At 44.0% G+C, this 144,179-nt stretch overlaps 3 protein-coding genes across 5 annotated transcripts in view; all 3 read right to left on the minus strand.

The window, feature by feature from the left end:
* Positions 1-6,853: 6,853 nt before the first annotated feature.
* Positions 6,854-36,615, minus strand: rab12 (RAB12, member RAS oncogene family). The gene is made up of 6 exons (XM_067978398.1): positions 36,211-36,615; positions 26,579-26,639; positions 24,345-24,483; positions 18,686-18,775; positions 17,219-17,323; positions 6,854-8,522 (listed from the first exon to the last, which is right to left on the minus strand). Exons 1-6 carry the CDS (start codon positions 36,494-36,496, stop codon positions 8,412-8,414), a joined length of 792 nt encoding a protein of 263 aa, XP_067834499.1. The 5' UTR covers positions 36,497-36,615; the 3' UTR covers positions 6,854-8,411.
* A 4,363-nt stretch (positions 36,616-40,978) lies between these two features.
* On the minus strand, positions 40,979-106,699 carry LOC137310775 (protein THEMIS3-like). The gene is made up of 6 exons (XM_067978400.1): positions 106,558-106,699; positions 97,466-97,603; positions 65,513-65,977; positions 54,454-55,550; positions 47,160-47,265; positions 40,979-47,057 (listed from the first exon to the last, which is right to left on the minus strand). Exons 1-5 carry the CDS (start codon positions 106,667-106,669, stop codon positions 47,188-47,190), a joined length of 1,890 nt encoding a protein of 629 aa, XP_067834501.1. The 5' UTR covers positions 106,670-106,699; the 3' UTR covers positions 40,979-47,057; positions 47,160-47,187.
* A 34,398-nt stretch (positions 106,700-141,097) lies between these two features.
* LOC137310786 (receptor-type tyrosine-protein phosphatase mu-like) overlaps positions 141,098-144,179 on the minus strand; it is a 797,377-nt gene continuing 794,295 nt past the window's right edge. For all 3 annotated transcript variants that reach the window (XM_067978407.1, XM_067978404.1, XM_067978408.1), the window contains one exon: positions 141,098-144,179. This exon is cut by the window's right edge and continues 2,530 nt beyond it. The gene's annotated coding sequence lies outside the window, so the exon portion shown is untranslated.

Raw genomic sequence — 144,179 nt, forward strand, 5'->3', positions numbered from 1 at the left:
CGGCTTGAGTCCTATTAATTTACTGAGTACCAATTCCTTAGTGATTTTAATCGTATTTAGCTCCTCCCCCCATTAGAGCCCCCTGTTTGTCCAGTGTTGGGATATTCTTCGTGTCCTCTACCATAAAAACTGAAACAATATATTTGTTCAGCATTTTTGCCATCTCCGTGTTTCCCACCATTAATTTCCCGGTCTCATCCTCTAAGGGACCTACGTTTGCCTTAGCCACCCTTTTTCTTTTTATATAACTATAGAAACTCTTGCTATCTGATTTTATATTTTTTGCTAATTTATTTTCATAATCTATCTTCCCTTTCTTAATCAATCCTTTAGTTACTTTTTGCTGTCTTTTGAAGACTTCCCAATCTTCTATCCTCCCACTCAGTTTGGCTACCTTATATGTCCTTGTTTTTAGTCGGATACTATCCTTAATTTCTTTACTTAGCCACGGATGGTTGTCATTTCTTTTACACCCTTTTTTCCTCAGTGGAATATATATTTTTTGAAAGTTGTAAAATAACTCCTTAAATGAACACCACTGTTCATGTACCGTCTTACCCTTTAATCTATTTTCCCAGTCCACTTTAATCAATTCCGCTCTCATACTATCATAGTCTCCTTTATTCAAGCTCAGTACGCTTGTTTGAGAACCAACCTTCTCACCCTCTAATTGGATATGGAATGTAACCATGTTATGGCCACTCATTCCAAGGGGATCCTTAACTAGGACATTATTAATTAATCCTGGCTCATTACACAGGACCAGGTCCAAGGTTGCTTGCCCCTTTGTAGGATCAGTTACATACTGCTCAAGAAATCCATCCCTAATACACTCAATAAACTCTTCCTCAAGGCTGCCCTGCCCAATTTGATTTGTCCAGTTAATATGATAGTTAAAATCCCCCATAATTATAGCTGTTCCCTTATTACATGCCCCGACTATTTCCTGATTAATACTTCTTCCAGCAGAGTTGTAACTATTAGGAGGCCTATATACTACGCCCACTAGTGTTTTTTTCCCCTTATTATTCCTTATCTCTACCCAAACTGTTTCATTATCCTGATCCTTTGTCCCAATATCATTTCTCTGTATTACAGTGATTCCTTCCTTTATTAACATAGCCACCCCACCTCCCCTTCCTTCCTGCCTGTCCTTCCTGATTGTTAAATACCCTGGCATATTTAATTCCCAGTCGTTGTCACCCTGCAGCCATGTTTCTGTAATGGCCACAAGATCATACCCATACGTAGTTATTTGTGCCGTTAACTCGTCCATTTTGTTACGAATGCTACGTGCATTCAGATAAAGAACTTTCAAATATGTTTTGTGACACTTAGTTCCAGCTTTTTCCTTTTTTAACACTTTATCTTTTACTCCATACCTTCTGTCCCTTCCTGACACGCTTTCCTCTGTCTCCCTGCTCAGGTTCCCAACCCCCTGCCACAGCTTTGATGCTGGGTTAATCGCCTTACGCTTTCTAGTTTTTATTTTACACTTTCTTAAGTACACTTTCTTTCCGCTGCTCTACGCTTTTCCCTCTCACTTGTTCTTGAACAACTGTTTGTACTATTTGTATTGTAGATTTCCCCTGGGTCTTCCCCTCTCTTGCTGCTCTCAATTTTATTCCCTTCTGACTCCCCGCTCAGGTTCCCATCCCCCTGCCACTCTAGTTTAAACCTTCCCCAACAGCACTAGCAAACACCCCCGCGAGGACATTGGTCCCGGTCCTGCTCGGGTGTAACCCGTCACGCTTGTACAGGTCCCACCTTCCCCAGAACCGGTCCCAATGTACCAGGAATCTAAATCCCTCCCTCCTACACCATCCCTGCAGCCACGCATTCATCCTGTCTATTCTCCTGTTCCTATACTCACTAGCACGTGGCACCGGTAGTAATCCTGAGATCACTACCTTTGAAGTCCTGCTTTTTAATTTATCTCCTAACTCCTTAAATTCGCCTTGCAGGACCTCATCCCTTTTTTTACCTATGTCATTGGTACCAATATGGACCACGACTACTGGCTGTCCAGAATGCCCTGCAGCCGCTCCGTGACATCCTTGACCCTAGCACCAGGGAGGCAACATACCATCCTGGAGTCACGTTTGCGGCCGCAGAAACGCCTATCTGTTCACTTTACAATTGAATCCCCTATCACTATAGCCCTGCCACTCTTCTTCCTCCCCTCCTGTGCAGCAGAGCCACCCGTGGTGCCCCGAACCTGGCTCTTGCTGTATTCCCCTGATAAGCCATCTCCCCCAACAGTATCCAAAGCAGAATATCTGTTTGAGAGGGAGCTGGCCCCAGGGGACTCCTGCTCTACCTGCCTAGTCCTTTTACTCTGCCTGGCAGTCACCCATTTCCTTTCTGCCTGCGTAATCTTTACCTGCGGTGTGACCACCTCACTGAACGTGCTAGCCACGATAGTCTCAGCATCGCGGATGCTCCACAGCGAATCCACCCGAAAGACGGTTAGCCAGTAGCTGCAGCTGGACACACTTCCTGCACACATGGTCGCCAGGGACACTGGTAGTGTCCATGACTTCCCACGTAGTGCAGGAGGAGCATATCACGGGTGCGAGGTCTGCTGCCATGACTTGCCTTAGATTCTCAGACTCTCCTCCCGCTCTAGGTCTCTCCTTTTATACTGTGCTCACCTCTCGGACTCTCCTGCCTCACCTGCGACGTCGCACAGTAGTTGTCTCTTGTTGCAGGTCTGCTGCTGCTTTTATTCCCCAATCTCAGTCTTCTACTCTCAGGTCCACTGCCGCTCTGGGGAAAAAGTTAGGAAAAGCAAGGCAAAGCAGCACCTCCTTCCCCCACTTCACCGAACTCCCACACGTACCAAACTCTCCTTCACACTGTGTTGTCCGCACTGACAGGCCCCTGTATTTCTACAGTTTGTGACTCAGATGAGTCAGGCCTGCCCCACCTTCAAGTACCAGTTTAATCTAGCTAACCAATTAACTTGCTACAGCAGCTCTCTCTGCTGAAGCCCGACAGAAACTTAAATATTTAAACTTTAAAATTGAACTTAAACAGTTAATAGCAATTGAACTTAAACAGTTGAAAGCAATATGCACTAGATTTTAAAGAGATTAACCCTTAAACTCCCACACGTACCCACAGTTCTGCCGGATTGGCTGAAGGCTGGAATAAGGTTGTCCGTCTGCCCTCGCTCCAAGGAGAATGTAGACACTTTTGTACCCTGTACCCAGAAATTCACGACAGACGTTATCTGCAACTTCCACTGCCCCTTTCCATAGTCAGTTAGTGTAAACCTGTTTAAAATGGTGACCAAAAAGCTCTTTGTAACTGGGGGGTGGTGGGATTTCTATTTTGTGATAAAAAAAACCATAGGCTGTGTTTCCCTGTGTAAAATTTCTAATTTTATTTGACCACAATAAAATTCAATTATATAGTAATTTTGTTTTACTTTCGCTTTCCCCGTTAAAAGGAGACTCTTCCTGCAAACAGCCTGCTTCAAAGGTTCTGGAGACCCAGTAAAGACGATTGGAAGGTTCGTCGAGGAGGTGATACCTGGAGTGCAGGAAAGATCAAACTTACACACAGCAGCGTATGATTCTCAAATGTCTCAGGATTACAAGAGGAATGAATTCCTTTGATGCGCAGTGACAGTCACATAGGCACAGCCAGGTCCCAATTTAGAAGTACACTTTTTTTGAGGTCCTAATCATGTAAGAAACTATGGATGCAAACTAGACAGAATGGAAGCTGAAGTAATCGAGATAACTGTTGAGGTAGCCACGTGCACCATTTGTGTGCTTGCCCGGTTCCCTTAAGTAAAAGTCACAAACTAGAAAAAAGTACAAAGAAGGTTCACTCGGTTAATCCCAGGGATGAGGGGGTGGACATATGAGGAGAGGTTGAGTAGATTGGGACTCTACTCATTGGAGTTCAGAAGAATGAGAGGCGGATCTTATTGAAACATATAAGATTGTGAAGGGGCTTGATCGGGTGGATGCGGTAAGGATGTTCCCAAGGATGGGTGAAACTAGAACTAGGGGACATAATCTTAGAATAAGGGGCTGCTCTTTCAAAACTGAGATGAGGATAAACTTCTTCACTCAGAGGGTAGTAGGTCTGTGGAAGTTGCTGCCCCAGGAAGCTGTGGAAGCTACATCATTAAATAAATTTAAAACAGAAATAGACAAGTTTCCTAGAAGTAAAGGGAATTAGGGGTTACGGGGAGCGGGCAGGAAATTGGACATGAAGCTGAGTTCGGATTGGTCAAGGCCCTGTGGGTGGCGGAGCGGGCCCAGGGGCTGAGTGGCCGGGTCCTGCTCCTACTTCTTGTGTTCTTTAGATTTGAGGTTAGGATCAGATCAGCCATGATCTTATTGAATGGCGGAGCAGGCTTGAGGGGCCGATTGGCCTACTCCTGCTCCTATTTCTTACGCCACATGTTGTAAAGCATGGCAGATATCCTTTGAAGGAAGGCCTGGAATAACCTCATGATGGGCCCTACTGAAAGTCCAAAATCAATAAAATTGGGCAACAAAACATAAACCACACCCCAAGTCAGCATTAACTTTAAATATTAAGGTCAAAACATGGAACAATAACAATTATTCCAATCTTAACAAAACCAGAAGAAAAAGTATATAACTGTGTATGGCTGTTAATCGTGCACAATAACCTTAAGCTTCTGTGTGCATGGCATCAAGGTGCATCTGTTTCTAAAAGAGCTAAAGAATGATCTAGAACAATGCCCATTGGTAAAGCAGAGAAAATCATGCATTTCCCCACATGGAAAAGAGACAGAAGAGTTCTCATCCTCATATAAAGATGTGAGGACATGGTAGAACTTCACACCTGTGGCTCGTGTATCTTAACATCAATTTCTATATTCTTGTGTGTGGGTTTGATCATAAAAACATAAGAAACAGGAGCAGGAGACGGTCATACGGCCTCTCAAGCCTGCCACGCCATTCAATAAGATCAAAGAAAATTTACGGCACAGAAGGAGGCCATTTGGCCCATCGTGTCCACGCCGGCTGAGAAACAAGCCACCCAGCCTAATCCCAGTTTCCCGCATTTGGTCTGTAGCCCTGCAGGTCACAGCTCTTCAGGTGCACATCCAGGTATTTTTTTTTTAAAAATGAGTTGAGGGTTTCTGAACTCTACCACCCTCTCAGGCAGTGAGTTCCAGACCCCCACCACCCTCTGGGTGAAAAAAATTATCCTCATTTCCTCTCTAACCCTTCTACCAATCACTTTAAATCTATGCCTCCTGGTTATTGACCCTTCCACTCGATCTAGGCCCCTTAATTTTGTACACCTCAATCAAATCACCCCTCAGCCTCCTCTGTTCCAAGGAAAACAACCCCAGCCTATCCAATCTGTCATCATAGCTAAAATTCTCTAGTCCTAGCATCATCCTCGTAAATCTCCTCTGCACTCTAGTGCAATTACATCCTTCCTGTAATGTGGTGACCAGAACTATGCACAGTTCTCAAGCTGCGGTCTAATTAGTGTTTTATACAGTTCCAGCATAATATCCCTGCTTTTATATTCTATGCTTCAGCTAATAAAGGAAAGCATTCTATATGCCTTCCAAAACCACCTTATCTACCTGTCCTGCTACCTTCAGGAATCTGTGAACGTGCACTCCAAGGTCCCTCATTTCCTCTACACCTTTCAGTATCCTCCCATTTATTGTGTATTCCCTTGCCTTGTTTGCTCTCCCCAAATGCATTCCCTCACACTTCTCCGGATTGAACTCCATTTGCCACTTTTCTGCCCATCTGACCTGTCCATTGCTATCTTCCAGCAGTCTACAGCTTTCCTCCTCACGATCAACCACGCAGCCTATCTTTGTGTTGTCCGCAAATTTCTTAAACGTAGGGGACATGATTAAGTCTAAATTGTTAAACGTATACCACAAAACACAAAGGACCTAGTACTGAGCCCTGCGGCACCCCACTGGAAACAGCCTTCCAGACACAAAAACACCCGTCGACACCATTACCCTTTGCTTCCTGCCACTGAGCCAATTTTGGATCCAATTTGTCACATGCCCTTGGATCCCATGGGCCTTTACTTTTTTGACTAATCTGCCATGTGGGACCTTGTCAAAAGCCTTGTTAAAATCCATGTAGACTACATCAACTACATCTTCATCCATCCTCCTCGTCACCTCCTTGAAAAATTCAATCAAGTTCGTCAGACACGATTTCCCCTTAACAAATCTGTGCTGACTGTCCTTAATTATTCCTGATCATGGCTGATCTTCAACCTCAACTCCACTTTCCTGCCCGATCCCCATAACCCTTGATTCCCCTAGAGTCCAAAAATTTATCTATCTCAGCCTTGACTATACTTAACAACTCAGCATCCATAGCCCTCTGGGGTAGAGAATTCCAAAGATTCACAACCCTCTGAAGAAATGCCTCATCTCAGTTTTAAATGGCCGACCTCTTATCCTGTGACTATGCCCTCTAGTTCTAGACTCTCCAGCCAGGGGAAACAACCTCAACCTCTACCCTGTCAAGCCCCCTCAGAATACTATATGTTTCAATGAGATCACCTCTCATTCTTCTAAACTCCAGAGAGTATAGGCCCATTCTACTCAACCTCTCTTCATAGGACAACCCTCTCATCCCAGGAATCAATCTAGTGAATCTTCATTGCACCGCCTGTAAGGCAAGTATATCCTTCCTTAGATAAGGAGACCAAAACTGGAAGCAGTACTCCAGGTTTGGTCTCACCAAAGCCCTGTACAACTGTAGTAAGACTTCCTCACTCTTGTACTCCAACCCCCTTGCAATAAAGGCCAACATGCTATTTGCTCCAATGTTGCTTTGTTAAAAAAATGAAAAAAGTAACAGTTCAGTAGTTTATGTATATATAGTTTAATAAGTCACAATTTTACATACCATGCTTACATTTTAATCCATCAAAAAAAAATCAGCTACACCAAAGAGACAGAGGTCACTTTTTAAATAACACATGCACTAATGGGTTGAAAGACCTACTTCATATTTCACATAAAGCAATGTCTTCGAGCACAATCTGGAATCAATAGCTGTATAGGTGCAGAGTGAATCTGCCCTGTTGTGGGTTCCACGATACATAATGTTCTTTTAAGTTATCAAAATTACTTCCTTGACCATTAATATAAACAAAATGAATACTGTACTCTTATTTCACATATTTCTACAACAATCTGCAATACTGGGGTATGGAAGATACTCTGTTGCTCGTATTACGAGCCACGTCTGAAGTGGGTTTTCTTCAAGTAAAACATACCCATTTTACAATGTGCTTGGCACCTGAAATTGAAACCTAAACATTATGAGGGAGTGCTGCTCATTGTTATGATGCAAGTGTGAAGTGCAGTCATTTGCACAATCAAAAAGGTTTTGAACAGACCAAAATTTAAATATTTGATCTTAAGGCAACTTTTATAAAATGCCCACTTGAAACTTCATACAAGTTATAAAATACCCACCTAAAATCTTAGCCCATACCACCCCCAACTTTTAATGCAAGTGCTTCCAAAGTGAGCACAAATAGTGTCTTTTTTCAACAGTCAACTTTTTTTTGATTAGTACTGAAGCAGGAGGATTTCTTTTGCTCCTACCACTATAGAGTGTTACGTCTTCGAAACAAATTGAGATTCAAATTGCATGACCCTTTTCTGCTACTGTGCACTGAATATTTTTTGCAGTACACTGTAGGGACAATTCCTTTATGTTACAAATATTGTACACTAGGTTTTCTCTGAATGACTGAAATCACAATTTAGTGTTACCTTTTTAGTTCCCAGCACTTGAGGATTGTGCTTCCTGGGAGGAAAGAGTACATATTTGCAATTTCTGCATCAACATACAAACCCACAAGACAAAAACCATGCAACTAATGGGATTGTCAAATATATGAATTAATAGGAATTTCAAAATCTCCCAAAATATATTCCAAATCTGGTTCATTAGTTTCTCTGTAATGTGCCTGTCTTGCACTATTCAGGAAAGGAAGGTAGCATCTGTGTTCTGATACTACAGGCAACTGCAGCATTGTATTAGTAATTAGACAGCCCCTTTTCAGCTGGCTGATTTCCTTTAGAGTACCACAAAAAACTGTCCCTTTTGAACTTTAGAAACACCTGGTACTGCACGCCAACAATAAATACAGTACTAGAATAGAAAACATCAACTTTGCCACCAGAGATCAGAGGATATTTAAAAAAAATAAAACATGTGCAGTTATTCCGAACAGTGTAATTTGATCCTATACCAGTTTAAAATCTCACACATATACAAAGTTAGTCTGAGCTCCTCTCTGATCATTCCTACAAAGTGCAACGATGACAATGGTGAGACTGATTGCATTGCAGCAACGTACAGACATGGGTACGAGCGCAGTATGACGTGGGAGAGTAGAAGCACTGGTCAGCAGCAGCGAATGTTCGGCCGAAGTGGCGGGAGTTCAGGAGGAATTTCAGGCTCCGGCTGCAGAGATAGGATGCTGTTTGATAATTCACGTCTGGGTACATCGGGCATCTGAAAATTAGAGTGAGGATAAAACAATACATCTCTTGAAATTTCAAAATCGATTACAAGAGAATCCAGATAAAATCATACAAGATTCAAGCACAATTCAGACAAGAAAACTGCAATGTCATATAATAATAAATGATGCCATAATGCTGTTATTTCTGTGTAATTTTCCAAGCTAATAGCTTATAGGCTGTTCCAGCACAGAAACAGGTAATTCAGTCCATCAAGTCGATGCTAGTGTTTTTCACCACGAGCCACCGAAACTATTCCAATTCTCCTGCATACTCCCTATATCCCTTTAACATTTGTCTTTTTCAAGAAATGATGTAATTCCCATTTAAAATTACTTACGGACTCTGCTTCAAGAACTGTTTGTAGCAGAGAATTCCATATTCTAACCAGCTTCTGTGTAAAGACGCTTTTTCCTAACCCATTAATTCTTTTATCTTAGTTTGTTCCTGCTAATCACTATCTTGTTAACCAGCGGAAACAATTCATCACTATTTACCCTGTCATAACCCTTCAAAATCATAAGGATATCCATCAGGCCACCTCCACCCTCTTGGGTCGAGTGAAAAAGCCCCAATTTCCCAAGTCTGTCTTCATAACCCCTTATCCTCATAAGACCCTAGTGAACCTGCATTACATCTTTTCCAGTGTATTGTAAGGGTACCTAAAAAGTGTAACTTCTTCAGTGCCATTTCTCTCAATAACCTACACTACCTCTGGTGGTTTGACATTTTCAATATCCACAGCCTGTAAAGATTATTTATATCCATTCCCTCACTCTCCACTACAAGCTTTCCTCTTTCATATTTTAACTGCGCTATCCCACCTTGATAGCCCCCTTACTATTAAGTTACCTATACAAAAGCTCTTATTTTTCCTGATAATTTCCTTTCATTCTGTTTCTAATCCCCTTTTTTGTTGCTTTATATTTGCCCTAGCTTTCATTTTTATTACCTGCCCTGTTAACACTATATGCTCCTTAAGTTTCAAATGTGATCTAATCTTCCTATTCATTCCTGGAACTCCAGCCTTCGACACACTCCCAGTGTTGCTTACCAGAATATACTCGATTTTTACCCTTTCCGTTTCATTATTTCCCGTTGCTGATCTAAGATTCTATTTGCCAATTTTCCTTCCATTTAGCCCAGACCAGCTGTACGAGCAGGGGTGGGGGGGGGGAAGGAGAAAAGAAGGGCATGAGAGCGATAGTGATAGGGGATTCTATAGTTAGGGGACCAGACAGGCAATTCTGTGGCCATGGACATGATTCCAGGATGGTATGTTGCCTCCCTGGTGCCAGGGTCAAGGATGTCACCGAGCAGCTGCAGAACATTCTGGAGGGGGAGGGTGAACAGCCAGAGGTCATGGTCCATCAGAACCAACGACATAGGTAGAAAGAGGGATGAGGTCCTGCAGGCAGATTTTAAAGGAGTTAGCAAAGAAAGTAAGAAGCCGGACCTCAAAAGGTAGCGATCTCCGGATTACCACGTGCCACGCGCTAGCAAGTATAGAAATAGGAGGATAGAGCAGATGAATGCGTGGCTGGAGAGATGGCGCAGGAGGGAGGGCTTTACATTCCTGGGGCATTGGGACCTGTACAAGCCAGACCAGTTGCACCTCAACAGGGCCGGGACCAACATCCTCGTGGGGAGGTTTGCTAGTGCTGCTGGGGAGGGCTTAAACTAGCTTGGTAGAAGGATGGGAACCTGAGCGTAGATTCAGAAGGGAGAGAAGCAGAGCTGGAAATGGAAGACAGAAAATTCGTAAGTGAGTTTGGAAAGCAGAGGAGACAACAAAGGAATTTGGCAGTGCTTAGTGGTATATACCTCAATGCAAGGAGTGTAGTGAATAATGCAGATGAGCGAAGGGCACAGATAGACATGTGGAAGACAATGTCTTAGCTATTACTGAAACATGGTTTAAAGAGGGGCAGGAAAGGCAGCTCAACATTCCTGGTTACAGGGTTTACAGACGAGATAGAGGGGGATAAAAATGGAGGGAGGGGTGGCAATATTGGTTAAAGAAACAATTATAGGTGCGAGGTGGGTTTATATGTTAGAAGGATCATCAAATGAGGCCATAGGGTTTGAGCTAAAGAACAAAAAAAGGGGCAGTCACACTGCTTGGAGTGTACCATAGACCCCCAGTCAGAGGGAGATAGAAGAGCAAATAGGTAGGCAAATTTCTGAGAAGTGCAACAACAATAGGGCAGTAATAGTAGGGGATTTCAACTACCCTAATATTAAATGGGATACAATCAGTGCAAAGGGTATAGAGGGCGCAGAATTCTTAAATTGCATTCAGGAGAACTTTTTTAGCCAGTACGTAGCAAGCTCAACAAGAGGTGGAGCAGTTCTGGATTTAGTTTTAGGGAATGAAGCTGGGCAGGTGGAAGGAGCATCAATGGGAGAGCATTTTGGTGGTAGTGATCATAATTCAGTCAGATTTGGCATAGTTATGGAAAAGGACAAAGATAGAACAGAAGTAAAAGTTGTAAATTGGGGAAAGGACAATTTTACTAATCTGAGAAGTGATTTAGCAAAAGTGGACTGGAGACAGCTACCTGAAGGTAAATCAGTGTCATAGCAGTGGGAGGCATTCAAGGGGGAGATTCAAGGGTTTCAGAATAAACATATTCCCACAAAGAAAAAGGGTAGGACTGCCAAATTTAAGGCCCCCTGGATGACAAAGAGCATACAGGGTAGGACAAAGCAAAAAAAAGAGAAGCTTATGTTAGACAGAGCTCAATACTACAGAAAGCCTAGGGGAGTATAGAAATTGCAGGGCTAAAATTAAAAAGGAAATTAGGAAAGCAAAGAGAGGGCATGAAAAAATACTATCCAGTAAAATTAAGGAAAACCCAAAAATGTTTTATAAATGCATAAAAAGCAAGAGGATAACTAAGGACCTATTAGAGACTAAAAAGGTAACCTATGTGTGGATGTAGAGATGTGGGTATGATTCTTAACACTTTGCATCTGTCTTCACAAAAGAGGGGGGCAATGGAGGGATTGTAGTTAAGGAGGAAGAGAGTGAAATATTGGATGGGATTAACAGAGAGAAAGTATCAAGGGATTTAGCACCTTTGAAAGTAGATAAATCGTCAGGCCAGATGAAATGTATCCCAGGCTGTGAACAGAAACAAAGGAGGAAATAGCAGAGATTCTGACCATAATTTTCCAATCCTCCCTGCCTACAGGCGTGGTGCCAGAGGATTGGAGGACTGCTGACATTGTACCGTTGTTGAAAAAGGGAGAAAAAAAATAGACCGAGTAATTATAGGCTAATCAATCTAACCTCGGTGGTGGGCAAATTATTGGAATCAATTCTGAGGGACAGCATAAATCGTCGTTTAAAAGGCACGGGTTAATCAAGGACAGTCAGCATGGATTTGTTAAGGGAAGGTTGAGTCTGACTAACTTGATTGAATTTTTTGAGGAGGTAACAAGGAGGGTCAATGAAGGTAGCACCCTTGATGTAGTCTACATGGATTTCAGCAAGGCTTTTGACAAGGTCCCACATGGCAGACTGGTCCAAAAAGTAAAAGCCCATGGGATCCAAGGGAAAGTGGCTGGTTGGATCCAAAATTGGCTCAGTGGCAGGAAGCAAAGGGTAACGGCTGACAGGTGTTTTTGCGACTGGAAGGCTGTTTCCAGTGGGGTGCCACAGGGCTCGGTACTAGGTCCCTTGCTTTTTGTGGTACATATTAATGATTTAGACTTGAATGTGAGGGGCTTGATCAAAAAGTTTGCAGATGATACAAAAATTGGCTGCGTGGTTGATAGTGAGGAGGAAAGCTGTAGACTGCAGGAAGATATCAATGGACGGTCAGGTGGGCAGAAAAGTGGCAAATGGAATTCAATCCAGAGAAGTGTGAGATAATGCATTTGGGGAGGGCAAACAAGGCAAGGGAATACACAATAAATGGGAGGATACTGAGAGGTGTAGAGGAAGTGAGGGACCTTGGAGTGCATATCCACAGATCCCTGAAGGTAGCAGGACAGGTAGATATGGTGGTTAAAAAGGCATACGGGATACTTTCCTTTATTAGCAGAGGCATAGAATATAATAGTAGGGAGGTTATGCTAGAACTGTACAAAACATTGGTCAGGCCACAGCTTGTGTACTGCAAACAGTTCTGGTCACCACATTATAGGAAAGATGTGATTGCACTAGAGAGGGTACAGAGGAGATTTACAAGGATGTTGCCAGGGATGGAGAATTTTAGCTATGGGAAAAAGTTGGATAGGCTAGGCTTTTTCCTTCGGAACAAAGGAGGCTGAGGAGAAATTTAATTGAGGTATATAAAATTATGATGGGATGAGATAGAGTGGATAGGGAGGACCTATTTCCATTAGCAGGGGGGTCAGTGCCCAGGGCGCAAAGATTTAAAGTAACTGGTAGAAGGATTAGAGGGGAGCAGAGGAGAAATTTTTTCACCCAGAGGTTGGTGGTGGTCTGGAACTCACTGCCTGAAAGGGTGGTAAAGGCAGAAACCCTCAGCTCATTTAAAAAGTACTTGGACATGCACTTAAAGTGCCGTAACTTACAGGGCTACGGACCAAGTGCTGGAAAGTGGGATTAAGCTGAATCATCGAATCATAGAAAATTTATGGCACAGGAGGAGGCCATTCGGCCCATCGTGTCCGCGCCGGCTGAGAAACGAGCCACCGGGCCTAATCCCACTTTCCCGCATTTGGTCCGTAGCCCTGCAGATCATGGCTCTTCAGGTGCACATCCAGGTATTTTTTTTTTTTGAATGAGTTGAGGTTTTCTGCCTCTACCACCCTCTCAGGCAGTGAGTCCCAGACCTGCACCTCATTTATAGGAACATAGGAACAAGAGCAGGCCATTCGGCCCCTCGTGCCTGCTCCGCCATTTGATAAGATCATAGCTGATCTGTGATCTAACTCCATATACCTGCCTTTGGCCTATATCCCTTAATACCTTTGGTTGCCAAAAAGCTATCTATCTCAGATTTAAATTTAGCAATTGAGCTAGTATCAATTGCCGTTTGCGGAAGAGAGTTCCAAACTTCTACAACCCTTTGTGTGTAGAAATGTTTTCTAATTTCCACTCTAATCCGTCTACCAATCACTTTAAATCTATGCCCCCTGGTTATTGACCTCTCTGCTAGGGGAAATAGGGTCCTTACTATCCACTCTATCTAGGCCCCTCAATTTTGTACACCTCAATCAAATCACCCCTCAGCCTCCTCTGTTCCAAGGGAAATAACCCCAGCCTATCCAATCTGTCATCATAGCTAAAATTCTCCAGTTCTGGCAACATCCTCGTAAACCCTCTCTAGTGCAATGACATCCTTCCTGTCATGTGGTGACCAGAACTGTGCTCAGTACTCAAGCTGTGGCCTAACTAGTATTTTACAGTTCCAGCATAACATCCCTGCTTTTATATTCTATGCCTCGGTTAATAAAGGAAAGCATTCCATATGCCGCCTTAACCACCTTATCTACCTATCCTGCTACCTTCAAGGATCTGTGGACATGCACTCCAAGGTCCCTCACTTCCTCTACACCTCTCAGTATCCTCCCATTTATTGTGTATTCCCTTGCCTTTTTTTGATCTCCCCAAATGCATTACCTCACACTTCTTCGGATTGAATTTCATTTGCCACTTTTCTGCCCATCTGACCAGTCCATTGATATCTTCCTGCAGTCTGCAGCTTTCCTCCTCACTATCAACCACAAGGCCTATCTTTGTGTCATTCACAAATTTCTTAATCATGCCCCCTATGTTTAAGTCCAAATAGTTAATGCATACCACAAAAAGCAAATGACCTAGTACCGAGCCCTGCGGCACCCCACTGGAAACAGCCTTCCAGTCGCAAAAACACTCGTCGACCGTTACCTTTGCTTCCTGCCTCAGCCAATTTTGGATCCAATTTGCCACATTCCCTTGGATCCCATGGGCCTTTACTTTTTTGACCAATCTGCCATGTGGGACCTTGTCAAAAGCCTTGTTAAAATCCACATAGACTACATCAATTGCGCTACCCTCATCGAAAAATTCAATCAAGTTAGTCAGACACGACCCTTAACAAATCCGTGCTGACTGTCCTTGATCAGTCTGTGCCTTTCTAAGTGACAGTTTATCCTGTCCCTCAGAATTGAATCCAATAATTTGCCCACCACTGAGGTTAGGCTGACTGGCCTGTAATTACACGGTCTATCCTTCACTCCCTTTTTAAACAATGGTACAACGTTAGCAGTCCTCCAATCCTCCGGCACTACGCCTGTATCCAGTGAAGTTTGGAAAATGATTGTTAAAGCCTCTGCTATTTCCTCCCTGGCTTCTTTTAACAGCCTGAGATACATTTCATCCAGCCCTGGTGATTTATCCACTTTCAAAGCTGCTAATGCCCTTAATACTTCCTCTCTCACTATGTTTACCCCATCCAATATTTCACACTCCTCCTCCTTAATTTCAATCTCTGCATCATCCCTCTCCTTTGTGAAGACAGATGCAAAGTATTCATAAAGAACCATACCCACATCTCTGCCTCCACACATAGAAAAGAGTAAGGCCTATTAGAGACCAAAAAGGTAACCTTAGTTATCCTCCTGCGCTTTATGTATTTATAAAATATTTTTGGGTTTTCTTTGATTTTACCTGCTGATATTTTTTCATGCCCTCTCTGCTTTCCAAATTTCCTTTTTAACTTCACCCCTGCACTTTGTATACTCCTCTACGCTTTCTGTAGCATTGAGCTCCCAGTGTCTATCATCGGCTTTCTTTTTCTGCCTTATCTTACCCTGAACGCTTCTTGACACCCAGGGGGCTCTAACTCTTTTTCGGCCAGCTCGGACACAATGGGCCGAATGGCCTCCTTCTGTGCCGTAACTTTCTATGGTTCAGACAAGGACCCTTTTTATTTTGCTATAATTTCTTTTTCTCCAATGAAATAGTCCCATCCTTGACTTTTCTTCTTTTTCTATCCTTACACTGAACCTAATTATATCAGTTCTTTGGCAAATAACTATAATTCAAAAAGAATGCTCAGCTGTCCTTTTGTAAATATCATGAAAATGTAATAGCGTATTGCAGCTCTTAACCAACAATTTCAAGGTTTCTCTTTTTCAAATTCTGCATTCATACAAAAGGATGTTAGAGCAGGAACCTGAATTATTTTCTACTAATGAATACTAATAAGTGAACTAAGTGTTTTCACCCGGTATGAGTCCTCTAGGGTTAAGTTACGAGGAGAGATTACACAAATTGGGGTTGTATTCTCTAGAGTTTAGAAGGTTAAGGGGTGATCTGATCGAAGTTTAAGATATTAAGGGGAATGGATAGGGTGGATAGAGAGAAACTATTTCCGCTGGTTGGGGATCCTAGGAGTAGGGGGCACAGTCCAAAAATTAGAGCCAGACCTTTCAGGAGTGAGATTAGAAAACATTTCTACACACAAAGGGTGGTAGAAGTTTGGAACTCTCTTCCGCAAACAGCAATTGATACTAGCTCAATTGCTAAATTTAAATGTGAGATAGATAGCTTTTTGGCAACCAAAGGTATTAAGGGATATGGGTCAAAGGCAGGTATATGGAGTTAGATCACAGATCAGCTATGATCTTATCAAATGGCGGAGCAGGCACGAGGGGCTGAATGGCCTACTCCTGTTCCTAAAATCAGCATAAGAAAAAAAAGTCCAAAATACTGAACAGGTTTTCCATTTTATATAAAGAGGGGGAAGTGTCTAATTCTATTTGTGAGAAAAGGATTCAAACTCAGGTGAAATAACGTTTAGTCCCTCTCCAGTATAAAACTGCACTCAAACATTCAGTTTGGGGTATTTCTTAACTGTATTGAGTTTTTTTTCAGGTTTACACGTGGTACTGTAGATGTTTCCTGAGTTAACGTGCAATACATAATAGGTAGAAAAATCAAGAGAAAGGGAGAAATGGTCACCAATGCCATCTTTGTATTCCAGGATTGCTCCCAGAAGAAGTTTTCACAATGAAGCCGGAGGCTGCTGGTGTCGTGGAACCCACGCTGTTTATCAATGTACAAGATTGCACATGGCATAGTGCGTTGAAAGTCGCGATCTGCAACAATTTTGGCCACTGGCCATTCCCCAATTGTTGAGGATGTCCATTTAGGCAGCTACTTCCTCCAGTGGTAGCGTTTATGCTCAGGTGAGCCTCAATATCCCAGAGATGGCAGCCCTGAAATTTAGGTGGGCTGTTGTTGGTGGTAGCACCGTGAAGGGGGCACTCAAAAATAGCCTTCAAGTTATTTCTTGAAGGCTAACTATGAGTTTTACATTTATTTTCTCTGTTTGCAATTAAATAAATTGCCAGTACTCTACATCATTGGGCAATGCATGACAGCATTACCTGCCACTAGCACTCAACAACCTGAAGCATCATCCATTAGATCAGATTTCTTTGGAAGTAGAAGTGAAAAAAAGATAAAGGGAGAGATAAAACCAATCGTGTTTTGAAGTTGCTGCCGTGTATAGAAACACCACCAGAGGAGCGTGACAATGCTTCAAAACCATGTTGGACATGGTCCAAGTTTACGTACCACTGTTGGACTGATTTGTAATGTGGCATTGTTAGCTTCCAAAGTAACATGAGCTCAATTGTCCCCGAATCATATATAAAGATCGCACAACTGTTACAGTAGACCCTTATGTTCTAAATCTTTGTTCTTCAAATAAATGAACTTGCCTTATTTAAGATGTCATCCACAAGCTTCAAAAATATCTCGTTGACATTATAGTTGTCCTTTGCACTGGCTTCACAGAAACGCATCCCAGTTATCTGCAGAGCAAACTAGAGAAATTAAAGATTAAATAGATTTAGCAACACATCTGTAGCAGGAGGTTCATTTTTATTTTAAATTAAGGATTTCACTAAAAGTGGCAACAAGTCCATTTCAATTAGAAAAAGCACTTTAGGCAACTTGTTAATGAATAGACAAATCCAGTCTTGGAGAAAAATCAGGAGTCTCTCTGTACTTTGCTGGGACCTGGATAAGGCAGATCCTTAACAAAAAAGGAATTAAATGTAAATGAACCCTCTCTCCCTTTACTCTACAAACACCCAGCCAGAGAGCAAAGCAGAACCTCAGACTCTACCCATAGTTTAAGCGATGACATCCTTTAACCATGCTTGCTAAACTTGGGGTTTTACTGTTGACCACATCACAAATGGTCACATCTCAGAATTTTCTTTAAGACTTCTGCAGCCAATCTTACTTTTCATGAATAGAAGTTTTAACTTGTTAAACAGACAATTCCAAGTGACCTGGATTCAGAAACTCAATGCAAAGTGGTCAAGTTTGCAGGTAATACCAAACTAAGAAGCCCTGGATTCAGAGGAGGCAGCTCAGAAGTAACAATGAGTTGGATAAAATTTATAAGTGGGCAGAACAATGGCAGATGAAATTTAATGCAGAGAAGTGTAAAGTATTGCACATAGGAATAAATAATTGGCAAATGGACTCCGTGAATGGCGCTGACATAGCCAAGAATGAAGCTGAATAAGACCTTGAAGTCTTAGGAGACTCAACATGCAATATGTTGAATCAATGGAGAGCAGAAATCAACAAAGCTAATAGAACAATGAACTACAATCAGAACAGTAGAATACAAGTCAGGGGAAGTCATGATCAAACTGCGTAGTGCATACGAGAGGTGATCTTAGAGGTATATAATAGTTAAGGTGAATGAAAAAGGTTAGCCCAGAATATTATTTCAAATTAAAACATGAGTAGGAGAAGAGTACACAGATTCTAGACAGTAAAAGATAAATTTAGGACTGATGTCAGGAAGTTCTTCTTCATACAAAGTGTGATCAATATACAGAAGAGACTTCCAGGAAGTGTAGTGCTGGTGAAAATCCTGGAATCTTTTAAGAAACAACTGGATGCTGAAATGTGGGAACTCTCTACATGGATTAATGAAGATGGGCTAAATAGCCTACCTCATCTGTAATTATCTTGTGATCTCTCGCCTACTCCAGTTCTTCCCCACCCACTGAGCATCTCCTTGTATACGAGAATGGTAAATACTAGGATTAACTCCTTGTGGTTACAGTTTGAGCAATAGTTTTAAACAAAGCACTTTCTATGCAGAGTTAGGGTTGGAAGCCCCACTTCACGACAGTGAGCCACACTTCAGGATTGTTTCTTACCTTTTCTCCCTGCTGACGAGAGATCGTTCGGTCAACTTCACAGTCTAGTTTATTTCCCACTAACAGAAGCTCTGCATCCTCTGAAGCGTACTGTGTATCAGAAAACAAGTGAATGAACATTTGCTGGGAATAAAAGGTAGCGAGATTTACAGGAGGACAGTACTACTAACCCGAATGGGATAAAAAGACTTAGATGTCTTGTTGAGCAATTCCAATAACCTCCAAAATTAGCAATATTAGGATTGTACTAACATGGTTTACATTTGCTTGCTTTCCTTTTCCAGGGAATGAATTTTGTGCTCATTCAGGCAATGAATGCCAAAACCACAGGAACAGAGCACATCTACTTGGGCACTCAATGCCATCATAGACTACTCCCCAGTCAGGTTAAAAAAAAACCTTGTTATTTTTCCCCATACCATTTTATTTTGCTTAACCAACAGAAGCTGTCCTAAAGAAAGATTTGCATTTATATTGCACCTATCCCGACGACATCCCAAAACACCTTACAGCCAATTACTTACTTGTTGAAGTGCAATGACTTATCTAGGCAAAAGCAGCAGTCAGTTTGTGCACAGAGAAAAATGACCAGTTAAGCTGGTTAAGTGGTGTTGGTTAAGGGATAAATGTTGGCTGGGACATTGGAAGAACTCCCTGCTCTTTGAAAAAGTGCCATGGGATCTTTTGTCTCCACCTGAACAGACAGATGGGAGCCACAGTTTAACATCTCATCCAAAAGATGGCACCTCTGACAATGCATGCTCGTTCAGTATTGCAGTGAATTATCAGCCTAGATAATGTGCTCAAGTCCTGAAGTGAGGATTGAACCCACATCCTTCTAGCTCAAAGGCGAAAGTACTACCACTGAGCCAAGCTAGCATTATATGTTTTAATTATTTTTGGTATCAGTTACTGCACTGGGTGCTGCACCTAACTGCTGTATTTCAGAAAGGTACAAACTAAGAAACACAGGAATTAACACACTATCCTTTCATCTGTGACAAAATTTAGACCAGACTGTTGGGATAAAAGTCTGATTCTGTAAAAGGAGTTACAAACCAGTGGTTGCAAATGTATCATACAAAACTGCCAATTAGAATCACAGAAAGGTTACAGCAGGGAAGGAGGCCATTCGGCCCATCCAGTCCGTACCAGCTCTATGCAACAGCGTTCCAGCTAGTCCCACTGCCCTGCCTTTTCCTTGTAGCCCTGCAAATTTTTTCCTTTCAAGTACTTATCCAGTTGCCTTTTGAAGGCCATGATTGAATCTGCCTCCACCATCCCCTCGGGCAGTGCATCACAGATCCTAGCCACTCATGTAAAAAAGTTTTTCCTCATGTCACCTTTGGTTCTTTTGCCAATCACCTAAAATCTATGTCCTCTGGTTCCTGACCCTTCCACCAATGGGAACAGTTTCTCTCTATCTACTCTGTCTCGACCCTTCATGATTTTGAATACCTCTATCAAATCTCCTCGCAACCGTCTCTGTTCCAAGAAGAACAACCTCAGCTTCTCCAGTCTATCCACGTAACTAAGGTCTCTCATCCCTGGAATTATTCTAGTAAATCTCTTCTGCACCCTCTCAAAGGCCTTCACATCTTTCCTAAAGTGCTGTAACCAGAACTGGACACAATACTCTAGTTGTGGCCGAACCAGTGTTTTATAAAGGCTCATGACTTCCATACTTTTGTACTCTGTGCCTCTATTTATAAAGCCCAGGATCCCGGATGCTTTTTTTAAACTGCTTTCTCAACTTGCCCTGCCACCTTCAACGATTTGTGTACATATACCCCCAGATCTCTCTGTTCCTGTACCCCTTTCAGAGTTGTGCCCTCTACTTTATATTGTCTCTCCTCGTTCTTCCTATCAAAACGTATCACTTCCCATTATTCGGCGTTAAATTTCATCTGCCACGTGTCCGCCCATGCCACCAGCCTATTTCTATCCTCTTGAAGTCTATCACTATCCTCTTCACTGTTTAATACCCTTCCAAGTTTAGTGTCATCTGCAAATTTTGAAACTGTGCTCTGCACACCCAAGTCCAAGTCATTAACATATATCAAGAAAAGCAGTGGTCCCAGCACTGACCCCTGGGGAACACCACTGTACACCTCCCTCCAGTCTTAAAAACAACCGTTCACCACTACTCTCTGTTTCCTGTCCCTTAGCCAATTCTATATCCATGTTGCTACTGCCCCCTTTATTCCATGGGCCGCAATCTCGATAAGCCTATTGTGCGGCACCTTTTCAAAGTCCATATACACCACATCAACTGCACTGCCCTTATCTACCCTCTCTGTTACCTCATCAAAAAACTCTATCGGGTTAGTTAAACATGATTAAACACAATAGGGTACGGTAGCATAGTGGTTATGTTACTGGACTAATAATCCAGAGTCATGAGTTCAAATCCCACCACGGCAGCTGAGGAATATAAATTTAATGAATTAAATAAAATCTGGAATTAAAAAAACTAGTATCAGTAATATTGGCCATGAAACCCGCTGTCCTTACCCAGTCCTTACCTTAGAAGGAAACCCGCTGTCCTTACCCAGTCTGGCCTATATGTGACTCCAGACCCACAGCAATGTGGTTGATTCTAAATTGCCCTCTGAAATGGCCTAGCAAGTCACTCAGTTGTAAAATCTCACTAAAAAAAAGTCATAATAAGAATAAAACCAGACGGACCACTAGGCACCTGAAACGACAAAGGCAAACCAAGCCCAGTCGACCCTGCAAAGTCCTCCTCACGAACATCTGGGGACTTGTGCCAAAATTGGGAGAGCTGTCCCACAGATTAGTCAAGCAACAACCTGACATAGCCATACTCACAGAATCATATCTTTCAGCCAACGTCCCAGACTCTGACATCACCATCCCTGGGTATGTCCTGTCCCACCGGCAAGACAGACCAACGAGAGGTGGCGGTACAGTGATATACAGTCAGGAGGGAGTGGCCCTGGGAGTCCTCAACATTGACTCCGGACCCTATGAAATCTCATGGTATCAGGTCAAACGTGGGCAAGGAAACCTCCTGCTGATTACCACCCACCGTCCTCCCTCAGCTGATGAGTCAGTCCTCCTCCAAGTTGAGCACCACTTGGAGGAAGCACTGAGGGTACCAAGGGCACAGAATGTACTCTGGGTGGGGGACTTCAATGTCCATCACCAAGAGTGGCTCGGTAGCACCACTACTGACAGAGTCCTGAAGGACATAGCTGCCAGACTGGGCCTGCGGCAGGTGGTGAGCGAACCAACACAAGGGAAAAACCTACTTGGCCTCGTCCTCACCAATCTACCTGTTGCAGATGCATCTGTCCATGACAGTATTGGTAGGAGTGATCACCGCACAGTCCTTGTGGAGACGAAGTCCCATCTTCGCACAGAGGACACCGTCCAACGTGTTGTGTGGCACTATCACCGTGCTAAATGGGGTAGATTCAGAACAGATCTAGCAGCTCAAAACTGGACATCCATGAGGCACTGTGGGCCATCAGCAGCAGAATTGTATTCCAGCACAATCTGTAACCTCATGGCCCGGCATATCCCTCACTCTACCATTACCAAGCCAGGGGATCAACCCTGGTTCAATGAGGAGTGGAGAAGAGCATGCCAGGAGCAACACCAGGCGTACATAAAGATGAGGCGCCAACCTGGTGAAGCTACAACTCAGGACTACATGCATGTTAAACAGCGGAAGCAACATGCTATAGACAGAGCTAAGCTATTCCACAACCAACGGATCAGATCAAAGCTCTGCAGTCCTGCCACATCCAGTCGTGAATGGCGGTGGACAATTAAACAACTAACGGGAGGGGGAGGCTCTGTAAACATCCCCATCCTCAATGATGGCGGAGTCCAGCACGTGAATGCAAAAGACAAGGCTGAAGCATTTGCAACCATCTTCAGCCAGAAGTGCCGAGTGGATGATCTATTTCTGCCTCCTCCAGATATCCCCACCATCACAGAAGCCAGTCTTCAACCAATTTGATTCACTCCACATGATATCAAGAAACGGCTGAGTGCACTGGATACAGCAAAGGACATGGGCCCTGAAAACATCCCGGCTGTAATGCTGAAGACTTGTGCTCCAGAACTCGCCGCGCCTCTAGCCAAACTGTTCCAGTACAGCTACAACACTGGCATCTACCCGACAATGTGGAAAATTGCCCAGGTATGTCCTGTCCACAAAAAGCAGGACAAATCCAATCCAGCCAATTACCGCCCCATCAGTCTACTCTTAATCATCAACAAAGCGATGGAAGTTGTTGCCGACAATGCTATCAAGCGGCACTTACTCACCGATGCTCAGTTTGGGTTCTGCCAGGACCACTCAGTTCCAGACCTCATTACAGCCTTGGTCCAAACGTGGCCAAAAGAGCTGAATTCCAGAGGTGAGATGAGAGTGACTGCCCTTGACATCAAGGCAGCATTTGACCGAGTGTGACACCAAGGAGCCCTAGTAAAATTGAAGTCAATGGGAATCGGGGAAATTCTCCAGTGGCTGGAGTCATACCTAGCACAGAGGAAGATGGTTGTGGTTGTTGGAGGCCAATCATCTCAGCCCCAGGACACTGCTGCAGGAGTTCCTCAGGGTAGTGTCCTAGGCCCAACCATCTTCAGCTGCTTCATCAATGACCTTCCCTCCATCATAAGGTCAGAAATGAGGATGTTCACTGATGATTGCACAGTGTTCAGTTCCATTCGCAACCACTCAGATAATGAAGCAGTCAGTGCCCGCATGCAGCAAAACCTGGACAACACCCAGGCTTGGGCTGATAAGTGGCAAGTAACATTCGCGCCAGACAAGTCCCAGGCAATGACCATCTCCAACAACCACCTCCCCTTGACATTCAAAGGCATTACCATCGCCGAATCCCCCACAATCAACATCTTGGGGGTCACCATTGACCAGAAACTTAACTGGACCAGCCACATAAATACTGTGGCTACAAGAGCAGGTCAGGGGATGGGTATTCCGCGACGAGTGACTCATCTCCTGACTCCCCAAAGCCTTTCCACATCTACAAGGCACAAGTCAGGAGTGTGATGTGTGGTCATGTGCTGCAGAATGTTGGAGGGGGCAAGAGAATGAGAACTCCAAACTTCAGATAATCTCCACATACCCTAACCTTAGGATAAAAATCTCACATGAGCCTTCCTCCTTTGACACTAGTCAGCACTGGCCTTAACTTAGCAAATCCTCTGTGCTTATGATGGTGCGGCTAGGACTGTACCAGTCACTGTGTAAAAAAAGGAGCATTACATCAGGCAGTAAAGATTACTCACACCACTGCGCAAATGCAAACTGTGGTTCCAATATAAAAACATGGGTGAAGATGCACTTAAACACTAGATTTTATTGCTTGACTTATAGAGGGGAAATATTTGCTAGTCTGGACTTAAGAAAAGATGCTCCAGCCCAGGTATTAAAAAAAAAATACCAGCTCAAATCAAAGGAAAATATTAATGGCAGATTCAGGCAGTATAGGTCTGGTTACTTTACAAATTATCTGGAAAATTCCAATCTATTGGCACAGTAGAACAAATGGTATCATTTTAGAGGTTTAAAACATTTCTCCTCCCATTAATTTAAATTATTTGGACTAACACTTCGAAGAACGTACACAACTACCGCACAGAACTACATCTTCATTACCTTATCTATCATTTTCATCCATTTCGGTACATCTTCAAATGTTTCTCGTTTAGTGATGTCATACACCAAGACAATTCCCTTGGCACTCCTGTAGTATGCTGAAGTAATGCTGTTGAATCGCTCCTGCCCTGCAGTATCCCTGAAGAAAAATTTGATTTAAAAAGTCAGAACAATATTTACACTTGGGTACATCAAAGCAGCACAACCATTCTGGTATATTGTCCAGTTGGTTCTTTTCTCCCTGCTGCCACCCCAATCAAAACATTTTGGAGTTCTGCAGTCATGTCACTAGTCCAGGACTTTGCAATACAAAGATTCTTGTAGTCCTCTCAGTATTAAGGTCCACAAGATCTCTGATTGAGTAAAATAATCTTGCAGTCAGAACAGTACTTCAACCAGAGAGCTAGCAACTGGTAAACACCAGTTTGTTAAGTGGGGAGAAAAATAAAACAGGGCTAACTGAATATATAAAGCATTGTCGTAGAATATTAGAAGTGCAGATTATCTTTGAATAAATTACAACAATGTTTAACTTTTTAAAAGAGTTAGAAAAGGGGCTGCAATGTTATTGATTGATTTTTAAAAAATTAGCCTGACAGGTAATGAATCCAAAGAGATTTATTAAGTTCAGCAACTTTACTTTGACCTGGATGGGGTAGAAGAATAAACACAAGTGATCAGTAATATCAAACTCAATACAGCTTAAATAAAATAGTACATTTTACCTCCATAAGCTCCTGTAGATACAGTGCTATTATTTGCCAGCCTCTTGCAGCCAGATCTTAAGAGTCACACAGATGAGGGATGAGAACACACAGACAGTTAGAAATTAGACTACTGTTAACTGGAGACTATGGATGAGTAAGGAATCTCAGAGTAGCGCAGCAATCCGAAGCCAAAGTCCTGCTGGGAAGTGGGTGGGGGGGGCGGAGTGTTAGTAAGCTTTTTATAACCGTTCACAAGAGTTCATGAAAACAAAGACAACTGACAACAAACCATGTGTCACACAGACTTTATCTGCTAGAATATCTGCATTACTCATTCTCACTGACGAGGCGGTATGGCAGCCAGATGTCATTTAGGAATACTGGAATCCCACATACCATGTATTAGTGCACACAGCAGCAGTGGTCCTACAGGCTTATTAAATGCTTGGTGTTAAATAAGACCCAAGAAAATTGGCTGGAACACTCAACATTGGCACAGGTGGTTTACATTTTTCTGAGACAGCCAAGACAGTTATTTTTTTTGTTCTCTATTGTTTGCAAATTCTTAAATTTTGAATACTGCTTACTCCTAATAAATGAAAGTAATTCTTTACACTTCGCATTATCCAATAATTTGAATTAAGCAACTTTGAATTAAAGCTTATTAAAAGGAATAAAGAGATTGCCTTAGCAGGAAGAACTGACACTGTAATTGAGCACAGCCTATTTTATATTTTAAACTGCTATCTCAGGTTCTCATGCTATAGACTGCTACTTACTCTGCTTCAGTAGAAATGCAGACAGAAGTTGTAGTTTCTGCTACAAAAAGCAAGTTACGATAATTTTTTCCTTTCCTGCCACAACACAGGCAAAAATATAAGAAATATTCCACTAGTCACAGGGAGGCCAGAACAGGGGGAAGCCTACTGGCTTGGCCTCACAGCGGATGATTAGCGATGCAGTCGAGGCGGCCTGAAAGCAAGTCACACTCGGTCTAGAGATGTTAGTGTAGGGGCAGAGATACGATGTGACTGGACCACTGAGGGCACCCGCTGATGGAATGGTAAGGATGTTCTGAACAGAATAGAACGATACCTGACTGTCCAGGACACCATCAATATTCCTTTGTCTCAGATCTTCAAGATGACAAACGCAGCCAGTGTGAAACCGACTGGCTACGACGAGGAGGAAATAAAACCCCAGTTTGAAAAATCCAGGTTAATCGTAAAAAAACTATGCAATTTACTGTAGTTAAAATCAAAGTAAAGATCCATCTTAAGTCAGCGCTTTTAAAAAAAAATAAAATCTACAGTTGATGCACAATGTGTCGATATCCCAATTGGTCTCAAACATCTTTATGGCAGTATTAGATAATATGTTGCCGCAAAGCATTACTGCACAGACCCTCATCAGAAGTGGAAAACCAGCCCATGCCAAGGATTAAATTGTAAGAGAAATGTCATCAGTCAGAAGTAATTGGAGAGGAATAACTACAAGTGAACAGCTGGAAACGTGTAGGTCACTTACCAGATTTGTAATCTAATTTTCTTCCCTCTTAGTTCTACTGTTTTGATTTTAAAATCAACACCTATAAATAAAATACAGTAAAAGGAAAAGGAGGAATAAGAAGCAACAGCAAATACAAGGTTGAATTCAAAAGCAAAAAGCAAACAAAATACCATTTCCAACAGGATACACAGCACTCTGTAAAAGCAAACTATCGTATCACATGAAAAGAGGATAGAAAAAGGTAGGCCACCCAACACATTAGGAGAGATACTGTAACTTTCTGCACATACACTGCATGTGTATGCAGTGCACACACTCTGTTTAGGAGCATAATATTGTACAGTAAATATCTTAGTAAAATTTTTCAAACAATTTACACTATACCACCAGGATGGTACCTTATAAATGTACAAGTGAAATACTAGTATAGAAAATTAAAGAAAGTATACAGCACATTAACAAGCCAGGATATATTACAATAGTCATTTGTCAGGGCCAAAGCCAGGGCACTCTCCATCATCACTTTTTGACTGGAATAACTACCAGTTCTCAGATGGCCCAATGCTGTATGAATGGGATGATTTTGCAGACTTCTTTTAATTTACTTTTATTACATTTATACACAGAATAAGTGGCTTAGAATCTGAGAGTTTTATTTTCATGGCATGCAGTTGAATTTTGGGAGATGGCTGGCCTTTTGCCATTGTTATCACCAGTTAAAAAAAAAGTTTTCTTCTCTGATTCTGGTCACTTGCTCTTTGGACCAGCTTGAACCTCTGATTTATCTTGACTGCATCCAGCAGATAACATATATGTGAGAACACCTTCAAGTCCATTTTGCAAAAAGCTTTGTAGATAGCATATGCTTAGTTGTTAATGTGCTCTAGAACGTCAGATCCATTTGCAAAATGGTGCATGTTCTGTGGAAAATAATTACAGTATCCCTGGAAGGTAAATGAACACCCACAGCAGTAGAGGTCTGCACCCAACAGAAACCCAGAATGCAATGAGGTGCAGCTGTCGCAAAGTGGCCCAGAACCAAGCTCAGCCAGAAACAAAGTGGACAGTGCATCAAGGTTTTAGGGCTTAAATGTAGCAGTTGGTTTAAAGAAAAAAGTGCTGACTTTGTATTGCACAAGACCTACGTTTCTAACTATCTTAGTGACTGTCATTGATATCTTAATTGTTTAGGTCAGTGAGAAAAATTAGGGAAGGAGAATACCTATGAGAAATGAGTTTCAACGTTCAATGTCCTCATACTTTATTTAAAATCTGGACAAATTGGCAATGTCAAAAAGCTGTCATAAAGTAATACTTTACAAATGAAACCACTTTTATATAGTAACTATGCTCAACATCAAGGTAGCATTCAACCAAGTGTGACACCAAGGAACCATAGCAAAATTGAGGTCAATGGGAAAACCCGGCAGTGGTCAAAGTCATACCTGACACACAGGAAGATTGTTGTGGTTGTCAAAGGCCAACCATCACAGCCATAGAACATTTCTGAAGGAGTTCCCAATACTTGGCAAAATTATCTTCAGCTGCATCATCGATGACCATCCCTCCATTATTTGGCCAGGAGTGGGGCTGTTCGCTAACTATTCTACAGTGTTCGGCTCTATTTACAACTCCTCCAATAACAGAGCAGTTCACGTTAAGCTTCAGAAGGACCGAGACAACACCAGGCTCGAAGCTGACAAGTGGCAGATAACATTCAAGCCACAGAAGTGTCAGGCAAAGACTATGTCCAAGAGAGAAAAGGCCCAACCACCTTCAACGGTATCACCAGTGCTAAATCAACATCCTGGGGTTCAACAATAACCAGAAGATAAACTGGACCAGTCATATCAACTTCGTGGCTACAAAAGCAGGGCAGAGGCTGGGTACTCTTACAAGTGGCTCACCTTCTGACCCCGCAATGCTTCGCCAACATCTTCAAGGCTCAAGTCAAGAATGTGATGGAACACTCACCACTCGTCTGGATGGATGTAGCTGTATTAACACTCAAAAAGTTCAAAACCACTCAACACAAAGCAGTCTGTTTGATCAGCACCTCTGCCATTGAACTCAACCATCCACCTGCACTGCTGCTGGCACACCACGGCTGCAGTATGTACTATCTACAGGATGCACTGCACCGCTCACCAACTTACTTCTCACCACCTTGACCACTAAGGACAACAGAGGCAATGTCAAGGGAACACCAGCAAGTTTTTCTCTAAGTCACACACTATCCTGACGAAAATATAGCGTCATTCCTTCATTGTTGCTGGGTCAAAATCCTGACGTTCCCTACCCAACACCACTGTGGGAGCACTATCAACATAAGGGCTGTAGCAGTTCAGAAGGCGGCCCACCACCATCTTCATAGAGCAAATAGGGATGAGCAATAAATACAGCATGGTTAGCATTGCCTACATTCCAGGAACAAATTTTTTAAAGTACTTTATCTGAGAAAATAATCAGAGAATCAAAGGCATAAATAAAATACTTACTGTAACATACAGTATAGTCAAGAGGCAGAGAGAGATTGATATGTTATGGCTGGCAGTCGAATACAATAAATCTCTCCAAGTAAAATCAACAATTTGTATACCACCCTGTGGCATTAATCACAACCAGTTTGGAGAATAGACAGTGCAAAGAATTTTCTCTCTTTCTCCCAGTCCCCCCCAAAATAGTTTGAAAGTTAAAGTTCTTTTAAGCAGCTGACAATTCCCACTAATGCTTAACTATTTTCAAGATGTCCAAATTTCCTCCTTTCATTTGTATTAATTTATATAGTACTCACTTTTGCACACAGACGCCAGTCCCCCCTCCCCATATCATTTTTTGTCGCCAAATTTTTACCTTTTCTTTCATTCATTTAAATTCTCCAACAGCATTTCTTTACTCACTATTTGATATAGTTTGGTGCTTTATAGCTTTTAAAAAAAAAATTCAGTCTGATCTGATCATTTACTGGGGGTCCCAGGAGGGTGCACTCAAGCAGAGACCCACTGCTGCCACTCCCATTCAAGCGTCACACATTTGCAGGTGCGTGCAGACTCAACTGCAGGTTACGGGATCTACAAAAAGGTGGGTCTCCAGTGCGGTTAGGTTTCTGGAGACACCCCAACTTTATATTAGAAAATACTGCCAACGGGAAGAGACATCTGACATTGACAGCACACTCAGCGTAAAGGTGCTTCTTTCTGTCCCGTAACACGTTCTCACTTTTCATTTTTTTTTTCCTATCCTCATCCTGTTGTTAAAAAGCTGCTAGCTGTAAGAGATGCAATGGGCAGAAAAAAATGCAAGTGGATGATTGAGTTTGGAGGCCACAGGAGAAGGAGTGAATGGTGCAGAATTAATTTATCTAAAATTTGTTAGTCAATGTTCTCAGAGGGTATCCTATCAAATTTAATTAATACAATGCCATAGTGATGACAATAAAATTCTACATGAATTGTGGAAAAGTGTCTAGGATTACAATTACAAGGTTTTCTTTGCAAATGTAGGTTGCGCCCAGAGAGACTCTTCTGAGCTGTGTAGCACTGCGGCAGAGGACTGGTAGCAATGGGAGACATTTAAGATGATAAGCACGTTAACAGCACTGGCTTAAGTGCATTTTATTTCAGGTACCATATTTATATCAATTTGTAACCAAGCCTGGCAACAACACTGCACACCCCTAACCAAAACAACAAATTCTAAAAAAGCTGTTTTTGTTGGAACAGGGGGAGTTTAAGGGGTGATTTGATAGATGTGTTTAAAATTACAAAGGGATAGGACATCTGAAAAGTAGCTTATGTTTTTAGGCTTTACGCAGATATTTATCTCGTGCTGAGCTCCAAAGACCACTCTCAAACAACTCTTTGCACGCCGATCTGGAATGTGACTTTATACGCACAATATCTTATATGTAGCATTGCCCTTGTTACTGCAATAGCTTAGTGAGTTGACAACCCTCCTCCTGCTCCCCTAGTGTATTTGTTCTCCTATCCGAAAACTATCAGTCTAAGGCCATAAACTACAAGCCAGATTTATTAAAGGTAAAGGTTATGCAACAACAGAGAGCAGGGTGCAGCTGAAGCATGTATTGGGCCTGTCTTTTGGGAAAATTGGGAGACATTCTTGGAAAAGTAAAAATTTTCAATCAGCACCCATTCTTGCAACAAAAAGCAGGATCGGGAGCAACAAGAGGGGGTTTGGTAACTCCTGAAGTATTATAGCTCACCATAACTGAAAATTATAAGGATGTTCTATTCATTCTGTTCCAATTATAGCTGATGAGTAAAGGGCTTTTTAAAAAAAATCCATTCAGAAGAAAAATTCCAAATGTTCCAGAAAGTGGAAATTTTTGCAGACTCAACTCAATCAACTTGTGGTGGGGGGGGGTCAAGAAGTTGGATGCCTGGCAAAAAACAAACGGGGAGTATTACTAGTGCTAAAAGACACAATTACCACAGTAGAATGAAAGGATTTCAGTAAGGATGATCAGGTAGTGGAAACACTATGGGTAGAATTAAGGAATAGCAAAGTGATGCTTCAGTTGTACAGAGCCGTGGTCAGACCCCATCTGGAGTACTATGTTCAGTTTTGGGCATTGAAGCTCAGAAAAGATATGTTGGATTTGGATGGGGGACAGCGCAAATTCACCAAAATGATACCAAGGCTTAAAGGCTTATGTTAGGGGGACAGATTTCATAAACTTGGCTTGTATTTCCTTGAGTTTTGAAGATTGAGGGGCAATCTAATCGAGGTGTTTAAAATGGTAAAGGGATTCGATAGGGTAGATACAGTGAAACTATTTCCTCTCCAGAACAAGGGAGCATAATCTTAAAATTAGAGCTAGGCCATTTAAGTGAAATCAGGAAGCACATTTTCACACAGGGTAGTGGAAATCTGGCACTGAATGAAACCGAATTTGAAATTTTCAAGACTGAGATCGATAGTTCGCACCTCATTACGGTGCAATTACTTTATATATTTAATCCCCTCTTAATGGAAAGGGTCTATTGAAGCACTGAAGTTTACCTTGAAATATGAAGCAATGATTTTGAAAAGTACAGTGGAATCTTGTCACATTTAATAGTTTGGGACAAAAAACATTGAACATAACTAAATTCACATAAATAGTCCAACGCGTGTAATGGGCAAATCGGGTTAGCACGAGGGTGCCCGCTATTTGCGGTGGGGATTGTATGTACTTCCTGTCTGCGCCACTGCTGTCATGTTTTTGCCTCCCATCTTCCACCCATCACACATCCAAACTGTTGCCCGTATCCTAACTCGCACCAAGTCCCATTCACCCATCACCCGTGTTCATTGACCTACATTGGCTCCTGGTCCACCAACACGTATATTTTAAAATTCTCACCCTCGTGTTGAGGACTCACCCCTCCTCATCTGTAATCTCCTCCGCCCTACAACCCTCCAACTCTGGCCTCTTGTACATCCCCCATTTCCTTCACCCCAGCATGGATGGCCGTGCCTTCAGTTGTCTAGGCCCAGAGCTTAGGAATCCCTTCCCAAAACCTCACCACCTCTCTCCTCATTTAAAACATTCCTTAAAACCTACCTCTTTGACCAAGCTTTTAGTCACCTGTCCCATATCTCCTTCGGCCACGTGTTGATTTTGGTCTGATTACACTCCTGTGAAGTACTGTGGGACATTTTACTACGTTGTTGTCACACTTCTTGCGTCAACTTTTTCCATTATAAATTTCTGTGTTCACTTATAATGGAATTTTCTAGGTGAGCATGTCACCCGGTTACATTATCTGGCCACCTGACCACTGGGTTTCCACAATTCTTTTCTGGGGGGGGGGGGGAAATGCATCTACCTCCACCCCCCCTCCTCCAAGTAAATCAAATTTCCAATGTCCAAAATGAAGTACAGTATTAACCAAAAGTTTTCAAAAATTACATATTTCACAGTAATATTACATTTAACCATTGAATTCTCGTCTCTTTTAATGTTTTCAATGTCTTGAAGGCTTCAGCCTCTCCTAAATTCCCAAGCTTGAAGTTCATATTTTTGCCCAGCGTTGTGACACTGAGCTGAATTTGGATTGTGTAGTCTGAGCATTTCCAGCGTACCTAATTTTCCAGGATGCATCAGTGCCGTTCAATCTGCTATATTGAATAGCAGATGTGCTACTTCACTTGTTAGGTTTTAATTATACATTGTGATTTTGTAGGTGGCAGGTGCAAAAAGTTCTTATGCAACAATTATATAAAGACATATCGCTGTTTCAATTAGGCCTTTGTTGACACTCAATTAATCTATTCAGTGTTGGGGTGTCCCTCTGAGCAATCTCAGTAGCCAATAGTGAACATGTGATCTTGTAAATTTTCGTGCGGCTTTCTAGTAATCTCATTGGCTGCTGATTAGCACTTGGCCAAATAACTGTTCTACGTTTGACTCATTGGGTTTTGGAGCAATGCCAAAAGCAGGCCAGACACAGGGGAGGGTTTGGGGATTCAACTTCTACAATAACACCGCTAAACTCCAGCTCCATGCACAGCCCTGATAAAGACATCTCCCCAATAAAATCTCTGCTCTGCGACCCAGGTGCTGCAGTCCACTTCTTTCCCAGCAGTCAACCAGCTCAGGAAATCAGATGATCTGAGAAGCTGAAGTTCAGGTGGCCCTGGATGGTGACAGACAGGGCAAATTCAACCTGCTATTATTACAAAAGAAAATGGGACCCTGAGTTGATAAGTCACTTCTATCACACAGATTAAATATCAATCCTTGGGATTGCAGCCCTAGCTGGTAACCCATTGATATCTGTGCATCTTGTATTTATCTTATGAATGCTTGGGCTACTTGTGTGGGATCAGTGTCAGCTGTGGCTCAGTTGGTAGCAATCTCAGAAGGTCGTGGGTTCAAGTTCCAATCCAGAGACTTGAGCACAAATTGAGGCCCCGTTTTTCCTCTCAGGTGGACATAAAAGATCCCATGGCACTATTTTGAAGAAGAGCAGAGGAGTTATTTCTGGTGTCCTGGCCAATATTTATCCCTCAACCAACATCACTAGAACAGATTATCTGGTCATTATCAAATTGCTGTTGTGGGAGCTTGCTGTGTGCAAATTGGCTGCCGCATTTCCTGCATTACAACAGTGACTGCACTTCAAAAGTGCTTCATTGGCTGGAAAGCACTTTGGGACGTTCTGAGGTTGTGAAAGGTGCTATCTAAATGCAGTCTGTCTTTCTTTTTATGAACAGCTGCTGCATCATAGCTTGTTGTATCCAGTGGGGTGCAATAACCTTGACTGTGTTAGACAGTCAATGCTGTTTCTCTGTATTTACACACCAATTCAATGCTGCTTTTTTCTGCCCCCTTTCTACAAGCCATTATACTTCTTTGCACTGAGGCTCCAACTGTGTTGTCAATCAGAAATTTCTTTGATCCACAAATGGAGTGCCTGGCACTCAACTTCATTTAGATGAACTAATTATTTACAGCAGAGTGCTAATAATTGTCTTACAACTTCAGACTTTTAAAACCAAAACTTGGCTTCACCTAACCATTAATTATTCATTTTGCTCGAGCTGCTTCCTCCTCCTTTCAACCATAATCATCTCCATCCCTTGAGGTACCACAATAGTAAAAAAAAATCTATATTGCGTTGTCTAAACTGTTTGCATAGAAGTGCTCTTCCCAAGTCTAACTCATTATCCACATTCTAGTGACATTGGTTTGATTGCTCCAACTGAGTTTTCCACCTAGTATTCTAAGATAATCATAAATTCAGAGTCAACTTTGTGGTTAACGTTTATATGTACGGAATATGGCAATATAGAAGTAACAGAACTTCAATATCCCAGAATTGGTCACGGGCTCGAGAATAAATATCAAATTGAATTCAAGAGTCCAGAAATTAAATGCAATGAAATCGTGACAATAATTCCATGCCAGATTACCCAAATGTAAACATATTATAAATTTACAATGGCGCTCGTAGATACTTATTACGTGCGGGTGTCAACAAATCGATTCTCGACATGGAGACAAGTCCTTGGAGAAAGTTAAGGAAAGATGCCACTCTTGGTTATCCCCCTCCCACTTCCAGCGTTGCCACTAAGCTCATGCATTACTACAGAACAAAAAAATCCCACGGCACAGAATAGTAATGTGCTGATACTCTCCTGCGATACATTGTTCCTGTCACTGGTGCTGTTGTTCCCAATGTTCTTTGCAGACACAACCCAAGTTTGGACGGGTGAAATCTGTAATCGCTCCACTGGGAGTGCAATGTGAAAACTGACAGGGGCCGAGACATGCAGCTCCCCGCCAGGACCCTGATGCGCAGATAGTGAGTGAGTGTGAGTGTGAGTACTGGTCACAGGCCGGGTGGATGAGGGGAAAGGTTGGGGGGGTGGATGAGGGGAAAGGTGGGGGGGGGGGGTGGATGAGGGGAAAGGTGGGGGGGGGTGGATGAGGGGAAAGGGGGGGGGGGTGGATGAGGGGAAAGGGGGGGGGGGGGTGGATGAGGGGAAAGGGGGGGGGGGTGGATGAGGGGAAAGGGGGGGGGGTGGATGAGGGGAAAGGGGGGGGGGGTGGATGAGGGGAAGGGGGGGTGGATGAGGGGAAAGGGGGGGTGGATGAGGGGAAAGGGGGGGTGGATGAGGGGAAAGGGGGGGTGGATGAGGGGAAAGGGGGGGTGGATGAGGGGAAAGGGGGGGTGGATGAGGGGAAAGGGGGGGTGGATGAGGGGAAAGGTGGGGTGGATGAGGGGAAAGGTGGGGTGGATGAGGGGAAAGGTGGGGGGGGGTGGATGAGGGGAAAGGTGGGGGGGGGGTGGATGAGGGGAAAGGTGGGGGGGGGGTGGATGAGGGGAAAGGTGGGGGGGGGGGGGTGGATGAGGGGAAAGGTGGGGGGGGGGGTGGATGAGGGGAAAGGTGGGGGGGGTGGATGAGGGGAAAGGTGGGGGGGGGTGGATGAGGGGAAAGGTGGGGGGGGGGTGGATGAGGGGAAAGGTGGGGGGGGGGTGGATGAGGGGAAAGGTGGGGGGGGGGTGGATGAGGGGAAAGGTGGGGGGGGGTGGATGAGGGGAAAGGTGGGGGGGGTGTGGATGAGGGGAAAGGTGGGGGGGGGTGTGGATGAGGGGAAAGGTGGGGGGGGGTGTGGATGAGGGGAAAGGTGGGGGGGGGTGGATGAGGGGAAAGGTGGGGGGGGGTGGATGAGGGGAAAGGTGGGGGGGGTGGATGAGGGGAAAGGTGGGGGGGGTGGATGAGGGGAAAGGTGGGGGGGGGGGTGGATGAGGGGAAAGGTGGGGGGGGGTGGATGAGGGGAAAGGTGGGGGTGGATGAGGGGAAAGGTGGGGGTGGATGAGGGGAAAGGTGGGGGTGGATGAGGGGAAAGGTGGGGGTGGATGAGGGGAAAGGTCGGTCAGCCACCCGGCTGGGGGATGAGGGGGGGGGGGGGTTGGGGGAATGAGGGGAGGGGAGGTCGGGGGAAGGTCAGCTACCCGGCCGGGGCGCTGCAATGTAAACCCGTAAATAAACAGAACGCCTCCTTCCCACCCCCACCCGGGGACAGGCCACTGGACACCCGGGGCCCGGGGCCTAGCCCGGAGCCGCCGCCGCCTCCTCCCGTGGTCAATATACCCTCTCCCCCATCGCCGCCCCCCCCCCAAAAAAAAACCACGTACCGACGGTGGATTTGCAGGCCTCGCTGAACGTGTCGTCCGTGAAGCGCTCCATCAGGCTGGTCTTGCCCACGCCGCGGCTGCCGATGATGATGACCTGCAGTTTGTAGTCGGCCGGCCGCGGCGGCTGCCTCCTGCGGCGGGAGTTAGCGGGACTCGGACTCTGGGAGGCCCCACTGGTGGAAAGGCTGTTGGCCGAGGCCGACCTCGAGTTTGAGCTCAGGCCCGTGGTGCCGGTGCCGCCGCCGCCGCCGGCCCCTCTCCTCTTCGGTGCGGCTGTCCGATCCATCGGCCTCGCTCTTTACTCAGCTCAACTGCCGCCGTCTCTTACCTTCCTTCCGCCAACAACAAACCACCTCCGGGCAGACCGACCTCACTCCTCCAGTATCCCACATAGCACTGCGAGGGTCGCCTGACGTCATGGCCGTATTAACATTAAATAACTTTTGGTGGCAGCAGCTTCAATCATGGCTTTCAAAAAGGAATTGGATAAATGCTTGAAGAGAAAAAAAATTTGCAGAGCTATGGGGAAATGGGACTAACTGGATTGCTCTTACAAAGAGCCAGCACGGGCTCGATGGGCCGAATGGTCTCCTGTTAACCATTCTATGATTATAACTTCTCCCTTAAATCAATGTTGTTCAAACTCTGGAGTGCACCGTGGACCGATATAATAACATTTTAATTTGATACTTATTTTGGTTTTTTTGGTTTTTCTACATATAAACACACTCTAAACCCCCCCCCCCCTTCTTATAAAAGGGGGGCCTAAAACACACCAAAAAAATGTTGTTCAAACTTGTCTTTGTGGAAAGAATTCCCTTCTACCCCATTAAATTTTTGGTAAGCTCTTTGGACGCCTTGTCCTACAAGTTGCACACAAATAAAAAGAAAGAACTTGCATTTATATAGCATCTTTCGCTACCTCCGAATGTCCCAAAGTGCTTTACAGCCAATGAAGTACTTTTGAAGTGTAGTCACTGCTGATTAATGTTCACCCTATCAGCAAGATGATGCTACTTTGTGCACCACTTTCCCCTCGTTCCATCTCTGGAGCTTGTTCCTGGGCGGCCTAGTATTGATTCCCATGTTCGACTGGTGTGGTGCTCTGAGGGGGAAGGCTGGAGGCCAGGTATATGCTGCTGCCCTGAGAGGCGACAGTATCAGGCAGCTCAACTCTAGACATTGCATTCCACTTGCGTAGGGTAGCTGATTTAATGGTAATAATCAGCATATGTTGTGGCTGTCATCGAGTTACATTGAAACTACAGCACAGAAACAGGCCACTTTGTCCAACTGGTCTGCGCCGCCGTTTATGCTCCATACGAGCCTCCTCCCTCCCGACTTCATCGAACCCTATCAGGATACCCTTCTATTCTTTTCTCCCTCATGTGCTCATCTAGCTTTCCCTTAAATGCATCTTTGCTGCTTGTTCAACTACTTCTTGTGGTAGCACATTTCACATTCTTATCAGTCTTTGGGTAAAGAAGTTTCTCCTGTATTCCCTATTGGATTTATTAGCGACTATTTTATTTTTATGACCTTTAGTTTCGACTTCCCCCACAAGTGGAAATATTTTCTCTACATCTATCCAACCAAACCCTATCATTATCTTAAAGACCTTGACCAGGTCACCCCTCAGCCTTTTCTAGAGAAAAGAATCCCAGCCTGTTCAGCATTTCCTGATAAGGATATCCTCCCAGTTCTGGCATCATCCTTTTGAATCTTTTTTGCACCCTCTCCAATGCCTCTACATCCTTTCTATAACATGGAGACCAGAACTGTGCACAATACTCCAAGCATCTTCAGCCAGAAGTGCCAAGTGGATGATCCATCTCGGCCTCCTCCCAATATCCCCACCATCACAGAAGCCAGTCTTCAGCCAATTCGATTCACTCCACGTGATATCAAGAAACGGCTGAGTGCACTGGATACAACAAAGGCGATGGGCCCCATCAACATCCCGGCTGTGGTGCTGAAGACTTGTGCTCCAGAACTAGCCACGCCTCTAGCCAAGCTGTTCCAGTACAGCTACAACACTGGCATCTACCCGACAATGTGGAAAATTGCCCAGGTATGTCCTGTCCACAAAAAGCAGGACAAATCCAATCCGGCCAATTACAGCTCCATCAGTCTACCCTCAATCATCAGCAAATGATGGAAGGTGTCGTCAACAGTGCTATCAAGCAGCACTTACCAATAACCAGCTCACCGATGCTCAGTTTGGGTTCCGCCAGGACCACTCGGCTCCAGACCTCATTACAGCCTTGGTCCAAACATGGCCAAAAGAGCTGAATTCCAGAGGTGAGGTGAGAGTGACTGCCCTTGACATCAAGGCAGCATTTGACTGAGGGTAGCACCAAGGAGCCCTAGTAAAATTGAAGTCAATGGGAATCAGGGGGAAAACTCTCCAGTGGTTGGAGTCATACCTAGCACAAAGGAAGAGGGTAGTGGTTGTTGGAGGCCAATCATCTCAGTCCCAGGACATTGCTGCAGAAGTTCCTCAGGGCAATGTCCTAGGCCCAACCATCTTCAGCTGCTTCATCAATGACCTTCCCTCCATCATAAGGTCAAAAATGGGGATGTTCGCTGATGATTGCACAGTGTTCAGTTCCATTCACAACCCCTCAGATAATGAAGCAGTCCGTGCCCGCATGCAGCAAGACCTGGACAACATCCAGGCTTGGGCTGATAAGTGGCAAGTAACGTTCGCGCCAGACAAGTGCCAGGCAATGACCATCTCCAACAAGAGAGAGTCTAACCACCTCCTCTTGAGATTCAACGACATTACCATTGCCGAATCCCCCATCATCAACATCCTGGGGGTCACCATTGACCAGAAACTTAACTGGACCAGCCACATAAATACCGTAGCTACGAGAGCAGGTCAGAGGCTCGGTATTCTGCGGCAAGTGACTCACCTCCTGACTCCCCAAAGCCTTTCCACTGTCTACAAGACACAAGTCAGTAGTGTGATAGAATACTCTCCACTCCACTTGCCTGGATGAGTGCAGCTCCAACAACACTCAAGAAGCTCGACACAATCCAGGACAAAGCAGCCTGCTTGATTGGCACCCCACCCACCACCCTAAACGTTCATTCCCTTCACCACCGGCGCACAGTGGCTGCAGTGTGTACCATCTACAGGATACACTGCAGCAACTCAGCAAGGCTTCTTCGACAGCACCTCCCAAACCCATCTAGAAGGACAAGGGCAGCAGGCACATGGGAACAAAACCACTTGCACGTTCCCCTCCAAGTCACATACCATCCCGACTTCTAAATATATCACCGTTCCTTCATCGTCGCTGGGTCAAAATCCTGGAACTCCCTACCTAACAGCACTATGGGAGAACCTTCACCACACGGACTGCAACGGTTCAAGAAGGCGGCTCATCACCACCTTCTCAAGGGCAATTAGGGATGGGCACTAAATTCTAGCCTTGCCAGCGATGCCCATGAATGAATAAAAAAAATACTCCAAGTGTGGTCTAACCAAACTGTCATAGCCTGGAAGTCAGTATTTTAGGTACTATCAATTCTCTCCCCCTATTGCCACCAGAGCTTCAGTTTGTGCTTCCATTGAGGTGGAGGCACCAACTTGTCCCTGGATGCTTCTTAGATGGGTTAAGCTGCAGATTCCAATTAAGCAATCACACACTCCAGTGATGTCCACAGTGAACTAAAAGCTTTCCTGATGTTGCCACAAATAAGAGTTTGATCCTTGTAGGCCATGAGATGTTTCAGGTTGGGGATGCCTTCTCAGTGGCCTGCCTCTTACAGGCATTATAAGCCATTTTCTCCTGCAACAGGATTGAGTAAATTAGATGAAAGCTAGCAGTTGAGGTGTATGTGACAAGTGGTAAGGAAGAGCTGAAGTCAGAGATGTGGCGGTACCACCCTGTTAAAGTGGAGGAAGGGGTTTTAGTGTTCTACATACAAGTAATTGCTGTAAGGGGAGTTGCTCTGTAAAATATCCATACCCTGAGATCCCGAATTAATCACGGTGCATTGTGAAGGGTTGGTCGTGCAGTTATTACTTTTAGAGGTTGAAGAGTGTGCTGGTGCCCAGGATGCCCAAGGAAGAAAAGGTAAAGTGTTACCTTGCCTGCCCTGGTCAGGTTTTTGAACTTTATGTGGTACTGGCCTGCGATTCTGGGGGTGAAAGAGTTGCCATTCAGTGCCATCTCCTTCAACATAACGTGATCTTTTTGGTAGGTTTCTTGGCATAGAACTCTTTCTCTTTTCCTTCTCTAAAGGACATTAGTGAACCAATTGGATCTTTACGACAATCGGCCAGCTTCATTGTCCCTTTTACCGGTACCAGTTTTTTATTTCCAGATTTTTTTCAAACAAAAATCATATTCTCAAGCTGCTGTAGTGGGATTTGATGTTCCCCACCCCTATAGTCTCACTGCAGCCAGATTAGTAAATTCCACGACAGCATTTGAAGGGTGAAATCTTGCACTGTGCACCTAGTTCTTTGTTGATGATCCTGAATGAAAATCTCAGTATAAGAATTGATGGGGTAAACTTTCATCTTTACCACCTGGGCAGTAACCTGATTTTTATTCCATAATGGAATGAAAATAAGGCGGGTTCTACAACAGCAAGGCAGTCTGCTCCTCCGGGTTACAGCGCAGGTGGTGAAAATGAAAATTTACCCCGATGTGTATTATTGGATTAATCAATATGGCATTCACATGGGTGCTGTGACATGTGGCACTGCAGTCACCCCAAACAACCATACAAATAAAAATAGAGAATATGGTTTCTGAAGCATCAAAATTTTAATTGAGTGCATGGAAAACAATGAAAAACTCAAAAATAAACGAAGTGAAACAAAATGCAAAACCAATAACAGAGAACATATTACTGTCATTGCTGTCAAATTACTGTGTGAATATTTCAGATTTTTGTACATCAAAGAAATTCACTGTGCTATCTACATTATTTTACCACAGCTCATACTTGTCCAAGTATTTGGTTACTCTGTCTCTGATAATAGATCCCAGTAATTTAAATTTAATGTTAAATTGGAAGGTTTCTCCCTCCCTTCTTAAATAACGGAGTGACATTTGCAATTTTCTAATCCAAGGGCATAATTCCTGAATCTAGAGATTTGTAAAATTATGACGAATGCATCTGTAATTTCCTCACCTGTTTCTTTAATACCATGGGGTGGAAACCATCAGGTCCTGGAGATTTGTTTACCTTAAGTCCCATTATTTTCTCCATTACAATTTTTTAAACTTATATTGAATCCACTAAGTTTCTCCCCTTGACTTCTTTTTAGGTTCCCTTGAGCACTGTCATTTTATCCTCTTCCACCACTGTGAAAATGGATACAATGCTCTCATTTAACAAGTCTGCCATTTCCTTATTATTCATTATAGTCTCACCTACATCCGTCTTTATGGGCCTTTATTCTCCTTCACCACTCTCTGGGGTAGATTTTGACTTTGTGTGATAGTGTAAAATGGGGGATAGTAAATTGGCAGCCCAGAAGTCAATGGAAATAAATTTGGGAGAGATGTAAAACAGGCTGTTGATTCACTATCACCCGTTTACACTATCGTACAATCAAAATCCACCCTTCTTTCTCTTAATATATTTTAAAAAACTTTTGCTGTTAGCTTTAATATCCATTGCAAGTTTTTTTTTCATATTACCTTTATGCACCACTTACTACTTTCTTTGTATCCCTTTGCTGTTTATTTAGCTCTCCCAGTCCACTGGATTCCACTTTTTCTTGCATTTGTGTAAACTTTTTCTTTTAGCTTGATACTGTCTCTTACCTCATTTGTTGACCACGGTTGCTAACTATACAAGTGGAACACCCAGGTGGCTCTGCTGTAAAGGGGGGGAGGAGAATGGACAGGAGAGCGATAGTGATAGGAGATTCTATAGTTGGGGGAACAGATAGGCGTTTCTGTGGCCACAGATGAGATTCCAGGATGGTTGCCTCCCTGGTGCCAGAGTCAAGGATGTCACCGAGCAGCTGCAGAACATTCTGGAGGGGGAGGGTGAACAGCCAGTGGTAGTGGTCCATATCGGTATCAACGACATAGGTAGAAAGTGAGATGAGGTCTTGCAGGCAGATTTTAAGGAATTAGGAAAGAGATTGATAAGCAGGACTTCAATGGTAGTAATCTCTGGATTACTCCCAGTGCCATGCGCTCGCGAGTATAGAAGTAGGAGGACAGAGCAGATGAATGTGTGGCTGGAGAGATAGTGCAGGAGGGAGGGCTTTAGATTCCTGGGGCATTGGGACAGGTTCAGGGGGAGGTGGGACCTGTACAAGCCGGACGGGTAGCATCTCAACAGGGCCGGGACCAATATCCTCACAGGGAGGATTGCTAGTGTTGTGGGGGAGGGTTTAAACTAGCTTGGCAGAGGGATGGGAAACTGAGTGTAGATTCTGAAGGAGAGTAGCAGAGCTGGAAATGAAAGGCAGAAAATTCATAAGTAAGTTTGGAAAGCAGAGGAAACAAAAGTTAGAAAGTAGACAACAAAGGAGTTTGGCAGTGCTTAATGGTATATACCTCAATGCAAGGAGTATAGTGAATAAGGCAGATGAGCTGAGGGCACAGAAAGACACGTGGCAGTGTGATATCTTAGCTATTACTGAAACATGGCTTAAACAGGGACAGGAATGGCAGTTCAACGGTCCTGGTTACAGGGTTTTCAGACGAGATACAGAGGGGGTAAAAAAGAAGGGGGGGTTAGTAATATTAGTTAAAGAAATAATTATGGCCGTGAGGAGGGATGATATGTTAGAAGGATCATCAAATGAGGCCATATGGGTTGAGCTAAAGAACAAAAAAGGGGCAATCGCACTGCTGGGAGTGTACTATAGACCCACGAACAGTCAGAGGGAAGTGGAAGAGCAAATATGTAGGCAAATTTCCAAGAAGTGCAAAAACAATAGGGCAGTAATAGTAGGGGATTTCAACTACCTTAACTGGGATACAATCAGTGCAAAAGGTATAGAGGGTGCAGAATTCTTAAATTGCATTCAGGAGAACTTTTTTAGCTGGTACGTAACAAGCTCAACAAGAGGGGAAGCAGTTCTGGATTTAGTTTTAGGGAATGAAGCTGGGCAGGTGGAAGGAGTATCAGTTGGAGAGCATTTTGCTGGTAGTGATCATAATTCGTTAGATTTAGCATAGTTATGGAAAAGGACAAAGATAGAACAGGAGTAAAGGTTCTAAATTGGGGAAAGGCCAATTTTACTAATCTGAGAAGTGATTTAGCAAAAGTGGTCTGGAAACAGCTACTTGAAGGTAAATCAGTGTCAGAGCAGTGGGAGGCACTCAAGGGAGAAATTCAAGGGGTTCAGAGTAAACATGTTCCCACAAAGAAAAGGGATGGGACTGCCAAATCTAGGGCCCCCTGGATGACAAGGAGCATACAGGGTAAGATAAGGCAAAAAGGGGAAGCTTATGACACCAAGAGCTCAATACTGCAGAAAGCCGAGAGGAGTATAGAAAGTGCAAGGGTGAAATTAAAAAGGAAATTAGGAAAGCAAAGAGAGGGCATGAAAAAATACTGGCAAGTAAAATTAAGGAAAACCCGAAAATGTTTTATAAATACATAAAAAGTAAGAGGATAACAAAGGAAAGAGTAGGGCCGGTTAGAGACCAAAAAGGTACCCGATGTGTGGAGGCGGATGTTGTGGGTATGGTTCTTAATGAATACTTTGTGCTTGTCTTCACAAAAGAGGGGGATGATGCAGATATTGTAGTTAAGGAGGAGGAGTGTGAAATATTGGATGAAATGTATCCCAGGCTGCTAAGAGAAGCAAGGGAGCAAGTAACGGAGGCTCTGACCATCATTTTCCAATCCTCCCTGGCTACAGAGGATTGGAGGACTGCTAACATTGCACTGTTGTTTAAAAAGGGAGAAAGAGATAGACCGAGTAATTATAGGCCAGTCAGTCTAACCTCGGTGGTGGGTAAATCATTGGAATCGATTCTGAGGGACAGCATAAATCGTCGTTTAAAAGGCACGGGTTAATCAAGGACAGTCAGCATGGATTTATTAAGGGAAGGTCGTGTCTGACTAACTTGATTGAATTTTTTGAGGAGGGTCGATGAGGATTGCGTGTTTGATGTGTTCTACATGGATTTTAGCAAGGATTTTCACAAGGAACACATGGCAGACTGGTCAAAAAAGTAAAAGCCCATGGAATCCAAGGGAAAGTGGCTGGTTGGATCCAAAATCGGCTCAGTGGCAGGAAGCAAAGGGTAATGGTTGACGGGTGTTTTTGCGACTGGAAGGCTGTTTCCAGTGGGGTCCCACAAGGCTCAGTGCTGGGTCCCTTGCTTTTTGTGGTATATATTAATAATTTGGACTTGAATATGGGGGGCTTGATTAAGAAGTTTGCAGATGATACAAAAATTGGCTATGTGGTTGATAGTGAGGAGGAAAGCTGTAGACTGCAGGAAGATATCAGTGGACTGGTCAGGTGGGCAGAAAAGTGGCAAACACAATTCAATCCAGAGAAGTGTGAGATAATGCATTTGGGGAGGGCAAACAAGGCAAGGGAGTACACAATAAATGGGAGGATACTGAGAGGTGTAGAGAAAGTGAGGGACCTTGGAGTGCATGTCCACAGATCCCTGAAGGTAGCAGGACAGGTAGATAAGGTGGTTAAAAAGGCATTCGCGATACTTTATTAGCCAAGGCATAGAATATAAGAGTAGGGAAGTTATGCCAGAACTGTACAAAACATTGGTCAGGCCACAGCTTGAGTACTGCGTACAGTTCTGATCACCACATTACAGGAAAGATGTGATTGCACTAGAGAGGGTACAGAGGAGATTTACGAGGATGTTGCCAGGACTGGAGAATTTTAGCTATGAGAAAAGATTGGATAGGCTGGGGTTGTTTTCTTTGGAACAAAGGAGGCTGAGGGGAGATTTAATTGAGGTATATAAAATTATGATGGGACCTATTTCCCTTAGCAGAGGGGTCAGTGACCAGAGGGCATAGATTTAAAGTAATTGGTAGAAGGATTAGAGGGGAGCTGAGGAGAAATTTTTCACCCAGAGATTGGTGGTGGGGGTCTGGAACTCACTGCCCGAAAGGGTGGCAGAGGCAGAAACCCTCCACTCATTTAAAAAGTACTTGGGTATGCACTTGAAGTGCCGTAACCTACAGGGCTACGGACCAAGTGCTGGAAAGTGGGATTAAGCTGGATAGCTCTATTTCAGCCAGCACGGACACGATGGGCCGAATGGCCTCCTTCTGTGCCGTAACTTTCTGTGATTCTAATAGCTAGCTGTCTAGTGTCTGGTTTCAGGGCAGCACTGGGGAAGTCTGGGTACAGGCTGCAACGCTATTGTATTTAGTTGTGACTGCCCATAGTCCTGAGATTGTCATGAGAAAAAAGGGAGCGTTACCCTCAAGAGAAAAAGTCAGTGTTAGCGCTGGTGAACAAGAGGAACCTTTTTCCACATTCAAAATCTGATAAGTGGAGGAAAAGGATTAGTTCATGGCTTGAATTCTGAAATTTGCTTTGCTGATAATAAAAATTAATTGAAAACCATAATAAGTAATGGCTGCACACTATTACACACAGAAGTAAGCAGAAAAATAGTCGCTGCGATTTTAAGTGGGGGAGAGGAGCGAACATGGGGCCGGTGGGTTGAGCGTCAGGTGTGCCTCGGCTCATCGACACGAGGCCTGGGCCATTTGAACTCCCGGGCCTTGTATAAATATCCACGGTCTGACTTCCACCCTGGCAGTCTGACAAGTGGTGGGGTGGGGAGGTGGGGGGGAGAGAGGGGGTGTGCAGGGTGAAGGATGGGCAATTGTGGTCGGGGAGGGTGGAGACCGGGGCCTTAGGTTTCCTTGTGGGGCCTGCAGGGGCACTCCTGCTCCTCCTGGCCCACAGGAAACCCTTTCAAAAAACATATTTACCTGTTTGGTCTTCTTCTTGTCCTGCTTCTCCTTCGCGGCCAGTGCTCCTGGAGAGGCTGGCACCGGCCGCAAAATGCATCTGTCCAGAGTTAAAATAGGGTTTGAATGACATCGTCAGAACCTGACTTTAGAAATACACCGAGGCCCTCGCCTGCCTGGAGGTAGTTAGGCTCTCTTTTGTTGGTGATGGTCATTGCCTGACAGTTGTGCTGCGCGAAAGTTACTTGCCGCTTATCAGCCCAAGCCTGGCTGTTGTCCAGGTCTTGCTGCATACGGGGCATGGACTGTTTCATTATCTGAGGAATTACGAATGTAGCTGAACACTGTGCAGTCATCAGCAAACAGCCCCACTTCTGACCTTATGTTGGCAGGGAAGGTCGTTTGTGAAGCAGTTGATGATAGCTGGGCTTAGGACTCTGACCTGAGGAACTCCTGCAGCGATGTCCTGGAGCTGAGAAGTTTTTGAACAGCCTGCTGAAAAAACTGACTGCCTGGTCAAAAAACAGATAGGGGAATCCTACTTATTCTGGCACACCAGCAATTAAAATAACAAGGGAAATTCTAAATAACTCAGAAATCCCACTTTCACAGTCTGCTTTTCCACAATTGCAAAAAATAATTGTTTTGATTATTTTTAAGGCTTGTCATTTACTTGTCACTGCCTGTTTCATATTATTTGTTTAATTTGACAATTTAGATTTGCAACAAGAAAGCTCCAGTGTTCTTTGAATTTAAAGTTATCAAAAATATAGTACTTAACTACCCTGTACTTTATTTCATTATTGATGAATTTAAACTATTGGCATGCAATATGAAATAAGTGTTATTTAATTATACAAAATCATCTCCGTTCTACTGCACAAAAGTGTACATCTTCACATTCTATTGTTGATCTGGTCTGTGGTGCCTGGAGATGTGTCAATCTGGAAAAGAAAAATGAACAGCGTGGATTTTTAATACTCAGAGGAAAAAACTATCTTTAATATTTGCTTTGAACAGTCGAGGTAATTTAAAGCCATTCCTACATTTTGTTTTCTTGAAACACCAGCCCTTTCACACAGATGGTTTGTGATAAATGTTCTGCAATTTTCTGCAGTCATGTAAGTGTGTTTTTGATAGCAGTTCAGCAGTCTGAAAGATAAATGATGTAAGTGTGCTTGTTAGCATGCATAAGGATTGGGCCAGAGCATTAACCTACTCGTTGATTTATTTCAGTTAATTTAAGCAATGTTTAAATATTAAAATGGTTATTCAGTATGCTTGACTATTCCCTATGATCCATAAAAATGCCAGTATCCCTTCTGTTTACAAACAGAATTTGCATTATAAATATGTCCAGAGCAATAAACAATCTTGGTCTAGCAAGCCTCCACTTTAAAAGTGTTCACATATAAATCTTCTGAGTGGATTATTAATCCATAGACAGTTGGCAGATCCTGGGAAATTCCAGACTCCCTATGCCAGCTATTAAAAAACATATTCAGCTCAAGAACACTTGATGCTGAAACACTTAAAATTGAGGTGCTTTTATATTGTCTGGTACTTGTTCTAGTGTAGCCGGTTCGTATGGCACAGCTCTTGCACAGTCAGCTGCAAATGGAATGAATAACTATTGTAACTCACTCAGAAGATCCTTTTTCAGCAGGGTCTCTAGTCTTAATGAGTCTCATCTGAGCAAGGTCTGCTCTTCAGGAACCAGCTGCACTAGTGCAGGTCATGCACAATGTAAAAAGCATTTTTAGACAATGAAGCTATTCAAAAGCAATATTAACCATAAGCCTCACAAATAAATGATAAAAAAGCTATTTGAAATAAATTGTTTGAACACTTGCTTCAACTCACCTTGACCTAGAAATTCGATGCCGTGCCCAACTTTCAGGCATAAAATGGGTGCCTAAGGGTCCAATATGGCGGGCGGCACATGCGTGCCCATCCCATGCCAAAAGTGCGCTGCCTGCCAAATTGGATTGGGCACCCTGTAGGCATCCATGGCGGGTGCTGAAAGCATTCAAAAATATAATTAACATATTTAAATAAGGGTCCTACACTTGTTTAAGGAGAATATTGCAGTGCTGGAGAAAGACGATGTCCTTGAGGGGTCAAGGACAGAATCTATTTGGTTCGAGTTAAGAAACAATTGAGGCACCATTACACTACTGGGTGTATTCTATATGCCACCAACTAGTGAGAAGGAGATAAAGGAGCAAATTTGCAGGGAAATTACAGAGAGGTGCAAGAGCCATAGAGTAGTGATAATGGGGGACTTCAATTATCCTAATATAGACTGGGATAGTAATAGTGTAAAGGGCAGAGTGTTCAAGAGAACTTTCTTGATCTGTGCATTTCTGGCCCAGTGAGGAAGGAGGCATTGCTGGATCTGGTTCTGGGGAATTAAGTGGGGATCAAGTGGAGCAAGTGTCAGTGGGGGAACATTTAGGGAACCCTGATCATAGTATCATAAGGCTTAGATTAGCTATGGAAAAGGACGAGGAGCAATCTAGAGTAAAAATACTTAGTTGGAGGAGGGCTAATTTCAGTGGGTTATGAACGGATCTGGCCCGGGTAAGTTGGAATCAAAGATTGGCAGGCAATACTGTAATCGAGCAATGGGCAGCCTTTAAAGAGGAGATAGGTCGAGGGGGAAAGGTAGGGCAACCAAAGTCAGAGCTCTTTGGATGACAAAAGAGATAGAGAGTAAGATGAAGCAGAGAAAGGGGGTGTATGACAGGTGTCAGGTTGATAATACAAGTGAGAATCAGGCTGAATATAGAAAGTTCAGAGGAAAGTGAAAAAGGAAATAAGAGGGGCAAAGAGAGAGTATGAGAATAGACTGGCAACTTACATTAAAAAAAATCCAAAAGTCTTCTATAGGCATATAAATAGTAAATGGGTAGTAAGCGGAGGAGCGGGGCCGACTAGGGACCAAAAAGGAGACCTATGCGTGGAGGCAGAGGTCATGGCTGAGGTACTAAATGAGTACTTTGCATCTGTCTTTACCAAGGAAGAAGATGCAGCCAAAGTCACAGCAAAAGAGGAGGTAGTTGAGATACTGGATGGGCTAAAAATTGATAAAGAGGAGGAACTAGGAAGGCTAGCTGCACTTAAAAGTAGATAAGTCACCAGGTCTGGAGGGGATGCATCCGAGGTTGCTGAAGGAAGTAAGGGTGGAAATTGCGAAGGTACTGGCCATAATTTTCCAATCATCCTTAGATATGGGGGTGGTGCCAGAGGACTGGAGAATTGCAAATGTTACACCCTTGTTCAAAAAAGGATGTATCGATAAATCCAGCAACTACAGGCCAGTTTAATCTTGATGTGGAGATGCCGGTGATGGACTGGGGTTGACAATTGTAAACAATTTTACAACACCAAGTTATAGTCCAGCAATTTTATTTTAAATTCACAAGCTTTCGGAGATTTTCTCCTTCCTCAGGCAAATGTTTGAAGAGCTCCTTGAAGCCTACGCATTTATACATATAGAACAATACATGGTGTTTACAGACTGCCCCTGCAACTGCCCGTTGCCAAGGCAATCACCGTGTTCAGACAGAGAGGTGTCACCTGCAGAACCCCCGAATACACATTCAACAAAAAAACAAACAGGGAAAAAAAAAACAGAGAAAAAAAACAGAGAGAGGCAGAAACATCCGGAAGGCAGAGAGAGCCAGCAAATGACCCATTATATTAAAAACAGATAACATTTGTTCGCTGGTGGGGTAACGTGTAGCGTGACATGAACCCAAGATCCCGGTTGAGGCCGTCCTCATGGGTGCGGAACTTGGCTATCAATTTCTGCTCGACGGAGGAACGCGATGGACACCTACAGACGCTGAAAGACGCCCTAGTAAGAACGGGATATGACGCTCGACTCATCGATCGACAGTTCCGACGGGCCACAGCAAAAAATCGCATAGACCTCCTCAGGAGACTAACACGGGACGCAACCAACAGAGTACCCTTTGTCGTCCAGTACTTCCCCGGAGCGGAGAAACTACGCCATGTTCTCCGCAGCCTTCAACATGTCATCAATGAGGACAAACACCTCGCTATGGCCATCCCCACACCTCCACTACTCGCCTTTAAACAGCCACCCAACCTCAAACAGACCATCGTTCGCAGCAAACTACCTAGCTTTCAAGAGAACAGCGTCCACGACGCCACACAACCCTACCACGGTAACCTCTGCAAGACATGCCAGATCATCGACACAGATACCACCATCACACGAGAGGACACCACCCACCAGGTGCATGGTTCATACTCCTGTGACTCGGCCAACGTTGTCTACCTCATACGTTGCAGGAAAGGATGCCCCAGAGCATGGTACATTGGCGAGACCATGCAGACGCTGCGACAACGGATGAACGGACACCGCGCAACAATCGCCAAACAGGAGGGTTCCCTCCCAGTCGGGGAACACTTCAGCAGTCATGGACATTCATCCACCGACCTTCGGGTAAGCGTACTCCAAGGCGGCCTTCGAGACACACGACAACGCAAAATCGTCGAGCAGAAATTGATAGCCAAGTTCCGCACCCATGAGGACGGCCTCAACCGGGATCTTGGGTTCATGTCACGCTACACGTTACCCCACCAGCGAACAAATGTTATCTGTTTTTAATATAATGGGTCATTTGCTGGCTCTCTCTGCCTTCCGGATGTTTCTGCCTCTCTCTGTTTTTTTTCTCTGTTTTTTTTTTCCCTGTTTGTTTTTTTGTTGAATGTGTATTCGGGGGTTCTGCAGGTGACACCTCTCTGTCTGAACACGGTGATTGCCTTGGCAACGGGCAGTTGCAGGGGCAGTCTGTAAACACCATGTATTGTTCTATATGTATAAATGCGTAGGCTTCAAGGAGCTCTTCAAACATTTGCCTGAGGAAGGAGAAAATCTCCGAAAGCTTGTGAATTTAAAATAATATTGCTGGACTATAACTTGGTGTTGTAAAATTGTTTACAGTTTAATCTTGGTGGTGAGGAAACTTTTAGAAACGATAATCCGGGACAAAATTAACAGTCACTTAGACAAGTGTGGATTAATTAAGGAAAGTTAGCACGGATTTGTTAAAGGCAAATCGTGATTAATTAACTTGATTAAGTTTTTCGATGAGGTAACAGAGAGAGTTGATGAGGGCAATACAGTTGATGTGGTGTATATGGACTTCCAAAAGGCGTTTGATAAAGTGCCATATAATAGGCTTGTTAGCAAAGTTGAAGCCAATGGAATAAAGGGGGCAGTGGCATCATGGATATGAAATTTGTTAAGTGACAGGAAACAGAGAGTAGTGGTGAACGGTTGTTTTTTGGACTGGAGTACTGACCCCTGGTGTTCCCCAGGGGTCGGTACTAGGACCACTGCTTTTCTTGATATATATTAATGACTTGGACTTGGGTGTACAGGGCACAATTTCAAAATTTGCAGATGACACAAAACTTGGAAATGTGGTGAACAGTGAGGAGGATAGTGATAGACTTCAAGAGGACCTAGACAGACTGGTGGAATGGATGGTCACGTGGCAGATGAAATTTAACGCAGGGAAGTGCAAAGTGATACATTTTGGTAGGAAGAATGAGGAGAGGCAATTCAAACTAAATAGTACAATTCTAATGGGGGTGCAGGAACAAAGAGATCTGGGGGTATATGTGCACAAATCGTTGAAGGTGTCAGGGCAGGTTGAGAAAGCAGTTAAAAAGCATATGGGATGCTGGGCTTTATAAATAGAGGCATAGAGTACAAAAGCAAGGAAGTTATGATGAATCTTTATAAAACACTGGTTCGGCCACAACAGGAGTATTGTGTCCAATTCTGGGCACTGCACTTTCGGAAGGATGTGAAGGCCTTAGGGAGGATGCAGAAAAGATTTACTAGAATGGTTCCAGAGATGAAGGACTTTAGTTACGTGGATAGACTGAAGAAGCTGGGGTTGTTCTCCCTAGAGCAGAGAAGGTTGAGAGAAGATTTGATAGGAGGTGTACAAAATCATGAAGGAGCTGGACAGAGTAGTTAGAGAGAAATTGTTCCCATTGGGGGAAGGGTCAAGAACCAGAGGGCACAGATTTAAGGTGATTGGCAAAAGAACCAAAGGCGACATGAGGAGAAACATTTTTACGCAGCGAGTGGTTATGATCTGGAATGCACTGCCAGAGAGGGTGGTGGCGGCAGATTCAATCTTGGCTTTCAAAAGGGAATTGGATAAGTACTTGAAGGGTAAAAATTTGCAGGTCCACGGGGAAAGGGCGGGGGAGGTGGACCAGCTGGATTGCTCTTGCAGAGAGCTGATACGGGCTCGATGGGCCAAATGGCCTCCTTCTGTGCTGTAATCATTCTATGATTTTCTATGATTCTATTCTCTATGACCATTTTGTCTGTCCCAGCGCCAGTGATAAACTCGCCCAACAACTCATGGTGCTAACAATCAGGAAGGAGCCTTCAGGAGCGCTATTTAAAGGGCTTGTCCCCTCTATACATGTTAGTTGCTGGTTTGTCCTCTTAGGCTGTTAATTACTTTCTGGACCTTCTTTGGGTTATTTTCTGTGTTCCACGAGTGAATTCTGACATCTGGTAACAACTTTGTGCTGGTGCTGGACTGCTTTTGTCTGTTTGGGAAGAGTTTATGCTAGTCCTGTGTGGTCTGGTAGGTCTGTCTTTATTGCTGGAAGAGGAAGAGGAGCAGTGAAAAAGATAGGAGAGAGCAGGAGCATCTGGGAGAAGAGGGAGGAAGAGGGCACTGCGCAGGAAGCCATACCTACAGCAGATCTTCAGGGAGCATCTCTCCTACCTTAACTTCCCTGATGAGTAATGTGTCAGGTGCCTTCACTTCTCCAAGGAGGCTATCACCTGCTGCAGCCACAACTCGAGCCTCAAACATAGGTCACGGACAGCACTACCTGTGGCACTCAAGGTCACCGTAACTCTTAACTTTTATGCCATAGGGTCGTTCCAGGCAGGTGACATCAGCGACATCTCGCAGTTTGCTGTGCACCGCTGAATCAGTGAGGTGACCAAGACTCTCTATGCCAGGAGGAACACCAACATTACTTTCCCAATGGACAGAGTGAAGCAGGGCGAGAGAGAGCACTAGGCTTTGCCTGTATTGCAGGCTTCCCCAAGCTCTGGACCCACATTGCCCTGCGTGGTCTCCATTAACAGACTGGCACCTTTATCAATAGAAATGGATATCTGTCCCTGAATATGCAGCTTGTTTGCAATTACAGGCAGCACATCATGCTGTTCTGTGCCCAATTTCATGATAAGCCAATCCTCTGTGCTGCTTTTATTCCAACCGGGCCATCAGATTGCAGACTAGCTACTTGGCAACAAAGGGTATCCCCTCCAGACATAGCTTAGGACTCCTGTCAGGAATCCGGGCACAGACGCAGAGCTGGCCTACAATGAGAGTCATGCTGCCACCAGAAATATCATTGAGCAGACCATCGGCATGTTCGAGAAACGCTTCCACTGTTCGGGAGAAGCTTTGCAGTTTAACCCTGACCGTGTTCCGGCTTTATGGTGACATGCTGCATTATTTTACAGTACTGAGGGACCAGCCCTTACCTGGGCAGCCAGAAGTGGAGGAGGAGGAAGATGAGCAGGAGCAACATCGACTTCCAGGGCCCCTAGCTGCCAGAGCTCTCAGAGAGCAACTGATCCAAGAGCTCTTCACCTGAACCATTCCTTCCCTCCCCAATACACCAACAGTTCCACAATCCTTATCACCGCCTTCCTAACAACTACCATCCGATTGCTTCCCTTCAGTCCAGCCTCATGGGTCTTGGCCCCAATTGCTAACAAATATGAACATCAACATCAAATCCAGAATGGAAACTTTAGGGTCAATTTTAATTCCCCCAGGAGGTTTGTGCCATGTTCCCTCCCCCTACCATGTTAAGTTGCCTGAATTCAGGCACCCACACAAAGGAGACTCCCCCGGTCGATAGTGTTAATTTGGTGGATAATTGAGTGTCCCAAACTTTGTTCTTACACATAAGCTGCATTGATACAATAAGCATGAGAATGAAGGCGTGTGCAATATGGTGAGGTTGATTAATGTCAAACAGGAGGAGATTTGTGCTGGTGGGATGTACGGTGATGAAGTGTCTTGCATCAAAATTCTGGTGGATAGTCAAAAAGGTGAAAAAACTTGGAGCATGGATAGTGAAGGTCCCACTCTACTCAAAAAATGGCATTTGCAGAACCTCAAAGCAGTTTAAATACACTTATAGCAAATTTTAAATGAAACTCCACTCATTGCTGGTGGAGCATACTACGTCAACGTTCCTAGTATTGTACTTTGGACCCTTAATATACATACTGAATATTACCTCATCAAGAACAAGAAGAGATGGACCAGTTTGGATATTTTCCTTTGTCATTTTGGGTAGGATTGAAGAGGTTTGAATTTGATCACAAGATGCAATACTACATCCAAGTTTGGGAGGTAGCGGAGGAGGTACTGTATGAACATTGTAATCTTTTAGCAACACATAGTCATCTGCTGATAATAGTTCAATGGTTTTGGATGATGGCAGATTCGTTGTTTGCCCCCCGGCGGGAGGTGACTCTTTGCTTATTATCGCCATCATCACCTTCACAAGCTTAACAGCTATTTCAAAGGGTTCAGCTGAAGTATGTTTACACTTAGCAACAAGATAGTCCATGTTAACGTCACCATCAACCCTCAGTTCATTTATACCAAACAGAAGATCATTTGCGAGGGACTGGTCTTTAGCAATCACCTTTACATGGCAGGGAGGCCTATGGTGGGCAAGGAGTTTCTCGATCCTGTACTTTTCTCTGCCTTTTAAAACTTCCAAAAATTTCCCCTCTGCATACATTGGTAAGATGACTATATTTTGTGTGGAGATGTTTTCACATTCCAGAATATCAATGGTCTGCAGTTTCATCCCAACAAATGTAGAAACATTTCCAGGCTTGACTGTTCGGAATTGGTCCCCTGTTGTAAATGAAGATAACCCTTTTAGTTCTGCATCATAGCATTTTGTAGCAATTACTTCGATCACTCCACCTGTCTTCCTTGCAAGATCTAAATCATAAACTGTTTGGAATGTTCTAGGTGTCCTCTGCAATATCCCGGAATAGGTCTGAGGAACAAGGAAATGTTTCTTGGCAGAGTGCTGCGAGATCTCTGAGACAAGGTATTTCTTCACTTCTGCTCTTTTCAAGATTGTGAGGAACTTTCCAACTTCAAAATGATTTGGGTTACTTTTGCGACTCATTGCAACGTGACTGCTTTTGTCCATGCGGTCTACAATTTGAACAGTCAAAGGAAACTTATCACTTGGCATGGTGTAAATGTCTTCCAAATAAACTGGTGCAACAAAAGGGCTGTTAGCCACTGCATCAGTGATATCAACTATTTCGAAATCAAGTTGCATTGGGATCATAGTTTCTCTTCCTCCTAGACATGAAACAGACTCAATTACTAGAGAAAACGCATGTGGCCTCAATTTATGTTATTCACAACAAGGGTGTGAGAGTTGTTAGAAGGAACTTTTGTAGTGCACCTGGGTAATCAGATGAGCCGCTTCAGAAAATAAACGAGTTGGCCAGAAATGCAGAGTCATCATAATAAGTAATTTGCAATTAATATTAATGAAGGTAATATTTAAAGATTTTTTTGTGCTCATGGAGCTGAGGTATGTTATTGTTGGGGAATGGAATAATTTTCCACTTTGGACACCAGTGTCAACATCAAGCACATTCATATTAGGTATAGCACAGGTCACATGCAAAACCATCCAGGACAAAGCAGCCCGCTTGATTGGCACCCCATCCACCACCTTAAACATTCACTCCCTCCACCACCGGCGCACCGTGGCTGCAGTGTGTACCATCTACAAGATGCACTGCAGTAACTCGCCAAGGCTTCTTCAACTGCACCTCCCTAACCGGTGACCTCTACCATGCAGAAGGACAAGGGCAGCAGGTGCATGGGAACAACACCATCTGCACGTTCCCCTCCAAGTCACACACCATCCTGACTTGAAAATATATCTCCTTACCTTCATCGTCGCTGGGTCAAAATCCTGGAACTCCCTACCTAACAGCACTGTGGGAGAACCTTCACTACATGGACGGCAGTGGTTCAAGAAGGTGGCTCACCACCACCTTCTCAAGGGCAATTAGGGACGGGCAATAAATGCTGGCCCTGCCAGCGACGGCCACATCCCATGAATGAATAAAAAAATATACTTTGCCCCTAATGGTGAGGCTAAATTCCAACCTCAGAAGATTGCCCTACAGCAATTTTATTTCCCACATCAGCGATCCCCAAGGCTTTTCTGATTGAAATTGTTATTTTTGTGCCAGTTAGTGCCAAATTAGGAGCAGTGTTGTGCCTTATGCCTTTCAGGAACTGCCCACACTCATTACAGCTAGCAGGGAAAGCAGACTGTTCTTTCATTCTGGGCTGGATTCAAGTCTAGGTCCCACAGATGAAAGCAGAGTGTGGAAACTCATTTTTGATGTCGTCTAATACCAGTTTTGGCACAGCAAACACTTCAGCCCAAGGCAGATGTTATATTAAATTAAACTAATCGGAAATGATTATAAAACAACGGTAGGCACAACCATCCAAAAGATTATTAGGTATTGTGTACTGCTGAGGATTAAAACCAAGAACAGTAGAATTTAATTACTGGACTTCAGAGGAGCAAGGGTGAGACCTTGGCCCTGAATTTCCATGAGGGTGGTCCCAATCTCCTGCCATGACTTCAGTGAGCGATTGGTCGAACCCCTGGAGAAACACCCCATATGGCTGTTTTCAGCCATTTCTCTGAGGATTCCGTTGATCTTCACCTGAGGTTACGATGGGAGATTGGGAGAACCTCCAAGAAAATTCATTGCCGTTGATCATTTTTACATAGAGACGACTTGGAAAAAAAGAGTTACATTTAATGCTATGTTTTAAAAGCAGAGTGTATTACTGCAAGTAAAAAAAAGAGGGGCTGATATGGTAATATTTGAGATGCTAATGAGCTCCCCTTGATGTTGTTTACTCATAAATTGTAAATAATAAGAAATGTCTCAGTAGTTGGGAGCTCATGCGTCCGTGTCGCATAAGGACTGTGATGAGGTCAGGAACTGATTGTTCGAGCAGAACCAAGCTGAGCATCGGACAGTAACTTATTGGTGAGTCGATGTTGCTTGATGGCACTATTTATTACTCCTTCCATCATTGTGTTAATGGCAATTGGGAGGTGGCTTATAGGGCAGTAATTTGTCCTCCTTATTGTGAACCGAACATGCCTGCAAACGGTTCTGTGAAAGAAATTAGTTATTGAAATCATGAGGTGGTGTTACTTGCCTCATTTATATTACCATGTTCCCTCTGTACTATGAATGGGGTATCATAGAATCGTAGGAAGGTTACAGCACGGAAGGAGGCCATTCGGCCCATCGAGTACGCACCGGCTCTATGCAAGAGCAATCCAGCTAGTCCCACTCCCCTGCCCTATCCCCCTAGCCCTGCAATTTTCTTTACTTTCAAGTACTTATTCAGTTCCAGGGTATAGAACCTTAGAAACAGCAGAGAGAAAATTCATTGTGTAATGGATTTGAGCCCAGTCCCTAATGTTGAAAGGACATTGGGGTAATTTTACCAGTCCAGAAATTCAAGCCCAAATTTCCAATATCAACTACTGGCACTATTGTCTTGTAATATTGCTCCAATTGTGCAAGCTCATTGTATCACCCAATCTCCACAAACTGCTCTATTAACACATATATCGATTATATATAAAAGATTGGTAGGTGGGTCACCACATTCCATTACAAAGTGCGTTGAAAACCCCTGTGCAACCTTTGTCAATGGGCGAATTCATTATAAAAGTTTCCACATTAACCTGCAATACCCATTGTGCCCATAGATGGTGCTGTATTTGGAGATTTCAATATTAAGTGTTGTCCTTACGTCTATGGCTGGGAATTTCCTTGGAGCTGCTCCCGCTACGCACATAAACAGGATTTCCGCTGAACTTCCGACAAAGTTACAACGGCAGAGTGAGAGCAGCTCTGAGGAAATTCCCGGCTTATGCGTCTTTGAGCAAAACTGGGACATTAAAACTTGGAAAAATTCAGGAGCAGGAAAAGGTGGGAAAAAAAACAGGGTCACTACAAATGGCAAAGCATCGTGACCAGTAAATGTAATAAACAGTGTGGAGGATAGCAACAGATTTCAGGAGGACATAGACAGACTGGTGAAATGGGCAGACACATGGCAGATGAAATTTAACGCAGAGAAGTATGAAGTGATTCATTTTGGCAGGAAGAATGAAGAGAGGCAATATAATCTAAATGGTACAATTTTAAATGGAGTGCAGGAACTGAGAGACCTGGGAGTATACATACACAAGTCTTTGAAGGTGGCAGGATAAGTTGAGAAAGCTGTTAAAAAGGCATATGGGATCCTTGGCTTTATAAATAGAGGCATAGTGTACAAAAGCAAGGAAGTTATGCTAAACAGTTATAAAACACTAGTTAGGCCTCAGATGGAGTATTGTGCTCAATTCTGGACACCACACTTTAGGAAGGATGTCAAGGGAAATTACATAGAATGGTACCAGGAATGAAAGACCTCAGTTATATGGAGAGACTGGAGAAGCCGGGGTAGTTCTCCTTAGAGTACAGAAGGTTAAGGGGAGATTTGATGGAGGTGTTCAAAATCATGAAGGGTTTTGATAGAGTAAATAAGGAGAAACTGTTTCCAGTGGCAGAAGGGTCGGTAACCAGAGGACACAGATTTAAGGTAATTGGCAAAAGAACGAGAGGCAACATGAGGAAAAAAGTTTTACGTAGCGAGTTGTTATGATCTGGAATACACTACCTGAAAGGATGGTGGAAGCAGATTCAATAATAACTTTCAAAAGGGAATTGGATAAATACTTGATGGGGAAAAATTCACAGGGCTATGGGGAAAGAGCAGGGGAGTGGGACTAATTGGGTAGCTCTTTCAAAGAGCTGGCACAGGCACGATGGGCCGAATGGGCTCCTTCTGTGCTGTATTATTCCATGATTCTATGTATGAAAAGTACAGAAGCATAAAAAGTCATTAAAAAATTGGGAGCAGCAAAAGGTGTGATAAATCAGTAGGAGTAAAACTCTTAAGAATTTAAAATGACAAAAAAATTGGAGGCAGTGAAATGTTATAATTAATGCTGGGTAATTAAAATTGAGGAAAAAAATTGGACCTACCATTATTTAAGAAAAATTCAGGGCTAATACAACCTCTTGAGATAGTTTTCCCTTGTCCCTCTCTCCATGGAAATAGTCTTCCTTTGCCTCACTTTTCTTCTGACTCCCCACCTGAACTGAGGTGAGATTCTATTTCTCCTCCCCACTGAGGTAGCTTTCCAACCCTCCAATTCCCACTAAGGGAGTCTTCCACCGCCACCTGTTGAAGTAGTTTCTAGATTTTCCCAATCCCTCTGCCAATGCTGAGGTAGCTTCCTGTACTCCTTCCTACCCCAATTGGGATAATTTTCCACCCTCTCCCACTGAGGTAGTCTCCTGCTCCCCGAGGTAGTTTCCTGCTCCCCCACCACTGAGGTAGTTTTCCTGCTTTTCCCATCCTCTCTCATCCTTCCCTATCCTCAATGCTCTTTTCTCCCCATCCTTCCTATCTGAGTACCCCCCTCCTATTCCCTTTCCTCCTCTCCCCTCCTTTCTCCTCTTCCCCTCCACCCCTCTCTCTTATTGCTAGGAAGTGGAATGCTTTCTGATTTCTGGATCCATGTCAACATCAAGAACTTCCAGGTTAGGTACAGCCACGTTAGATGCAGAGTAAGGCTCCCTTCACTTTGTCTCAATAATGTGCCCTAACTCCCTAATAATCCAGTGTAATATTTTCCATTTCCCACACTGGCTATCTTGTTGCATCTCTTGAGCGTAGTTTCTGATTCAATAACAAATTAGGGACAATTTTGTGCTGTGGGCTTATGCTCATTAGGAACTGGATTAAGATCACCCAGTCTTATTTCATGTAGGACTCTTAAAACTGAGACCTAAGAGAAGACTGGCATCCCATCAGCTTTGGCTGGTTTTGAACGAGTCGAATGCATCCCACAGCAAAACGTGTTCTATCAGAGCGGTTTTCTATTCAGGAGTTGTATGGTCAGGAGGTGCAGGCAGGGATTTTGCAATTGGGATCACTTGAGTATTATGCTAATGGTGATTGGGAGGAAGAATTGTCTACGTTAGATTTGTTCTGCTTTTCCTATCAGATTAAACAAGTGCAGAATGTCATTTCTAAATCATCCCCATACAGAATAGGTGTTCAAGGTTGCTAGGTATGAGGAAGGTCATAAAAGGACACAGTAATGTTAAGGTAGGGATCATTAAAGTCATTTTTTCCCCCTGATTTCCAGCATATATTCCTGATTTTTTTCAGTTTGACGGATTGGCTAAAAATGATTCACTCCTGACTTTACAATTAAAAAACTCCAATTTCCGGTGGTCTTTGTGCTGAAAGTTGCGACTTGAGGTGACCGTGCATTCCATTTGTGATGTCAATACACACAATGTCACAAATATGGCCAGGGCATCTCAGGGTCCGATTTTCAGCACCAAATCCTTTCAAGCGAGAATTGTCTTCAGGACTTGAGGTGAGTTCAGATTTACACAGCAGTGAGAGTCGGAGCTCAGTTAACAGATCTGTTCTCAACCAACAAGGATGATAAGCCGAAATGAAATATTTCAATATTCTCAATGAATATACATTCCATTGAGAAATAAAAATTCCACGGGAAAAGTGATTCATCCATGGCCAACTAAAGAAGTTATGGATAGTATCAGATTAAAAGAAGAGGCCTATAATGTTGCCAAGGAGAGTTGTAAGCCTGAGGATCGGGAGAGTTTTAGAAACCAGCAAAGGATGATCAAAAATTGATAAAAAGGGAGAAAATAGAATGAAAGTAAACTAGCAAAAAATATAAAAATGGATTGTAAAAGCTTCTACAAGTATGTAAAAAGGAAGAGAGTAGCAAAAGTAAACATTGGTCCCTTAGAGGCTGAGACAGGAGAAAATATAATGGGGAATAAGGAAATGGCAGAGACATTAAACAAGTATTTTGTATCTGTCTTCACAGTAGATATAACAAAAAGCAAACCAGAAATAATGGGGAACCAAGGGGCTAATGAGAGTGAGGAACTTAAAGTAATTAATATCAATAGAGGAAAAAGTACTGGAGAAACTAATGGGACTAAAAGCCGATAAATCCCCTGGACCTCATGGCCTACATCCGAGGGTTCTAAAAGAGGTGGCTGCAGAGATAGTGGATGCATTGGTTGTGATCTTCCAAAATTCCCTAGATCCTAGAACAGTCCCAGCGGATTGGAAAGTAGCAAATATAATCCCGTTATTCAAGAAAGGAGGGAGAGAGAAAACAGGGAACTACAGGCCAGTTAGCCTGACATCAGTTGTCAGGAAAATGCTGGAATCTATTATTAAGGAAGTTGTAACAGGGCACTTAGAAAATCATAATATGATTAGGCAGAGTCAACATGGTTTTATGAAAGGGCAATCGTGTTTAACAAATTTATTAGAGTTTTTTGAGGATGTAACTAGCAGGGTAGATAAAGGGGAACCAGTGGATGTCGTATATTTGGAATTCCAAAAGGCATTCGATAAGGTGCCACATAAAAGGTTGTTACGCAAGATAAGGGCTCATGGGGTTGGGGGTAATATATTAGCATGGATAGAGGATTGGCTAAGGGACAAAAAGAGAGAGTAGGGATAAATGGGTCATTTTCAGGTTGGCAGGCTGTAACTAGTGGGGTGCTGCAAAGGATCAGTGCTTGGACCTCAGCTATTTACAATCTATATTAATGACTTAGATGAAGGGACCGAGTGTATTGTATCCAAGTTTTCTGACGATACAAAACTAGGTGGGAACGTAAGCCTTGAGGACAGAAAGGGCAGAATTTTAACTGTGAGAAATGGGTGGGTTGGGGGCAGGGAGGCATTGAAAATTGCAACAATTTCAGACCACCCCCCCCAAACCGCCCCCAACCCTCCCATTTCCGGTTTTCACCGGGGCAGGACGAGGGGCGGGCATCCAACCCACTCCCAAGAGGTGGGTTGGTCACTAAAATGTTTCAAGGAGGCTGCGGGCCTCCATTTTGAAAAGTTTTGCAATTTCAACCCCTGGGCACTGGGATCCCCGAGCCTTCTCCTTCACGCTGCGTGAGAGGAGGCGAGAAGGCCCGAAACTTCAAGTGTCCAAGTGCCTTTATCGCACAGCTTGTGGGCCCAGAGGAGCAGGAGTGCTTTCCCCAGGTTCAACATGCCTACCTGCAGCGACCCCCTCAGTGATCGCGGACCCCCCACACCGATCGCGGACCCCCTCAATGATCGCAGACCCCACCAACGATCGCGGATCACCGCAATAACCCCCGATCCCAACAACCCCCCCGCCCCTCGGTGACTGACACCTGATCGCCCCCCATGACGCCCGATCCCCCCTCCCATGACTGATTCCCCCATGACTGACCTCCGATGACTGCCCCCCCCACCCCCGGACTGTCCCCCCTTCTGTGACTCCCTTGCCCATTGGTGCCCCCGTGCCCATTGGTGCCCCCGCACCTATCGGTGCCCCGTGCCCACTGGTGCCCGATGCCCACCGGTGAACCCGTGCCCACCCATTTCCCTGTGCCACCCATGCCCCCCCCATCCTTACAATCTAAGACTTACCTGAAGACATACCTTTTCGTGTCCTCTTCCATGCTCTGCTCCTGTCCGACTGAGGCCAGCCTGTCAGTCAGGCCGGCCTGTCGGATGGCAAACCAAAAAATAAATAAAAGACGTCCTTACGCCAAATTGTAAGGATGTCCGGAAACCCGTAGTTCCGGGTTCCTGTCTGCGATTCGACCCCCCGCCCCCATTCCCGGCTCCGAGTCATAATCCTCGCCAAAGAGTCTGCAAAGGGAAATAGACAGGTTAAGTGAACTGGCAAGAAGGCGGCAGATGGAGTATAATGTGGGGAAATGTGAGGTTATTCACTTTGGTAGGAAGAATAGAAAAACAGAATATTTTTTAAATGGTGAGAAACTATTAACTGTTGGTGTTCAGAGAGATTTGGGTGTCCTCGTACAAGAAACACAAAATGTTAGCATGCAGGTACAGCAAGCAATTAGGAAGGCAAATGGCATGTTGGCCTTTACTGCAAGGGGGTTGGAGTACAAGAGTAAAGAAGTCTTACTACAGTTGTACAAGGCTTTGGTGAGACCTCACCTGGAATGCTGTGTACAGTTTTGGTCTCCTTACCTAAGGAAGGATATACTTGCCTTAGAGGCGGTGCATCTAAGGTTCACTAGATTGATTCCTGGGGTGAGAGGGTTGCCCTATGAGGAGATATTGAGTAGAATGGGCTTTTATTCACTGGAGTTTAGAAAAATGAGAGGTGATCTCATTGAAACATATAAGATTATGAGGGGGGTTGACAGGGTAGGTGCTTGTTTCCCCTGGCTGGAGAGTCTAGAACTAGGGGGCATAGTCTCAGGATAAGGGGTCGGCCATTTAGGACTGAGATGAGGAGGAATTTCTTCACTCAGAGGGTTGTGAATCTCTACCCCACAGGGCTGTGGATGCTGACTCATTGAATATATTCAAGGCTGAGACTGATAGATTTTTGGACTCTAGGGGAATCAAGAGATATGGGGATCAGGTAGGAAAGTGGAGTTGAGGTCGAAGATCAACCATGATCGTATGGAATGGCGGAGCAGGCTCGAGGGGCCTATTCCTGCTCCTATTTCTTATGTTCTTATGTAACTGGTTATTTTCTTTTCTGTTAGATTCTTAAAGTGAATTTAAAAAATTTTAAAAGTCAATGTCCACTTGGTCACTGTCGAATTCTATTTATTAGTACCTTTTCATAGAATCGTAGAATGGTACCAGGACTTCAAGGGTTAATTTACGAGGAGAGATTACACAAATTGGGGTTGTATTCTCTGGAGTTTCGAAGGTTAAGGGGTGATCTGATCGAAGTTTATAAGATATTAAGGGGAACAGATAAGGTTGATAGAGAGAAACTATTTCCGCTGGTTGGGGATTCTAGGAGTAGGGGGCACAGTCTAAAAATTAGAGCCAGACCTTTCAGGAGTGAGATTAGAAAACATTTCTACACACAAAGGGTGGTAGAAGTTTGGAACTCTCTTCCGCAAACGGCAATTGATACTAGCTCAATTGCTAAATTTAAATCTGAGATAGATAGCTTTTTGGCAACCAAAGGTATTAAGGGATATGGGCCAAAGGCAGGTGTATGGAGTTAGATCACAGATCAGCCATGATCTTATCAAATGGCGGAGCAGGCACGAGGGGCTGAATGGCCTACCCCTGTTCCTATGTTCCTAGAGTCATAGAAAGGTTACAGCACGGAAGGAGGCCCTTTGGCCCATCGAGTCCATGCCGGCTCTATGAAAGAGCAATCCAGCTAGTCCCACTCCCCCGCCCTATCCCTCCACATTATGAGGTTATTTCAAAATTCCTTTTTTTATTCATTATGGGTTATTTTGTACATAAACAATTTTACGTAAGTATTGAAGAGGAGGATAAAAATGGAAAGAAATTTATGTGGGAAATCTGTGTTTTGCTTAAATAACCAAAGTATTTTGACAAGTTACATTGTACTTGACTTCATGCAGAAACAGATTATTAGTCTGGTAAAAAGCTCCTGTTCTTGCTCACAATAGTGTCTACCTTAAAGGTTTTTTAAAAACCTTGCTTGTTTCCTTGACTTCTAACAATGGCCGAAGCAGAAACTGATTTTTACCAATTTTCTTTAAATTTACCCAGTTTTTTGGGGGTCCAGTTCTTTCCCTGATTTTCTCCTGGTTTTTGATGCTAAAAATAGAAACTGAAAAATTTGCAAAAAAACCTGAGTTTTTTCAAATTGGCAATGAAAGCCGATTTTAATGATTTTTACGTTATGGTAAGTGTATTTCAGCCATTTCTTAACCACTTCTCTGTATTTTTTTGTTTCTTCTCCCGGTGGTACTTCGGCTTTCATGGGCTTTTTGCTAATTGATCCAATTTTTTGTTGTTGCTCCAGGCACAATTACTGGCACAACTGGGTTTCCCAATGGGAATTCTGTCTGAAACACTTTGACAGAGAAGAATCCAAGGCAAGCCAGACTGCGTTAAAAATGCTGTGTTCCCATCCACTGTTACCCCCACTACACAGCTCCCCCTTCGCACACCCAAATCTGCAACTGGGGTTCTGCATAATTAAGATTAAAAAGGTTACTTTGGAAAATAGGGAGCAAGGAACACACTTCCATTTGTGCTATTGCAAAAACCTGTTTCAGGTACAAACTATATCGGAAAATCTAGGCTATCTGTGGAGAAAATTACACGCAACCACTAACCTGCGAGTACTGCTTTGACACAATAACTGGGCTGAAGCACTAGTTGACCACTGAAATTTTCCGGCAAGATGGAGAAGCTATCTTTGTACGTTGGGATTCCCATCACTGGCTTTACAATGCGGCTATGGCCTACTGGAATCTTCCATGTTAGTATTTTATCAAGTGTGTAGTAATAGTCGTCATGACATTCTTGGAACATTCCTCGACATTCCATTGGCAGAAATATGACTGGATTATCTTTTCTTTTAATGAGCTGGCATTTCAGCATCTTTCCACTGACTCCTTCCTTGATGCCAAGTAATGCCAACTTTTCACCTTTTCTCAGAACGTTGCCTTCAGCCAAGAAAATATCAACTTTATTCTGGAATCTGGGCTGTTCTTCCCTCTTATGCCCTATCTTGATGCAATTTACAAGATGGCCCACAGTCTCATAGGTATCCGGATCTGGAATGAGCAGAAATTCCCCTAAAATGGAAAACAAAGCAATTAAAAGGAATCAGTGCTGTTTAGATTCACTTAAAAAGGTAAAATGAAAGATATTTAAAGAAAAAGATCTCCGATTTCCCCATCTACTTATTTCCCCTTACCTCTCCTTTTCTCAAGGCAGTGACAGTTGGTCGTTTCAATAATCCTTCACCCAAGTGATTATTTTTCATTTGTGGACAGTGGTGAGTATTAGTGAGATATTCAACAGAGAAATACACAGCAAAGCCCATTCCTCTTTTCTCATTCTTTCTCGGGATATGGGGGTCGTTAGCACGGCCAGCTTTTATTGCCCTTGAGAAGGTGGTGGTGAGCCTTCCTCCTGAACCACTGCAGTTCGTGAGGGGAAGACTCTCCAACAGTGCTGTTGGAAAGGGAGTTCCAGAATTTTGACCCAGCGACGATGAAGGGACGGTGATATATTTCCGTGTCGGGATGGTGTGTGACTTTGAGGGGAACTTGGAGGTGATGGTGTTCCCATGCACCTACTGTGCTTGTCCTTCTAGATGTTGGAGGTCACGGGTTTGGGAGGTGCTGTCGAAGAAGCTTTGGCGAGTTGCTGCATTGTATCCTGTGGCCAGTACACACTGCAGCCACGGTGTACCGCTGGTGGATTGAGTGGATGTTTAAGGATGGGCTGTCGATCAAGCGGACTGCTTTGTCCTGAATGACGTCGAGCTTCTTGAGTTGCAGTTTTACCCACCCAGGCAAGTGGAGAGTATTCCATCACACTCCTGACTTGTGCCTTGTCCTCACATGATATCCATCTATGTGTCATTCCAGCAAGGATTGCTGGAACCCTAGCCAAATGTTTTGCTTCCCTAGCCCACTTTTGCAGCAGTATCGGCCACCCAGTTAAGAGCAGCTAACCCAACACAGACCAGGAATCAAATCTGGGTTTTTCCTAGTTTGTATGGCCCAGTACCACACTAAACTTGAGGGAGAGAAGTAAATTCTTACTCTTATAGCTATTGTACAGCTGCTGGCTGGCAGCATTCATACACATAGGATCAAAGGTTAGAATATTAGAAAATTCTCTCAATTTCATTAGCAATTCAAACGTGTCAAATCTATTTTTTGATTGTCCTTTTTGTGCTGAGGTTCCTTCATAAGAATTGTAAATTGAATCATAGAATGGTTACAGCACAGAAGGAAGCCATTTGGCCCATTGAGCCTGTGCCGGCTCCTTGTAAGAACAATCCAGTTAGTCCCATTCCCCCGCTCTTTCCCTGTGGCCCTGCAAATTTTTTCCTTTCTAATATTTATCCAATTCCCTTTTGAAAGCCACAAATGAATCTGCATTCACCATCCTATCAGGCTGTGCATTCCAGATCATAACTACTCGCTGCATAAGAAAGTTTTTCCTCATGTCACCTTTGGTTCTTTTGCCAATCACCTTAAATCTGTGTCCTCTGGCTCTCGACCCTTCCGCCAATGGGAACAGTTTCTCTTTATTTACTTTATCGAAACGCATCATGATTTTGAACACTTCTATCAAATCTCCTCTCAACCTTCTCCAAAGAATGGTAGAGCAAACAGGGGTGACCATGTTTTCCTTCATGAGTTTAACTAACAAATATCCATACAGAACCACTAACAGTGAGAGTGTTTGCTTCCTCTAGGTATTGGATCAAATGGATCTCATGCCTTTGCAATAGAATTGAAATATTGTATAAATTACAGTAATTGGGCATTTTTTGAGTATTACTATTACAGTGAACTGTACTATAGTGTATTTACTTATCCCAGTATAGAATAGTTTGGAATGTATTAGAATGTTGTAGACGGTTCTGAGATCCTTCAAGCAAAATTAAGAACACATGAATTAACCATAGCCCTGAATTCTGTTCATTTGTGTGACTGTGTAACACTGTTCCATATGATGTAAGGTTACTCTATACACTAGTGTAATTGTTTAGTGTGATGCAAGATGTCATGGCGATCAGCTAGGTACAAATTGAGATAATTGCATGCTCTATGGTATCCATCCACAAGGCACGAGTCAGGAGTGTGATGGAATACTCTCCACTTGCCTGGATGAGTGCAGCTCCAACAACACTCAAGAAGCTCAACACCATCCAGGACAAAGCAGCCCGCTTGATTGGCATCCCATCCACCACCCTAAACATTCACTCCCTTCACCACCGGCGCAGCGTGGCTACAGAGTGTACCATCTACAGGATGCACTGCAGCAACTTGCCAAGGCTTCTTTGACAGCACCTCCCAAACCCATGACCTCTATCACCTTGAAGGACGAGGGCAGCAGGCACATGGGAACAACATCACCTGCACGTTCCCCTCCAAGTCACACACCATCCCGACTTGGAAATATATCGCCGTTCCTTCATCGTCACTGGGTCAAAATCCTGGAACTCCCTACCTAACAGCACTGTGGGAGAACCTTCACCACACGGACTGCAGCGGTTCAAGAAGGCGGCTCACCACCACCTTCTCAAGGGGAATTAGGGATGGGCAATAAATGTAGGCCTCGCCAGTGATGTCCACACCCCATGAACGAATAAAAAAAATGCTCTATGGTATGTGGGAGTAGATTTTATGAATTAGTGCTTCTGGTGGACAGCTTTGAATGGTGAGAATGTATATAAGAAACTTGGGCGTGAAGTTCAGCATGCCACACACAATTTTCCCTCCATTAATTCTAATTCATAAAATCTACCTAGTGATGTTTCCTAAGTTGCTGTGACCATGGAAAAGTCACCAATGAAGGCAACTGGCTGAGAGTGTATGATGTAGCAGATGGCTATTTTGGAGTTTTGTTTTATTTACCTTTGGCACTGGGTGCACAACAAAACCTTGCAGTCTTTCCTCAAGAGATGAATTGGGTTGGGTTGGCTCTGTTACCTCCAGACTCGACTATTCCAATGCTCTCCTGGCCGGCCTCCCACCCTCGCACCCTCTGTAAACTTGCGCTCATCCAAAACTCTGCTGCCCCTATCCTAACTCGCATCAAGTCCTGTTCACCCATCCTGTGCTCGCTGACCTACATTGGCTCCCGGTCCAGCGAACCCCTCGATTTTAAAATTCTTGTCCTTGTTTTCAAATCCCTCCATGGCCTCGCCCCCCCCCCCCCCACTCCTCCAGCCCTACAAACCTCCGAGATCTCTGCACCTCCAACTCTGGCCTTTTGCACATCCCTGATTTTCCTCACTCCACCATTGGCGGCCACGCGTTCAGCTGCCTAGGCCTTAAGCTCTGGATTTCTCTTCCTAAACCTCACCACCCCTTTCCCTCTGTCTCCTCCTTTAAGACACTCCTTAAAACCTACCTCTTTGACCAAGCCCTGTCCTAATACCTCCTTATGTGGCTGGGTGTAAAATTTAGTTTGATAACACTCCTGTGAAGCGTCTTGGGACATGTCACTACGTTAAGAGATCATGATAGAGCAGATTGTTCATGGTCTGTAGAAAAACAGGTTTGATGATCTGAATTTATTTTTCCCCCTCAGGAGCATGCCCGCTAATGTTCATTTCTTTTTTTATGATGCAGTTGTGACTGATTGCTACAAATTCCCACCCTGGACTAAACCTTAAGTGAAAAGCAAAATACCGCAGATGCTAGAAATCTGAAATAAAAACAACAACTGCTGGAAACACTGAGCAGGTCAGGCAGCCTCTGTGGAGAGAGGAAGGCAGGATTAACGGCCAATAATTTCTTGGCGACTTGGGCCGTTGCAATGGTGTATCTACAGCCTTGGGTTCATCTACCAGCGCAAAAGTCCCAGGAAATTATGGCGAAAGTGAGTTACGCCATTATTCAGGCATAATTTCCTGGGACTTTTGCAGCACTCCACCAATATCCTCGACAAAACTGTGAAAGGCCAGTTGATCATAGCTCCGCCCTCCAGTCAAGTCAACGGTGCTTGAGAATTTCCGGGATTTCCACTGGTTTTCTCACCGTCGTCACTTAGACTGAAAAATAATGGCGCAGGTGAAAGTATTTAAACTCACAAGTTAAAATAATTGATTAAAGTAAAATTAAATCTCTGCTCTTTCCTGATATAATTAATTATTAGCTAAAGCCTATCAAAACATAAGAACATAAGAAATAGGAGCAGGAGTAGGCCATACGACTCCTCGAGTTTGCTCCGCCATTCAATAAGATCATGGCTGATCTTTTACCTCATCTCCACTTTCCGACCCGATCCCCATATCCTTTGATTCCCTGAGTGTCCAAAAATCTATTGATCTCAGTCTTGAATATACTCAATGACTCAGCATCCACAGCCCTCTGGGGTAGAGAATTCCAAAGATTCACAGCTCGCTGAGTGGAGAAATTTCTCCTGATCTCGGTCCTAAATGTCCGACCCCTTATCTTGAGACTATGCCCCCTAGTTCTAGTCTCTCCAGCCAGGGGAAACAACCTCTCAGCGTCTACCCTGTCAAGCCCTTCTTCCTTGTCATTGTGCGTTAGGTTTAGTGTATATTGTGTGCGTGGTGCAGGTGTCAAAGTGCCTGCATATACCATTGATGAAAGTGAGAGTGGGGGAGAAATTTGATTAGGCCCGTTTTCAGGCCCAAAATGGTTAGCGCGCTCACAGCAACCGCCAGAAGACAGAGGCTCATCTGAAATTGGGCCTCGGGCCTGATCTGAATAGTTCCGGCAAGCTGCAGGCACCTTTCGGGCCTCCTGAGGCAGCTCGCCAGTTTCCTATGGACCAATTTGAGCCGGCTGTGAAGCCAGCAGCAGCCCTCAAGTAGATCCTGGTAGGGGGATGGGGGAGGCGAAAGAGAGGATGACGAATGTGGGCCAGCAGTGGCCTACAGTAGTGGTTCACCTGGCTCCACTTTAAGCTAAGTTAAAAGTTCGGAGATGGGTCCCTCAGCAGGTGTTAGGCTCCTCGTTATCATAGGCAAGAGGCCTAGTGCCTGTTTATGACGGCCGCTAGGGATGCCTGAATATCGCCCGAGTTAATATGGTGTTGGACGTATTTCAGGTGTCCGTGGGGCACGGGACACAGCCCCATGAAACTGGACCTTTTTACCCCCATTTCACACCTAAGAAATGGGATAAACGAGGTCCAACTTTACACCCCCCACTCTGCAATTTGTTTAATCTGAGACTTTGTTATTAAGCTTAAATTGTTAATGTCATCTTCTAAATAAATGGTAAAAAATAAATCTGTAACTTGGACTGTTCCTAAAACTGAATACAATAGCCGAGTGCATCCATAAGTCAAACAATTTACTGCAAGCGATCGAGTTCAGCAGAGTGAAAGAATTCTGTGACTCAGGTCGTGCCAATATTGATCTGCTTAATTTGTTCATTGATGCAGACGGTGTAAGCCATTGGCTGCTCCACTTCTGAGGTCCCCGATTCACCATTATGCTCGCTGCGCTGTATTCAAATCACTTTTCCAGGAAATTTTGGAGTAAGTTTGCAACAGGTGCACGAATCGGCACAATTAATGGCGTTCGTTGCCATTCGCCTTGCTCCAGGAAATTCCAGGCCAGCGTTTCAGATGGGCGACCTGGTTCGTCTGTAACATCGTCCCATTCTGACAAAAGGTCATCCCTCTCCATAGATGTTGCCTGACCTGCTGAGTGTTTCCAGCATTTGCTGTTTTTATTCTGGACTAAACCTTCCTGTGTTGACCCTGACAGGTTAACAGTAAGTAACAGTGGTCTGTGAGTTGATGATTACTGTGGCTTGGAACTGGCAGTTCCACAGTAAAGTTGCCCTGTTCATAAAGCCCTGTGGCTACAGGGTTGATTGTTGCTTTGGGAACCTCTTGGATTGAATTTACAGAACTGTTGTTATGTATCAGAAATATTGTTTCCCTGAGCTTTAGTTTGATTTATATTATTTTTTAAAAGTGCTGTTGCAGTGGACGGAATCATTTTCTTTAAAACATCAGTTTTCCTATAGCATTGGGCAGGGTGGCCCTGCCATTAATAGAGCACGTTAAAGCGTTATTACAACCTGACATGTTTAAATGCTTTACATAGAGTATTGCCACTGCTGCAGAATTCCAGCAGGTGGCAGCAGAAGACCACAGGCCAGAGACTGCATAAAGCAAAGAATTGGCAGCCTAGAATAGCTCTGCAGCTACTTTATAACCAATAAGCACCTTATTAACAGTGTGATTAAGAAGTACAAAGAAACTGCTGTGCTATACATTTCCTTACATATTGGCAGCCACGAGTTAACCATAAAATATGGGCCAAGTAAACTGCATTTACACAACATAACAACAGTGACTGCATTTCAAAGTAAAGAAAGAACTTGTGTTTATATAGGGCCTTTCACGACTTCAGGATATCCCAAAGCGCTTTACAACCAATGAAGTATTTTTGAAGTGTATTCACTGTAAGGAAACACAGCAGCCAATTTGCACAAAGCGAGGTCCCACAAACAGCGATGTGATAATGACCAAATGATCTATTTTAGTGATGTTGGTTGAGGGTTGAATATTGGCCAGGACACCGGGGAGAACTCCCCAACTCTTCTTCAAAAATAGCGTCATGGGTTCTTTTTCCATCTACCTGAGAGGGCAGACAGGGCCTACGGTTTAACATCTTATCTGAAAGACAGCACCTCTGACAGTGTAGAACTCAATCAGTACTGCACTGGAATGTTAGCCTAAATTTTATACTCAAATCTCTGAAGTGGGATTATGAACCCACAACCTTCATTGATATCAGAGACGAGAGTGCTACCAACTGAGCCACAACTAACACTGCGTTAACTAAAGTAGTTCACTATGGGATAGATTTTACGAATTAGCCCTCCATGTGCCGAGCTTCGTACAACGGCAGTGCATATTGGCAATTCTGTCCCATACGGACAGAAAATCACGCAGACTGGCCTGGCCTTCACAGCGAAGTTCCTGATATGTGTTCCTGCAAAGCTCCGTGTTGAGAAAGCCAATTCATAAATTCTGTGAGATGCCTTGAAAGGTTTCTGAGAGGCATTAAAGATGCTCTATAAATGTAAGTCTTCTTTCTTTCTGATAAAATTGACAATAAAATTGACAATAAATTCTATCAGGAGAGTTTCAAGTGATAGTACAAGAAATAAAATAAACCCTGTAAGCTAGCCAGCATCAGTAGTACTGCACTTTTAATTAGCTTCTATAGACATGTACAATGGCGATATTTTTGAATAATGCAAATTAAAAACAAATAAACACTTAACTAATGCTGCAAAACTGAGATAAGGCACACTTGTGAATAAATGTTTAGCTCTGTGGTTAACCAAAAATGCTTTTTCTTAAAAGTATTTCTCAATGTTTTATTTCTTCTCCTTGGGAAGACCTTGCATATTTAATAAGCTGTACCCCTATTGATGTTACCATCAAAGCGGGCGAGCATCTTAAAGACCCTCCAAGCACACAAAATAAGGTATGTTTCCATGAGGCAGGGCTCTCTCGAAAGGACAAGCCTCGTTTTGCATGCTTGCGAGTAAGTAAGAAAGAATGTCAGCCATTAACTCCAGTGATGTATATGCCATAATAGCCAACATCAAACAGAAGTATATGTAATCAAAGAAGGATCCTCACTTCATAGAATTTTACGTATCTACGCCCAAATTGCAATCTTTTTCTGTGTTGAATTGCCATGGTTTTCTGCAGAGAATTCTTAAACATTTTAACTCTGGATGACGCAGATATAAAAGTGGCAAAACAAGCCAGACTAATGATCACACAGAGTGGGGAAAAAACTTTTGTCATTTCTGCATATTTTTATTGGACTCATTTTAAAATATGTCCATGGTCTCAAAAGACCGTTCAATAAATTTGCTAATCCATCGGCTGGCATATAAACAGAACGGTAGATGTGAATGATATAAGCAGCAATAAAAATACCTTTTAAAAGATTATGAAGAAAAGCAATTTGCAATGCCTGATTTATAATTTCAATAGGAAAATAAACCACAAACTCTATCCTGTTCATTTAGGGTTGGAAATCACTGTCAAGCTTAATGTCAAACTACCAATTCCTTGGTTTGCTATTGTGACAAATGCATTAACCTGTTTCTTTGAAACCATTACTTAACCTATAACTCTGACATGGCTATAAAGTTCTTAATTTTTAATAGAATGTACATGTTAACTGAGTAGAGGAACAATGAGATCTGGGATGCAAATGCATAGATCTTTAAAGATGGGAGTAATAATAAAAAAAACATAAAATGGCAACTGGGATCCTGGGGCACTGATTATAAAAGTAAAGAAGTGATACTGAATTTTGGATAAGACATTTGTTAGGCCACAGTTGGAATATTTCATGTAGCTTTAAAGATTGCGTTATAGAAATGATATTAGAGGCTAAATTTCCTGAGACCCAGCATCATCAGCAGGGCCTTGCATGCAGAGGGCATCTTAGAATCATAGAATGGTTATAGCACAGAAGGAGGCCATTCGGCCCATTGAGCCCATGCTGGCTCTTTGTAAGAGCAATCCAGTTAGTCCCATTCCCCTGGTCTTTCCCCGGTAGCCCTGCAAAATTTTTTCCCTTCAAGTATTTATCCTATTTCTTTTTGAAAGCCATGATTGAATCTGCTTCCACTACTCTTTCAGGCAGTGAAACCTTTCAAAGCATCTTGCAGATTTTATGAATTGGCTTTCTCAACATGGAGCTTCACAGGAACACATATCAGGAACTTGGCTGTGGAGGCCAGGGAATTCTACCCTTATTACAAAATTGAAGGTGCAATGCCCAGGATTTTCTGATAAGCTGCCTGCTGCATGTGAGGCCTCACCAGTGACAGGGGTGGGGGGACGGTCTTGTAAATTTAGCCCTAGAGCCATGAGAAAGGTACCGTGAAGACTCACTAGAATGATACCAGGAATGATGGGTTCTAGCTATGAAGATGTACTCAAAAAAATTGGGGTTTTCCCCCGGAACAGAAATAAGACCATAAGAGATAGGAGCAGGAGTAGGCCATTCGGCCCCTCGAGCCTGCTCTGCCATTTAATGAGATCATGGCTGATCTGATTTTTATCTCAACTCCACTTTCCCGCCCTTTCCCCATATCCTTTGACTCCCTTGCTGATCAAAAATTTGTCTAACTCAGCCTTGAATGTATTCGATGACTCAGCCTCCACAGCTTTTTGGGGTAAAGAATTCCAAAGATTCACAACCCTCTGGGAGAAGAAATTCCTCCTCATTTCCATCTTAAATGGGCGACCCCTTATTCTGAGACTATGCCCCTAGTTTTAGATTCCCCCATGAGGGATAACATCCTCTCAGCATCTACCCTATCGAGTCCCCTCAGAATCTTGTATATTTTAATAAGATCTCCTCTCATTATTTTAAACTCCAATGAGTATAGACCCAACCTGTTCAATCTTTCCTCATAAGACAACCCTTCCATACCCGGAATCAACCTAGTGAACCTTCTCTGAACTGCCTCCAATGCAAGTATGTCCTTCCTTAAATAATGGCACCAGAACTGTACGCAGTACTCCAGGTGTGGTCTCACTGGCACCCTGTATTGTTGTAGCATGACTTCCCTGCTTTTATACTCCATCCCCCTAGAAATAAAGGCCAATATTCCGTTTGCCTTCCGGATTACCTGCTGCACCTTTATCCAAGTCATTGATATATATTGTAAATAGTTGAGGCCCCAGCACTGATCCCTGCGGCACCCCACTCGTTACAGATTGCCATTTTGAAAATGACCCTTTTATCCCGACTCTTTGTTTTCTGTTAGTTAGCCAATCCTCTATCCATGCCAGTATATTACCCCCAACACCATGAGCTCTTATCTTATGCAGTAATCTTTAATGTGGCACCTTATCGAATGCCTTTTGGAAATCCAAATATACCGCATCCATTGGTTCCCCTTTATCCACCCTGCCCGTTACTTCCCCAAAGAACTCTAATAAATTTTCAGACATGATTTCCCCTTCATAAAACCATGTTGACTCTCCTTGATTGTATTATGAGTCTCCAAATGTCCTGCTACTACTTCCTTAATAATGGATTCTAGCATTTTCCCAATGACAGATGTTAGGCTAACTGGTCTATAGTTACCTGCTTTCTGTCTCACTCCCTTCTTGAATAGGCATGTTACGTTTGCAGTTTTCCAATCCGCTGGGACCTTGCCAGAATCTAGTGAATTCTGGAAGATTACAACCAATGCATCCACAGCCACTTCCTTTAAGACCCTCGAATGCAAGCCATCAGGTCCAGGGGACTTATCAGCCTTTAGACCCATTAGTTTACCTAGTACTTTTTCTCTAGTGATAGTGATTGTTTTTAGTTCCTCCCTCCCCTTTGCCCCTTGATTTTCTACTATTACTGGTTTGTTATTAGTTTCTTCTACTGTGAAGACAGATACAAAATGGTTAACTTGAAATCTAATAGTAATTTTTAAGATTAGGAAAGGTTTGGAAAGCATAAACAGTGAAAGATTGCTACAATCAGTTGCCAAACCATTGCTACAATGGTTGGCAAATTGAGATTATCACTGGAAGAACAATGGGGGGAGGTTTGAAGAAGTTTTTTCACATAGACTGTTATTAGGACATGGAATTACCACAAGTGGCTATTGAGGCAGAAGCTATAACATAATGTAAAAGGGATTTGGATAAATATTTGAAAATGAAGAATATAGAAGAATATAGGCAATGGGCAGGGAAATTAAATCACATTATTTAGCTATGGCTGAAGAGCTAACACTGCTACATTTGTGACGGGCCAAATGGCCTCTTTCTGTCGTGTAACTTCCATGATTCTATTTTGCATTGAAAACCCTCCTCCTGGGGATTCTTTCTCCTTTAATCACACGTGTAACATTACGTAAAGATTCCAAAACTCGTTTTCAGTTAGAAAAGAAACAAAATATAATACAAAATATGTTGACTGCACAGTCTCTAGAATCTTTTCAAAAGGAGCTGGACAGGCTCCTGATTACAGAGAAAAAGAAAGTCTTGCATTTATATTGCTCTTTTCATGACCTCAGGACATCCCAAAGCACTTAACAGACAATTAAGTACTTTTGAAGTGTAGACACTGTTGTAATGTAGGAAACACGGCAGCCATTTTGCGCACAGCAAGGTCCCACAAACAGCAATGTGATAATGACCAGATAATCTGTTTTAGTGATGCTGGTTGAGGGATAAATATTGGGCCAGGAGACCGGGGGTGAATATGGCTAGGCACTGGGGCAGGAAGAAGACTGAAGAGAGCCCCGGAAAATAAACTCCAATCAGAGTGAGCTAACTATTGTCAGATGCCTTTACCTTTCCCTCCCCAACATGGGATTGAACAAGTCCTTACTGTTTACATGGAAAAATCAACAGATCTGGCATGAGCCAAATGAACCAAATGGCCTTTCTCTGTAACTCTGTATTCTTCTGATATATTTAGCAGGAATGGCTGTATCAGCACATTCCACTGAGGCCCACTGCTGCAATGAATGTTTTTGAAGAATTATAAGTATAATAAATGATTTAAATCCATCTAATGGTCACAGCCAGCAACCATATCTGAGCACTAGGGTTAACAATTACTCTGGTTCTTTTCACAACCTGGCAAGTTTATATTATAATTAGTTTTGAACATTTTTAGAGTGTTTATACTATACTCCCAGCATATGTGTGAACCCAGCAATAGATCAGATCATTTGACAGCTTACCTTGACGGATTAAGTTATCATCATATTAGCATCAGCTATAACTGTGCATTCCACTTTAACCTTGCAGTAACTTTATCCTTCCCACTCTTAAATAGATCCCTTTTCCTCACTGCAGTCTGCCAGTTGGAAGCTATGCAATAACCAATCTTTTTGAAAATACAAAAAAATAGCAAACACACACATCGCATTTTAGCTCACAATATTTACCTCAGAGATGTGACGATCCACAGAGGGAGGAAATGTGGTGCATTCCAGTGTAAAACTAGCAGGGCTTTTGCCTCAGTTTACGACTGGACTATGGAGATATAATTTGGGATTTTTTTTGGTGCATTCATTCTTAGTATAAATTTTGAGTTGTTAAAACTGAACAATGCACTCAAGATTGTTCTGCATCGAGGTGCTGGGAATATTTAATGCCAGGACCTGCTTCCTACTGTTTCCTAAAGTGTAGAACAAGCTGTAGAAGGAAACAACAAAGTTAAGAGAGGGAAAGCAAGCTACCTCACTTCCAGCGCAGGCTCAGAAAATTTATTCCTAAATTTCGTCTTTTCTGACTTAGTGCAAATGAGCAATTTTAATCCGACTGTTGTTTTAAACTGAATTGAGGAACACTGCTCCAGAGATAACCAGGCAACAGGACAAGTAACTAATGAAGAGGTGGTATTTTGCTTGCTTAGCTGCGGAGGACAATGAACCTGGACAGATCCGCTTACCCCAGGGAGATGAGATGTGCAATTAGGAGATTTGCACATCTGCAAAAATTTGGCAGATGGAGTATAATGTGGGAAAATGTGAACTTGTCCACTTTGGCAGGAGGAATAGAAAAGCAGTATATTATTTAAATGGAGAGAGATTGCAGAACTCTGAGGTACAGAGGGATCTGGGTGTCCTAGTACATGAATCACAAAAAGTTAGTATGCAGATACAGCAAGTGATTAGGAAGGCAAATGGAATGTTGTCATTTATTGCAAGGGGAATGGAATATAAAAGTAGAGATGTTTTGCTACAGTTGTACAGGACATTGGTGAGACCACATCTAGAATACTGTGTGCAGTTTTGGTCTCCTTATTTAAGAAAGGACATAATTGATTTAGAGGCGGTTCAGAGAAGGTTCACTCGACTGATTCCTGGGATGAGGGGGTGATCTTATGAGGAAAGGTTGGACAAGTTGGGCCCGTATATATTGGAGTTTAGAAGAATGAGAGGTGATCTTATTGAATCATATAAGATCCTGAGGGGACTTGAAGGGGTAGATGCTGAGAGGATGTTTCCCCTTGTGGGAGAGACTAGAACTAGGGGACACAGTTTAAAAATAAGGGGTCTCCCATTTAAGACGGAAATTAGGAGAAATTTTTTCTCTCAGAGGGTCGTGAGTCTGTGGAACTCCCTTCCCCTGAGGGCGGTGGAGGCAGGGTCATTGAATATTTTAAAAACTGAGTTAGAAAAATTCCTGATTAACAAGGGAGTCAAAGGTTACAGTAGGTAGACGGGAAAGTAGGGTTGAGGTCACAATCAGATCAGCCATGATCTTATCAAATGGCAGAGCAGGCTCGAGGGGCCGAATGGCCTACTCCTGCTCTTAATTCGTATGTTCGTATGTAGGAGATGATGATGGGCAGTGAGAGGTTAACTGCACGTTCACCATTATGAGCTCATGAGCAACATAAGGCACATTTTGCCCTTTAGACCAGGCAGAAGGAAGTCTTACAATACAGGGTATTGTGAAGAAATATAAATAGAACAAAACAAGGAAGTTATAAAGAGTGGGGAACAAAGGCATGGTACTGAGGCAGGAACAGAAAAAAATACAGGAATCTTGACATGCTGAAAAAACAGAAACTCAGTACAATAAAACCAGCCCATTTAAGGGATAAAAAAAAGTCAAGGGAGTGCCTTTATAAAAACACAACCATAATTATCAAAACATTCCTTGATTTAAGAAAATGTTCTATTCATACCACAGTGGCCCTTGTATTTTGGATTTCTTTCCCTCTATACCATGCTGGTGCCATTGCTAATGAGATGGAGCTACCGGAATTCATTCATTCTAATGGGACCCACTATTCTGGATGGTTTTGAGAGGCAACCTGGAACTATCTGACCCTGGAATAACATACTACTGGCTGGTTGTGTTGCACTTCCTTCCCCTTTTGACTTTCCTTCCCCTTTAGGGTTAAAATTGGTATCAGCCAGCTGCTCAAAGCTCTTTTACTGATGAGGCTACAAAAAACTGGGAAGATGTTAATCCCTCGTCCGACTTCCTGTTATTGTTTCTCTTTAATCATTTCTCGTTTGGAATCTTCTTTTGCCTTTAATTTTGAAATGCATTTTACTGATGGAGACGCTGTTTCACTCAGCAATGACAGAGAGGGCTCACCGTTGAAACTGTAGGGCCATTGTTCCATTTCATAAGCAACATCGTCAGTAGCTGACAGAAGTCCCTGCTTCACTGTAGAAAAAAAACCACCTGATTCTCGACATTTATTGTGTTTATACAATGATTTGAATTCTTCCAGGTAATGGCTGATCATTGCGGGCTAACTGCTACACCATGGGATAGAAACTGGTATGCGTTATGTCTGTTTTTCAGATACATAGGAACGGGAGTAGGCCTTTCAGCGCCTCGAGCCTGTTCCACCATTCAATTAGATTATGACTGATCTGTACCATAACTACATTTGCCCATCTTTGTTCCCTATCCATGACCTAACAAAAATCTATCAATTTCAGTCTTGAAAATTTCAATTGGCCATCCATAGCCTTTTGGGGAGAAAGTGCCAAGTCCCAGATTTCCAGTACCTTTTGTGTGAAAAAGTGCTTCCGATTTTCACTCCTAAATGGCTTAGCTCTAATTTTAAGATTGTGCCCCCTTATTCTGGATTCCCTGACGAGAGCAAATAGTTTCTCCGTATCTCTCCTATCAAATCCGTTTATCATTTTAAAGACCTCGATTAGATCACCCTTTAACCTTCTAAACTCAAGAAAATACAAATCAAGTTTATGCAAACTGGCTGAATAATTTAACCCTTTAATCCCTGTTATCATTCTAATGAATCTGCACTGTACCCCCTCCAAGGTCAAAATATCTTTCCTGAGGTTCGGTGCCCAAAATGGAATGCAGTACTTCAGATGGGGTCTGACCAGGGCTTTGTATAGTTAAAGCATAACTTCCTTACTTTTGTATTCCAAACTCCTTGAGATAAAGACCAACACACCATTAGCCTCTTTGATTACTTTTTGTACATTTGCACTAGTGTTTTGTGATTTGTGTACATGGACACTTAGGCCAAGTTTGGTGCTGTACCCGTTTTGCACGTGTAAAATGAGCGTCTAAGCATCCAATGTGACGGGTGGATTACACACGCGCGTTCCATGCTGGAAGTGTACTGCCCACCATATTGGTAAAGGCTTCAGTAAAGGAGTCCAGGGCCCACACTTGAAACAAACGTTTCAACATGAAGGAAGTCCCTTCGACCCATCACGCCTGTGCTGCTGCTAACTCTGAAATGGAGCTATATAATTTAATCCTATTTTCCTGCTCATTCCCTGTGCCTTTTAATATTTTTTGCTTCACATATTTATCTAATTCCCTCTGAAATGTCATGATTGACTCTGTTTCAATAATTATTTATGGTAATAAATTGCATATCCATGGAATTCCTTGCATGAAATCCTTCTAACCTACCTCTTTCTGCTTCTAGTAGATTCACCAACCAGTGGAAATAATCTTTCATTATTCACCTCCTCAAAATCGTTCATAATTTTGAACACCTTCATTAGATCCCTTCTTAACCTCCCTGTTCCAGTGAATCCAGCATTAGTTTTTCAATTGTCTTATCATAATTATCTCCTCTCATTCCTGGTATCATCCAAATCATCTTAGGAGATGGTTAGCCAAGATCTCTCTGGAGGTAGCTGTGCCAGCAGTGACGAACAGAGCTGATGTGCTATCAGGTCATCCACAGGGCGGATGTATTCCTGGAGATTTCATCACTCGCTCTCCCGCCTCCAATTGTCCCATCCAATCAAACAGCCTTTTCTTTCCCATTTCGAGTAATTTTACAACAAATAAATGAAAGTGTTCAAAGAGAGTGAGTAAAACGCTCAATTGTTTTTAATGCCCCTATGATGATTTTTTTCTCCCGGGTGTTGCTTGCAACAGTGTCCAGGAGATTAATCTTTCATTCGTGGAGACTCCAGGACAATCCTGGAGGGTTGGCAACCCTAATGTGCTAGCTACCACTTTTTTCATGGGATGTGGGCGTCGCTGGCAAGGCCAGCATTTATTGCCCATCCCTAATCGCCCTAGAGAAGGTGGTGGTGAGCCGCCTTCTTCAACCGCTGCAGGTAAGTAAGTGTTCAGCCCTCCCACTCAGGCCAGCAAGGCAGCTTTCACATTGCTGGCCTAAACAGACCCTTCCTCTGACATCAAGGGAGGTCTGCAGACAGATCATGAAAATCACAGCCGTAACTTTCAAACACGCTTGTAAAACGTACATTTTTGTTCCCGATTTCCGTTACTGCAGTGGAGTCTGTTTCAGCAGCCGGTGGGGTGGATCCCACTGCAGTGCAGGCCCAACATACTACATGTAGGAGCAATTCGAAAATGCAAAGGGGCATCGGATTTTTCAGCAGCCTTTGACCAGACAAGACATTCTGAAATTCCTGACAACGACGCACTTTTGAAATGCCAATCTAAATGTCTGCTGTCCTAGCCTTTTTGGTTCCTGTTTATTCAGCAGGGTAAGGATTATGATAAATCCTGATGAGAATCAATATGGGGGGAAATTTAACCCCACGACAGGCGGAGGGAGGTAGGTTAAAATTTCAAGGATCAGAAACCCGACCCCAGTCCGCCTCAAACACGCCCACTTCCGGTTTTAACGGAGGCTTGTTGGGGGGGGGGGGGGGAGCGGGTGACCAGCCTACTCGTGAGAGGCGGGTCAGTTATTTAAATACGTTTAAGAGGCCGCGCGCCTCAAATATGAACAGACTTTTACATTTAACGGCTGTGGGCCGGGTTTCCCAATGATCTGAAGCACCCCCACACTCGACCCATGATCTCTTCACCCCACTGACCTGCGATCTTTTCAAACCCCCCCCCCCCCCGACTAATGGGGCATGATTTTAGCCTGGAAAAATGGATGGGTTGGGGGCAGTAAAAATTGCAAAAATCTAAAACCGTCCCCCAACCCACCCATTTCCGGTTTTTACGGGGACGGGACGATGGGCGGGCAAACAACTCGCTCTCAGGAGGCGGGTTGGGCATTAGAAGCTTTTAAGGACGCTGCAGACCTCCATTTTCAAAGCTGGGGGGGCTGGGATTCCGGGGCCTTCTACTACACGCCGTGTGAGAGGAGGCGAGAAGGCCAGGAATTGCAGGTAGGTGCCTTTCTGGCACAGCTTGTGGGCCAGGAGGAGCAGGAGTGTTTCCCTCGGGCCCAACAAGCCTACCTGCAGCGACCCCCTCAATGATCGCGACCCCCTGTAACATAAGGGTGAACTGTATGACACATCACAAGTGTTGTCAGCAGCTAAGTGTGTTTACAACGTGCAAGACGCCTCAAGGCCACCAGCTGTTTGATCTGGCCGTCCGCCACAAGTACACTTGTTTACGCCCGAGTATAACTATCAGGGGCTTTCCAGACTCGGAGGACTTCACGGAGGACTGGGATTGCATAATGTGCCTTGGAAAACTACAGGCTCAATTACCAGCCATCGACTTCAGGGGTCCCCGACGGGCAGACGGACGTGAGCTTGTGATTGACTGTGTGTTTGTCTGTTACAGAACTTGTATGTTATAAGTGTTACAATAAAGTAGTACCTTTTCCTTTCGCCTGTGTACTATATTGTCTCAGATCCAGAACCTGTGTTTAAATCAAAACACTACACCCCCTTCCAACGATCGCGACCCCCCCACCATTGATCGCCGACCCCGCCCCCCCGACGATCGCCGACCCCTCCCCAATGATCACGACCCCTCCTGCTCCCCCCCAATGACTGACCCCCGTCTGATGACTGACCCCAGATCCCCACCCCGATCACCCCCCTGATGACTGAACCCCCTCCCCCCCCAGTGACTGACTCCTCCCGACTGACCCCCCCCCCCGCAGATGACTGACCCCCAGATGACCCCTGACCCCACCACCCCTGATGACCATCCCCCCTCCCCCCCAATCAATCTAACACTGATCTGATCACGTCCTCTTCCTGGCTCTTCTCCCGTTCAACTGAGAGTCAGCCTGTCAATCAGGCTGGCCTGTCGAGCGGGAAACCAGCAAAATAGAAAAGAATAACGCCCTTACGTCAAAATCATAAGGACGTCTGGGGAAACCCGTACTTTTGGGTTTCCCGATCGGAATTCCAGCCCCCCCACGCCCGGTCCCCAGGCTAAAATTATGCTCATGATTTCTACACTCCCCCGACCCACGATCTCTTCACCCCCCCGACCCACGATCTCTTCACCCCCCCGACCCACGATCTCTTCACCCCCCCGACCCACGATCTCTTCACCCTCCCGACCCATGATCTCTTCACCACCCCCCCCCCCCAGTGATCTCCTTCCCGACCCGCGATCTCTTCCCCACCAATGCGATCTCTCCCTCCCTCCTCTCCGCTCCCCGGCTGCGGCCTTCCAGCGCAGACCTTCCCTCCCGACAGCGGCCAGCCTCTAAATCTGCTTGGCTGCCAGCCGGAAAAAGGAGAAAAAAATTTCAAGTGAGGTCCCACCCTTAAATTCGGCATTACCCGCATTTCCGGGTTTCCCGGCCGCTACAAATCCCCCCCCCGACCCTGCTCCCTCCCCGCCTCCCCGTAAATATCGGGGCCAATATCTCCCATTTCTAGATCATCTTTCAGATTTATAAATTAGTTTTAATGGAACTTTAGCTTATGATGATCAACTTTTAACAAAGTTAAGCTAATCTGATATGAAGTTTTATTTATTGTACTAAAAAGAAATATTCCTGATGATAAAGAACGTACAGCTAATAAAGCTTTCTGGGCAAGTCCCAATTAATGCTTACAGTTCTACAAGGGACAACGTGTAACCTGGCAGAGTGAGAGACGGAGATGGTGTTGTTCCACCTTCTATACCAGTTCACGGTACAAGAAGCTCGACACCATCCAAGATAAAGCAGCCCGCTTGATTAGCACCCCATCCACCACCCTAATCATTCACTCCCTTCACCACCGGCGCACTGTGGCTGCAGTGTGTACCATCCACAGGATGCACTGCAGCAACTCGCCAAGGCTTCTTCGACAGCACCTCCCAAACCCGCGACCTCTACCACCTAGAAGGACAAGAGCAGCAGGTACATGGGAACAACACCACCTGCACGTTCCCCTCCAAGTCACACACCATCCCGACTTGGAAATATATCGCCGTTCCTTCATCGTCGCTGGGTCAAAATCCTGGAACTCCCTTCCTAACAGCACTGTGGGAGAACCTTCACCACACGGACTGCAGCGGTTCAAGAAGGCGGCTCACCACCACCTTCTTGAGGGCAATTAGGGATGGGCAATAAATGCCGGCCTCGCCAGCGACGCCCACATCCCATGAACGAATAAAAAAAAAGAGACACATTTGACATTACAATAAAATAATCCCGAAGCCTTCTGGATGAAGTGCAATCACCAGAGCCATGTTTCTACACTTAGCTGCAGTAGGCCAGGGTGTAGAGTTTCTAATGTCATCGTGCCAACTCTCTGTAGACTGTGTGTAGTGACTGCGACTTTCTGAGCTGCACTGCTTTGTGATTTCCAGTCCATCCAAATAATCAAATTTTGCCTCAGCAAAATCCAGAAAAAGTGCACAATGATTAATGCCAGGTTGTAAATCAGAAACTCTTGTTGATAAAATTGTTGAGGAGGTAAAGGTTGTACTGAAGAAACGTGTGAACTTATTTGAAATTGAATTGTTATAAAGGCATTGGGACAGATGAAAAAGTTGGTGGAAATCACTACATCAGAGGTGAGCTGTGATGTGCTCCACTCTGCCTTGTTTCAAATGCCATGAGAAGGACGCGACAGATGAACAAGTCTGTTACAGAAGTTACACTTTGCAAACAGGTGAGCCTCAATTGGCACTGTTAGAGTTGCGTTTCTTCAGTACACTGTGGAGTTTTACTTGGAGCTGGCGTACTTGGTCACTGCCTTTGTCCCTTCCGACACGGTGCGTGCTTGGCCAGCTCCCCAGGCAGGGGCAGGTTGCACTGTAGTCAGGATCTCCTGGGAGCTGATGGTGTGGCGCTTGTTGTAATAGGCCAGGCGGGAAGCCTCACCCACCATGCGCTCGAAAATATCGTTCACGAAGGAGTTCATGATGCTCGAGGCCTAGGAGGAGATGCCGGTGTCCGGGGAGGGGGGTGAACCTGCTCCATCACTTTGTAGATGTAGCTGGAGTAACTCTTCTTCCTTGACCTTCTCTGCTTCTTGCCACCCTTTGCTGTGGTTTTACTCAAGGCTTTCTTGGCCCCCTTCTTGGGTGCTGGTTTCTTATTGATAGGCATTTTCAAAGTCAATTTCTGTTAGAATTGTTACCATGCTTCAAGGATGAGGCTACAATACATGCACCTTTAGTGCTGAGGTTAATGATCTCAGTCAGGCAGTAGGAGGGTTGCTACAAATCACCTCGGGGCCCCTGAACTAAGGAGAGGGGGGAAAAAATCAGCAGTGTTCCCACTTTTGCTTGCTATTAGTGATCCAGCTGTGAAATACTTATGTGTGATCATGGCCCCGATAGTTACTCGGAACTGGGAAGAGAGTGGGGGACGGGAGGGATGGGGAGGATTTCTGTACGGGAAACCCGGAAGTAAGAGTTTCCCACAAGTCCTGCTGAATTTAACGGCAGGAGGTCTCTTTTATCTTTTCAACAGGTTTCCTGCACAACAGCCAGCTGGAAAGCAGCAGGGAGCGGATGTCAGGTAAACCTGACATCATGGGGGGAGGGGAGGCCGGAGGGAATGATCATCCCGTGGGGGAGGGGGGGGGGAATGGACATCATGGGAGGGGGAAACTGACGTCTCATGGGGGGGGGAGCGGACATCTCGTAGGGAGGGTGAATTGGACATCATGGGGGGGAAAATGGATGTCTCATGGGGGAGGAACGGATATCCCGTGGGGGGGCAAATCGGACATTGTGGGGGGGGGGGAATCGGACATTGTGGGGGGTGAATCAGACATTGTTGGGGTGGAGTTCAGATATCATGGGAGGGTGAATCAGACATCGTGGGGGGGAAAATGGATGTCTCATGGGGGAGGAACGGATATCTCGTGGGGGAGCAAATCGGACATTGTTGGGGGGGCAAGTCGGACATCGTGGGGGGGGGGGTGAATCGGACATCGTTGGGGGGAGGGTTGGACATCGTGGGGGGAGTGAATCTGTCATCACTGGGGAGGAGGTTCGACATTGTGGAGAGGGGCGAATCGGATATCGTGGGGGGGGGGGGGGGGGTTTGAATCGGACATCGTGGGGTGGGGGGGGTGGTCGGCCGATCTCAGAGGTCTGTTCGCGTGGAGGGAAGCTTGGGGGGGCGGGGTGCCGGGGGAATGCGCTCCTGCTCCTCCTGACCCACAAGCTGCGCAATAAAGACACTTCCCTCATGGATCTGGCCCTTCTTTTATCTGCCGGGAATCCCGTGACCCAGGAATCCTGGCCTCCATGCGTTAGAAATAAAAATTAAGTTAAAATGGAGGCACGTAGCCTCCTTAAAAGATTTCAGTGACTGACCCGCCTCCTGAGAGCGGATTGATCACCCGGAAGTGCGCAGGTTAGAGGCGGGTGTGAGAGATTAACATTTTTACCTTCCCACCTGCCCCCAACCCACTCGTCCTTGGGGATTATAACTCCCCCCCCATATTTCTCTACTCACTGTGTTAGCAAGAAAGTAAACATAGCTGAAAAGATTTACTCTGTTTGATATTTCTAGTGAAGTAATAAAAGTCTTCTAAACGAACATTAATAATTTTGCTGGAAATGGTTTTCAGAGGAAATCTTCCTCTCTACCCTCTGTGAGCACAATATTGGACTCAGCTGTGACTTCCTCCTTGTTCATACAGCCTGTTGACATTCACTGCATACTCTTACATGTGATTAATAGCCATTTGGGTCATGTACTGGAGTTTGTGTCAATGGAACCCTACCCTAGTAGGGAGAAAATCAGAAAATATAAAATATACGGTATACAGACATAATTTGTGAAAGCTATTTTACTTCCTTGAGCTTTGCCGGAGTGCCTAATAAACAGCTGACCTGTTTATGAATTATTAAGCAGCTAGCTGATCAATTGACTTGACGACAGCATTTCTGGGTTTATCAGTAACATTGGTGCAGTCTAAGCTCACATCACTGCTACATGTAAATCAATGCTCCATTTACTTTTAAATTCGACCATGCAATGACCCTGTGCAATAACTACTTGTGCTTGGTACAATCAGAGATGAGAAAGATATTATTACAAGGAAGTACTGCATGATGATGTGTAAGGGCTATGTTTCTATCATCCCTGTGTTCAGGCTTTGCTTTTTAATTTAGATTGGATCTGGATGCAGTCAACATTAAGGGTGATGCTCCCCAAGAAGCATCCTGCTAAAAAGGGGATCAATCAGGCTTGTCACTAAAGACAGTTAATTTTAATGGCATTTGTTCTGGACTGCTTCAGTCTTCTGGCAGGAATTTGGCAATTGTACAGGGCTCAAGGGGAAGTCAGTCTTTTACAATCAAAGTGAAATGTGTACAGACATGGAAATAATAAAGAAAGCTAGTTACTTACATTAAATCAAGAGAGAATAACCAAAAGAGTTTGACAGTGAAAGCTCCTGAAATGTTAAGTGTGTGTGCTGCGTGCATGTGTCTGCAGCTGGACTGAGCTTTGTCTGAGGTATGGTAAGTTTGCTGAGGGATAGTGACTAGCAGCATCTCCTGATGATATGTCCTAGCTCTCCTGTTGTTCTCCCAATTCGTCAATTGAAGAGTTTAATTTTTGTAATATTTAGGAAAAAAAATGATTGATAACAAGAAATAATGTGGCCAGGAGCATGCAGCTGGCCAGATGTATATCAATGATGCTCGACCCTCAAAATGGACTGGACCTGCGGCTGCGGGTATCAGTCAGATGGCTTGCTCGCTCCACCGGCCGGCCGACTGATGGTTAAAATCCACCCCCCCGCCACACCGGCCTGAAAAGTTATCTACGGCAGATCCAAAACTGCACCTCAGTTAGACAAAAAAAAAATACATTTGAGTTATCGGCCCAAATCTTCCTGTAATGGGGAGATTGGAGAGTCACACTGTAAACTTTGCCGTCTAGCGCGCCCATCCCACCATTGCTGACTCCCTCCATATTTTCCTCCATTTTGAATTAGAATATACCTCCAACGACCATGGCGGCAGATTAGAAGCATCAAGACAATTTTTTCCAGTGATTCAACATTAAATTAGTAACTGGGTGGCAATTTGAAGACATAAAACACCGGGTTTTATGCAAAGCCGAAGTACGGCCCTCATCCAGGCCGATCTCTTCTCACTGGATGAGTAATTGGATCCCAAGGTCGGCCTGCTTCCATTTAGACCACGTTGCTCTGTGTGGAATTTGAGTACGGAGATTCCACAGGATTGCTGAGCCTGATTTCTAGCCACATATACAATGCTTCTGGACCCAACTGCTGTTTCTAAAGCTGACGATTGTGTAAGCTAATGCAATGGGTTTGCTGGTTGACACTATAATCATGCGAGCATTGGAGATACATTCAAAGGAACCGACCGAGAAGCAGTAAAGCACGCTACTGCTAGGTCACCATCGCCATTATTTTCAAGTCTAAGAGGCAGCCGCGTGAAAACTGACATTAGTCTAGCAAAGTTGTGATCGCCATTGATTCTAATGGGGACGGAGCTGTGAGAATTACCTTCTAAATGTTTTCAGCAAGGTTAATAGTGGAGCAATGCAGAAGTCCCAAGAAAATATAGAGTGGCATAACTAATGGCATTGGTCATTTACCGACTGAGTGTGGCACCAAGGAGTCCTAGTAAAATTGATGTCAATGGGAATTAGGGGAAAACTCTCCAGTGGCTGGAGTCATACCTAGCACAAAGGAAGATGGTAGTGGTTGTTGGAGGCCAACCATCTCAGCCCCAGGGCACTGCAGGAGTTCCTCGGGGCAGTGTCCTAGACCCAACCATCTTCAGCTGCTTCAACAATGACCTTCCCTCCATCATAAGGTCAGAAATGGGGATGTTCGCTGATGATTGCACAGTGTTCAGTTCCATTCGCAACCCCTTAGATGATGAAGCAGTCCGTGCCCGCATGCAGCAAGACCTGGACAACATCCAGGCTTGGGCTGATAAGTAACATTCATGCCAGACAAGTGCCAGGTAATGACCATCTCCAACAAGAGAGAGTCTAACCACCTCCCCTTGACATTCAACAGCATTACCATCGCCGAATCCCTCACCATCAACATCTGGGAGTCACCATTGACCAGAAACTTAACTGGACCAGCCATATAAATACTGTGGCTACAAGAGCAGGTCAGAGGCTGGGTATTCTGCGGTGAGTGATTCACCTCCTGACTCCCCAAAGCCTTTCCACCATCTACAAGGCACAAGTCAGGAGTGTGATGGAATACTCTCCACTTGCCTGGATGAGTGCAGCTCCAACACTCAAGAAGCTCGACACCATCCAGGACAAATCACTCCCCTTGATTGGCACTCCATCCACCACCCTAAACATTCACTCCCTTCACCACTGGCGCACTGTGGCTGTAGAGTGTACCATCCACAGGCTGCACTGCAGCAACCCGCCAGGGCTTCTTCGACAGCACCTCCCAAACCCGCGACCTCTACCACCTAGAAGGACAAGGGCAGCAGGCACATGGGAACAACACCACTTGCACGTTCCCCTCCAAGTCACACACCATCCTGACTTGGAAGTATATTGCCGTTCCTTCATCATTGCTGGGTCAAAATCCTGGAACTCCCTTCCTAACAGCACTGTGGGAAAACCTTCACACAGACTGCAGCGGTTCAAGAAGGCGGCTCACCACCACCTTCTCAAGGGCAATTAGGGATGGGCAATAAATACTGGCCTTGCCAGCGACGCCCATATCCCATGAACGAATAAAAAAAACTCCATAATTTCCTCTTTCTTTTGCACCATTCAAAGGTCCCTATGACTACTAAATGTTAATGACCTGGACTTAGATATAGAGGTTTAATTTCAAAGTCTGCAGATGATACGAAACTAGGAAGGATGTCAAGGCCTTAGAAAGGGTGCAGAAAACATTTACTAGAATGGGACCAGGAATGAGGGACTTCAGTTATGTGGAGGGACTGGAGAAGCTGGGGTTGTTCTCCTTAGAACTGAGAAGGTTAAGGGGAGATTTGATAGAGGTGTTCAAAATTATGAATGGTTTTGACAGAGTAAATAAGGAGAAACTGTTTCCAGTGGCAGAAGCGTCGGTAACCAGAGGGTACAGATTTAAGGTGATCGGCAAAAGAGCCAGAGGAGACATGAGGAAACATTTTTTTACGCAGCGAGTTGTAATGATCTGGAATGCACTGCCTGAACGGGTGGTGGAAGCAGATTCAATCGTAACTTTGAAAAGGGAATTGGATAAATACTTGAAGGGAAAACATTCACAGGGCTATGGGGAAAGAGCAAGGGAATGGGATTAATTGGATAGCTCTGTCAAAGAGCCGGCACAGGCATGATGGGCCGAATGGCCTCCTCCTGTGCTGTAACTACTATGATAATATGAAGCCCTCAGGAATATTGGTGCCATTGTCCACGCCATCCATACTCTCAGCAGAAAACTTCTTTGTTCTATTCACTATCCTCACTGCAATGGCGATGTTTCAAAATTTTCTGCCCCATTAAATTCACTAATGCCAGGTCCGATCGGAAATAAAATAGTTACTGTTTGATCTGACTCTGCAGCACTGGAATACTATGTGGGTTCATCATATAACAAGATCTTAACTAAATATATCAGTCTATTTGCTTACTTTTTAGCTCCCTTTATTCACCAGCTACTTTATTGCTATTTTTAAAAAATTCATTCATGGGACGTGGGCATCGCTGGCGAGGCCGGCATTTATTGCCCATCCCTAATTATCCTTGAGAAGGTGGTGGTGAAGCCTTCTTGAACTGAGTGGCCATTTCAGAGCCACATTGCTGTAGGTCTGGAGTTACATATAGGCTTTTTTAAAATTTGAAAATATACTTTATTTCATAGAATTTGAAGATACACACAGTTCAATGTAAATATCACAATTTCAAACCAGTACAATTCAAACCAATACACTACAGATCGTACACAATGCAATATTACAATTCAAACACTGTGGCCCCGATTTTCAAATCAAATAGTGGGTGCTTTGGGGGCGGCCGTGGGGGGAGGCTGCGAAAATCCCGAGCGGGTGAGGAAGCCGGCTCCAACCCCCCGACTTCTGAGTTCCCCACAGACTCACCTGTGCGCGCGCTTCACAAATCTGGAAGTGCCGCCGGCAATTAAAGCCAACGGGTTGATAGTTAAAGAACCAAATGTACTTTATTTCTGACATAGTAGATCGTTAAACCAATTTTAAACTTACCTGGGCGGCTTTTCCACGGCTTCCGATTCATGCCGGATCAGGCAAAAATAAAGTAAATAAATTAAATAAAAAACCATTGCACAAAGTTAAAAAACAAAATAAACCTACCTTTCCACCAATGTCACCTGCACCCCCCTGCTCCGATGTCCCCCTCTCTGATGTCCCCTCCCTCCCCCCGATGTCTCCCTCTCCGATCTCCCCCTCTCTCCCTGATGTCTCCCTCTCCGATCTCCCCCTTCACCCCTTGATCTCCCCCAATCTCCTCCCCGATCTTCCACTCTCCCCCCCCGATCTCCCCCTCCCCTCCCTGATCACCCCCTCTCCCCCTCCCAATCTTCCTCTCTTCCCCCCCCATCTTCCCCTCTCCCCCCCGATCTCCCCCCTCTCCTCCCTGATCACCCCCTCTCCCCCTCCTGATCTCCCCCTCTTCCCCCCCACCCGATCTTCAGCGCCCTCCACTCTCTGTTCCAGTGCCAGATGACTTTTCTCCCTCTCTCTTTCTCTCCGCCCTCTGCCCCGATTTTGCAGCTCCTGTCACCAGCCAGCCTGTCAATCATGCTGGCTGCTGGACGCAAAACCCGGAAACAACTTTAATCACCATCAATTACATTGCGATCGCGTCGGAAAAGGTAAGTTTTTTTTATTCGGGTTTGCCACGGGTACCTTCACCACCCCCCCTCTCCTCTCCCGCCACTGCCAACCCGTCACCATTTCAAAATTGAGCCCAGTATATTCCTTATAATTCATGGTGTACAAGACAAGATGGGGTGGCCTTATACGGTGGCCTTATTCCATGGCCTTTGCGTAGGTCGCACCTCGCTTCTGTGCGTCCCGCAGTACGTACTCCTGCACCTTGGAGTGTGCCAGATGGCAACACTCGGTTGTGGACAGCTCCTTCAGCTGGAAGACCAGCATGTTTCGGGCGGACCAAAGGGCCTCCTGCACCAAGTTGATGGTCTTCCAGCTGCAGGTGATATCTGTCTCGGTGTGCGTTCCGGGGAACAGTCCGTAGAGCACAGAGTCCTGCCTTGCTGAACTGTTGGGGATGAACTGGGACAGATACCAACGCATCTCTCTCCACACCCTCTGCGCAAGGGGGAAGCCTATCAGGAGGTGGAAGACGGTCTCCTCCCCATCACACCCTCGAGGGCAGTTCACAGTGGCGCTGAGGTTCCATGTGTGTTGGAAGGACCGCACTGGGAGGGCCTTTCTCACCACCAACCAAGCAACATCTTGGCGCCTGTTGGTCAGCTCTGGGGATGAGACGTTCTGCCAAATGGCATTGACTGTCTGGTCGGGGAAGAAACCAATCGAGTCCACCCTCTCAGTTCCTTGCAGGACTCTCAGGACGTTTCGTATCGACCGCTGTCTGACGGCCTTGTGGTCGAAGGGATTTCCCCCTCAGGAACGTTTCCATCTGGGACAGGTGGAGGGGGTGGGGGGGGGGGGGAACAGTCCAGCTCGACAGGACATCCTGTGCCTGCTCGGCCAGCGTGGCCAGACCCAGCCTTCTCAGTGTGTTGGGCAGGTAGAAACCCAGCACGTAGTGACACTTGGTGTTTGCGTACTGGGGCTGTACACACATCCTGAGGCAGCCACACACAAAGGTGGCCATCAGGATTGGAGTGGCATTGGGGACGCTCGTCTCCCCCTTTGTCTGGGGGCTTGTACATGGTGACCCGTTCTACCTTGGACCTCCAGACAAAGTGGAAGATATCTCAGGTGACTGTGACGGCGGAGTTGTGGGGAATGGGCCAGACCTGGGCCACGGAGAGCAACACCGCGAGTACCTCACACCTTATCACAGGGTTCCTGCCGGTTATGGAGAGGGATCGCCCCACCCACAAATCCAAGCTTCTGTTTGGCCTTGGCGATCCGCTCCTCCCAGTTCTTTGTACAGGCTAGGGCCCCCCGAACCAGATCCCCAGCACCTACAGGTAGTCGGACCTGACGGTGAAGGAGACAAAGGATCGGGTCTCCCACCTGCCAAAGTACATGGCCTCACCCTTTCTTCAGTTCACTCTGGCCCCCGAGGCCAGCTCGAAATGGTCACAGATGCCCATCACTGTGTGGACAGACTGCTGGTCGGAGCAGAAAACGGTGACATCGTCCATGTACAGGGAGGCCTTAACCTGAGAGCCTCCACTACCTGGGATCATCACCTCCCTCCTCCCCCCCACCCCTGATACCTGCGTCCTTCCTGATGGACGCGGCAAACGGCTCGATACAACATACGAACAAGAAATCGGAGAGAGAACAGCCCTGCCTGATTCCAGATCTGATCGGAAAGCTGTCTGACTCCCGCCTGTTGATTAGGACTGCACTACAGATGTCCGCGTACAGCAGTCGGATCCAATCGTGGATTTCCTCCCCATGACCTTATTTTGGAGATCGCGTCCTTGGTGTACGTGTGGGATATTCTGTCAAAGGCCTTCTCCTGGTCCAGGCTGATGAGGCAGGCGTTCACCCCCCTGTCCTGCACGTAGGCGATTTTATCCCTGAGCAGCGCAAGGCTATCAGAGATCTTCCTGCTGGATACCGCATAGGCCTCGTCCGAATGGATCACCCACTCCAGAGCAGACTTGAGCCTTTTGGCAATGGCCTTGGACAGAATCTTGTAGTTGACATTTAGCAAGGAAATGGATTGCATATAGGCCAGACTGGGTAAGGACAGCAGGTTTTCTTCCCTAAAGGGCATTAGTGAACCAGATGGGTTTTTACGACAATCCAATAGTTTCATGGTCACCATTACTGATTATTCCAGATTTTATTTCATTAACTGAATTTAAATTCCCCAGCTGCCGTGGGGGGATTTGAATTTATGTCTCTGGATTATTAATCCAGGTCTCTTGATTACTAGTCCATTAACATAATCACTATGCTACCGTACCCTGTGGGATTTCTAATTTCTTATTCGACCCCTTAATGCTATTAACCTGTAGCTGTAAATGGGAGGAGAATGCAGGGAGGGCCAGTCTGTATATTGAACTATTTTGCTGCGTGTAACAGAGAAATGAATGTTTAATGATGAACCAGATAGTGCTAATCCTAGACTATTAAGAAGAAAATGATGATCGTTTGTCACTATGAGATAGTAACCTCATTGATAGGTATGGGTGACTTCATGAACTGTGAGAGTGAACCTTGAGTGGTTGATAACTGTCATTTGAATCCTGAGGGTTTAGTTTGATTTAATTTGAGTCTGTTTTTTGCTGACAGTGACAGTCATGTGGATGCCAGCTGGCAGCGAGCTCCATGCAGATTAAGTAGCTGCCTTGAAAATAAGCTCGTTCAGTATTACCATTTGAAAGATTAACACATCCCTATGAAATTCCTTTGTCTGCTATCTTAATGGAGACACTAACTCTTTTAAAATAAACTGATTAACACCTCTGTTAAAATGGTAGACCAAGGAATTTCACGTGAACGCATTAAATATATACTAATACTCAAAGAGCCTAATTTCAGGGCAATGTTCGCTAAATGATTTTGGTGTAATCATTGGAACTTTATTCTCAAGGGCAATTAGGGATGGGCAATAAATGCCGGCCTTGTCAGCGACACCCACATCCCATGAACGAATAAAAAAAAAATGCTGATCAACAGTTGATATAACATAATCAATATCTATATTATTGTAGATATGGTTTTACTATTATGGTTTACTGGGACTTTGACATGAGGTTCAAAACAACAATGGGGGTTAAATTCTTCTTATAGAACCATAGACGTCTGATAATTTTAGAAAAATAATTGCTGTGAGTATAAAGCAAGGAACATCATATTATACTCATCAAAGAGAGATGTTCAGCACGGAAACTGAAACATCTATTTTACAGGGCCCCTTGCCCTCTGGAGTGCAATATCTCCAAGAGTGGTAGATGTGCCTGTGGAATTTGAGATATGGCCCTCAAGACATGCTATTGATTTGATAAATTGATGAAACAAACGGATGAGCTTTTAGAATTTGGCACTTTTTGTGAAATCTCTTGCAAACAAATGATATAATGTGTCCAATTATTTTCTGTCACTGCATAATATGGTATATCACCAACTGAAGCAATATCTGGGGATCTAACGCTGTTTCAAGCTCAGATATACAATAGGAGGTAAGATTCAAGAGATTGTGGTCTCAGTATGAACAGTCTTATGACAGACATCTACCTACCTTTCTCACAAAGTACATTGAAACCTTCATTACATTTATTACATTTCTGCAGCAAGAACAAATCGTTGCGTGTCTGCTATTTGACCAAATAAACACACTATTCGGAGATCTGCTAACATGTTTTTTGACCGTTCAATCCATCAAGCTAGTTACACAGGAGTCCAAATGGATTCATTTAGAAGAGAGCAGTAACCATCTGTTCGATGATGAACTGTTCATAAGGTTGAAAACAAGAGCAATACTGAGGCAGCTGGGATGATGGAGATATATCCAAGAGAGAGAATCAATGCTTGTTCCTTTCTGCTGCTTGACAATTTTACATGGGAAATGATTTACGTTAAAATGAAGTTTTCTCTCTGCGATGACTGTCTAAAGATAGCTTCATTTGTTAACTTTGAAAACATAGAGATGGCACATCTTTCTGCTGTGAAATTCCTTTTGTGGTACTGCTTGCCAAGATTTTCCACTTTCTCAAGGTATTTATGAACCAATTGAGGATGGGGTTTGTAGAGTACAAACTATTCAGTGGCCACAGTCAAATATAATTGAAAAAGCTCCAGAAGAAGTAGAAAAAGGCAACAATGGGGGGATGTATATACTTTGGAGGCTACCTTTTGGAGGTATCATAATGAAAGGAACTACAAAAAACAGGCTCCTGAGACAAAATTCAATTGAAGTGTATGTTGCAACACCCCAAATCAACACTGACATGAAACTAATGCCTTGTAGAGTGCAGTTACATGCTGATATGAGCCCAGAGTGTGCAATTTGGCATGGTTTATCCTATCAAGCTCACAATAGAGAGCAGTCCATCAGCTTAAGCATAAATAGGACATAAAAAGAATTGGCAAATTGTGAACAATGCTGAGTCCCACACGTAGCAGAAGATATTAAACTACAGGAGTCTGTAGGGCTGAAGAGGGAAAGCAATAGCAAACTGATGAGACCAGCCAATTGAGGATTCAACTAGCAGGTGAACGGTGTGTGATTCATCAGCTGTTATGACCTGCTTCAACCAATCAGCCAATAATAGGAGAATGCCAATGAAAGACCATTAAGAATTAAGAAACTGTGATCATTTCAAACAAATGTCAAGCAAACTGCTTACCTTTATAGAAAAGTGGCACATCTAAAATTGTCTCTCCCAATTTGTCTCTTTCCAGCACTATTGCTTTGAGTTCAGTTGGAATTAGGTCCATGATCCTAATAACATCTCCTGGAGAAAAGGAGAATTCGTACAAGGATCCTATAGAAAACAAAGCAATTAAAAATAAAGGATGCAGTAGTCAAATAAAAACGAGATTGATTTATCAAACAAACAGCGCACATTCATTTGTCCATTCAAACTGCGCAATAATTTTTCTTTCAATTCATTTTTTTCCTCAATATTCTGGCCTCCTTTTCTGGCTGAAGTGCAGTTCACAGGCAGCCTGAGATCTCTGACACCTAATGGATATTCTTCATGTGTAGGGGAAATGAATGATGGCAGGTTATTCTATCATTGAGGTTATTTCAGTTGAACCTGGTCCTGTTCTCATCTGATGGGATGCTCATTTTCCACATGAATCATCACATCATAGCATCACAGAATCTTACAGCATAGAAAGAGGCCATTCGGCTCATCATGCCTGTGCCAGCTCTTTGAAAGAGCTATATAATTAGTCCCACTCCCCTGCTCTTTCCCCATAGCCCTGCAAATTTTCTACCCTTCAAGTACTTATCCAATTCCTTTTGAAAGTTACTATTGAATCTGCTTTCACTACCCTTTAAGGCAGAGCATTCCAGATTATAGTAACTCGCTGAGTAAAAAAAAAATTCTCAAAATTGGCTCTTTTGCCAATTACCTTAAATCTGTCTCCTCTGGTCACTGACACTTTTGCCACTGAAAACACTTTCTCCTTATTTACTCTATCAAAACCCTTCATCAGGAGCACAAATCATGACTGATTTTTCATCTCTCCAGCCCATGGGTGCTGAGACCAATTATAGCACATTCAATTGCCATACTAGCTGAGATCAGCTAATTTAGCACAGACTGGGAATTGTATCTGGGACCTTTGGTCTGTAGGGTTTAAACTTAAAAGCAGGCATTCTTTGGACAGTGTTTCATTATGCCCGACACCTTGGACTATCATTCGTGCAATGCATTCAGGTTGCAGGTGTCATCAGTTGCCCACATTAACAATAGTATCTGTTTTGACTTTGGCATTAGTCAATATGTAACAAAGATTGCCATTTTGGGAAATCCCCCTCAAAATTCCAATGGTGAAGAATAGTGGCCTAACTTCTCAATGAAAGTCCAACATTTTCTTGTGCCAGTTTGATGTACAGAGGCAGACCAATGCAAAAATAACTCTGAATGGAGAGTGCAATTGTAGGGTGACATACTTTTAATGCACTATCCAACATAAGATGAGAAATCACTGTGATTGATGTTATTATGAGCTTGGGAAGGTGGAATTATGGCCCTTACTACCCTTGGGGAAGGGGAGGAGGAGGTTGGATATATAAAGCAAAACCCAGAAGAGAGAGAGAGAGAAAAAAGGCAAAGTGCTGTTTTAATTGCTAACTTGTATTCTTCTTCCCAGTTATTACTAAATACTCTCTGTTCTATGTACATAACTGTGCTAGGAACTTTATCTGGAAGAAGTTCAAGATGGGGAATGCAGATTTTCCTCTTCAGACTCCAGGTGCAAGAGCTTGAAAACATAAGAACATAAGAAATAGGAACAGGAGTAGGCCATTCGGCCCTTCAAACCTGCTCCACCATTCAATAAGATCATGGCTGATCTTCGACCTCAACTTCACTTTCCCGCCCTATCCCCATATCTTTTGATTCCCTTAGTGTCCAAAAATCTATCGATCTCAGTCTTGAATATACTCAATGACTGAGTATCTACAGCCCTCTGGGGTAGAGAATTCCAATGATTCATAACCCTCTGAGTGAAGAATTTTTTCCTCATCTCGGTCCAAAATGGCCAACCCCTTATCTTGAGACTATGATCCCCTAGTTCTAGTTTCTCCAGCCAGGGGAAACAACCTCTCAGCATCCACCCTGTCAAGCCCTTTAAGAATTTTATACGTTTCAATGAGATCACCTCTCATTTTTCTAAACTCTGGAGAATATAGGCCCATTCTACTCAATCTCTCCTCATAGGACAACCCTCTCATCCCAGGAATCAATCTAGTGAACCTTTGTTGCACCCCCTCTAAGGCAAGTATATCCTTCCTTAAGTAAGGAGACTAAAACTGTACACAGTACTCCAGGTAGGGTCTCACCAGAGCCTTATATAATTGCAGCAAGACTTCCTTACTCTTGTACTCCAACCCCCTTGCAATAAAGGCTAACATATAATTTGCCTTGCTAATTGCTTGCTGTACCTGCATGTTAACTTTCTGTGATTCATATACAAGGACACACAAATCCCTCTAAATATCAACATTTCTGAGTCACCTTTTAAAAAATATTCTGCTTTTCTATTCTTCCTACCAAAGTGGATAATTTCACATTTCCCCATATTATACTCCATCTGCCACCTTCTCGCCCACTCACTTAACCTGTCTAAATCCCTTTGCAGCCTCTTTGTGTCCTCCTCACTGCTGACTTCCCACCTAGCTTTGTATCATCAGCAAACTTGGATTCATTACATTTGGTCCCTTCATCTAAGTCGTTGATATATATTGTAAACAGCTGAGGCCCAAGCACTGATCCTTGCGACACCCCACTAGTTCAACCTGCCAACCCGAAAATGACCCGTTTATTCCTACTCTCTGTTTTCTGTCTGTTAACCAATCCTCAATCCATGCTAATATATTGCCCCAATCCCATGAGTCCTAATCTTGTGTAACAACCTCTTGTGTGGCACCTTATCGAATGCTGTTTGAAAATCCAAATATACCACATCCATTGGTTTCCCCCTTTTCTACCCTGACATTTACACCCTCAAAAAACTCTAACAGATTTGTCACACACGATTTCCTTTTCATAAAACTGTGTTGACTCTGCCTAATCATTTTATGATTTTCTAAGTGCCCTGTTACTACGGCCTTAATAATAGATTCTAGCATTTTTGCTGCTACTGATGTCAGGCTAACTGGCCTATAGTTCCCTGTTTTCTCTCTCCCTCCTTTCTTGAGTAGCGGGATTACATTTGTTACCTTCCAATCCACGGGGACCGTTCTAGAATCTAGGGAATTCTGGAAGATCAAAACCAATTCATCCACTATCTCTCAGTCAACTCTTTTAAATCCCTGGGATGTAGGCCATCAGGTCTAGGGGATTTTTCAGCTTTTAGTCCCATTAATTTCTCCAGTACTTTTTCTTTACTAATCTTAATTACTTTAAGTTCTCCACGCTCATTAAACCCTTGGACCCTACTATCTCCGGTATGGTTTTTGTGTCTTCTATTGTGAACACAGATACAAAATATTTGTTTAGTGTCTCTGCCATTTCCTTATTCCCCATTATAATTTCTCCTGTCTCTGCCTCTAAGGGACCCGCGTTTAATTTAGCTAATCTCTTCCTTTTTACATACTTGTAGAAGCTCTTACAATCTGTTATTATATTTCTTGCTAGTTTACTCTAGCAAGTTTGAGGGGGGAGAGTGGAACCACGTATTGCAAATTCAGGCACAGATTGTTCATGGTTCACTGTCCATTATGTGTGGGATTTCACAGTATGAATATTTAATGTGCTTTAAAAAAATTCCTCTCGCCACTTTTTTAGGTGTTAACTCATTAATGTTCATATGACAACATCACTCAGTAATATTTGGGCTACAGTAACTTCAAGATGATAAGTCTGATTTTGGCGTCAAGTTTTTTTTTTAGTTGGAAGATTAGGAATTTTCCATTCATAGGATCAGGAAAACTTGTAAATACGCAGAATGGTCACTCCTTGTCTGCAAATTTCTGTTCTGAATGGTAATACTGTCCAATCTAGATAGCTATTTTCACGAGATACATTTCAAAATTCACTGGCTGTGAAGTGCTTTGCGGCATCTTAAGGATATGAAAACATGCTACATAAATGCAAGTTCTTTCTTATTCCCCTTTCATCACTATTATTGTTGGTACTTAGGTCAGAGTGAGGACTATAGTTTGGTGGTAAGGTAAGTCTTAAATGAGACTATTATGGTATATCATAGAATCATAGAAAGGTTACAGCACGGAAGGAGGTCATTCGGCCCATCGAGTCCATGCCGTTTTTTTTTTCCCCATTATCACAACTCTATGGCCTTTGCACCTCTCTATAATTTCCCTGCAAATTTGCTCCTCTATATCCTTCCCATTAGTTGGTGGCCCATGGAATACACCCAGTAGTATAATGGCATCCCTATTGTTTCTTAACTCTAACCAAATAGATTCTGTCCTTGACTCCTCCAGGATATCCTCTCTCTCTCCAGTACTGCAATATTCTCCTTAATCAATGCTGCCACCCCCTCTCCTTTCTTCCCTTCCCTACCTTTCCTGAACACCTTGTATCCAGAAATATTTAGTACCCAATCCTGTTCTTTTTTGAGCCAGGTCTCCTATTTGTTAAACTAACTTCTTGTTGGCTGAGAATTTTCCAATCTTTAGGTATAGTTTCCATTTTTAGTATCGAAACTGGGAGAAAATCAGGGATAAAAATAGACCTCAAAAAACATAGGTAAATTTGGAAAAAAAAATTAGTCTTTATTTGAACATCGTTAGAAGGCAAAAAAACACCCAAGCAACTAAAAGCGAGCGTACAGCTGAGCTAAATGACAACCCACAGTATTTATACAGTTCACGAACATTACTTTTCTGACAAGTATATGCTCACAATGAGAACAGGAGGGGCCGTTAAATCTGACATCCTGGCGTAGATGACAGGTTGCACCCGCCTGTGACTTCCCAGCAAGAGGTCCACCTCACTTAAATATGTCCAGTTGATGCCAGCAACGCTGGGGGCGGATCTCAGCACAAAAGTAATGGGGGAGACCACAAAATGTGACAATTGCTAGCCACTTTGGGGAGGTCTGAGGCCCCTCTGGGTACCTCCAATCCATGCCCATCAGCCCCTTTTATAAAGGGCCAAAAAAACCCTTAAAAATTAAAAATCTAAAAATTTAAAAGCTTGAAAATTTTAAAAGATCTTTGGGGGTCCAGGTCAATACCAAACATGGCTTATCTCTCCATTTAATTAAATGCAGACTTCTTTCCTGTACAAAGCTCCCAGCTAGCTGTAAAGTTAATTCTTTGTTGTGCACACTCATAATATAATAACTCATAGATAACAACTCATCAAATTATATTATCCTGTTTATCCTTTCCTAATTCCATATAAAGCTGAACACATTCAACTTAACCCCCATCTTTGTACCCTTTACTTTAAACTTTCAATACTGTTACAATCTTTCTTTAGTTCCTCAGATTTCCTGTTCACAATCTCAATTATTTCCATGTGTAATACCATTACTGGTTCAATGCCTCCCTCTGCCCAGTAGACCTTCAGTCCTTATTTCCATACCTACTACACTTGCCACTGAAAAGCAATGCTATTGACATTATAATTTCTGAGTGTCAGTGTGGCTCGTTGGTACCACTCTTGCCTCTGAGTCAGAAGGTTGTGGGTTCATAGACCTGCTCCAGAGACTTAAGCACACAATCCAGTGCAGTACTGAGGTCGTGCTGCACTGATGGAGGTGCGGTCTTTTGGATGAGATGTTAAACCAAGGCCCTTTCTACCCTCTCGTAAAAGATCCCATGGCACTATTTCGAAGAAGAGCAGGGGAGTTCTCCCCGGTATGCTGGCCAATATTTATCCCTCAACCAACATCACTAAAACAGATTATCTGGTCATTATCTCATTGCTGTTTGTGGGACCTTGCTGTGTGCAAATTGGCTGTCGTGTTTCCTACATTACAAATGTACTTCATTGGCTGTAAATCACTTTGGAATGTCCTGAGGTTGTGAAAGGGTCTATATAAAGGCAAGTCTTTCTTTCTTTTACATGTACAATATCTCACTATTGGGCATCCTGGTATAGTGGGGGTGAAAATTGGTCAACGCCAGTAGCACGATACAGGTTCATAGTGAATCGGCAGAATGGAAAAGAAAATCTGGTGTGGTGAAAAACAGGCTGCCAGTTTGCTATGGGTCCGTTTCATGCTACTGGCATTGACCAGTTTCACCCCCAGTAACTCATGTAGCTTTCTGTCCTAAGGTAAAGTTTCCACTTTACGCTCCAGATCATTTATATATAAAGTAAATATGAACCGGCCCCAACACTGACGCCTTACTTAACTCATGTTTTTTAAAAATTCTTTGGCATTCTCTACCCCAGAGGGCTGTGGATGCTGAATCGTTGAATATATTCAAGGCTGAGATAGACAGATTTCTGGACTCTACTCTAGGAGAATCAAGGGATATGGGGATCGGGCAGGAAAGTGGAGTTGAGGTCGAAGATCAGCCATGATCTGATTGAATGGTGGAGCAGGCTCGAGGGGCCATGTGGCCTACTCCTGCTCCTATTTCTTATGTTATGTTCTTAATTCCTTAATAATTTCGTCACCTAATATAGACTCTAAAGCCTAGAGCATCCACTCAACCATTATGTCAGCAGAAGTGTGCCATAACTCTGGCCTATTTTCTGGCCACAGGGTCATTTATATAATTTTGCCAATAAGTCTGCTTTTGGAAGGGTGTGGAGATAAGCAAGGGCAGACCTTAAAGGCATGTATTAGGTGCCCTATGTGCTGCCAGTTGAAGAAAAAATGTTAAATTAAAAAAAACATGCAAAAATATGACTTTAAATATAAATATGAAATTTTAAAGAGCCCTCTGTCACCCATAGCAACGATGGAAGCCAGGGACGAACAGGTATCCCTTCTGCCCCAGCACTGCTCTGGTACAAAGGATGGAAAAATGCTACTGAATATCTTTCTTTTATAGGAGTAGACTCACATTGCCCTCATTCAACTTGTATGATAGCGTAACCCATAATAATGATCGCATCCCGTTGTGATCTGGACCAAATTCACGTCATGTGTGTTTCTTCAATCTCTCCGAAGGCAGACTGAACTAACACTAGATGAGGTGAGGCTTAGTTTGAATTCTTATAATCAGATTGACTTATTTCAATCGGTAAAACTTATCATTGTGGAATTAAAAATAGTGAATACAGTACACTACCCCACTTTAGTGGGTCATCCTCCTTAATAACTCCTCTAGATTGATTCCTGGGATGAGAGGGTTGTCCTATGAGGAACGATTGAGTAAAATGGGCCTATACTCTCTGGAATTTAGAAGAAAGAGAGATGATCTCATTAAAACATATAAGATTGACAGGGTAGATGCTGCGAGAATGTTTCCCCTGGCTGGAGAGTCTAGAACTAGGAGACATAGTCTCAGGATAAGGGGTCGGACATTTAGGACCGAGATGAGGAAGAATTTCTTCACTCAGGGTTGTGAATATTTGGAATTCTCTACCCCAGAGGGCTGTGGATGTTGAGCCATTGAGTATATTCAAGACTGAGATCGCTAGATTTTTAGACTCTAAGGGAATCAAGGGATATGGGGATCGGGCGGGAAAGTAGAGTTGAGGTCGAAGATCAGCCATGATCTTAATGAATGGGAGGAACAATATGGAAAGGCAGTATAATCTAAATGGTACCATTTTGAAGGGGGTGCAAGAGCAGAGGGACCTGGGGTGCATATTCACAAATCTTTGAAGGTGGCAGGGCAAGGTGATAAGGTGGTTAAGAAAGCATATGGGATGCTTGGCTTTGTAAGCAGGGGCATTGAATACAAAAACAAGGAAGTCATGCTAAACCTTTACAAATAACTGGTTAGGTCTCAGCTGGAGTATTGTGTACAATTCTGGGAACCACACTTTATCAACGCCTTGGAGAGGGTACAGAGGAGGTTCACCAGGATGATACCAATTTTACAACACCAAGTTATAGTCCAGCAATTTTATTTTAAATTCACAAGCTTTCGGAGGCTTCCTCCTTCGTCAGGTGAACGATGTGAAAATTGTAAACAATTTTACAACACCAAGTTGACAATTGTAAACAATTTTACAACACCAAGTTATAGTCCAGCAATTTTATTTTAAATTCACAAGCTTTCGGAGGCTTCCTCCTTCGTCAGGTGAACGATGTGAAACGATGTGAACGATGAGGCTGCCGTGCCTGAACTCTGGGAAACCCGGCCCGCAGGCGTTAAGTCTAAAAGCCTGCTAAAATTTGAGGCACGGCAGCCTCATCGTTCACATCGTTTCACATCGTTCACCTGACGAAGGAGGAAGCCTCCGAAAGCTTGTGAATTTAAAATAAAATTGCTGGACTATAACTTGGTGTTGTAAAATTGTTTACAATTGTCAACCCCAGTCCATCACCGGCATCTCCACAGGATGATACCAGGATGAGGGACTTCAGTTATGTGGAAAGATTAGAGAAGCTGGGATTGTTCTCCTTAGAGCGGAGAAGTTCAGGGTTAATAGAGGTATTATGAGGGGTTTTGATAGAGCAAGTAGGGAGAAACTGTTTCCTCTGACAAGTGGGTCGGTGATCAGAGGTCATCGATTTAAAATAATTGGCAAAAGAACTAGAGGGGAACTGAGGAGAAATTTTTCACGCAGAGAGTTGTTAAGATCTGGAACATACTACCTGAAAGGGTGGTGGAATCAGATTTCATAGGAACTTTCAAAAGGCAGTTGGACATATACTTGAAGAGGACTAATTTGCAGGGTTACGGGGAAAAAGCAGGGATGTGGAACTAAGTTGGACAGCTCTGTTGCAGACGGCCGAATGGCCTCCTTCTGTGCTGTAAGATTCTATGATTCCAAAAACACTCCTGCTCCTCCTGGCCCACGAGCAGTGCTGGAAAGGCACCCTGCACCTGCTGGGTTTCCTGAACTCTGGGAAACCCGGCCCGCAGGCGTTAAGTCTAAAAGCCTGCTAAAATTTGAGGCACGGCAGCCTCATTAAAATATTTAAATTATGGACCCATCTCTCGAGAGCAGGTTAGTCGCCCACCTCCCAAACCTCCTCAATTACAACTGGAAATGGGTGCGTTGGAGGCAGGTTGGGGTTACGTTTCCAATTTTTGAAATTTTCACCCTCCCCCCACCCCCCGCCCATCCCGGGGAGTTAAAATTCCCCTCTACTTTTCTCAATTAAAAAAAACACACACTGTATCATACATAAGGAACAGTTTCATAAGTTGCTGTACCTTGTAAATATGCTCCACTAATCACTTTCACCGTCCGGTTCAGGCTGCTTAGATTCAGAGACCGGATGAAGGAGTGCCAGAAATGTACCTGCTGTTCACTACAGTGATCCATTTTGGGTTTTTTTCCGCATGTACTGAACCAGCACCCTAATGGAAACATGCAAGTTTGAATGCCTTTAGGATGGCATGGTAACTTTTCTTCCTAAACCTTGGAGCAAAGGTTGATCAAGTCAAAATGCTCTAAAAACTGGTTAATGATGAACTACTGTAGTTAATAATCACCTACTGCATTTCAATCATCCTTAATGTTCTTAATCTGTCTCAAGCATTTGGTTTTGGGCTAGTTCCAATGATTTATTCAGACCACACAGTACTCTGTTGTCTTAGATATATGTGAATTGGAACTGATGCTGTGTGTCATTTGAATGGAACTCATTTTTTGCTTTTTTTCACGTTGCCCATGAAAACCTAGCTACTATGACAACTGTTCATATCTACTAAAAGCTAAATGATTCGAAGGTCCTCATGCACAGCTCACAGAATGATACAGCACAGAAGGAGGCTATTCAGCCCATCGTGCCTGTGCCGGCTCTTTGTTAGAGCTATCCAATTAGTCCCATTCCCCTGCTCTTTCCCCATGGCCCTGTAAATGTTTTCCCTTCAAGTATTTATCCAATTCCCTTTTGAAAGCTACTATTGAGTCTGCTTCCATCACCCTTTCAGGCAGTGCATTCCAGATCACAACAACTCGTTGCGTAAACTTTATTTTTCTCACGTCACATCTGGTTCTTTTACACCCCGTCCGATATTACTCTTCATTCAAATTGGTTGAGATGTAAAATGGTCGCTCGACTCAATCGAGTTAGCTTTCTGCCAGGCGGGATAGGTTAAAATTACCCCCAATGTGCCAGTAAAAATGTGTGTACTTACCATTCCGATGTGTGTGGAGGCACCGTGTATTAATGCTGCCAATTTCCAACAAATCATCTTAGCATCACATTTTATTAAGTGCATTATTCTGAATCCACGTATTGAACATGGATGCAAGTGCTACATCGATAAATAGAGAAAATAATTGTTTTTTACAATTGGTACTAGCTCAGTTGCTGTGCATAGAAATGTAATGTTCGCAGGACCCTATCCCAGACAGAACAGCACTATATATGACTAATCACTTCAGAAACTATTGCAGTTACACATAGGCATATTAACAGCTTGTGGATCCTTGTGGATTGACAGGACGCAGTGTAGCTGGAGGTAGACGGCTCCGCGATTGATCACAAAACAAGTTTCGATGAAGAAAAGCTGTATTTACTCCACCCAGTAATCCCACTGAACATGGATGCAAATTCAACATTTATATGAAGAAAATAATTATTGTGTTAACTGGTACCATTTAAGACACTCTTCATAGAAACATATTACAGGTAGGACCCTCCCCTTTCCCAGACGTGGGGATCTCTGGGTTCATTGTCCTTTTTACATAGGTGTCTCCTAAGCATCAAGTCTCACAATATATTTTCCCTATCGCTCTTCGGTCCTGACCTTCTGCGAGCTGGGCACCCCGTCGTAAAAGGGAAATTAAAGCTAGAGAAAGGATACAGCAAAGATTCCCTGGGATGAGAAGTTGTAGTTATGAAGATAGGCTTGAAAAGTTGAGGCTTTTTCACTGGAATAGAAAAAAGATTCTCAAGCTTATGAAAGTCCTTGAGAGGGTAAATCGTAAAAGTTTTCACTGGTTGGTGAATCAGTAACGAAAGGACTGGAGCTCAGGATTATCATGAGAGGAAGAAAGCAGGAAGTTAGAAGAATTTTTTTTCCACAGGGAGAGCTATTATAACATTACCACCAGTGGCTATTGAGGCAGAGACTATTACATCTTTTAAAAGGGAATTGGACAGTATTTGAAAAAGAATACAATACAAATATATTGAGAAAATGTAGGGGAAAGGGATAAAAATAGATAGCTCCAATTAAAGAGCTAGCACAAGCACAAGCACAAGCACAAGACACGAGAGGTTTAGAAGGTTGAAGGTTAGCCATGCACTTATTGAATGGCGGAGCAGGCTCGAGGGGCCGTATGGCCTACTCCTGCTCCTATTTCTTAATCTCTCATAATCACGATGGACTGAATGGCTTCCTCCTGTGCTATAATTTCTGCAATTCTTACAAGTTCCTATAAAGAGTGTCTTACTGTCTTCAATGAACCTTTCACAATTACCAATTCGTCTGAGCACCTGGATACTGCTCTTCTGTTCCTCTACTCCCTCCTTCAGTTCTTCCATTAGCAACACTTATTGCATCAAAGCATCTACCTGAATTTCTTAGTTGTGATAATTGAAATTGTTTTACAGTATACACTGATTATTGCCCTCAGTTCCCTTTCCATTTCTTAAATAGTTTGGCCCTAACTTAGACATTTTCATTAGATTAACAGCTTTCAATGAATCATAACATAAAATCTTTGACTATTACATGCTTTGTAAACTAATGGGGTGATTTTCAGAATAGTTAGTGTGGGGAATGGAACACTTACCATTTCATACACCCGGTGTCAGTATCAAGCACTCATCGGTCAGGTATAGCATAACTGGAACCAATGTAAAGTGCCATCTACTCTGCCTCAAAAAACATGTCTCAGTCCTAACCTCAGGGGAGCATTTCCTGCTGCACCATTTTACCACTTCCGACAACAACGATCTTGAGTCTATCTGAGTGACATTGTCAATTGGTGGTGAATCAGGGACAGTCTTGTGCTCTAGGCCAATGCCCAAAAGAAACCAGGCTAAGCCTGTCCAAAGTCATTTCACACACAACATTTACAGCCTGCAGGCAAAGACTTTCAGCCCATCAGTCTAGGCTGGATCTGAACCCACATGAAATGACCGTGTCCAATTTACTGTGCTAACCATTTCCCCAAGTTCTGAATCTAATGAAGATTCAATATACAAATCGAGCAATAAGTGTGTGAGGGAGAAGTCCAGATGTGTTCAATCCTTACTCCTCCGTGGAATTAAGTGTTTTAAAAATGGCGAAAAGCTGCAGCAGACATGGGAGAGATATTGGCCCCGATATTAGAATGGAGGCGGGATGGCAGCAGGATGGGGGGAGGGGGGGGGGGGGGAGGGGGTGAATGGGTGCGTCGAGACTGGCACCCCACAAACGTCTGGTGACACAACTTTAACATTTATCACACACAATATGAATTGATGTTAACAATGATTGGCATGTTGAACACCTCAGTACGTTCAACGCGACATGACACATCTGTGACGATGCTTAATATTGCCTTCTGTTCTCTTACAGGGCCTTCAGCGACTGCAGTGACGGCAGAGGGCAATTCCTCAGAGGGCCGGACTGTCGCATCTTAGTGAGCCATCCACCAGCACAGATACTCTCACCTCGGTGGGTCCTAGTAAACAGTTAGTTGGGTTGGCACCTGGTGAGTCACCACACAAAGTGAGCTCGAGCAGACACTGGTGGCAGGGGCAGCTGTGGAGAGACCGTGTTGGTGGGAGCACTCCTCTCCAGGCTCTGCTAAGCTGGACGCAGATGCTGAACCCCGAGGGCCATCCTTTAAAAGGAGAATGATTGAGGGACAGCAGCACAATTGCGAGGTACTGGAGCAGGTGCCACACGCACTCTCCACAATAGCGCAGAGGATGGAGGAGTCCAACTCCTGCATGAGTGGAATGGTGGCAGAGGTATGGGAGGGAATCTCTGAGATAGTGTCACAGGGACACGAACAACTGTCTAAGATAGTGTCACAGGTAAGTGCGGGAATGTCTGCGATGGAGAGAAGGCTAGCCTCCATTGAGCTTCAAGCACGGCTCACAAATGAGTCCATTCAGGCCCTGACAACGGCCGTTCGGACTCAGGGTGAACAATGTTCTGCCGCCTTAGACAGGCAGACAGATGCACTAGCCTTACAAGGCATCACACATGTCCTCCAAACTGCTGTCCAGCAGAGTGGTATCATAGACACAGCACAGGAGGAGGCCATTCGGCCCATCGTGTCCGCGCCGGCTGAGGAACGAGCCACCCAGCCTAATCCCACTTTCCCGCATTTGGTCCGTAGCCCTGCAGGTCACGGCTCTTTGGGTGCACATCCAGGTATTTTTGAGTTGAGGGTTTCTGCCTCTACCATCCTTACAGGCAGTGAGTTCCAGACCCCCACCACCCTCTGGGTGAAAACATTTTTCCTCATTTCCGCTCTAATCCTTCTACCAATCACTTTAAATCTATGCCCCCTGGTTATTGGCACCTCTGCTAAGGGAAATAGGTCCTTCCTATCCACTCTATCTAGGCCCCTCATAATTTTGTACACCTCAATCAAATCACCCCTCAGCCTCCTCTGTTCCAAGGAAAACAGCCTATCCAATCTGTCACCATAGCTAAAGTTCTCCAGTCCTGGCAGCATCCTTGTAGGAGTGCGTGGAAGAGGGGCAGGATGTTGGATTCCCTCAGAATGAAGGAATCGTGGCAGCTGTCAGGAAATCTGGCGCACACGTGAAGAAATCTTTTGCGGTGGCCACAGATGAGCTGAGTGTTGATGGAGTGATACCCCCTTCCTGTTGATGAACAGTCCTGACTCGTGCGGAGGTGCTCGGATTGCTATATGGGTGCAATCGATTACACCCTGCACCCGTGGGAAGCCAGCCACAGCGTGGAATCCCACTGCCCTCTCCGTCTGGCTGAGGTCGTCCATGGGGAACTTGACGTACTGCGAGGCTCTGTGAAACAAGCCGTCGGTGACCTGTCTTATGCACTTGTGTGCAGGTGACTGAGAGACCCCGGCGGTGGCACCCTAGAATGACCCGGAGGCAAAGAAGTTGAGGACAGTGGTGGATTTGACAGCGTCGGGTAATGAGATGCCGCTCAGCCCAGCCGGGAGCAGCTTGGCATGAAGGAGGCTGCAGATGTCTGCGACTACCTGGCGACTCACTCTGAGCCTCCGTATGCACTGCTCCTCAGAGAGGTCCAGGAAGCTGAGCCTTGGTCTGTAGACCCTGTTGCGAGGGTAGTGCCTCCTGCGACGTCGCTCTCTGTTGTTGCCCTCTGTGCTCTTGTGCAGGTCCCTGTGGCGCAGCCCTGTGTTGCAGAGCTCCAAGTGGCGGTGGTGGACGCCGTGCCTGGCGAGGCTGGTGATGTTGCTCGTCCTCGGGTGTAGTGGTGAATGCAGCCATGGCGCCCCCCATCCTGACGGTGTCAGTTTGAGGGGGTCCGAAAAGTTGTTAAATATGTATGAACAGAAGAATTGTGAGTGGAAAATAAGAATTTTCAGTGAAAACACAAAGATCTCGCAGCCAAAAGTTTGTGTGAAAGAACAGAGTGCCCTGCAGCAAGAACTCACCTTTTCTCCCCATCTGTCAAACAAGCATTTGAATGTCCAACTGGCTGCTGGCTGAAACACGTCTGGTTGAACATGGAGCATTTCCCACAGCACGGGAAACACGCTGGGGATGTTTAAAAATCAGACCCCTGCCTCAATGTGGACAAAATTAAGCACTTCAAGTATCTACATAAGTCTCTTAACTATCATCCCGCCGGCTTTAATTGCTGGTGGGACTTCCGCATTCAGGAGGCGCGCGCACCCTGACGCGTCAGTGGGGAACCCGGAAGTTGGCAGGTTGGAGCCGGGCTCCGAACCCGCTCAGCATTGCCGCGATTTTCGGAGCCCCCCCGCCCCCAATGCACCCGCAACTTCACTCGAAAATCGAACCCATTAACCTAGAAATTGAGCTCGACATAAAGGAAATCTGCAATACTGGCCAGCAAATTCCAGGCTTCATGCATCGCGTATGTGATTCTGCAAGGAAACCGCTGTTTCAGAGTTTCTGCTGACAGGAAGTTCACTTCAATGGGGATTGCTTTCAGTACTCCTCTGGCATCTGACTTAGCAGAGGAGGGTGAGCAGGAGCAGAGAAGTGCCACCAGAACTACTGTGCTACCATTGCATCTATAAGTCCATGCATAGTTACTTTTCTTTAATTCATTCATGGGATGTGGGCGTTGCTGGCAAGGCCAGCGTTTATTGCCCCTCCCTAATTGCACTTGAGAAGGTGGTGGTGAGCCGCCTTCTTGAACCGCTGCAGTCCATGTGATGAAGGTTCTCCCACAGTGCTGCTAGGTAGGGAGTTCCAGGATTTTGACTCAGCGACGATGAAGGAACAGCGATATATTTCCAAGTCAGGATGGTGTGTGACTTGGAGGGGAACGTGCAGATGGTGTTGTTCCCATGTGCCTGCTGCCCTTGTCCTTCTAGGTGGTAGAGGTCGTGGGTTCGGGAGATGCTGTCGAAGAAGCCTTGGCAAGTTGCTGCAGTGCGTAGATAGGAACATAGGAACAGGAGTAGGCCATTCAGCCCCTTGTGCCTGCTCCGCCATTTGATAAGATCATGGCTGATCTGTGATCTAACTCCATATACCTGCCTTTGGCCCATATCCCTTAATACCTTTGGTTGCCAAAAAGCTATCTATCTCAGATTTAAATTTAGCAATTGAGCTAGTATCAATTGCCGTTTGCGGAAGAGAGTTCCAAACTTCTACCATCCTTTGTGTGTAGAAATGTTTTCTAATCTCGCTCCTGAAAGGTCTGGCTCTAATTTTTAGACTGTGCCCCCAACTCCTAAAATCCCCAACCAGCGGAAATAGTTTCTCTCTATCCACCCTATCTATTCCCCTTAATAGCTTATAAACTTCAATCAGATCACCCCTTAACCTTCGAAACTCTAGAAAATACAACCCCAATTTGTGTAATCTCTCCTCGTAACTTAACCCTTGAAGTCCGGGTATCATTCTAGTAAACCTACGCTGCACTCCCTCCAAAGCCAATATGTCCTTCCGAAGGTGCGGTGCCCAGAACTGCTCACAGTACTCCAGGTGTGGTCTAAACAGGGTTTTGTATAGCTGCAGCATAACTTCTGCCCTCTTGTACTCCAGATATAAAGGCCAGCATTCCATTAGCCTTCTTGATTATTTTCTGCACCTGTTCATGACACTTCAATGATCTATGTACCTGAACCCCTAAGTCCCTTTGGACATCCACTGTTCTTAACTTTTTACCATTTAGAAAGTACCCTGTTCTATCCTTTTTTGATCCAAAGTGGATGACCTCACATTTGTCTACATTGAATTCCATTTGCCACAGTTCTGCCCATTCACCTAATTATCAATATTGCTTTGTTATTTTATGTTTTCATCTGCACTGCTTACAATGCCACCAATATTTGTGACATCGGCAAACTTAGAAATGATACTTTCTATGCCTTCATCTAAGTCGTTAATAAATATTGTGAATAATTGAGGCCCCTAGACAGATCCCTGCAGGACTCCACTAGTCACATCCTGCCAATGTGAGTACCTTCCCATTATCCCTACTCTCTGTCGCCTTTTGCTCAGCCAACTTCCTAACCAAGTCCGTACTTTTCCCTCGATTCCATGGGCTTCTATCTTAGCTAACAGTCTCTTATGTGGGACTTTATCAAATGCCTTCTGGAAGTCCATATAAATAACATCCATTGACATTCCTCTAACCACTACTTTAGTCACCTCTTCAAAAAATTCAATCAGGTTTGTCAGGCACGACCTACCTTTCACAAATCCATGCTGGCTCTCTCTGATTAACTGAAAATTCTCGAGGTGTTCAGTCACCCTATCCTTAATTATAGACTCCAGCATTTTCCCCACAACAGATGTTAGGCTAACTGGTCTATAATTCCCCGGTTTCCCTCTCTCTCCTTTCTTAAAAAGCGGAGTGATATGTGCAATTTTCCAATCTAGAGGGACAGTTCCTGAATCTAGAGAACTTTGAAAGATTATAGTTAGGGCATCCGCAATGTGCTCACCTACTTCCTTTAAAACCCTGGGATGGAAACCATCTGGTCCTGGGGATTTGTCACTCTTTAGTGCTATTATTTTCCTCATTACTGTTGCTTTACCTATGTTAATTTTATCGAGTCCCTGTCCCCGATTCAATATTAGTTTTCTTGTGATTTCCGGCATGCTATCCTCTTTTTCTACTGTAAATACTGACGCAAAGATGGTGCACACAGCCACAGTGCGCCGGTGGTGGAGGAAGTGAAGATTTAAGGGTGGTGGATGCGGTACCAATCAAGTGGGCTGCTTTCTCCTGGATGGTGTCGAGCTTCTTGAGTGTTGTTGGAGCTGCACTCATCCGGGCAAGTGGAGAGTATTCCATCACACTCCTGACTTGTGCCTTGTAGACAGTGGAAAGGCTTCGGGGAGTCGGGAAGTGAGTCACTCGACGCAAAATACCCAGCCTCTGACCTGCTCTTGTAGCCACAATATTTATGTGGCTGGTCCAGTTAAGTTTCTGATCAATGGTGACCCCCAGGATGTTGATGGTGGGGGATTCGGTGATGGTAATGCCGTTGAATGTCAAGGGGAGGTGGTTAGACTCTTTCTTGTTGGAGATGGTCATTGCCTGGCACTTGTCTGGCGCGAATGTCACTTGCCACTTATGAGCCCAAGCCTGGATGTTGTCCAGGTCTTGCTGCATACGGGCTTGGACTGCTTCATTATCTGAGGGGTTGTGAATGGAACTGAACACTGTGCAATCATCAGTGAACATTCCCACTTCTGACCTTAGGATGGAGGTAAGGTCTTTGATGAATCAGCTGAAGATGGTTGGGCTTGGGACACTGCCCTGACGAACTCCTGCAGCATTGTCCTGGGGCTGAGATGATTGGCTTCCAAGAACCTCTATCATCTTCCTTTGTGCTAGGTGTGACTCCAGCCACTCGAGAGTTTTCCCCCTGATTCCCATTGATTTCAATTATACTAGGGCTCCTTGATGCCACACTCGGTCAAATGCTGCCTTGATGTCAAGGGCAGTCACTCTCACCACACCTCTGGAATTCAGCTCTTTTGTCCATGTTTGGACCAAGGCTGTAATAAGGTCTGGAGCTGAGTGGTCCTGGCAGAACCCAAACTGATCATCGGTGAGCAGGTTATTGGTGAGTAAGTGCCGCTTGATAGCACTGTCGACGACACCTTCCATCACTTTGCTGATGATTGAGAGTATACTGACTGGGTGGTAATTTGCCAGATTGGATTTGTCCTGCTTTTTGTGGGCATGACCTACCTGGGCAATTTTCCACTTTGTCAGATAGATGCCATTGTTGTAGCTGTACTGGAACAGCTTGGCTAGAGGCTTGGCTAGTTCTGGAGCACGTGTCTTCAGCACCACAGCTGGGATGTTGTCAGGGCCCACAGCCTTTGCTGTATCCAGCCATTTGGCACTCAGCCATTTCTTGGCAATGACTAAAGAGCACTTTCTCCAAAAGCTGAGGTTTAGCAGCAGTTAAAGAGCTGTGCCATCTGCTTCAGGAAGACCTGCAGACATTGGGCCAGCATTGCCAGTGATCATCAAGGAGACCTGACCCTCAATTTTATGCCTCCAAATCCTTCCAACGGTCCTAACCATGGAAGAGGAGGAGACATTCTAGAAATGCCAGAGCAGGAGACAGAAGCTGAGCATGAGAATGTAGCTCCTGAAACAACAGTGTAGCCAGAGGCTGAGGTCCATTTGACTAAGTGTCTGAGCTGCCCCTTTAAGGAAACCCCCTTGTCCACATGTATGCAGTAAAGCGCCTCTACTTTGTGTGATGTGTGAATGTTGCCAGTTTGCTTCCCCTTAGTGCTTGTATGTTGGGTGTAACCCCATAATCTATTACTTATTCTACATGATTCTTTTATGGAAGGTATCAGTTTGTTAGCTGGCTGCAGGGTTCAGTGACAGTGTATTGGGTTTCTGATGGCTCAGACTTCCCTGACTTATGTGTTTTAAAGGCCCAGCATCCAGAAATATGGTGGACTGACTAGTACTATCTGCTTTTAGCCATCTCCTCCAAAGCCTCGTGTGTAAATGGAGGGCCTATAAAATGAATTTCCTCACTGCAATGCTCAATTCTATATTGATTTTGCTGAGTGGGCAGCTTTCCCAGTACTGTTTCAGATGCTTAACTGCATTCTAATTGTTCTTCACAGATGATTAAGAAGATTAGTGCTTCTCCTTTCTCATTGGCTGGCCTGCTGAGCAGTAGATACAGCCTATATTTTAGCCCACAGACTGAAAATAGCAAAATTATGTGTACAGCAATAGACGTAAATTATCCCTCAAATTTTCTGTAACCCACAGTTAACTGTCAAATAGCACCAACAGTAAATTCTAGGTTTTAAAATACTTGAAAGTTCAAATGCAGTAAAGGATTTTAAGCTATGTGTATTACAAAATGCCATCAGCATTCGTGTATTGACAGATTGCTATAAATTACTGTTGTGACATTTGAATGGTTAACATGTTTGAATTGTATTCCTTTGATGCTATTTTAACCTGTTTAAAATAACAAACAGTAAATACTAGGCTTATATATTACATATTTACCAGATTGCTCTCTGGTGATGAAACTTCTCCATGTGCAGCTCCTAGACTAGCTTTGTGATCATTTGCTTCGTGTTTTTGGGTGATTCGGACCTTCTTCAGTGTGCTTTCGAATTCTTTCTCTGTGAAACATGGGGAGTAATTGTAACCAAACTTACCCAGCCGGAAATGTAAGGGATCAGATCGGCCGCACATTTTACACTCCGCCCAATTTTATTTTCCGTTGATTGAAATGTAAAGTAAAATCGGGCAGTGTGTAAACAAACGGATGATCTGATCCCCTCAGTTTCCTGCTGGGCGGGTTAGGTTATAATTAATCTCCAGGGTATTCATTCCTGCAACTTTGTGTTTAGATGCTAATTTCTGCATATTACCACTTCTGCCCTATCGGCAAAGTTCCTGTGATTCATTAATGGTTGAGGCAGTGATGAAATGGTAGAGTTTCAACAATCTTACCATTGGATGGCTTGATTTACAGCAAGTACTGAATTATCTCGAGGGAATATAGGAAATGTCATTCTAGTGGCTCTGTGATTAATACCTGCAATTGCACTCATTCACTACTGAAAGTTTATTCACACCACGCATCAGAAAAGTTCCTCTTGGCTCTCCCTCATGCTCCATTTCTAGTCTTATAGAATAGATTTCAAACATCAGAATGTAAAAGTTAAATCTCCTATCATCCTTCTGTATGTTCTCCCCTTTACCCAAACATTTATTTTCCTCTATTTCTAGATTCTGCAGTATTTTTCACATCCTCTGCCCATATTTCTGATCAGAATTGCAAATAAAACTCAGACTAATGGGGTGAACATCTCCTGGAATCATAGAATGATACAACACAGAAGGAGGCCATTCGACCCATCATACCTGTGCCGGCTCTTTGAAAGAACTATCTAATTAGTCCGACTCCCCTGCTCTTTCCCCACAGCCCTGTAAATTTTTCCCCTTCAAGTTTTTATCCAATTCCCTTTTGAAAGTTATTATTGAATCTGCTTCCACCATCCTTTCAGGCTGTGCATTCTAGATCATAACAACTCACTGCGTAAAAAAGTTTCTCCTCCTCTCACCTCTGGTTCTTTTGGCTATAAGAGGATTCTCATTTAGCTCTTAGTGACTGTGGATCTATTGCACAAACATTGCCTATCATTTGGAACTAATTGGCATTAAATTAGCAGCATCAATCAGCAAGGGCACAGGATGGTTGGGATAGGAACTAGAGACGCCAGATCGGTTGTTCACACCATTACTCCAGAAATCCCGTTCATCTTGTGGCAAATTTGTGGTGGGAGACCAGGGGACCACCGTGGAAATCCTACTCCCACATCTCTTAAATGTTCCAAAGCATTTTATGTACAATGAACTACTTAGAAGTGCATCAACTGTTGTTATATGGGTGGAAACGGCAGCCATTTTGCACACACGGCACCTCTGCTAATGTACACTCCCTCAGTACTGCACTGAAGTGTCAGCCTAGATTATATGGCCCACTTCCTGGAGGTGAGTTTGAACCATCAACCTTCTGACTCAGAGGGGCGAGTGCTATTAACTGAGCCAAGTTAACACTTATTATGACACCAATATGTTTGTTAATGTATTATTGCATTTATCTGTGAGTATGTGATAATCACAAAGTTGGATTGATGGCCATCTAATGTTACTATTTAATATTTTACAGATATACATAGACCTTCTGACTCAAGAAAAAAAAAATTACTACCTGTAGAAGCTTAAATTGCTCAGCTACAGTTTTCATCATGTTGATTAGATCACCAGCAAATAAGCACATGACTGGCACAGAGAAATTGGCTGTACGTTACAATGAAGGCAAATTGGACAGATCCATTGCTATTAGCAGGCACTTGAGCAAGAGAATTTGGATATAGATTTTGGTGGGCAAACCGACAAGGCAAAAATATTAACGCAGCAATAGGATATTCATCATGCAATCAGAACTTTGAACATTGATCAAGATTTTAATCCATGCAAAGAGAAAGGGTGGGACTGCCAAATCTAGAGCCCCCTGGATGACAAGGAGCATACAGGGTAAAATAAGGCAAAAAAGGGAAGCTTATGTCAGACACCGAGGGATGAATACTGCAGAAAGCCTAGTGGAGTATAAAAAGTGCAGGGGTGAAATTAAAAAGGAAATTAGGAAAGCAAAGAGAGGGCATGAAAAAATACTGCCAAGTAAAATCAAGGAAAACCCAAAGATGTTTTATAAATATATAAAGAGCAAGAGGATAACTAAGGAAAGAGTAAGGCCATTAGAGACCAAAAAGGTAACCGATGTGTGGAGGCAGAAGATGTGGGTATGGTTCTTAATGAATACTTTGTGTCTGTCTTCACAAAAGAGGGGGACGATGCAGACGTTGTAGTTAAGGAGGAGGAGTGTGAAATATTGGATGGGATAAACATAGTGAGGGAGGAAATATTAAAGGGGATTAGCATCTCTGAAAGTAGGTAAATCGCCAGGTCCAGATGAAATGTATCCCAGGCTGTTAAGAGAAGCAAGGGAGGAAATAACGGATGCTCTGACCATCATTTCAGAATCTTCTCTGGCTACAGATGTGGTGCTGGAGGACTGGAGGACAGCTAATGTTGCACCGTTGTTTAAAAAGGGAGAAAAGGATAGACCAAGTAATTATAGGCCAGTCAGTCTATCCTCGGTGGTGGGCAAATTATTGGAACCAATTCTGAGGGACGGTATTAATCATCATTTAGAAAGGCACGGATTAATCAAGGACAGCCAGAATGGATTTGTTAAGGGAAAGTCATGTCTGACCAACTTGATTGAATTTTTTGAGGAGTTAACAAGGAGGGTCGATGAAGGTAGCACATTTGATGTATCTACATGGATTTAGCAAGGATTTTGACAAGGTCCCACATGGCAGACTCGTCAGAAAAGTAAAAGCCCATGGGATCCAAGAGAAAGTGACAAGTTGGATCTAAAATTGGCTCAGTGGCAGGAAGCAAAGGGTAATGGTCGATGGGTGTTTTTGTGAATGGAATGCTGTTTTCAGTGGAGTTCCGCAGGGCTCAGTAGTAGGTCCTTTACTTTTTGTGGTATATATTAATGATTTAGTCCTAACTATAGGGGGCATGATTAAGAAGTTTGCAGATGATACAAAAATTGGCCCTGTGTTTGATAGTGAGGAGGAAAGCTGTAGACTGCAGGAAGATATCAATGGACTGGTAAGGTGGGCAGAAAAGTGACAAATCGAATTCAATCCAGGGAAGTGTGACATTAATGCATTTGGGGAGGGCAACCAAGGCAAGGGACTACTCAACAAATGGGAAGATACTGAGAAGTGTAGAGGAACAGTGGGACCTTGGAGTGCATGTCCACAGATCCCTGAAGGTAGCAGGACAGGTAGATGAGGTGGTTAAGAAGGCACACAGGATACTTTCCTTTATTAGTCAAGGCATAGAATATAAGAGCAGGGAGGTTATGCTAGAACTGTATCAAACACTAGTTAGGCCACAGCTTGAGTACTGCGTACAGTTCTGGTCACCACATTACAGGAAAGATGTGATTGCACTAGAGAAGGTGCAGAGGAGGTTTACAACGATGTTGCCAGGACTGGAGAATTTTAGCTATGAGGAAAGATTGGATAGGCTGGGGTTGTTTTCAATGGAACAGAGGAAGCTGAGGGGTGATTTAATTGAGGTGTATAAAATTATGAGGGGCCTAGATAGAGTGGACAGGGAGGACCTATTTCTTCCTCCAGAGGGCGTTGGGGGTCTGGAACTCAATGCATGAAAGGGTGGTAGAGGCAGAAACTCTCAACATATTTTGAAAGTACTTGGATAGAAACATAGAAAATAGCAGCAGGTGTAGGCCATTCGGCCCTTCAAGCCTGCTCTGCCATTCAATATGATCATGGCTGATCCTCAATCTCAATACCATATTCCCGTTCTCTCCCCATGCCCCTTGATGCCTTTTGTGTCTAGAAATCTATCGAGCTCCTTCTTAAATATATTGACTTGACATCCACATCCTTCTGTGGTAGAGAATTCCACAGGTTCACCACCATCTGAATGAAGAAATTTCTCCTCATCTCAGTCCTAATTGTCCTACCCCGTATCCTGAGACTGTGACCCCTCGTTCTAGACCCCCCAGCCAGGGGAAACATCCTCCCTGCATCCAGTCTGTCTAGCCCTGTCAGAATTTTATACGTTTCAATGAGATCCCCTCTCATTCTTCTAAACTCTAGTGAATACAGGCCTAGTTGACCCAATCTCTCCTCATATGACAGTCCTGCCATCCCAGGAATCAGTCTGGTGAACCTTGGCTGCACTCCCTCTATGGCAAGTATATCCTTTCTTAGGTAAGGAGACCAAAACTGCACACAATACTCCAGGTGTGGTCTCACCAAGGCCCTGTATAACTGCAGTAAGACATCTTTGCTCCTGTACTCAAATCCTCTTGCAATGAAGGCCAACATACCACTTGCCTTCCTAACTGCTTGCTGCACCCGCATGCTTGCTTTCAGTGACTGGTGTGCAAGGACACCCAGGTCCCTTTGTACATCAACATTTTTCAATCTATCACCATTTAAATAATACTCTGTCTTTTTGTTTTTCCTTCCAAAGTGGATAACTTCACATTTATCCACATTATACTGCATCTGCCATGTATTTGCCCACTCACTCAACCTGTCTAAATCGCCTTGAAGCCTCTTTGCATCCTCCTCACAGCTCACAATCCCACCTAGTTTTGTGTCATCTGCAAACTTGGAAATATTACATTTGGTTCCCTCATCCAAATCATTGATTATATATTGCGAATAGTTGGGGCCCAAGTACTGATCCCTGCGATACCCCACTAGTCACCGCCTGCCACCCCGAAAAAGACCCATTTATTCCTACTCTCTGTTTCCTGTCTGTTAACCAATTCTCAATCCATGCCAGTATATTCCCCCCAATCCCATGTGCTTTAATTTTGCACACTAACCTCTTGTGTGGGACTTTATCAAAGGCCTTCTGAAAATCCAAATAAACCACATCCACTGATTCTTCCTGATCTATTCTACCGTTACATCCTCAAAAAACTCCAATAGGTTTGTCAAACATGATTTCCCTTTCATAAATCCATGTTGACTTTGTCTAATCCCCTTGATATTTTCTAAGTGTCCTGTTATCACATCCTTTAGAATAGACTCTAACATTTTCCCTATTACTGATGTTAGGTTAACCGGTCTATAGTTCCCTGTTTTCTCTCTCCCTCCTTTTTTAAATAGTGGGGTTACATTTGCCACCCTCCAATCTGCAGGAACTGTTCCATAATCTATAGAATTTTGGAAAATGACAACCAATGCATCCACTATTTCCATGCCTACATCTTTTAGTACTCTGGGATGCAGATTATCAGGCTCTGGGGATTTATCGGCTTTCAGTCCCATTAATTTCTCCAGCACTATTTTTTTATTAATACTAATTTCCTTTAATTCCTCCTTCTCACTAGTCCCTTGGTTCCCTAGCATTTCTGGGAAGTTATTTGTGTCCTCTTCCGTAAAGACAGAACCAAAGTATTTGTTTAATTGCTCTGCCATTTCCTTGCTCCCCATTATAAATTCTCCCGTTTCTGACTGTGAGGGACCTACATTTGTCTTCACTAATCTTTTTCTTTTTACATACTAGTAGAAGCTTTTTCGGTCCACTTTTATGTTCCTTGCAAGTTTACTCTAATATTCTATTTTTCCCCTCTTAAATCAATCTCTTGGTCTTTTTTTGCTGAATTCTAAACCATTCCCAATCCTCAAGCTTGCTACTTTTTTGGCAACTTTATATGACTCCTCTTTGGGTCTAATACTATCCTTAATTTCTTTTGATGTGGAGATGCCGGTGATGGACTGGGGTGGACAAATGTAAGGACTTGCACAACACCAGGTTATAGTCCAACAGTTTTATTTTAAATCACAAGCTTTCGTAGCTTTCCTCCTTCGTCAGGTGAGTGAAGGGTTCTAAAAACGCATAGCATATATAGTCAGAGAACAATGCCTGGTGATTACAGATAATCTTTCCAACTGCCCCCTATCACACCTCGGCTTGGAGACGATCACAGCAATCAAAGGTGTCGTTGGTGTTCAGACAGGTTAGCCACGGAAAACATTACATCCCAGTATACTGAATACACAATGGGTCAGATCACAAAGACAGAGAGAAAGAGACTGAAAAGGCAGAGAGCGAGAGAGAGAATGTCCAGTTGTATTAAAAACAGATAACTTTTTTTCGCTGGTGGGGTGACATGAAATTGATAGCCAAGTTCCGCACCCATGAGGACAGCCTCAACCGGGATCTTGGGTTCATGTCACGCTACATGTAACCCCACCAGTGAAAAAAAGTTATCTGTTTTTAATACAACTGGAAATTCTCTCTCTCTCTCTCTCTCTCTCTGCCTTTCGGGTCTCTTTCTCTCTCTGTCTTGTGATCTGACCCATTGTGTATTCAGTATACTGGGATGTAATATTTTCCGTGGCTAACCTGTCCGAACACCAACGACACCTTTGATTGCTGTGATCGTCTCCCAGCCGAGGTATGATAGGGGGCAGTTGGAAAGATTATCTGTAATCACCAGGCATTGTTCTCTGACTATATATGCTATATGTTTTTAGAACCCTTCACTCACCTGACGAAGGAGGAAAGCTCCGAAAGCTTGTGATTTAAAATAAAACTGTTGGACTATAACCTGGTGTTGTGCAAGTCCTTACATTAATTTCTTTGGTTAGCCTTGGTTGGGCTGCTTTTCCTTTTGTGTTTTTGCCCCAGAAAGGAATGTATAATTGTTGCAATTCATGCATTCTTTCCTTAAACGTTAGCCATTGTGTATCCACCGTCATGCCTTTTAATGAAGCTTCCCAACCTATCATAGCCAACTGACACCTCATACCTTTGTAGTTTCCTTTGTTTAGATTTAGGAACCTAGTTTCGGATTGGACTACTTCACTTTCCATCTTAAAGAAGAAGTCTATAATGTTACGGTCACTCTTCCGTAAAGGATCCCGCACAACAAGATTATTAATTAACCCCTTCTCATTGCACAATACCCAATCTAGGATAGCCTGTTCCCTAGTTGTCTCCTCAACGTACTGGTCTAAAAAAACATCTCGTACACACTCCAGGAATTCATCCTCCACAGTATTATTGCTAATTTGGTTTGGCCAGTCTATATGTAGATTAAAGTCACCCATGATTACTGTAGTACCCTTGTTACATGCATCTCTAATTTCCTGTTTGATCCCATCCCCTACATTACCACTACTGTTTGGAGGTCTATAGACAACTCCCACCAGTATTTTCTGCCCCTTGTTGCTTCTTAACTCCACCCAGACTGATTCTACATCTTAATTTTCTGAGCCAATATCCTTTCTCGCTATTACTCTGATTTCATCCTTTACTAACAACACCACCCCACCTCCTTTTCCTTTTTGCCTGTCCTTCCTAAATATCGAATACCCTTGGATATTCAGCTCCCAGCCTTGGTCAGCCATGTCTCTGTAATTGCAATTATATCATATTCGTTTACATCAATTTGCGCTGTTAATTCATCTACCTTATTACGAATGCTTCGTGCATTCAGATACAGTGCCTTTAGATTTGTCTTTTTAACATTTTTAGACATCTTAACATTTTTTTGTACTATGGCCCTATTTGTCTTATTAACATTTTTTCTTACCCGGACCCTATTTGTTGGTGCACTCTTTTGTTTGTACGCTTTGTCCCTTCCTGACACAATCTGGTTATCCTTACCCCAATCACTTTCCTGCACTGCTTCTTTGTCTTTTCTCTTTAACATTCTAGATTTCTCTCCACTGGGACTCCCCCACCTTTATTTAGTTTAAAGCCCTATCTACCTCCCTAGTTATTCGATTCGCTAGAACTCTGGTCCCAGCCCGGTTCAGTGTAGTCCGTCCCTCTTTCCCCAGTACTGGTGTCAGTGCCCCATGAATCAAAACTCACTTCTCCCGCACCAATCGTTGAGCCACGCACTCATCTCCCTGATCCTATTGACCCTATGCCAATTTGCTCGTGGCTCAGGTAATAATCCAGAGATTATCACCTTTGCGGTTTTGCTTTTTAATTTAGTTCCTAGCTGCTCAAACTCTATCAGCAGAACCTTTTTCCTAGTCCTACCTATGTCGTTGGTACCTACGTGGTCCACGACAACTGGATCCTCCCCCTCCCACTCCAAGTTCTTCTCCAGGCCGGAGGAGATGTCCTTAGCCCTGGCACCAGGTAGACAACATAGCCTTCAGGACTCATGCTCCTAGCTGCAGAGAACAGTGACTATCCCCCTAAATATACTGTCGCCTACTACAACCACCTTCCTATTTACTCCCCCCACTTGAACGGCTTCCTGTACCACGGTGCCGTGGCCTGTTTGCTCGTCCTCCCCGCAGTCCCCTCACTTGTCCACAAGGGTTGCAAGACCCTCAAATCAATTGAACAAGTGCAGGGACTGAGACGCCTGCGATGTGCACTTGAAGTCATGTAATGTGCAAGGCTACAGACCAAGAGCTGGAAAGTGGGATTAGGATGAATAGCTTTTTTTTTGGCTGGCACAGACACGATGGCTGAATGGTCTCCTTCTGTGCTGTAACTTTCTATGATTCTATGATACGATAACATCCCTTTTAAACCGAGAGTAGACTATTAAATTGCAGAATGCGTATGATGTCGTTCCACTAAGGAAAGTAATCCACCGCAGCCCATACTGTTAACCACACAGGGCCTGTCCTGAAAGAAGGATTTGCAGAGCTTAGAAGGAAATAGCAGTCAGGAATCATAGATTGGCAAGAGTTCATTCAGCCCATTAGCCTTGTTCCTTCCACAGGCCAAATCCAATCTGTTCTATTATTTAAATGCCAGATCTTTCTGTTATGAACTCTTTCCAATTTATTTGATTTTCTGAAGAAAAGTTCTGCAAAGTCTTTTTGTGTAACTTCACCAAAAAAAATATAAATCAAGCAAAACTTCAGGATACTTGCCTAACATTCTAAAGATTAGAAATATCACAAAAATGATGGAGGCTGTTCAGCCCATCTAACTTACCCTTCCATGGTTTCCCCTCACCACATCTTACTGCCTCTTAAACAATTCCTGAGTTTTCCCCTCCAGTACTTCAGCTGGAAGACCATGGCCATGTAATTCCGAAGGGATTTCTACTGGTCTCCAGCAGGAGATTGGCAGATCATTTGCGGAATTTGGGACCCAGTTATTAATCACTCTGCATGATGAAGTCCTTCCCGACATTAGCTTGAATTTGCCTTTGACCAGCTAACCTAGGTGCCCTTGTCTTGTAGCTGAGGAGCAACTTAAAATAGTCATACATGAACCATTTACTTTCCATGCGGACATCGGCTTCCTCAACTCCCACTCGTGCTGTTTGTACCTGGGGGTGGAAATTAACTGTTTGTCAACAACGAATGGGGACTGAAAACAGTTGGTGCATGTGTGACATTATCCCTTTAAAATCATAAGAATATCAGAAAAAGTCCAGTAAGTTTTTAAAAAGAAACTAAAAAAGGACAAAAGGAGCAGCATGTGCTGAAGTGCCTATTTTTTTTGCAGTGCGAGTTTCACTTGCAGAGTTTGATTTGTGCAGTGTTACTGGAGATGCATTACTTGTCAGATCCCAAAAGATTTTCTGATGACTATTTGAACTGGGATTTAATAATTATACAAGTCACAATGAATTCTGTTCTCTCTTCTCTTCCTTCTCTCAGTTTAACTTGGACTGAATTATGAACCTTTATCTCCCATGTGTCTCCCTCCAATCATTACTCAGTCACTAAACATTCCAAGAGCGAGTACACAAAGTCCCACAGTACCGCAAACTACATAAGCAGTTTGCTGCCAAGATTCAGGCTTCATTGGAAAATGGGTCGATCTGGCCAAAGACTCCAAGCACGACTCACTACATGGGATAAATTTTAACCCCAAAGAACAGGTGGGTTGGGGGCGGGTAGGCAGTGAAAATTCTCCATTTTCGGAGCGGGACCGCATCCCGGCTTCAACGCGCCGACTTCTGGGGTTGACCCTGACGCGTTTGGGTGCACACGCACTTCTGAAACCTGGAAATCCCCGTCGGCATTTAAAGGGCCAGTTGAGGTACTTAAAGATGTTAAATTTTTGCTGTTTAAACTACATGAGCCATTTTAACAGCTTTTGAACGTGTCTTTTTTTTTAATTAGGCCCCCCTTTTATAAGAAGGGGGGGTGTGGGGTGTTTGAACGTGTCTCCTGTGGCCTCTAAAAGACACCATGGAAACGGAGACCAGTTGCAGCTGGCCCTCATTTTGACCTTTAAACCAGTGATTTGCATATCTGAAGAAAAGGTGAGTTTTTGCAGCAAGGCACTCAGTTCTCTCAGACAAACCTTTGGCTGGGAGTTCTGTGTGTTTAGCCTGAGATTTCTTGGACATATTTACCTACATTTTGGACCCCCTCAAACTGACAACATCAGGAATGGGGGGGGGGGGGGGTGCAATGGACCTATTCCACAGTACAACTGAGGTGGAGGCTCAGCACCATCCACGGCAGTTGCGGGAGTTGCAAGTTCACAAGACAGAGGTGCGCCACAAGGGTGTGGAGAAGAGTGGAGAGGGGACCAATGGAGCGGCTGAGGTACTACCCACGTGAGAGGGTCTACAGGCAGAGACTGAGCTTCCTGAACCTCTCTGAGGAGCAGTGCCTACAAAGGCTCAGCTAGAGTCGCCAGGTGGCCGCAGACATCTGTACGCCCCTTCATGCAGAGCTGCTCCCGGCTGGGCCTGCTGGCCACGCACTGCCCATTACAGTTAAAGTCACCACTGCCCTCAATTTCTTCGCCTCCGGATCCTTCCAGGGAACCACCGGTGACATCACCAGGGTCTCTCTGTCATCCGCACATAAGTGCATGTAGCAGGTCATGGATGGTTTGTTTGCCAGGGCATCCAACCACGTCAACTTCCCCATCGATGACATCAGCCAGACTGAGGGGGCAATGGCTTTCCACTCTCTGGTTGGCTTCTCACGGGCGCAGGGTGCAATTGATTGCACACACGTGGCAATCCGAGGACCTGCACACGAGCCAGGACTGTTCATCAACCGAAAAGGATCACTCCACCAATGCACAGCTGGTGTGCGACCACCGGAGAAGGTTTCTGCAGGTGTATGCCAAATTCCCTGGCAGCTACCATGATTCCTTCATTTTGTGAGAGTCCAACATCCCGGCCCTTTTCCATGCACAAGACAGACTTAAGGGCTGGCTCCTTGGAGACGTGGCTCATGACACCTGTGAGAAACCCCACCAATGGGGCACAGCAGCGGTACCAGGACAGGCACATCACCACCGGTCTGTCATTGAACAAGCCATTGGAATGCCCAAGATGCACTTCAGGTGGCTGTATCGATCTGGGGGAATCCCTTCAGTACTCACCGGTGAGGGTGTGCAGAATAATAGTCGTGTGTTGCGTCCTGCACAACATCGCTCAACAGAGAGGGTTACAGGTGGATGAAGCACCCACATCTGCCATCAACATTGAAGACGATGATGATGAGGAGGAGGAGGAGCAAACCATCAGCAGAGCAACGGCACACCTGGCTGCTCGTGATGCCAGGGAGTCACTCATATTTGATAGATTCTCATAAAGACATCTGTAAAATGAAGATTGTGAAATACTCAGGCCACCTGGAATGACCACCAACTCCAACCCCCCCCCCCACCCAACCCCAACACCCCCCACCCCAACCCCCCCCCACCCCAACAACCCACCCACCCACCCACCCCCACACCACCACCCCCCACCCTTCACCCTGCTCCGTTTCATAAACTCAGAAATTTATTGCACAGATGGAAGCCATTCGGCCATCGTGCCTGTGCTGGCCGAAAATGAGCTATCCAGTCTAATCCCACTTTCCAGCTCTTGGTCTGTAGCCTTGTAGGTTGCGGCACTTCGAGTGTCTATCCAAATACTTTTTAAATGCGATGAGGGTTTCTGCCTCTACCACCCTTTCAGGCAGTGAGTTCCAGACTCCCACTGCCATTGGGTGGAAAAAAATTCTCCTCAGCTCCCCTCTAATCCTTCAAACAATTACCTTAAATCTATGTCACCTGGTTATTGACCTTTCTGCCAAGGGAAATAGGTCCTCCCTATCCATTCTATCTAGGCACCTCATTTTATAAACCTCAATTAAATCTCCTGTCAGCCTCCTCTGTTCCAAAGTAAACAACCCCAGCCTATCCCATCTTTCCTCAGAGCTAAAATTCTCCAGTCCTGGCAACATTCTCGTAAATCTTCTCTGTACCCTCTCTCGTGCAATCACATTTTTCCTGTAATGTGGTGACCAGAACTGTACGCAGTACTCAAGCTGTGGCCTAACAAGTGTTTTATACAGTTCTAGCATAACCTCCCTGCTCTTATATTCTATGCCTTGGATAATAACCACCTTATCTACCTCTCCTGCTACCTTCAGGAAATCTGTGGACATGCACTCCAAGATCCCTCTGTTCCTCTACACTTCTCAGTATCCTCCCATTTATTGTGTATTCCCTTGCCTTGTTTGCCCTCCTCAAACGCATTACCTCACACTTCTCTGGATTGAATTCCATTTGTCACTTTTCTGCCCACCTGACCAGTCCATTGATATCTTTCTGCAGTCTACAGCTTCCCTCTCACTATCAACCACACAGGCAATTTTTGTGTCATCTTCAAACTTCTTAATCATGCCCCTACATTTAAGTCTAAGTCATTGATATATACACCACAAAAAGCAAGGGATCTATTACTGAGCCCTGCGGAACCCCACTGGAAACAGCCTTCCAGTCACAAGAACACCTGTCGACCATTACCCTTTGCTTCCTGCTGCTGAGCCAATTTTGGATCCAACTTGCCACTTTTCCCTTGGATCCCATGGGCTTTTACTTTTCTGACGAGTCTGCCATGTGGGACCTTGTCAAAAGCCTTGCTAAATCCATGTAGACTACATCAAATATGCTACCCTCATCGACCCTCCTTGTTACCTCCTCAAAAAATTCAATCAAGTTGGTCAGACACGACCTTCCCTTAACAAATCCATGCTGACTATCCTTGATTAATCCGTGCCTTTCTAAATGACGATTAATACTGTCCCTCAGAATTGTTTCCAATAATTTGCCCACCACTGAGGTTAGGCTGACTGGCCTATAATTTCTCGGTCCATTCCTTTCTCACTTTTTAAACAACGGTACAACATTAGCAGTCCTCCAATCCTCTGGCACCATGCCTGTAGCCAGAGAGGATTGGAAAATGATGGTCAGATCCTCCACTATTTCCTCCCTTACTTCTCTTAACAGCCTGGGATACATTTCATCCAGGCCTGGCGATTTATCTACTTTCAGAGATGCTAATCCCCTTAATAGTTCCCCCTTGCTATGTTTATCCCATCCAATATTTCACACTCCTCCTCCTTTTCTACAATGTCTGCATTGTCCCTCTCTTTTGTGAAGACAGACGCAAAGTATTCATTAAGAACCAGACCCACATCTTCTGCCTCCACACATAGGTTACCTTTTTGGTCTCTAATAGGCCCTACTCTTTCCTTAGTTATCCTTTTGCTCTTTATATATTAATAAAACATCTTTGGGTTTTCCTTGGTTTTATTTGACAGTATCTTTTCATGCCCTCTCTTTGCTTTCCTAATTTCATTTTTAATTTCACCCCTGCACTTTCTATACTCCTCTAGACTTTCTGCAGTACTGAGCTCTCGGTATCTGACATAAGCTTCCCTTTTTTGCCTTATCTTACCCTGTATTTTTTTAAAAAATTTATTCGTTCACGGGATGTGGGCGTCGCTGGCAAGGCCGGCATTTATTGCCCATCCCTAATTGCCCTCGAGAAGGTGGTGGTGAGCCGCCTTCTTGAACCGCTGCAGTCTGTGTGGTGACGGTTCTCCCACAGTGCTGTTAGGAAGGGAGTTCCAGGATTTTGACCCAGCGACAATGAAGGAACGGCGATATATTTCCAAGTCGGGATGGTGTGTGACTTGGAGGGGAACGTGCAGGTGGTGTTGTTCCCATGCGCCTGCTGCCCTTGTCCTTCTAAGTGGTAGAGGTCGCGGGTTTGGGAGGTGCTGTCGAAGAAGCCTTGGCGAGTTGCTGCAGTGCATCCTGTGGATGGTGCACACTGCAGCCACAGTGCGCCGGTGGTGAAGGGAGTGAATGTTTAGGGTGGTGGATGGGGTGCCAATCAAGCGGGCTGCTTTATCTTGGATGGTGTCGAGCTTCTTGAGTGTTGTTGGAGCTGCACTCATCCAGGCAAGTGGAGAGTATTCCATCACACTCCTGACTTGTGCCTTGTAGATGGTGGAAAGGCTTTGGGGAGTCAGGAGGTGAGTCACTCGCCGCAGAATACCCAGCCTCTGACCTGCTCTTGTAGCCACAGTATTTATGTGGCTGGTCCAGTTAAGTTTCTGGTCAATGGTGACCGCCAGGATGTTGATGGTGGGGGATTCGGCGATGGTAATGTCGTTGAATGTCAAGGGGAGGTGGTTAGACTCTCTCTTGTTGGAGATGGTCATTGCCTGGCACTTATCTGGCGCGAATGTTACTTGCCACTTATGAGCCCAAGCCTGGATGTTGTCCAGGTCTTGCTGCATGCAGGCTCGGACTGCTTCATTATCTGAGGGGTTGCGAATGGAACTGAACACTGTGCAGTCATCAGCGAACATCCCCATTTCTGACCTTATGATGGAGGGAAGGTCATTGATGAAGCAGCTGAAGATGGTTGGGCCTAGGACACTGCCCTGAGGAACTACTGCAGCAATGCCCTGGGGCTGAGATGATTGGCCTCCAACAACCACTACCATCTTCCTTTGTGCTAGGTATGACTCCAGCCACTGGAGAGTTTTCCCCCTGATTCCCATTGACTTCAATTTTACTAGGGCTCCTTGGTGCCACACTCGGTCAAATGCTGCCTTGATGTCAAGGGCAGTCACTCTCACCTCACCTCTGGAATTCAGCTCTTTTGTCCATGTTTGGACCAAGGCTGTAATGAGGCCTGGAGCCGAGTGGTCCTGGCGGAACCCAAACTGAGCATCGGTGAGCAGGTTATTGGTGAGTAAGTGCCGCTTGATAGCACTGTCGACGACACCTTCCATCACTTTGCTGATGATTGAGAGTAGACTGATGGGGTGGGAATTGGCCGGATTGGATTTGTCCTGCTTTTTGTGGACAGGACATACCTGGGCAATTTTCCACATTGTCGGGTGGATGCCAGTGTTGTAGCTGTATTGGAACAGCTTGGCTCGAGGCGCAGCTAGTTCTGGAGCACAAGTCTTCAGCACTACAGCTGGGATGTTGTCAGGGCCCATAGCCTTTGCTGTATCCAGTGCACTCAGCCGTTTCTTGATATCACGTGGAGTGAATCGAATTGGCCGAAGACTGGCTTCCGTGATGGTGGGGATATCGGGAGGAGGCTGAGATGGATTATCCACTCGGCACTTCTGGCTGAAGATGGTTGCAAACGCTTCAGCCTTGTCTTTTGCACTCATGTGCTGGACTCCGCCATCATTGAGAATGGGGATGTTTGCAGAGCCTCCTCCTCCCGTTAGTTGTTTAATTGTCCACCACCATTCACGACTGGATGTGGCAGGACTGCAGAGCTTTGATCTGATCCGTTGGTTGTGGAATCGCTTAGCTCTGTCTATAGCATGTTGCTTCTGCTGTTTAGCATGCATGTAGTCCTGACTTGTAGCTTCACCAGGTTGGCACCTCATTTTTAGGTACGCCTGGTGCTGCTCCTGGCATGCTCTTCTACACTCCTCATTGAACCAGGGTTGATCCCATGGCTTGTTGGTAATTGTAGAGTGAGGAATATGCCGGGCCATGAGGTTAGAGATTGTGCTGGAATACAATTCTGCTGCTGCTGATGGCCCACAGCGCCTCATGGATGCCCAGTTTTGAGCTGCTAGATCTGTTCTGAATCTATCCCATTTAGCACGGTGGTAGTGCCACACAACACGTTGGATGGTGTCCTCAGTACGAAGACGGGATTTCATCTCCACGAGGACTGTGCAGTGGTCACTCCTACCAATACTGTCATGGACAGATGCATTTGCGACAGGTAGATTGGTGAGAACGAGGTCAAGTAAGTTTTTCCCTCGTGTTGGTTCGCTCACCACCTGCCGCAGGCCCAGTCGAGCAGCTATGTCCTTCAGGACTCAGCCAGCTCGGTCAGTAGTGGTGCTACCGAGCCACTCTTGGTGATGGACATTGAAGTCCCCCACCCAGAGTACATTTTGTGCCCTTGCTACCCTCAGTGCTTCCTCCAAGTGGTGTTCAACATGGAGGAGGACTGATTCATCAGCTGAGGGAGGACGGTAGGTGGTAATCAGCAGGAGGTTTCCTTGCCCATGTTTGACCTGATGCCATGAGATTTCATGGGGTCCAGAGTCAATGTTGAGGACTCCCAGGGCCACTCCCTCCTGACTGTATATCACTGTACCGCCACCTCTGGTGGGTCTGTCCTGCCGGTGGGACAGGACATACCCAGGGATGGTGATGGAAGAGTCTGGGACATTGGCTGAAAGATATGATTCTGTGAGTATGGCTATGTCAGGCTGTTGCTTGACTAGTCTGTGGAACAGCTCTCCCAATTTTGGCACAAGTCCCCAGATGTTAGTAAGGAGGACCTTGCAGGGTCGACTGGGCTTGGTGTTTTGCCGTTGTCGTGTCCGGTGCTCTAGTGGTCCGATGCCGGGTGGTCCGTCCGGTTTTATTCTTATTATGACTTTTCGTAGCGAGATTTTACAACTGAGTGGCTTGCTGGGTCATTTCAGAGGGCAATTAAGAATCAACCACATTGCTGTGGGTCTGGAGTCACATATAGGCCAGACTGGGTAAGGGCGGCAGGCTTCCTTCCCTAAAGGACATTAGTGAACCAGATGGGTTTTTACGACAATCCGGTAGTTTCATGGCCATCATTACTGATACTAGTATTTTAATTCCAGATTTTTTTAAAATTTAATTAATTGAATTTTAATTAATTAATTGAATTTAAATTTGCCAGCTGCCGTGGCAGGATTTGAACTCATGACTCTGGATTTTAGTCCAGGACTCTGGATTACTAGCCCAGTAACATAACCACTATGCTACCGTACCCGTATGCTTCTCGTCATCCAGGGGGCTCTAGATTTAGGAGTCCCACCCTTTTTCTTTGTGGTAATACATTTGCCCAGAACCTTCACTATCTCCCCCTTGAATGCCTCCCACTGATTTACCTTCAAGTAACTGTTTCCAGTCCGCTCTTGCTAAATCACATCTCAGCTTAGTAAAATTGGCTTTCCCAATTGAGAATTTTTACTCCTAATTTATCTTTGTCCTTTTCCATAACTAGGTTAAATTGAACTGAATTATGATCACTACCACCAAAATGCTCTCCCATTAATACCCCTTCCACCTGCCCAGCTTCATTCCCTGAAGCTAAGTCCAGAACTGCCACCCCCCTCTTGTTGAACTTGCCACCTGCTGGCTGGAAAAGTTCTCCTGAATGCAATTTAAGAATTCAGCACCCTCTATATCCTTTGCACTGATTGTATCCCAGTTAATGTTAAGGTAGTTGTAATCCCCAACTATTGCTGCCCTATTGTTTTTGCACTTCTCAGAAATTTGCCTACATATTTGCTCTTCTATCTCCCTCTGACTGTTTGGGGGGGTCTATAGTACACTCCCAGCAGTGTGATTGCCCTTTTTTTGTTCTTCAGTTCAACCCATATGGCTTCATTTGATAATCCTTCTAACATATCATCCCTCCTCACAGCCGTAATTGTTTCTTTAATCAATATTGTCACTCCCCCTCCTTTTTTAGCCCCCTCTCTATCTTGTCTGAACACCCTGTAACCAGGAATGTTGAGCTGCCATTCCTGTCCCTCTTTAAGCCATGTTTCAGTAATAGCTATGATAGCATACTTCCACATGTCTATCTGTGCCCTCAGCTTATCTGCCTTATTCACTAGACTCCCTGCATTGAGGTATATACCATTTAGCACTGCCAAACTGTTTTGTTGTCTATTTTCTAGCCTTTGTTTCCTCTGCCTTCCAAACTCACTTACTAATTTTCTGCCTTCCATTTCCAGATCTGCTTCTCTCCCTTCTGAATCTACGCACAGGTCCCCATTCCCCCTGCCAAGCTAGTTTAAATCCTCCCCAACAGCGTCATCAAACCTCCCCGCGACAACATTGGTCCCGGCCCTGTTGAGGTGCAACCCATCTGGCTTGTTCAGGTCCTACCTCCCCCAGAACCAGTTCCAATGCCCCAGGAATCTAAAGCCCTCCCTCCTGCACCATCTGTCCATTTAAAATTTACCCACTAAGTGTTGAGTCTATTATGACTCGCAGACATTTTTCAGACTCCCACAGCACTGTGCTACAGGAGGAAAACTCTCGCAATATAATTTCCATAGCAGAGGGCTACTATATCATTCCACTAGCCACTGCTTCCCAGCCAGATCAGTTCCCAATTATCATTATTTTCAGCTATTGATGACAGTTCAGTCCAATTAGCTAATTTTCCATTAATTCCATAATCTAATCAATCAATTTTGTTACCTCTTCAAAGAATCCCATGCAACCTTTGCTTTTAAGTCCCTGCAGACTATTCCACATATCTACTGCGATCTTTCGATGAATGTAGATAGCATCCCGAGAAATGTTCTTGAGAATTTTTATCACCATTGATGTGAGGTTAATTGCTCAATTATTCTTAAGTTCATGTCTTGGTCTTGTTTTGATATTTGGGATAATATTGACTATCCTTCAATCCTTATCGAGAGCACCTGATACAATTAAATCTTGGATCATAGCACTGCTTCAAGAGGTGTACAAGCTACAGGCTAAACGGAGTGAGCTGTGCTTTCAGGGCCAGATTCAATACATGGGAGCAGATGTATGGCTATCTTAATCAAATGAAGCTCTTATTCCCCTGCTGTTAGAATTCATTGAAGATAAAATGGGGTGTGTACACAATAATTAAATAAATTAGTTCAGGCTTTCTTTATGGTTTTCAGCTGGATAAGCACAGGATTTACATACCCATGGGGGAAATCATTTCCAGTTCCTCGGCAGACAGTGTCTACTGGGAGAATTCTAATTATGCCTTATTGACATAATAAGCAATCCAGAAACTAACAGCAGAAGGGATCTACAAACAAATAGTTGTAGATTATCAAAGGAAATATATGAATATGTGAGAGTGGATCTACTGTCCACAAAGGAAGGAACCTGATTAATTCTCAATGGTGCGTGATGTGAACTGAAGGATTTGTGGCTTATATTCAGCAAAGATCAGAATAGGACAGCACAGAGGGAATATTGGTGGCCAGAGTACACTCCAGTGAAAAAACTAAATGACAGAAGCAACATCTAGCTCAAAGAGTCTACCATCTTGGTGGAGATTCTCCGTTAACTGTATTTTTGAAAATAAAAATTTATTTTTTCTTTAATGATTACCACGGCACAAAGATGTGCTTCAGAGAAAAACAAGCAGAAACTGCAACTTGATCAGTAATAATTTTGAAAATGCATTAGTACATCTCACAGGAAAAGTGTTGAATTTTTAGCTTATAAAGAGCAGATCTGATGATAGATTGGAAAACAAGTGGATTGTCCTTCCAGAAAGATTCTTATTAGATAATAATGTTTGTTTAGTAAGGGAAGAGGAAATGTGACATAAACAAGATAAAACAAGGCCAAAACAGGATGAGCAGATGTGGCTGGATCTGCAGACAATGATGTGACAGGAAACTGTTAACATTATTCCATTTGATTTGTTCCCGACAGGAAGCAACTTGATGACTATAAATTGTCTTGGGATATGAGAGTGTAAATGGGGGAGGAATGAAAAGCAGCAAGCAAGAAGAAAATCTCACAGGAAGAATCCATGAGTGACCCATGAACTTGGCAGGGGCAGCTATCTCACAAGTTAAAACGAGATGTGGAGATGCCGGTGATGGACTGGGGTGGACAAATGTAAGGAGTCTTACAACACCAGGTTATAGTCCAACAGCTTTATTTGAAATCACAAGCTTTCGGAGCTTTCCTCCTTCGTCAGGTGAGTGTACACTCACCTGACGAAGGAGGAAAGCTCCGAAAGCTTGTGATTTCAAATAAAGCTGTTGGACTATAACCTGGTGTTGTAAGACTCCTTACAAGTTAAAATGGCATGAAGCAAATCAGAATCTTGTTGAGAATGGTTGATTGGAAGCTCAGAAAACTGCAACAGAATGTGACCGACATGGGCACACCTATGCTCTTTGGAGCAAAATGGTGAAACTCTGAAGGAAAATGATTATTTATTTTTGAAGCCCACCTTTGTCATGGCTGCGTTATGCGACTTTTCATCCTTGACAAAAATCCTTGCTCTGCATTTTGACCATTACCTTATAGGACCTTGTACTTATCATTTAATGCCAAGAAAGTAAAAGTAGTTGGACAGAGATCTGTCAGATGATTTTACACATTTGTGTAGCTGACTGAAATGGTAACATTAGCACCTATTTCACAAGACCCTGCCCTGCCACTGGGAACCCACATGTAGCTGGTGAGAATCGCCCATGGATCTCTGCCCATTGATTTCGATCAGGGGCAGTGTGCATCCCTAATTTTACAATCCCACCAGCTGTGTATAAGGTGACATATCTACATCAGTTATTATTACTAATTCAGTGCTGCACTTGCTTTATCTCACCCGTTAGGTGCACAACAAGAGTATGTGCACAATACAGGAAATGAAGGACGTTCTTTCATAAGAGTTCCACTTTTTAGGCTATTTTTATATCAACTCATGCTCCATACATCACCTGCAGCTAGAACAGTGAGCAACCTAATTACAGCCCTCCATCATGCTCTAAACCTGACGACAGAAACATTTAAATTTAATTTTAATGCTAAGGTTGAACAATGTATTCTACGACATACATTTTTTTCCTGATAATCAACCGTGCAGAATGACTGGGTGAGCAAATAGGTCACACTGTAATAGTTAATCCTCACTGTGGATGTAGTAAGTTAGTTACATTGAGCTCATTGGCAGTAACACTCATCTCCAGCAACAAATCCACACCTCTAAATAGCTCTTTTCCCTCTAAAAAATATAGCATGCGGAATTTAACCAGGGAGTAATTACACAGAATCATCTTATCTTGATTGTTCTGATAACCATTTTTTTTAGTCAAATCATTTGCTATCCGATCGGCCCTCAGATCCTCTAATATCCATACTCCACATGAACAACGACATTTTAATTTTTCAGAGAAAAGTTCTTCGTCCTCCTGTTTAGTAAAAACAGAAATAAGAAGCAAACATTGATGGTGACCCTTAAAATGTGAAATTTTCACTTTCTGATCAGTTAGGCTGATTTTTAAAATCATAAATGTTTTAACTTTTCCGATCATATTAATTATTACTAAACACAATTGCTACACTATTGATACAACCACCTCAATCAATGTATTTAAACAAAGCACAATTAATAGTCTACGGCAATTTGAAATAATCTTGATTGGATTGAGAAATGATGAATTGATTTTGTTAATTCTGGTTTGTGGCTTTAAACTGCTCTGCACTGATTTGCTTCTACTTGTACTTTCCCTCACCTGCTCCTTTTCTACTCTTCCTGAACAGCTTCCATTTCCACTCTCCCTGATCTGCTCCAGTTTCTGCTCAAAGATCAAACAGCAGGAGACTTAAAAACATTTTCCTTTCTTCGCTGTTGTTACCCTGAGTCACACATTTTGATGTCTTATTTCCTGTCCCAGGATGCACCGCACAGGCCTCTCATTACTACTGTTCTGTGTTTCCTACCCACTTCATAGTATGGATTTTGATGATGGCACCAGGTGTGAGATTTCTGTTCCCTTGCCCCTGCATTTTCAATATCCAGGAAATGGTGATCTGAAATGGAACGGTTTCTTTTTTAAAAAAGCTGCAACTTCATTTTAAAATTTGTAACAAGATGCCTGCCCGTGTGACCTCTGCTGTGGTCATTATCACATTGCTGTTTGTTGGTCCTTGCTGTGCACAATTTGGCTGCTGTGTTTCCCTACATTACGTGGAGATGCCGGTGATGGACTGGGGTGGACAAATGTAAGGAGTCTTACAACACCAGGTTATAGTCCAACAGCTGACGAAGGAGGAAAGCTCCGAAAGCTTGTGATTCCAAATAAAGCTGTTGGACTATAACCTGGTGTTGTAAGACTCCTTACATTTTCCCTACATTACAACAGTGACTACACTTCAAAAAGGTACTTCAATGGCTGTAAAGCGCTTTGGGACATCCTGAGGTGGTGAAAGGTGCTATATAAATGCAAGTTCTTTCTTTCTTTCCAATGTGAGACTCAATGGGAGTAGGTTCTAACTTTCATGGCCAGGCAGTAAACTGGTGGTAGTGGGTCAGAAAAATTAGGTGGGGCGTATAACCGGCGACTGAAGGTTTAAAAACTAACCCATTGGTTTCAACAAAACATCCATTACACCTCAGAGCACAGCCGTGCCTCACAATCTCTACAATTCAGGGTAATAGATATGAGCGGCAAGTCACATTTTTCTCTATTGAAAAACTTAGATGAGGAACCATTAACGTTAAAAAGACTAGGAAAGAAGATAAGATAAATGAAGACGCAGTGCTTTAGTGATACCTCATTTGGGTTTTAAAAGCCTGTATATTCTTGGAGGAAGAGATAATTGACGGAAGAGATTTCATAATTTCGAGGCCCCAGATAGCGTTAGAGCAGGAGGTTGTGCAAATGTCTTGATTTCAGCACAGTGCAGAGGTGGAGAGGAGGAAGAGCATGGAGAAAGAGATAAGGAAGGTTGTGATGGAGAGAGCGATTTCAGACCCACCAACCCTTTATTGTAACGGAAGTAATCTTACTGCACCATCACTGTTGAGATTGTAAATCGTAAACAGCATGGGTTTTGTGAATTCGAACTTAACATGATTTTAATCTGTTTGATTCAATACCATTAGTTCCAAATTCTTGTTAAATAACGCATACACATGCCAATCAGTTAGTCAGAGTTTGTTTGTGCTGAATGAAATACCGGATGAGATAATACATGTCGGCGAGAACAAATTTAAGTTTTATCAAATGGTAAAATGTCACTATTTTCACATTTTTGTTTAAAATTGAGCAATGGCATTGCATTATTGCCGTGCCTTCAACTGTCTAGACCCTAAGCTCTGAAATTCCCTCCCTAAACCTCTCTGCCTCTCCTCCTTTGAGGCTCCTTAAAACCTACCTCTATGACCAAGCTTTTGTTCACCTGTCCTAATATCTCCATTTGTGGCTCAGTGTCAAATTCTTGTTTGATCACGTTCCTGTGAAGCGCCTTAGGACGTTTTGCTATGTTAAAGGCGCTATATAAATGCAAAGTGTTGTTGTTTATAGATCCTTTTTTTTTCATCTCCCATAGGCAGTTCTTTTTGCACAAGTATACATGTGTAAGCCTAGAAAGTGAGCTTATGGCAAGTTATTTGACTGTAGGGACATCTGAGCTCAGCATAGTCCTCACAGACAGACCCTTTCCATTGGGAGTGAGTGGATATGATCTGGACTGTTTGAATATGTCCCTGACTGGACCTGGGACACTGAGGCAGGCCCACCATTGTCAGAGTTGAGACCAGGGATCAAACTTGGGATTTTCCTGGCCTGTATTGGTCAGTGCTCCACCAGGCAGTGCGTTTACCCAATAAGCCATCAGAAGGGAGCTCGAGAGACATGTTTTTAACAGTTGTGGATTCTGATACATCAACCAAAAGTTAGTCTGTAGATGTACTTGGAGGAGGGTTGAAAAAAAAAAGCTGCAGCATTCTGTAAAGAATCTTTGACAGACTCCAAATTTGATAAATGGCTCCCATGATTGTAACAGAAATTTCTCCACAAATTCACCCAGTAGAATTATATCCTAATCACCGTCTAAATCTGAAACTTTGTGGTATTTGAAAGCATTGTGAACTATTGATTAATAAACTCATTTTGGATGAGATATGAACATTTTGCCCCATGATACCTTTTGAGGAAATGGACCATGGCTTTGAATTATATACCTTCATTAACGTCACAGCGGGAAGAAAACAGAAGAGGGAAGATTTAGCATCAGCGATTGACATCCAGAATGCTAGTCTGATAATTCTTTATTGAACAATCAATTACTGTAATACAAGATAAACGAAAAATTGACAATATCATTCTGTGGACAATACTAAGGTTTCCGGAAAAATGATTGTCACTCACTGTGCTTCACAAAAGGAGTCTTCTTCATGAATAAATAATCAGATGATCCATAAATATTTACAATATAAACAAATGAAGAAAAAAAAGCTTTGGCTCATTCATTTAGGTCGGACTAACATCTGTCTTTTGTTGTTGTTATAGCTGCACTCAGCGGTAAGTCTAAGTTGACAAGCAGATGAAACGATAAGGGTAACAATCACAACAGAACAAAAGGAACAGAAACCTTTACACATACAAATGGTCCGTTAAGTCTATATTAGCCACATACACTAAATGTTATTTTTTTTTGAATATAAGGATTATAAAGGTAACCAAGAACTTGTATTCTCCACAAAATGGAAATGTATACTGTGCCTCGAACAGAGACATGTTCAATGACCCAGTATCACAAGCAATCTAATTAATCATCAGAAGTTGACTAATACCACAGCTAACTGATAATACTGATATATCAGGGCTAATACTGAGATATTGATCTCCGTTTGAATCTATTTACATAAAGACAGTGGGCCGGTGTCATGCAGCGAGTTGTTTTGAGGGACTGGGGCTTTACAATTTATTTATCATTTTAAAAATGCAGCTTTTAACATTTTTGTCTTCTCAGTCATTTCCTTAGACAACCAGTTCCTTTTACTGCAAACTGGTTTCCAAAGGTCTGGCACACCACTATTTCAGAGTCACTCCTTTTCATCCATTAACAATGAACTGGAGTTAGAATGTTGGCAGGAAAGCACTCAATGCTGATAATTTCACAAGAATGAAAGAAAGTTTGTTTGTCCAGAAAAAATCGATCCTTTCCACAGACATGTACAATCTACTTAATCATGGATTCTATGTAACCTGGCAGCACTATCTTCTTCAGGTAACAGTGCAGATAAAGAAGAGGGTTTGATGGAACAACATTGATGCTGGAAGCTGAAGTGCACATTCTAAGGAATTCTAGTGCTAAAACCAGAGATTCTCAGCAACAGTTTGAAGGAAATGGGTTTTAATATTGGTATGGAAGGTGACTTGCCACAATTTTTCTGCACTGCACAAGGACGCCATTGGATATGAGTGGATACAAAAAATAGAATAAGCATGTTTATGAGACTTTGAATGCTTAGAATATAACAGGAGGCCGAGAGAACTTAATATATAGGCCATAATGAATAATGGCCATCAGTCACAACCTTAAGGTAGTAGTTCTAACTAGTAAAGTTCTAGTTTAAATTATTTATTTTCAAGCATTTCTCTTTCATTTAATTATTTTCCAACTTAGGACTCCAGGCCAGGCTTCAGGTATATTTGCCACAGCTCAGGAATAACAGTACCTTTCACTGGATTCATCTCCATTAACGGTTGGACAGAATAGAGATTGAAGGACACTAGGAGTCTGATAACATGGGCCCAATGCAGCATTATTGGTGCTTTTTGGGCATTTTGTGTGTTTGCATATGAAAAAGCTGACCTCGCTGGTTAACGTGAGGTCAACTCATTTACAACAACATCTTGCATTTATATAGTGCCTTTACCGTAGTAAAACATCCCAAGGCGCTTCACAGGAGCATTTAAAAAACTGACACCGAGCCAATTAGGGCAGGTTACCAAAAGCTTGGTCAAACAGGTAGGTCTTGAAGGAGGAGAGGGAGGTGGAGAGACAGCGAGCACAGGGGTGATGGGTGAATGGGACTTAGTGCGTGTTATGATACGGGCAGCAGAATTTTGGATGTTTATGGAAAATGGAAAGCTGGCCAAGAGAACATTGGAATAGTTGAGCCTGGAGGTAACAAAAGCACGGATGAGTGTTTCAGCAACAGATGGGCTGTTGCAGGGGCAGAGACGGCCGATATTACGGAGGTGGAAGTAGGCAGCCTTCGTGATGGAGAGAATATGGGCTCAGAAGCTCAACTTAGGGTCAAAGAGGACACTGAGGTTGCGAACAGTCTGGTTCAGCCTGAGACAGTGACCAGGCAGATGGAATCGGTGGCTGGGGAACAGAGTTAATTATTTATATAAATTTCTGGCATTCCAGTCGCATTGCTTATGATTTGCTAGGACCACCATAACCAGAATTTCAAGCACTGGGATCCAGTGAAGGGCTGCTAGCTGCCTGTTCAGCTCCAGCCAATTTTCCTGCATGGAGGGGTAGGGGCAGGGACATGGGGCACAAGGGTTGGGATGGCGTAGGGTAAGTTTGCCAGGTTTTCTTTTAAAATGCTGACTACCTTTCAGCTGCTGTTCCAAACTGCTCAGGCACTCCAACCATATTAAAGGGTGGCCCCCATACATGCCCACTGTCAATTTTTAAGGTGATAGTCAGCATTTCAACCCATGTGTCTGCTCGTCAGCGGTTTAGAATAATAAACAGCTTTTATCAATGGGATTGGTAATTGTTAATATTAACCAATCAGGCCATTTGGGATTTAGATTTCCCCCCCGTTTTCCCCCCTTCAGTAAGTTCTAAATCACAATGCTGCTCACTGTGCTTTAGTGCACTGAAATCAAAGTGATGGAATGTCGGGTTGTAATGACAAGCCTGTGTCCCACTGCACTCTCAGTGCAACTCCTTGTCTTCACAAGTCTAAGTTCAGAACTCTTTTAGATCTGAAAGGTTTTTTTTGATCTAGATGATCTATTTTGAGGCTGCTGGTCTACTTTTGTTAGTTTTCTGGGTTGGTATATTATGGGGTGGCACCCTAATTTGAATGTAAGTTGAAGGCCTTGCATAGCTTATGTACAGGCTCCCATAGTCCTTTGCACTGGCTCCTTGTATTGGGACTAGCTGGTTGCCTTGGATATATCGCAGGCCTCAGGCCTCCATACCCAGTAATATTGGGAGTGGGTGGCCCAGGTACTTCAGTGCATCAGGCACCCTGCATCAGATTATTGGCTGCTAGCTGTTACTGTTAACCAGCTGTTCTTTGGGTCTGCTGATAAAACAAAGGGGATACCTATTGATATCATAGACTTACTGCTCTAGCCTCA

The sequence above is a fragment of the Heptranchias perlo genome, chromosome 3, assembly GCF_035084215.1.
Source record: "Heptranchias perlo isolate sHepPer1 chromosome 3, sHepPer1.hap1, whole genome shotgun sequence".
In the NCBI taxonomy this organism is placed as follows: Eukaryota; Metazoa; Chordata; class Chondrichthyes; order Hexanchiformes; family Hexanchidae; genus Heptranchias; species Heptranchias perlo.

Bases quoted from the DNA above. Each gene is read 5' to 3' on its own strand.
- rab12 (XM_067978398.1), bottom strand. From the start codon at position 36,496: ATGGATCGGACAGCCGCACCGAAGAGGAGAGGGGCCGGCGGCGGCGGC. The intron at 18,776-24,344 runs GTAATGAAGATG...TCTGATACACAG, and splicing joins GGATGAAAATGATAGATAAG to TACGCTTCAGAGGATGCAGA. The intron at 8,523-17,218 runs GCAAGTTCATTT...TCTAATTTTCAG, and splicing joins TGGATGACATCTTAAATAAG to ATGCCCGATGTACCCAGACG.
- LOC137310775 (XM_067978400.1), bottom strand. From the start codon at position 106,669: ATGGATCACTGTAGTGAACAGCAGGTACATTTCTGGCACTCCTTCATC. The intron at 97,604-106,557 runs GTACAGCAACTT...TGTTTTCTATAG, and splicing joins TAGTGGAGCATATTTACAAG to GATCCTTGTACGAATTCTCC. The intron at 55,551-65,512 runs GTTAGTGGTTGC...TTTCATGTCTAG, and splicing joins TGTCAAAGCAGTACTCGCAG to GAGGAAGAGAAACTATGATC.